Source organism: Meriones unguiculatus, chromosome 7 (assembly GCF_030254825.1).
Source record: "Meriones unguiculatus strain TT.TT164.6M chromosome 7, Bangor_MerUng_6.1, whole genome shotgun sequence".
Taxonomy (NCBI): domain Eukaryota; kingdom Metazoa; phylum Chordata; class Mammalia; order Rodentia; family Muridae; genus Meriones; species Meriones unguiculatus.
Window position 1 is genome coordinate 109,662,453 of NC_083355.1, and position 131,056 is coordinate 109,793,508.

General features: G+C 48.9%; 1 protein-coding gene across 2 annotated transcripts; it reads right to left on the reverse strand.

Moving 5' to 3' along the window:
- Positions 1-11,695: 11,695 nt before the first annotated feature.
- Positions 11,696-106,641, reverse strand: Clmn (calmin). Of its 2 annotated transcripts, XM_060388121.1 has the most exons (14): positions 106,434-106,641; positions 45,655-45,716; positions 42,705-42,800; positions 39,847-39,930; positions 34,873-34,965; positions 33,522-33,712; positions 31,112-31,305; positions 30,099-30,181; positions 27,491-29,131; positions 24,841-25,037; positions 22,526-22,586; positions 21,820-21,890; positions 21,294-21,386; positions 11,696-19,989 (listed from the first exon to the last, which is right to left on the reverse strand). In XM_060388121.1, exons 1-14 carry the CDS (start codon positions 106,513-106,515, stop codon positions 19,818-19,820), a joined length of 3,120 nt encoding a protein of 1,039 aa, XP_060244104.1. In that variant the 5' UTR covers positions 106,516-106,641; the 3' UTR covers positions 11,696-19,817. The 2 variants fall into 2 exon arrangements, with proteins under 2 accessions (XP_060244104.1, XP_021502683.1); XM_021647008.2 differs by lacking the exon at positions 21,294-21,386 and having other exon boundaries at positions 106,434-106,639.
- Positions 106,642-131,056: the final 24,415 nt, after the last annotated feature.

A 131,056-nucleotide genomic window follows, 5' to 3' on the forward strand; every position in this document is an offset into this window, starting at 1 on the left:
CCTAGTCCTGAAAGCTTCTAGCCTCTGTACAATCTAAACTAGGCCGAGAATGTTTTCAGCCTTTGAGACTATTTAATAAGCTCACTTTTTCTTGTTCTTACTGAGCTCTGGGCTGGCTGGTTCAACTCAACTGTTCTGGCTCAAACTCCTCTCCCAGCTGACTTACTCAATCTGGTTTTTCTCTTGGCCCCTGCATTGCTCTGCTTGGCCTCCAACTAACTCCAGCAAATTCAGGGCTATTAGTCATTGAACTCAGGGCTTCATGAATGGCAAGTAAGTGCTCCCTATATATCCTGCTCAGTTTGGGGATCTTGAAATTGACCCTTAATAATCTCTGAGTTTTTCAATATATAGGATTTTAGCATTTGAGATAACCCATTCAGGATTATGATCAGCAGCAATGAAAAATAAACAGTAAAGTCTCTCCTCTATGCCCACTCTCGTGTCCCAAACAACAAACTGTTGTTTGTTTGTTTCTCTTTTGAGTTTTATTTTTTATGTATCACTTTGTATCCCAGCTGCAGCCCCCTCCTTCCTCTCCTCCCAATCCCACCCTCCTTCCTCCTTCTCCTTCCATGTCCCTCCCCCAGTCCACTGATATAAGAGGTCCCCTGCTTCCATTTGATCCTAGCCTATCAGGTCTCATCAGGACTGGCTGCATTGTCTTCCTCTGTGGCCTGGTAAGGCTGCACCCCCCCCCCCCAGGGGTAGGTGATCAAAGAGCCAGCCACTGAGTTCATGTCAGAGATAGTCCCTGTTCCCATTACTAAGGACCCACTTGGAGACTGAGGTGCCATGGGCTACATCTGTGCAGGGGTTCTAGGTTATCTTCATGAATGGTCCTTGGTTGGAGTATCAGTCTCAGAAAACAAACAAACAAACAAAAAATGCTGGGGTTTTTTGTTCATTCTTCAAACTTGTCTTCACAAGCAAGGCAAGCCATACACATATGCTATATCTTGTTTTTAATATGATGCATACACACAAAGAACAGATGTCTGTGGCAATGTGGAAGAGCCCCTAGGCTTGCCCGTAATTTACCAGTTCTCTGCTACAGATATGCAGGCCTCGGGTCTTGCAATTCAGCATTGCTCCACTAAGAACTGATCCAGCGTATGGGGTGAGGAGTGACTCCCAGTGATTGCCCATTTGTAGAGACTGTCTGGGTTCTGGATCCCTCCGTTCCAGTGGTCTGTCTGTCCATGCTCCAGTTGCTGGTCTGTTTTCAAGCTGGCGATATAAAATCTTGTAAGGGATAGAGTTTCACATTTTGTTTGGATCTCCAGGAATCTCGAAGCTGGTATTTCAAGCCACATTAATCAATGGTACAATACCATGTGCAATGCATTTTCTGTGTGCTAACTTGTATTTTCCCTCAGAAACTCACGAGTCCACACTGATCAAATCAACTCAAAACAAACAAACAAAAAACCTGGGGAAGAGAGAGAGCTCTTCGCTACCATAGAATAAGTTTAGGAGTGCTAGGGCAGGGAGAGAGCGATGACCATTTGGGAATTATGTTTATTAAATCTGGTGGAGAGATGGCAGATAGACATTGAACAAGGCATGAGAGTTCTTGACATAGATTCACAGCATCTCCCTGTGAATCCTTTGGAAAGTGATAACTTTACGAAAGAGCAATCTAGCAGATGCCATCCCACCCAGATGGAGTCAGTTGTCATGGGAGGGGGTCGTAGACCTAGCCCACTAGAGCCGCATCCTCCATCTTGTCATATTTCTAAGTGTCGAGTTAGAAGTACACCTATGGCAGGGGTTCCTAGGGGACATGCTCCTGCAGAGAGTGACTGAGAGCTGCAGACCCCAACCTTCGTTATTATGCAGTGTGGGCGGAGCACAGATGTGTGTGCCTCATTGCCAAAGTCCAGCAGGACAGTGTCTGCTTTGGCCAGTTGCAGGATATGCAGCAAACAGCCACAGCCTGAGATGGGGTGGAAGTGACACCACAGACTCTTACATGCTTGTGTTAGCCCAGCTGCTTTCCTAGTTTCTCTTACTATGAGACTATCAAAGAAAACTCCGTGAGACATTTTAGGGGTTATGCACACCAAGGGCTGAGGTCTGCTATAGGAGGCCCTGGACACAGCCTTACCTACCAGAACTTATACAGTGGTCCACATTCCTGTCTCCTCACAGTCCTGCTTAGTCCAGGTCAGCCAGAAGTCAGCTCTTCTACCAAAGAGCAAAGGGTGTAAGCTCCAGGGTCTTTCAGATCCATCTTCTGTCATTAGTGTCACCAGTGATGACCACAGCAACACCACATTGGTGGTGTTTCTGCCAAAAGAAAAAAAATGCATCTTGGGTGCATTATGGAACCACAAGACAGAACGAAACTGAAGAGTCGTCAAAATTTTTAAGATGTGGTAATTGAAGACGGACTTCAGGATGGTTTCGGAGGGGTGGCAAGATGGCTTAGCAGGCAAGAGCCCTTGCGTCTAAAGCTGACAACCTAAGTTTGATTCCCAGGGCATGAAAACTGTCAATAAGAAAATGATTTTCAAATGGTTTCAGAATAAAGAAGAAGGCAAACGAAAACTAAATAAAGTGTATAATCCTGTTTGTCCTAAAGACACTATATATAGGTCCGGCTGGGGAGAGTGAGTGAGTCTGGGAAATGAAGGAGTAGGGCAGGTCTTTGCACTTTCCTGCCATCACCACATTTGGAATTATTTTCATATAAAAAGTGAAAATTTAAAACAAGGAAAAGTAAAGCTATTTTAAAAAAGACTAAATTATCTACAAAAGAGCCACTTAAACACATATTAATTTGCCAAGATCACTGGATAGGAGGCTGATATATGAAAATAATTGTATTCTTATGTTATAGTGAGAATTGGAATTTCATTTTTAAGATGATCTCTGTCACTGAAGAGTTTATTGATGAAGAAGGAAATGGGATTACATTCAGGAATTATCATTAAATACTACATGGGCTCTAACAAAGGTGGGCACAAAGAGGGAAGAACTTTTGTCACACTCTAAAGATCAAATTGGCACACACAGTAGGGAGAGACTGGTTCATAAAATAGAAAAGCAAAGCAAGTGAATTTGTGTATCATGTCAAACCGATGCCATATCAACATTGAGCGATCATGAGGATGAAGTCCTGAGTTAGTGGATGTGTATCATATCAGATGAAATTTCTTATTTTAAGTGTCTTACAATGGCATCTGGATATTGTGATATAATATCTGTGTGTGTGTGTGTGTGTGTGTTGTTTCCTGTTCCTTAGCATATAACTCATACAATTCCTGGAACCTTCAAAAGGATGCTTTCATATGCTGTTGAGGTAACTGACAGCTGGCAGCCCCTCTGTAGCTTCAGGGTGGGCACTGCCAGGGCTAGAAGGATGGAACCTCCAGCCTCCAGGGAGGAGAAAAGCGTGAAGGTGAATTTGATCACCAGCAGCCAATGCCAAGCACCTATGGACTGAAGCTTCCATAAAAATGTAGAAGTCTTTGGAGGCTCCCAGATAGAGCCATATGGAGGTTCCTAGAGAGACGTATTTTTGAGGGCATGGAATGTTCATGCCTCCTTTTTCATACCTTGGAATTATCTTTATACATTTCCCTGCATTCTGGGAGCTGTTCTAGTGAATTTATAGGAATACCAATTTGTAATTGGTTGCTGAGCAACAGCCTTATAATTGACATCTGTGGAAGTCCTGGATCAGATGCTTCTACCAAGCAGATAATGTCAGAAATGAACAGGATTAGAAGCAGGACCTGGCATCCACTGAAGAATTGCTTGCTTTCTGGCAGACAGCAAACTCTACACCCTTGGAAGTCAAATGTCTGATGACTGCTATAATGTAGAAGCAAAAAATTAGTTTGTTTTTGCCTAAAGCACCCAAAATTAAAAAAAAAAAAAACCACTTTGAGAAAAATCTTAACAATAATGGAAGAGTTCTAAGCTGCAATTAGAAAACATTGATAAGAGAAAGTTAAGGCAAAATAAATGGAGTGGTGTACCGTGTTCATGGAGCTGAGACTCAGTATTGCAAAAATGTCAGTTCTCCCTAAGCTACTGTTAGAATCTAAGCAATCCCAATATCACAACAACCGAAGTGTGCCACACTTTGCTTACATCAGCTTTTTTAGTCTTCCAACATTGACCGAAGACCAGTGGCTCCTCAGAGATCCTCCCAGACTTCAGAACCAAATCAGGACTCTTGCAGCAGCCAGGTTCATGGACTGAGCAGCCCCCAGGTTCTTAACCTCACTTGTATGCAGTCAGCCATTGCTAGACTACCAACCAACCCTGTCTCCTTTAAGCCAATCTGATAAAGCCCGTCGACCTGTTCTGTTCCCCTTCAGAATTCTAACACAGATAACTGATTGCTCTGCACCAATTTTTGGAATTCCTTTGACATCGTTAGCAAAATCAACAGTTGGTTTTTGGGTGGATGCTCTTTACCCTCCCATCCTTCCATACAGTTTTTCCTTTTGTCAACACCATTCCTTGTTAATGACGTGGCTTTAGGATGTCTTGATGGCAGCAGTTCTGCAACAGAGCTGACGCCCTCATCAGCAAGAAGCACAGGCTGGTCCACTGCCCAAGGTGCTGCCCACTCTAGGGGAGGGTCATCACCCCTTGTCAGTCCTTTCAGGAAATACCTCCACAGACCTGCCCAGAAGTTAGTTAATTCTAGAACTAAGTGACAGAATTAACCATTATAGTATCTGGTATACAAAAAAAAAAAAAAAAATGCTATGTACAAAAACCAAACTGAATGTATCATAGACAAAAATATAAAACCCAAAAGGATACCATTTCTAACTAAGACAGTATGGAAAAATAATTTCAGACTTGGGTTAGACAAATACTTCTCAGATAGGAAAAATGTATAAACCAAAGAAAATTAATAGATCAAATATCTCAAAATTTAAGACTTCCATCATCTGAAAAAGATACAACTAAAAAAAAAAAAAAAATCAAAAGACAAGCCACAGATCTGGAAATAATGTTTTCCAAATGCCTATCTTAAAAAAAAAAATGACTGGTCTTTGTAATATATACTTTTATAATTTTAAAAACTTAGTAATATAAACAACCCAGTTACAGAATATGAGAAGATGAACAGTAAAAGAATGTAGACAGCAAATAAAGTATAGAATGTTTCTCAACATGCTGGAGAGGTGGCTCAGTGATTAAAGCACCGGTTGCTGGGTTTGATTCCCGGCAGCCACATGGTGGCTCACAACCATATATAACTCCAGTTCCAGGTGATCTGACACCCTTTTCTTGCCTCTGTGGGTACTATGCATGCACGTGGTACACAAAGACATACACAAAAACACTCAAACACATAAAATATTTAATAAGTATATTGAAAGTGCTAGGTTGGCAGGAGGCTTTTGAAACCTCAAAGCCCATCAAGAGAACCTATGAAATCGGGTTTCCAAATCTTGGTGTGTGAGGGGCTTGAAGAAAAACTTATTTACCGGACCAATGTACACTTGCTACCTTCCAAAGGGTAAGTGTAGTTTTTGTTTTTGTTTTAAGGCAACCAGGGTGACTATTAGATTGAATATGATGCCTAAGTCACTTCTCCAAGTCCATGTCTCAGCTGTTGATTTAGCAGTTGAATCATTTTCAGTTTGTTCTTAGTGGGGACGAGATACTTGCAAACAGTCCAGTTTGTTTTGAAGATGGCCCTCTAGGGTTCGGAGACATGTGCTATTTCTTATCTGACTGATGGTGTAATTTTCTTAACAGTCATTTGCTACTGCTGATGCTGCTGGTGAGGACAGTGAGGAGGGGAGGGGCTTTCTTGCTACATCGCACACTGGAGAAGGCAGACAGCTGGACAGGCCTACGCCCACCTTGCTGGCCCTCCTCATTTCTTTAGGACATTGTAGTGGGAAAGCTGTAAAAAACTAGACCAGGACAGTGTGAGCCTTCTTCTGACTACACACCTAGACAGTAGGTTTAGTCAGGGGAGAGGAATTTTAATTCAGTACATGGCTGTTCTGGCAAGAGATCACATCAAAAGACCTTTTAGATGTGTATGATTCAGATAAAATACAAACATGCCTTTAATCCACGAGACAGAGGCAAGCAGATCTGAGTTCAAGGACAGGCTGGTATAGAGCAAATTTCAGGTAAAGAAAAGCTTAGATCCAGTTTGTAGTGGTGCCTGCCTTTAATCCTAAACAATGAAGGTAAAGATAGTTTGTAGAAGGAAGCACCCATGTTTGAAATTGATGCCTAATTGAGGGGAAGAAAATGTGATGAATCAGAGAAAGATTTGACAGAATAGAATATGCCCAACTCTTATGAGGAGAAGAAAGGGAAAGCTACTTAAGAGGCAGTGGAGAGAGAGAGAGAGAGAGAGAGAGAGAGAGAGAGAGAGAGAGAGAGAGGAGGCAGTTTTACCAGGAGAGTTTTACAGAAAGATGAATGAGAGAATGAGCCAGAGAATGAGAAGAAACCAGATTACTAGAAAATATTGTTGGAGTTAGTTTGAGGCCAAGCAGAGCAACTCGGAGGCTGAAAGAAAAGCCAGATTGAATAAATCGGCTGGAAGAGAAGTTTGAGCCAGAACGTTCAGTTTGTAATCCCGGGTATGAGATGTGGGACTGATTCAGATGGTCCACAGCAGCAGACTATTTCCCTATGCAGGCTCTGAGAGGAGCTCTTTGCCAGCTGCAGATAGTTTAAATCTGAGGACTCTGTAGAGAAAATAAATGCCAGAGCCCAGAAAGTGTCCACAGAGCTCTGAGAAAGAACAAGGCTGCTGCTGCTTTCCAAGCCCACCGTGGCTCCTGTTGCTGTTGATGGAGTGAGACAAGAAGTTGGAGATCTCTGGAAACAAGGATTGGACTGGCTCAAAGGAACCTGACAACCCTAACCAGTAGAAAGCAGCTAAGAAAGAACTGCACCTCCTCTCCTACCAACCTTTTTCTCTCCTACCTGGTGTTGGGGTGTTGGAAGCAACTGGGATGGTGTAGGGAGAAACAGATATAAGAAATGTAAATAAAAGAGTTTTTAAAAAGTACACCAACAAAGAAAGGGTGAGCTTATTCAGCAGTAAGTCTCAGAGGCTGAAAATATTCTAAGCTAGGTTAGATTATACAGAGGCCAGAAGCTTCCAGGACTAGGTTAGCAGACAGAGGCAACAATTAAAACAGGTGAGTAAAAGTTCCTTTTACAACTCAATACATGAAGAATCCTTTCTGCCATGGAGTGACACTGGTGTCAAGGCCTCCAAGTACATAGAGATTTTTGTCTAGCTGTTACACAGTAAGATGGCACCTTCCAGCATCATCAGGGTACCAGTCAGAACTGAGCCAAACCAGCTGTCTTCCAGTACCACAAACACTGCAGGAGCCCTGAACACATCGTCCTGTGTATGGCACTGGGACCAAAATGTCTAGTGCCTTGTGCCTCTGTTACACAATATGATTTGAAGTGACCCCATAAACACCTATCAATTTGGGAGATTCTTTTTTCCCCAGATCAGCCCAGATCCATCCCAGGCCCCAGCTAAGCTCTCTCCTCACATATGTCCTCTGGAATCTTCCCACAATCCCCAGGAACAGAGCACATTGTTTGTTCATTTGTTTATTTGTTTTTTAGCAAACAACCACCTACAACATGACACCCATGGTGTAAACACTATTTCCCTATGTGTGTGCGCGCACACACACACACACACACACACACACACACACACACACCTCGAACTCTAGGCCTTTCTCTGGTAACCACAAATAGGTCATTCTCCAGCCTAGCAAAACTGAATGACACAACCTGGGTTCTGTAACTATTGGCTTGTGGCTTTCTTGCTGCCTTTTTGCAGGCTTTTTTGTTATGCCAGGGTAGAGACTAGAGATGGTGGCACAGGAGAAAAGCTGCTGCCTGTCTAGAAAACCCAAGGCCACCAGGGATGCTTTCCTGATCTGTTGTGGCAGTGGCACGGTAAAGTCCAGGAAGGAAGAGTGGGTGGGGGATGGATTGAGCCCCAGGAAAAGGGAGGTTTAATGTAGACAGACAGGATGGTGTCATTTTACTGACACCTGAGTCACTTCCATGGGCCTCATCTTTGTTCACAAAGTGGGGATGTGGCAAGGGTGATGGGAACTGAGCTTGGGAAAGCTAAAGTTGGTCTGAGATCCCTCAGATTCTGAGTTGACTGTTGGTCTGGGGCACTGCATGCTCCTGTAATCTTCCAGAGGGAGAACAGACCTTCAGACCTTCTCCTAGTAGCATCTTGGGTCACATTGTTTGGGGCTACCTGAAGGGGCTGGGAAAGCACATTAATGTGTCAGGAAGTTCCTGGAGCCTCCGAGTTTCATTTCAGTTTTGCCCTTTCTTCTCTACTCATTTATTTCTTAAGCTCTTTGCCTTTTGTGAGAGGATGCAGCACTCACCATTTGGAGTGTTGGGATTGTGTGCTGCACAGCTTGGCATCTGGGAGAGTACCTGACACATGCCAAGTATGTCCCTCATGTCTCTCTCCACACTTCAGATGCTTGGTGTGCTCCATCAGAGGGAAGGTAGACTTTCTAACCTGTCACCAGAACCCAACCAGAAGGCCCGTGTGCTGAGGGAGGCAGCTATCACAGCTGGCCCACCCCAACTGTTAGAACCTAGGCAAGCACCACCTGGGATGCTGTCCCAAACTATACTTGTTATGGTTAAAGTATTTATTGCCCCAAAAGATCATGTACTGAAGGCATGGTCCCCAGAGCTTTTGGAATATGAATGGATCTTGAGGGCCCTAACTTCATCAATAGATTAATCTATTGGTTGGTTTATAATTGGTGGCATTACCAGTAGGTGTGGAAATGTCAACACTGGGGCCTCACTGGAGGAAGTAGATCATTGTGTCTTTGAGGAATATGTCTGTGCTCACCCTGTCCCCATTCTGTGCTTCCTGTTCACATGATCTCTGATCACATGATCGCTGCCATAATGCTCAGACTTCAGGTCACGGCGACTCAGCCATTCAGCTAGAGACTAAATACAGACTGACTCTTCTGAGACTGTGAGTAAAAAGAAATCATCCACCTTGTGGTGCAATGGCCCCATAGGCTCATCTGTTTGAATGCTTGGTCTTGAGTTGGTGGAAATGTTTGAGAAGGATTATGAGGTGTGGCCCTGTTGGAGGAGGTGTGCCACTGGGGGTGGTGGACTTTGAGCTTTCAAAAATCCTTATCATTCTAACTAACTAACTAACTAACTAACTAACTAACTAACACATCAGTCTTCCATGCAATTCACTAAACCTCACGACCAGCCAAAAGACAGTCTCCCTCCTGTGGACAGTGGACAGTGGCTTCACCCAGACAAGGAAGATATGTTATGTGGTCCTTCTTGAACACTATCAGCTACGTCTCTCTCCACTCAGCAGCAAGGTACCGGGGTGGGCTATCTAAATATAGTGTTCGGTTTGGACCATGGGGATAGGAACCACAGTATAGGGATGGTCTAGCCACAAGAGATCCAAGAGTAGCAAGGAAGGACAGGCCAGCTACTAGATGAATCAGCCTGAAAGCCTCTCCAGACAGAGGTGAAAATAAACTTTTTGTATTTTCTTCTTTTTCTATATTTATGTGGAGTGTATGTTCATGTGCACATGTATGTGCATGTATGTGCAATGTAGAGGCCAGAAGTTGACATCCCATGTCTTTCCCTGTCATTCTCCACCATATCACTTGAGAAGCAGTCTCTCACTGGACGCAGAGCAGATTGGCTAGACTGCCTGGACACTGAGCTCCACGGATATGGCTATCTCGGTTCCTGCTCCCTGCCTGACCTATAGAGCCAGAAGTAGACATGTGTAGTCGTGCTGACCTTCACTGGTGTTGGAGAACTAAACCGAGGTCCTCCTGCTCACCCAGCAGGCACTTCCCCAACTGAGCCATCGCCAAGTTTTCATTTTTGTTTTAAAGACAAAGTCTCATGTATTCCAGGCTGGCCTTGGACTCACTATATAGCCAACGATGAGTTCCTGTCTGTACCTCCCAAGTGCTGGATTTATAGGTACAGGCATAGCCATTATGCTTGTTTCTGTAGTGTCGGGGATCAAACTGAGGGCTCTGTGTGTAAGCGGCCTATCAACTGAGGTACTTCTCCAGCCCTTTCCTGAATTGTCCATAGGTGGTTTAAGCCACTGATATCTGAGTTTTCTGTCACATGCAGCTGAAATTAATAAAAAAAATAACAGCAGTTACCAGAGAGAAAAATGTCACCCTATCTTTACACCTGCAGCTTCCCATGGCATGACTTTCTTGTGCACAGCAAGGCTTAACTGCCAAGGAGAAGCTGACTAGGCCCGGCTGAATACTGGCTCTAGTGCCCTTGTGTACAGGATTGTCTTTCTCAGATGGCTCCCACCCAGTCCTCTCCTTAACCCAGCCCCCTCCCCCCCACGGGCTGTTGTGTCTTCTCCCTTTCTTTACTCAAACAGGGAGCAGGCTCCGTGTGGCATTAAGGAGGCTGGTGAAGAGTCAGACAGCTGAATTAGAAAGACTGGACATGTGGGGCCAATGAGATGGTTCAGCAGTGCTTAACTCCGTTCTGAGGATCCCCAGCGCCGATGTGGTGGAGGGAAAGAACTGACTCCACAAGTTGACCTCTGGTGCCCCCGAAACAAAGATTAAACACACAAAGAGGGACAAGATGGTGGAAGGTGAGGTGAGTATGTAGAGAGATCAGCCAGTGTGCGGCACATATTTTTTCCACTCTCTATCTTCTTCCCTCATCCCCTTTTGACTCCTGCCACCCTCTGCGTGAAGGCTATTCTTGTTCTTGTTTTTGAGACAGATCCACACTGTGTAGCTCTGACTGGCCTGGAGCTCACTATGTAGATCAGGTTGGCCTTGAGCTCACAGAGATCCGCCTGCCCCTGCCTCCTGAGTGCTGGGAATAAAGGCATATGCTACCATACTGGCCAACGAGGCTTTTACAGCTTACTGTCGATCACGAGGCTGGTTGAAAAAAAGCAATCCAGGAATGCAGGCCCAGCAGTGTAGCTCTGAGCCACAGAGCTTTCCACTGTGCCAGTCCCTTGTGTGGATCAGGATTTGAAAAACGAGGGTTAAAACACCGAGTCTGTACTTCACATGGCATGGACAGGCGATCTTCCTGCCATTATTCCCCGAACACTTTGACAACTGTTTACACAAGCACACACGTCACAGTAAGTATCATGAGTAATCCTGAGGTGACTGAAGTAGACGAAGGATGTGTTATAGTTTACAGGCAAACATCTTACCACTGCATTTTCACCTGTGCAGCCAAGGATTATGGTGTCTGACAGAAGTCTAACAGCCAGCCTCCTGCAGACCCTCTGGGATGACATACTGTTGTCATTCTTTCTTGGAACTTTGCTCAAAAAGACTCCAGACAAGTGGACATAGCCCGGGAAGAGCATGCTCCCTGCGAAGGCAGATGCTAGTACTACTTTTAAGAAAGGAACAATAAACCGTTTACGCCTATAATCCCAGCACTATGGCAGGCAGAAGCAGGCGGATCTCTGTGAGTTTGAGACCAGCCTGGTCTACAAAGTGAGTCAGGGACAGCCAAGGCTACACAGAGAAACCCTGTCTCAAAAAAAAAAACAAACAAACAAACAAACAACAAAACAAAACAAAAATAAGGACAGTTGGAGAGAACACAAACACACACACACATGTGCGCATGAGCAAAGAAGTCAGCAGAGAGGTGATCACTTCAAGAAATTTATATTGAAAATTTTTCTTAAGAATACATGTGATTTTACAAGGTCATTCATCATAGCACCAGGCCCAATGTTCCATGATAGAAAACAGTCAAGTAACAAATACTCCAGGGACTTTCCCACAGGTATAAATTATGCAAATATCCATTTATATCTTCATTTACAATAATCAATAAATAAGAGCGCATATTCGTACAGCATTTTTTTTTTTTACAAAGATCCCTTTGTTTTAATAAAGCTATAGCTAGGCACACTAAATAGACAAAAATAATCCTTGTACCACAAAATAACATTTTTCTTTTGTCCCCAGCAGTTCTGCAACTTTCAGGCACAAGCCATGAGGTCCCCCAAAATGCCACTGAAAAAGCATTAAGTCTACTAACTATAGCTCAGGCTCTGAAAAAAATGAAACACTGATCAGTACTCAGGGGCTATACTCTGAACACAGTCCTGTCTCCAGGCTAAACAACCTGTCCCAACAACGCTTGGGAGCCCATTTTCCTGTTTCTCTTTGGCTGGTGTTATCATCACAAAAGTAAATAATGCAGGTAGTAGCATCTTAGGTCCAACTTCAAGGGCAGAAGGCAGGTTCACCCTTTACTGTAGACCCTACCTCTATACCGTTCCCTCCCCAAGGATGCTCTACACAGCTCTCTTTGCTAGTGTAAGAGGGAAAGGCTGGGAGTGATGGAAAGATCCAGGCAGTCGCCTATACCTAATTATCCTTGCAGCTGAATTTTTGCATTTCAAAGAATCCCCCACACACACCCAGAAACTGTCTGGGGTGTAGACTTAGAGCTCCCCAAGTTCTACTCCAAACCTTGTAACAGTAAGGCTACCCATGGCTGACCAAACTTCTCCCCAAGGCACCTTTCTCGGACACTAAACCAAGCGCTAAAGTTTGGCAGTCTATTCATTTACACAAGTGCATTTATGGAGTGAACAGGCCATACACTGAAATGAAAACAAAGAGATGCCTTGCTGAGCCTGGAACTTTAAAACCCAAAGGGCTTTTGTTTTTGGTCCTTCAGCCTTCTAGCCAGAGAGGTAAAGTGCCCATGGCTGAGCCAGGGAGTGATTCCCAGGCCAGAGGCTGCCGTAGACCTGGGAACTTCCCAAATTTCCTTTAAAACATGTCTCAATCCTCACGGGGCATTTAAGGACACAGGCATTCTATGGTTGTCCTTTGCTCACAGCCTTGCAGTCTTAGTTCCTACTGACTTTTGATGTCCTGGAAAAAAAGCATTTGCTGAAACAAGTGAGATTTTTCTATTACTTTTTCTTTTTTTGTAAATAACAATGCAAAGTTCATGATTTTTAAACTTAAAGAAAAAGGAGTCCCATGTAATAGGTTGATTATGACTGCATCCAAGGAATTCACAGCCTTCTGCCCTTGTTTTGACACTTTAAAAAATTTATTTGCAGGGTTCTCGAAATGGCCCAGTGATTTAAGAGCACTGGCTGCTCTCACAGACAACCTGGGTTTGGCTCAAAACTTTTTGTAACTCCAGTTCCAGGGTTTCCAACACCCCATTCTGGACTCCTAGGGCACTATACACAGAGTAAAAATATATACATTCAGGCAAAACATTCACACACATAAAAGAAATCTTTTTAAAGCTTATTTTGTGGGTTTTTTTTTGTGGGGGGGCAATTGTTTTGATTTGTCTTGTTTTGTTTTGTTGAGATAGCATTTTACTCCCCGGTCCAGGCTGGCAACCTTCCTGCCCCAGACTCCTCAGTGCTAGGATTATAGGTGTGCACCACCATGGCTGGCTTTCAATCCTTATTTTTCACTAAATGCTTCTTTCTCTAGGTTTATGTTTAGAGGAGAAAGAATACCTGAATTCTTTCTCTGAGAAACATGTGTTGGAGGGAGAGGGGGAGCAGTTTGGGGCAGGACATGGTGTTGACCGAAGTGACTGCGAGGCTGTGTGTTTGTTTTTGGATGATGAGATTTTACTGCTACAAAGCTGGAGGCCAACATTTTGTTGCTGTTGTTGTAAATTTGCGTTTGTAGGTTAACCGTGGATTTCACGCGCTCCTGAGGGATTTAAGAGCTTATGACACAGGTTGGGCCAAGTTGTACCAAAACTTGGTGGGGTAGAGAGAGGGTATACTCATAAGGAAGGGCTGACTCAGAAACCCATCCACAACTCCCAAATAGACTGCTACCTCAGAACCAGAGTCTCCGCAGGTTATCACTGTTTTTCTAAGCAGTGAAGTTCATCACAGAAGTCGGAGCTTGTTGGCTCTAAGCTGTGGCCACCTGTTCATTCTTTCCAGTGCTTTTGATCCTCCCTGAAGAAAATACTTCCCTGGACTGTTGGCAGGGCCAACTGAGTTTACAAGTATACAATGGCTTAACACTTCCTCTTGTAAAAGCTGCTAGATTTAAGACTGGGCAGCTGGCGATAAGGTATCTGGGACTAGAGAGAAGCTGGCAGAAGCCATAGTCCAGTAAATCCAGGGAATGAGGCACAGTGTAGGCATGGCTTTTCTGTGTCACTCTGGGCTGTCTCACGTTGGCTAATGGGTGGAAACCTCCATAGCAATTTTCGGCCAATGAGAAAAAAACAAAACAAAACACAAAACAAACCTAGCACTAACAATCTGCAGCCACTCGGCCTAGGTCCTGGAAGGCGCATGAGAACAGCTGCCTCATCAGGACCATAGATGATGGCCAAGCTAGAAGACTTGGCTGCTACTCAGATCCTGGATACTGTACTTGCCTCATCCTGAGTCCAGACAGAAAAATGAGTGAAGACTCCTAAGGACAGTGTCTCCAAGCAAGAGGGAGAGGGAGGCTAGGCCTCAGACTTCACTCAGCCCTCTGCAGTTTGAGGAAGAGATGAACTCACAAGGAAGGAGTTGACTTCATCAAGCAAGTGACATCCACAGAAAGAGACAGCTCTCACCATGGAAGCCAGGCTCATTATGTTCTTCCAAGGGGTCCTCACTATTCATTGGCTGACTGGTGAGATGCGCTCCAGGGGTGTTCCGAGGCCTCACTAAGGGTGGCTGGAGTTTCATATAAACCTTCAGTGGCAAGGAATGTCCACACCAAAGTCACTAGCTACAAAGGTGATGAGTCTATCTTTCCTCATTTTTGCTTTCTTTGTTTCTGTTTGTTTGTTTGTTTGTTTGTTTTGAGATAATGCCTTACTGAATTGCCTGTGCTGGTATTGTAGCTGGAGAGTCACTTTTGATCCTCTGCCTCAGTTTCATCTCTAAAGAAGGTATTAGACCTTCACATGACCCCCAAGGCCACCAGACTATGATTTGGAGAAGCCTTGCCCTCTTGATGCCACTGCTTACAGTGCAGGTGAACGCTGCTAGATCTAGGCTGAGCCCAGCAGTGGAGAAACACTGGCCTGGATATAGAGTGTTGGAGCATATTTCTCCTCCAAGGTCATACCTGTCCAGCAGCCCCCAGGCTCTGTCACCGACAGCTAGGGAAAGTCACACACTTTTAGGGGAAAATCCTCCCCACACTCCAGACACCAACTGGTGAAGAACCTTATCTGCTGTCTGGCAAATGTCAGTGTGGACATTCTCCTGGCAGTGGGGAGCTGGGTGCCAGGCACAGTGGGGCTAGAAACCATGTAACCTCATAGACTTGTGTCTTGTAAGGATTTCGGAGATTTAAGTTTTCTGTGGGAGCAGGTGGTAAAACTGGAAATATAGGAGAAAAAGGACCACTCTGAGCCATGACCTGCAAACAGAGCTTCCTTGTGCTGCCTGATGCTCTCCCACCCTTGACATCTCATGGCTTCAGAAGATTCATCCAAGACAAGCTGATAATGAAGTCAGCAGGGTAGCGAGCCACCTAACTCAACCAGCAAGAAAACACAGAGGCATTTATGGATCAAGATGCCACACAGAAGCCAAGCATGGTGGTGTATGCCTGTGACCTAGCACTTGGGAGAATGGAGCAGGAGGATCAAAAGTTCAAGGCCAGCCTGTACTATTTAGTAAGACCATGTCTCAAAGAACAAACACAAAAAGCAGCAAAAGTAAGCAAAGGATGGAGTATACAACATAGGTGCTTACTTACGTTTGACATCTGTTGGAATAAATGCAAAGGAGAGGAAGTTCCACAGTCATGGGCAGGAAAGGACAGGTCAAAGGCCAGACACCACCCAAACAAAGCTGAAGGGGAACCCAACAGAGAAAGAGGCCAGGCAGGGTCCTCATGCCGTGGGCCTGCAGGGTGCAACACTGAGGAACCACCCACTGTGGCACCTAAAATGGGCTTCTGGTGTGGAATGGTGAAGGTAGGGTAAGGTACAGTGCTGATTTGTGGGCCCCCTGCCCCCACAGAGAACAAGAAAACTGCAACCCAGGGACAGACTAAGCAAGACAAGAGCAAGTTCTGGAGGTTACATAGTAATTCCTGAGACTGTGTACTTCAGGGCCAGAACACAGTACCCAGAGGTTTCTGGGTCTCATCCTCTGGTTTGTGCTCCTGACCAAGGGAGCATGTGGGAGTTAAAACCCAGAGCCTTTGTTCTGTCCTAGCTGAGGGCTGTATCTGCTCAGGGAAAGAGAAAACAGCTGTCCTCCGCCAATTAAACCAAACGGGTGTGGTTGGTGGCCTCTGCCCAGAGGGGACACCATCGCTAAGAGTGCACAAGTGCACTGCAGGGGCTAGCAGCAGCCTTGCCGTGTGTGTCCCTCTTTTCCAGCAGGGGAGTGGTGGGAAGACCTGTAAGAAAGCGCTAGTTAAGCCCCAGAAGAAACATGCAACTGCTGATATGGCAGGCTCCCGGGGGTGCCACTGGGTGGCACTAGAGAAGGATCTCCCCAGATGGTTGTCAGAGCTTCCTGCCAGCTCCTGGACACATCACCCTGAAACGTGAATAGACGTGGAGATCTATTCAGAATGTGGAAGGCAGAAACTCAGCCCAACCAAGAGAAATGGGATAGAGAAGAAACAAAGGCGATTCTGAGAGCAGGCAACACTCTAACACATCAGCCGAAAAACAAAACAAAAGAAAACAAAAACAAAAACCACCCAAACCCGACACTCCTGAACCAAGACAGGATGCTATGCAACAAACCCCAGAGAACAAGAAGGAATTTCAAAAGAAAACGTTCATGTTGAGAAGAGAAGATGGAATAAATCCCCCTGAAAGCAGGTAAAAACAGAAGTGGGAGACTTAAGAGATAAAAATATGAGGGGATGAGCCAGGGAGGTCCAACACTGGGATAACCAGGGATCCAGAAAGAAAAAGAAAAAAGTATTGCAAGAGAATTTAAGAAATTTTCCATGAGGACTCAGCACAGGTGCTACAGCAAAGATACAACACACTCAAGTCAGGCCACCAAGAGAAAAAGACTGGGCATGTCTCCTGGGATGGGGAGCGTCTGCATCATGCAGAAAGGCATGGGGATGGGAATGGCATCAGAAATCTTAAGAATGTCATTGGAAAGCAGCAGCAAAGGGCACTATTTTTCCACCTGCAGATCTATGCCCAGTCACATGGTAAGGACATAAGAAACACACACACACACACACACACACACTTTAAAAATAATAATAATAAAAAAAAATTAAGATGTCAAGTGATTGGATGGCTTGCCCATCAGCTTTCATTTCCAGTCTCTTCCCCCACACTCATATGAGATTAGGTTTTGTTTTGTTTCTTTCTTTTTTTTTTTCCTCTTTAAAATAGTCAACTTCCTGCCAGCCTGAACTGAATGACTCTTGGGCATCTTGCCTGCAGAAATTTTAAAGGCTGTTATAAGCTATAGGAGGCGAGAAACAGTGTGTGGAGACTTCTGACCAAGGTCTAGACCCATAAAATAAACGATTCACATCTGGGTCAGCTCTTCTTTGGTACCTCATCTGGGCAAGGACTGTGCAATGCGCTAGGTCATAAAACATCACACATATGACCTTTATCATCTGTACTTTTGAACTGCCAATGGAACCAGGGAGCTCATTAAGCAGTTCACTTTCTATGGAGCTTTGGGACTTCAATCTGGAATTGTCCCAAGCTCCCAAAAGCTTTCCCCTTAGAAAAGCCTCAATTCTTTTTGGGAGGGGAGGCAGACACCAATCAAAATGGTTGGGAAGCCAGGGTTTTGGCTGTCCTGACTCAATGTGCTATGTAAACAGTCTGAATTGTGTTTAAATATAAGCAAGTCCTTGGCTTGCTTAAGGAGAATGACACCTGGACCAAGAACAATGCTCGTATGTCAAATGCAAGATGTGATGTTCCCTCTCCATCGTCGGTTTGACTGTGTTCAGTATTGGCATGGAAACACATCTCTGCATGTGTCTCTGAGGGTTTTTCCAGAAAGAGGCAAGGCCCACTTTGAATATGGGCAGTGCCCTTCTGTGGGCTGGGGGTCCCAACCTGAACAGAAGGGAGACAGTGGGCTGAGCACCAGCGTTCGTCTCTCTTTGCTTCCTGATGGTGGACACAGTGTGACCGGCTGCCTCACGCTCCTGCTGCTATGACCCCCACACCCCGTTTATCACAGATGGTACCCTGGAACTCTGATCCTCAGCTCACCTCCTTCCCCCCTCATTTCTTAGGTTGTTTTTGTCAGTTATTTTGTCACAAGAGAAGTCACCAATACATAAGCTTTTACAGATGTCAAGAACATTCTAGAAGGAGCTAAGGATAAGATTAAAGACTAATAAAAGGTCTAAAAGTGATGGCTTTGTTAGAGTGAGGACATTTTACTTAGCTTTTTCAGGATACTTGTGTACCTGGCTGGAAGTTTTCTACAAAAACAACAGTTCTGGACTTGGGGTTAGGTGGCCTGGGTGCTCATGGCCAGTCTATTTCAAGTGGGCTGTGTGACGTTGGCCAGCCTGCTCTGCCTCTCTAAGTTCAGTGAAACAAGATGCTCCCTGAGGCCCCCTCCTGAGACTAACAGTTTATGGTTTTATAAAGGCCGCCTAGGAGATACTTCTTAAGAGGGATGGGAAGGGGAGGAGAAGCCTAGAGTCTTTCTCAGACCTGAGTCTTTGCAGAGAAGAACACAGAGAATGCTACGGTGGGAGCTGAGGATGACAAGAGGGTGAGGAAAGAAACCTTCCTCCTTTTGCAAGCTGTCTGCCCCAGCCTACACCTTGGTACTTTGCAGAAAGCCTTGGAAGAACTGTTATGGTTGCTGAGAAGGATGCTGGTGCCAAGGTGGGCATCCTGAAATCTGCAGAAACGCTCCCAGTTCTGCCGTTTGTGGGAGCTTATTCTGGCCCGGGCACTTCCAGCGATCTCCTCCCCTCCATCTCCCACCCCCATGAGGGGTGCTCCTCATGCTGCCTCACAGAGACTTCAGGTTCCATACAGAGTGGGAGTCAGTCTCAGGCTATCCCAGTAAGCGGGAGCCTTGCTTCTGATGCAGTTCTAATCTGGCCCCTTCTCTGCTTTCTTCTGGTAGGAGGTCCTGCTGGCAAGGAAGGCTTGCAAACTACAGCTTTACCTCAAACCAATCAATGCAAAAGTGAATTTAAAAAAATGCAACCCTCAGAGAACAACAAGGCAAAATACCAGTGACTTCTTTGGAGTCTGCTAACGCCCAGGTGTAATTCCTGGGGAGATGGCAGGTACGAGCTATTGAACTCCCCCCAGTCAACGCAATGGATCCTCAGACTGGAATAGGTTCGTGGGAGTCGTAGGATCTTCACTCAAACACTTGGAGGAAAATTGGGCTCCTTTCTTCCTACTATGGATTCCGTTCCTTCTCGAAATCAGACAGACCCTCCCCTGAGGTAAAAGTAAGTAACCCAAGCTCCTCCAGGACCTTAGAAACCTGCATGTGCACATGCTAAGACCCAGGTTTGGGGTACACATTAGGAAAGACTTGCATCTGACCAAACAAGGCACATAAGGAGATATCCTGTCCACAGATCCAGCCTCAAACCTGAGCTTGGAGCACACAGTGAGGGAGGAAAGCACGCTTGAGGGTCTTAGAGAATCAAGGGGAAACTCGAGCAAAGACTGAACCAGACAGCGGCAGGAGGTGGGGCCTGCGTTCCCTCCGAGGTCTTCCATCTCTTAGAAGTGGCTCCACCCTGAACAGACAGTAAGATGCGGTAGGAAGACTCCACCCTGGCCAGGGTCCTGACTTTTTATTCTCCAGACACGTTTCAGAGCCGACTGACATCAAGCTGGGGGAAGAGTAGCAAGCAGTAAACCAGGAGCCAGAGGAAGAGAATGAAATAGATCACATCGGGCTGTTGTACAAACTGTGTCAAGGAGTCGTTGGGTGGACTCTGGCTCCCCAGGGCCACAGCTTCTCCAGAGGGGTTGGTGCCAGTCCTGCGGAGGGAAAGAGAGGGGACAGGAGCATCACTGGTTGGAACCTTAGATGGCAGGACCACATCCTGATGCTCAACCCCACTGCCCACCTACAGGTGAAGGTTCCCGTGATATAGCAGGGAGGTCCCCATCTGTGTGCATGCCCCAGGAGGGGGTCCATCCAGGCAGCCCTTGGAGCACGCACACAGACTCCAGCCATTTCCAGGACCTTGCAGAAGGAGCTCTCTGGGGCCCATTTACAGATGGGCACAGTGACAGCCATGGGGGAGCAGTTGTCACAGGCCACACAGTTACTTTGGGACAGAGCTGATCCTGAGCCAGATCTGGGACAGCCCAGGAAGAGGAGGGAGGACAGCCAGCTAGCTCTCCGCTATGCCTCGGTTAGTGAAAGGGACTCTGACGATTTCAAAGCAGCCACCAGAAAGAAGCAAGCAAAGTCACCGCAAGTTTTGTCTTTGAAATACTGCCTTCAGAAGAACTGCTGGCTTTGATCTGGGCCAGAGCTGCCTTTCTTTTATGTAGCGGGAGGCAGTGTTGTTTAACGTGCCATTTTGCTCTTGCCTGGCAGGAGATAAACAGGGCACTGGCAGGAGAGGATGGGTGGTACTAAGAACCAAACCCCAGCCCCAAACCTCCCAAGGGAAAGGTAGGAGGGGTGTGGTGGAGGGACTGACAGACAGAAGCCTGAAGTCTGAGCTTCTCGGGGCCGTTTCTAGGCTTTGGATGGGGACAATGAAAGCCCAGACCATCTGCTGACCAGTGATAGGCCGGAGGTGTGACACCTGCAACAGCCTGACTGATGCCGGAATAGCAGACATTGGGCAAAGTTTCTCTCTGGCCCACAGAGGAAAAAAAAAATAATTATATTTGTTGCTGCCTACATAAAGTTCTTATTTTTCAGTGTTCTACCTGATCAGAGCTAAAAGCATTTTCTCCCCAGCTGCAGACTCCTTTTGGTGGAAAACTGAAATTAGCACTTCCATCTTAAGCCCAGGAAGGAAGCAGAGAATCCTGTTTGTATTTGTTTTGAGGACCCCAAAGAGTGGAGGTCTAAGCGCTCTGCCCCCAGGACATTGGGCAGAGACTGCCAACCCCAGCCATCTAAAATCCCTCCAAGCCCATGCAAGCCTGCAGGGTTGAGACAACAGAAAAGTAACTGCTGTGCCTTTAACAGGGGTAGGACCGCGTCAGAACTAGAGAGAGTCTGTTCTGGGTCGCTCAGGTTCTAAGTGGACCCGTTTACTACGGTAACTTGAGAACTATCAACCAAACAATTCAGTTCTCCACCGGGAATGAATACTTTCATAGACAGCCTGGCATGTTTGTATTCCCGCTTCATGTCTGCTCTGATGCCGTAAAACTGTAAAATCAGCTCAGTGAGCTTCTGAGAATTGTACCTGCAGTGGGACAGAAGGGACACAGGGTCAGATGCTACAGGACGGGACACATACAGCTCTACCTCTGACAACTGGCTTCCACCCCTGAAGTATTCAGACACAGCCTCAGACTCAGAACCCAGACACATCTTGTTACTCATGCATCCTGAGCTCTGCTCGGCCCCTCTGTCCGTATCTCAGGAGTATCTAACTTTTCCCTCATTGATTTACATTCATTTTATTTGGAATGGCTATTCTGGTATTTTCCCAATCATTAACATGATCAATAAGCTATAGTTGAAAAATAACGGCCCCTGTGAGGTAGGATATACATACACAAACACACATACATATACATACATATACAGTTAAATAAATATATTTATTTAACAGTATATTTAAATATATAGAAACGTATTTAACACGCACAAACTTCTGGATTGAGGCCACCAACCTGTTTAGCACTCTGTTTCTCCTGTCATCCAGATCGGCTGCGTTCCTCAACTGAACATAGCTAAAGTGGTCCTACAGTGAAATTTATAAACAAAACCCCGCAACCCAATTAGTAAAGATGAAATCTCTGAAACAGAAAACAAGGTGATTTTAAGCTTACAAGGCCGACCGTGCCACGCTTTTCTCGATACTGCAGACATCTAGTTTCAAAAATCAAATTTTCTAAACAGCAGATACCAAATGCCTCCTTCCCCAAGCCTCCCACCCGAGGGTGACGGGGAAGAGGCCCACCCACCACCTAGACCGGATGTGAGGTGAGAGCCTCGGCAGGACTCAGCACTTGTAGATGTCACAAGGATCCTTAGCGATCGGGCACCCTCCCTTTGACCCTTGCTGTGATCTCTCTAGGTGTGGGTACAGGGGGCTTGGATTCATTTGTTTTGTTGTTGTTTGTTTGTTTGTTTTTTTATGACAAAGAGGCCTTTGGGCTTTGAAATCAATGCTTTATTTACACCTCTTCTTGCCCAAACCGAACATCCGATTGGACTGTGCTTAACAAGGGTTCGAGTGTGTCTGTCTTCTATCCCAATGTAAGGTTGGTGCTGGCCAGTAATCTCAAAGCTCAGGGCCGGGAAGGGGAGGATGGATGAATGGACGGAAAGGTACTGATTAGCGGGGGGGCCATAGGAAGAAATTCACATACTAACCAATTCCAAAGACCTATTAGCATGTCGCCGAATGTAAATGCTGGAGTCACTGTGACTATTCCTGAAAAGCAAAGACACATTGTGAATGGGCACCACTCGGCCTTCCACAGCAGTTAAGTACAGTCTTGGCTTCAGACCCCAGGACAGTTTGTAACTATTTGTCCATACAGTTAAAACAGACAGACAGGTGTGGCCACAGACACTGGGCCCTCATCTATACCAAAGTGCAAATCAGGGTTTTTAATAGAAAGCAGCCTGCATGTTTCTAAAACTCCAAGGACTTGGGCCGGGATTGGGGCCTTTCTATCCAAACCTCCTGAGATTTTGGGATTCACCTGCAGTCCCCTGCACATTAAGGGTGGGACTGGGCCCAAGGCCTGGAGGCTGGCCTTCCTCTCTGGTAATCCTTGCTATATGGTTACTTTCTGCCCAGCTAGCCCTAGGGGCTACCACCATTTTTCCTTTCATGCATAAGGAGGCTGGTCTTATGCCCACATCTTTGAGGCTGACATGGGACGGCCCTCAGTCTTTTGAGCAGAGCTGATGCCACCCACAAGGTGGAGGCAGAGGAATCCTGAGCCGTGTTGACATGGTTCCTGACTGAGAGGTCAATGCTGGCTGAAAACTGACATCTCTATCCAGTTTTCTCCCTCTCTAGAATGTGTCACCCCACCTTCTTCAGAATGCCTTGCATCCTAGCCTGCTGCCTAACAGAATAGGGTATCTGGTGGGTACTATGCACCTCAACAGTGTCCTCTCAGTTTCCTTTAAGGAAGCTCTCTACACAGCCCCCCAGGGCCTGGCACTTGGCCTAAGTACATATTCTCAGAAAGTCCCTGGACCAGTTCCTGCGACATATTCCCTGTTGCTACCACAGCACTGGAATGAGGAAAAATGCAACACCAGAGGCAAAAGGAACCCTGGGGTCTAGAGCTCAGCAGTGTCCAGAGTGACCTGACCCCCTTCATGGTGCAGCTGGGGGGTGCAGAACCCCCTTCATGCCCTTATGTGTAGGTAATGCTTCCTAACTCAAAAACACATTCCTGGTAAGAAGGAATGGCCTCTCTGTCTGCTTGGCTGCGGCAAGCTTCTCTTCTCTTCAGGTGGTTTTGCACTACACTCTATCAGTATGGGCCTTACAGTGGGTGTGAATCCTGACCTTTACTCTCCCAGAAACCAGGCCCTGAGGACCCACCTCCTGACCTCCAGGAGACAGGAGCACAGCCAATCATGCATCCATCTACCCAAAGAACCAAGCACCCACTGCAAGCCAGTGCCATGCTAAATGATGGAGTAAACTCCATGCCTTGCCTTTGCCAGAGAGTGAGTTCAAAGCCAGCCTAGGCAACATGCATGAGGCTATGAATTCAGTCCCAGTGCAGCCAGAAATTTTAAAGGAGAGAAATGACTGTTCTATGAAGAAGAAGAAGAAGAAGAAGAAGAAGAAGAAGAAGAAGAAGAAGAAGAAGAAGAAGAAGAAGAAGAAGAAGAAGAAGAAGAAGAAGAAAAAATCTGATGCTACGGTACCAGAATGTAGTAAAAATAACCCATGGGAATCCAAGACAGCTGCTTGGAAGAGTTATAATGGAGTGGTCCCCTTAGAGGCTGAGCTAGAATGATCTAGGGAACAGAGTTGAATGCAGAGGACAGCTCACCAGTTTGACAGAGCCTAAATCAAAGTATGAACCCCACCTGAGGTAGAAGGCCAAGGCCAGAGGTGTCTGGTATGAGCATGAATGATCACATGGGTCCTGTGGGCTACTAGGCATGTCTGCCGAGGCCAGTAAAAAGCTATGCAGGAAGACCAACTGAGTCATAAGCAGAAAAACATTTCTAGGAGAGAGGAACCCAGAGAATCGTATCCTGCGACCTCAAGCCAAGTGTCAACTTCCTGGAAGCTCAGTTTACCCTGGGGCCAGCAAATGGAGACTCCAGGAATCCCTTACATAAATGAGCTCACCTCAGTGCTGCCGCCTGCTTACCCTAGGGCTGCAGAGTTCGCTGTGCTTAGGTCTACCTGAACCTCAGCAGCCTTAGCCACACCATGCCTGAGTGAGATGGGAAGCAGAAACCGAGAGGTAACTGCTCCCTGTTCTGTGACCAGTGACCAAACTCTGTGTAGGCCATGGCCAACCATACCTCATGCCCACAGACACAGACATTTCCTTGTCTGTTCTCCTCAGCTGACCTCCATGGGCTGGCCTTTGCTTGCACCTTCCCCTGATGCATTGTCTATCCAAGACAAGATGCTCACTCACCCCTAGCAAGCAAGCCCCTGCCTCTGTTTCTCAAGTGACAAGACTTTGGTGACGTACCTGGAAGGGACCCTGTGTTCACAGGAGTTTTCTTCAAGGTCATCTGAGGAGCGGACAGTCCCAGGGGCTATAAATAATGAGCTTTCTACTTGGTCCACATGTTTCCTTTTTTCTTTCTTTTTACTGCTGGTTGAGGTCTCCATTAACTTTTCTTCTAACGGCTTTGTGGGGAGTTCCGGGTTTGAGGGTTCTTGGGACTAGAATACAAAATAGCCAAAATGCAGGTCAAAATCCCTGCTGAAGGAGACGGCATCATTACCTGGCTCTACTCCAATCCAGCCGGTGTCCCCTCCAACTCAGTTCATCTTATGAATTCTTTCCAGCATGGACGGCCCAGCGAAGAAGCCCACCCCACTTCCTGCAGCTTGTGCAGAAATCAAAGGCTGTGACTCAACGGAGGGAAGGCAGCAAGTTTTGGAGTCAGGAAGCTCTGCTATGAAATCCTGCCTGGGTCAGCTACCTGACCTCAAGCCTGACTGTCTCTCATTAAGCCTCACTTTCCCAGCTGTGAAATGGGTACAACCACCATCACCCTCTTCCATCTGCAGCACGGGGTTCCTTAGAAGGATGTCCCTTCTAGCGGGCAATGGCTGAACTTTCAATATAGTCAGCTACCCAAACAGGAACAAGTCCTGAGAGCCAGGTGGCCGAGTACATAGGAGGTCCCCAGAGAGGGACACACAGGCAAACACAGAGTCTGTAGAAGGACACTGATATTTGTGCCTTGGGTGGAAGGGATCACAGGACCACATATCTAAAGGAATGTCTAGCCACTGTCACACCGGGCACCTGATACCCATCAGCAACTCCCCCATTGAAATCAGGAAGTATGGGAGCAGGCAGGGTGGACCTGCTCAACAGGGGTCAGGCAAGGGACCTGGAGGGCTGGCCAGCTGCCCTGAACAAAGCTCCTGGCAGGGATTGAAAGTGCTCTTAGCCACATGAGACCATTGTCCGTCATGGTTGAGCAAAGGGACCATTCTTAAGGGGGAAATGAGAAAAGTATTTTTATTTATTCTATTTTTGTTTATTCTATTTTTATTTATTCTATTTCTATTATTTATGATCAGAACAAGAAAAACTGGCCATTTTCTGGGCTTAGGCTTGCTCCGATAGTCTTTCCTTTACTTTTTGAAAGGAGGAAGCCAGGCGATGGTGGCACATGCCCGTAATCCCAGCACTTGGGAGGTTGAGGCAGGCAGAATTCTGAGTTTGAGGCCTGTCTAGTCTCCAGAGTGAGCTCCAGGACAGCCAAGACTACACAAAGATACCCTGTCTTGACAAAAACGAGAGCCAGGTATCACTTCCTCGTGTGGTAGGAAACAGACTCAGAGCTCTACACCCATGGGCTTTGCTCACTCCCAGGGTAAAGCGGGATCTGTACTTCGGGTCCAAGTGCAAATTGGGGTTGGAAGCAGCAGACAAGAAAGGCTGTGGGTCAGACTCATAATACAAGTTGTGTCAATATCACTCCCTCTGTGCCCAGAGCTGGGGAAGAAAGTCTGCTCTGGCCCCCTACCCTGCTATCCCGCTGGCCACCAGTAAGACTTGGGGCAGGATGGGATTTTAAATCTCCTAACTGATCACATGACTCCAACCCAGGGCTTCCGGAACCACGCCTGTCCATTGAGCACACAGCAGGTGCTCAATCTGAATCTGGCAATTCCCAGCAGAAAGCTTATAAAGATGAAGGGCCAGGCACTGAGTAGCTCTCCCACACCCCAGAGCCTCTCTGGGTCTGAGGAAACTCCCTTTGCTGAACACTTCACAGCGCCAACCCCATGTCAGATGCCATGTTCTCTGTGGCCACCTCGCTGAGTAGTGTGGCACACCTCCCCTTTCCCTCACCTTGCTCTGCTGCTGGACAGGACGCTTCTTCCAAAGGGGCTGAGCCAGTGGCTCTCAACCTTCCTTGCCCTGTGATACAGTTCCTGCTGACCCCGTAATAAAACTATTTTGTTGCTACTTCATAACTTAATGTGGCTATGAATTGTAGTGTAAATACCTGACACGCAGGATATCTGATACATGTCCCCATGGGGCTCGAGACAGGTTGAGAACCTCTGCTGAGTTGCCAGGCATCTGAACTATTGGAGCTGAGCCCAGGCCCTTCTCCTCTCAAGTGTCTCTGCATGTCACCCCACCAGGACTCCCAGAGCTGCAAGGCAGTTCTTCATTGGAAGACCTCGCCTGCTCCCCAGGGCATCAGGCCAGGGCTCTGCGCACCTGCCCCCTCTTGTACCCTCCTTGAGCCACTGGCTAGATAGAGTGGAAACACGAGTGGCTGACAAATGTGTGCTCAGCTGCTTGAGCTTAGAATGAGTATCCCCATCCTGCCTACACACTCCATAGCGAATCACTAGAACCAAAGAACAGAGCCGGACACAGCCAAGGTGTCTAAGAATCACACTGGAGTTCAGGGCAAGTTTGCCTTATTCCCCAGGTGTCCCCAGATGATCTGATAGATTAGGCTGTCTATTCATAGTTTAGGCTGACTATTAATGGCTGCTTTTAAATGAGGGACTCCCATTTGGGTGTTGACCTAGTACTTGCGGGAGCCTCCTGGAAGGACATTAAGTTCTACACCTTACGGGTTCCATAAGGGAAGGCTTACAGAGGGAGAAGCTCTGAACTCCCAAACCTCAAGTACCTGCTGGCTCTCCCCAGGACCATCCTCTTTGGTTTCCCTTGGTTGCTGGTCCTTTTGGGAGGGCAGAGAAACGGGTCCTGAGGCTGAGGTGGGCCCCTCAGAGTTCCCGTCGACATGGGACGCCTGGTCACTGACGCTGGGGTGGCTGTTGTCAACAGGCAAGGAGAAGCTGCAGCTGCTTTGGGAGCTGTGGGCCTCCTCATCCTCGTCCCTGGAGTCTTGCATATAGCTCTCTTCCTGCCCCTCCAGCTCTACGTCTTCACTTTTTAAATCCTCCCCACCTTCCGCGTAAGCCTCCAGCACTGCGGCCAGGGGCACCTCATAGTGTGGGTAGTAAAACAGGTCGTGGGGGATGACGGAGATCTTGGAGAGCGGTGGGGAAGGTTTGAAATCCAAGCCCTCTTCACTGTGACTCCTGAGGGTCTCCAGGCTGACACTGGTACTCGGAGGGTTGGACACCATTTCTCCGCCAACCCCGGAGACGGCTCCTTCTGTTTCTCCTTCTTCCTCGCTGCGGTGCCGGGTGGACTTTCTCTTGGCCTTTTCATACACTTCGGGCTTTTTATCTGCAGGCGTTTCTTCTGGAGGCAAAGGATGGCCACAATCTTCCTGTTCGGGGCCCTTGGGAGGAGGCTTGAGTTCATGGGGTTCCACTTCGGAGTCAGTGGACTCTGTCTCTGTGTGGGGAGACTTTGATTTCCTTTTCCCCAGTTTCTCAGTGTGATTCTCGGAACCCTCTTCTTCCCCAGATGTCTTCTCATGGGGTGGTGGAGCCTTATCAAAAACCTGGCTGGTGGAGGCAAAATCTGCTAGGTCTCTGTTAAACTTCGAAGCCTTTAGCGGGATGGCTTCAAAATAGTCATCTTTGTCCATAGGCTCGGCAGTCTGCAGCTGGATCCTGAGCTCAGTGGAGTTGGCCAGGATAGTGTGATCTCCAGGGCACGGGGGAGAGGGGCTTTTCTCACCTTGGCTGATTGGACTCTCTACAGTGCCATTATAGAATGAGGAGTCCTGGGGAGACTGAGCATCATGGGACATACCATCCACACTAACGTCTCCAGGGACCTTGTCTGAGGCAGCTTCCAGCACTGGCCTGGCTTCCTGTTCTGGCTTCTTTTCCTTGGCAACCTCAACCAATAAGACGTGGCCATCCTGCTTTGACAGGTCCTTTGCCGCCTTTGGGCTCCCCTCAAAGCGGAAGTCTGAGCTGTAGAAAGGGTCCTTGCTACATGAGGCATCCTTGTGCAAGTCAGCCTCAAAGTGGACAGTTTTCTTGGTTGGCAAAGAGTTGGACCTCCGGCCATCCTTTCTGGTTGATAAAATGGAAGATTCTGGAGCTGGCTCGTTGGTAGATCCAGCCTTTCCTGGGCTCCCTGGGAGGACCTGGTCGATAATCTGGTATATAAACTCTGTGGAGCTGTCCAACGTACCAGCCAGACTGAAGCCCTTGGCACTCTCAGCCTGGTCACAGACAAAGACCTTGGCAGGTGGCGGGTGGCTGGTTTCATGGTTGACAGTGTAGGCCCGCTCTCCATTCTCGCTGAGGAGAAGGACTCGGCTTTCCTGTTCAGAAGGGCTTTCTTTGATTCGGACAAAGGTGGACTCGATGGGAGCTTCTTTGTCTGGATTCACAAAATCTTCCTGCAGAGAAACACAAGACAACATGAAACCTCAGGTTCTGCCTTCAAGTGTAACTTCCACCCCCTTCTCCAAACTCAAACAAAAAAGTCACTTTAACAGGAGTTTTAATGGTAATGTCAGTCATCCCAAAAAGGTGCTGTGCTGCTGAGATGCAAAAATGCCAGATAAATAGAAATATGAAATCCGCCTTTTCAAAACCATGGGTGTAAAGAGATATCAACACCCTGGATGGAATGTTTGGTGGACAGTAGATAGCCACTCAGCTGCTTCACTCCTGTGCATGCTGCTAGTGGGGAAGCCCGCCTGCCTGAGGTAAGGATGGACCAGCCATGTTCTAACTGACCATGTGGGTCACTGTAAAAGCCTGGAGCCAGAAGGGTCATAATCAAGCTATATGATCAACTCTCATCTTAGCCTCGTGACTCTACTCAGGGGTGTCTTCAGTGCAAGAGCCAAGGCAGGGCTGAGAACAAGCAAAGCTAAGGCTAAGGCAGGGGGATTGCCAAATGCTCAAGGCCAGATGGAGCTACAACATGAGATCCTGTCTCAAGTACAAAACAAAACAACAACAGCATCACAGGAACACTCATACTCCTTAAGCATGCTGGTCATGAATGATCATTATCTTTCATCATTTTGAGCCTTCTGGTAAAGTGTGGTGAATTGCTGAAATATGCCACTGGGTATCTAAAGAGTGAAATCTGGATGACAAGTGAACATCTCTGTCATCTTAATCAAATTTGGTAGGGGAAGAGGTTTGTGATGTGACTGGCTTTCTGTTTCACTTGAGACCTTGAGGTGTTATGTCACAGATGGTTTAGGAATGAAAATGTAATGAGGCAAGGAACCTGAGGTCACTTTGTTAACCACAGAGAATGATGTAGCCCAAGCCCCAGCTGTGCCTGTCCCTTGAGCACCCATTCCATATGCCCAGTTTGTGAATTAAAGGCAAGGGAAACAAACGTACAGGGTCCAACTCCGGAAAGCGTTCTAGAAATTGTGCCACATAAGTCACAATGGACTGCTCATCCGGCATGTCAACCATGATATCTGTCGAGAGAGACAAAGGCATTAGCAAAGACACATGCTTTCTCCGCAGAACTCCAGGGTGTTGATAAGGAAGGGACACACCCCTTGAGGCAATCCAGGCACAGAGAGGGGCAATGCCTTTGGCTAAAGTCCCACAGCTGGCTAAAGGACAGAGGAACTGGGATAGGGAATCCTCGGATCCTTATGCTCCGGACTTTTGCCCCTCTTCCCTTGAATTGTGGTTCCCTTCACTATCTGTGACCAGTCAGCTTACTGCTGGTTCCATGACATCTGGTGACCATGACATCCTGCTGCAGGGGATCCCAAGTGAGACACCCCACTGTGGAAAGCAATGTGACAGAACAGAGTTACACATCTTCGTGTACTCCCCTGTCACTCTACAGGAGGGAGCTGGTCCTTGAGGGACAGTCAAAGGCATGCTGGGTAAGTAAGATGTTATAGTCATGCTGCATGCAAAAACGGTCCTTCCTTCCTTCTTCCCTTCTCTGTCTTTCTCCCTCCTCCCCTCCATCTACAGAACTGGGGATCTAACTTGCCTCTGAGCTACATCTCCAACCCCTGAAGTGATCCTTTCTGAAGTAACCTTAATGACTTAAAAATGAAAAAATTGAAGGTAAATTTAGTATGCCTACAGGTGGAGTATTATGCAGCCAATACAAATAAATAATGAACAGAAGATTATACAAATATACTAGCAAATATTAATATATGTATGATGAGTGATAAAAGAGACAAAATTATACATTAACCAAATGATCTCAATTATATAAAAATATTATAATGAGATGCACAAAAAGGACTATAACATGGGAAATAGAATTTTTTCTTCATTAGACTTTTATTTTTATTTTCTCAGTTTCCTGCCTGGAGAGCAGATGGTATATTTGTAACAATAATAGTGAAAAGGACAGAGAGGGAGGGTCACTGTACCTTCCGGCTCCAGGAGCCTGGGGATGTGAAGAACATCATGTGCAATGCTGAAGGCCTTCTCTAGATTTTCCCGGGTGGAGTCCTCCAGAGCCTGCTTCATGTCCACCAGGCTGGGGTCAATAGCTTTGATGACAGCCAGGAAAGCCAGCCCACTCCTCCAGCTGCCCGCAAAGTCTTGGACCGCCACGCCATACCTGACGAGAAGTGGTAGGGACAGCAACAGCTCAGTAAAGGAACCCAGGCAGCACACAGCAGGGTGCACGCAGCACCCTCCCTGGCCTGAGGGTCTGGGTGCTCTCCTCCTAACCCTGCTTTCCCTCTCACCCTGCAGAGACACCCTGGCTCTGACCACCGTAAGGGCTGCCCTGAGAATTTTCTTCCACAAGGAACAGGAGGTGTACGTTACTCAAAAAGGCAAAGCAGACCCTTGGTTCCCTCTCTAAATGCATAAAGAAGAGATTTTTTTTTTCACACTGCACACATCATCAATGACAATGAAAAGGGGACACAAGGGGATGTGCTGTTATAGGCAGACCCAGGAAGATCCAACGTCCTATCTCAGCTGCCCCTCTGCGCTCTGGCTCTGTGGTCACAGGCAGGCACACACCCTTTCTGGGTCTCTAACACTTCAGTTATAAAACAGGGTAAATACAGGATGACTCGTGGGGTGCTCTTATGGGGAAGGGTGATGTTCCCACAAGACCAGCCATGTCTAAGGGTGGGCCTAGTGTGTGGAACAGGCCAGAAGGACATGATGAGTGTCAGCTTCCAGCATCATAAATACTCATAAGATCACAACTGTTTTTTCTCTCATGTGTATGTGAGTGAGTGTGTGTGTGTGGGGGGGGTGCACACGTGTTTGGAAGCTGGAGACTGTGGTCAGGAGTCTTCTTAGTTGCTCTGTATTGCATGTACAGAGACAAGGTCTCTTTCTTGACACCAGAACGCACTGACATGGCTAGTTTGGCTAGCTTACCCCGGGGAACCCTCTGTCTCAGCCTTCTGAGCTCTGGTGTTACAGATGGGCTGCCAAGTCTGTGGGTGCTGGAAAAATGAACTTTGGTCCTCAAACACTGAGCCATCTCCCTTACTCTAAAACCATAACTTTTAAAGTGAGGGTTAAAGAGAATCATGCCAGGAGGTGTGGGTTCTCTTTAGAGTCTACCTTTCATTTCTTATTATTCTTATTGACAGAATCTAACACCTTTTAATGTAGAAATAACTTCAGGCTCCCCACCGACAGCAAAACCTCTAGGCAGAGTTCCTGCAAGCTTTGGCCCCTGTGGCCTGCTCAGGGTTCACTCTCAAAGCCAGGGACTGGGACAGTCATCAAGACAATTCCAAAGTCACCAGCTGTCTGTCACATGCCATCGTCCAAGTGCAGAGTGACATGGGTATAGCATGAGGGGCACAGAATGCTCCCATCTCCCTAGCTGCCACCTCTCTTTCACACTCACATTGACCCCTGGCAGTGATTTGGCTTGATTTATTTCCTGGGTCTAAACATTTTCTGGGTTTTCCCAGCAATTGATTCTAATCATTCACACTCAACTCCCTCCATCAGCCCCCCCTCCACCCACCAAAGGTCTAGCCTTCATTCCATCTCCTCTCCCCAGACATGGGGATCTGTGCAGAAGGGTATTAAGTGTATGTTAGGTGAGATGCAAGCAGCTTTCCCCAGATTGTGCCTACAATTGTCTTGGAAGGCAATGAATGATGTCACTGCTTAATAGGGGAAGCATGGACATGTGAGACACCCCCTAGGCTGCACCCCGAGGAGCTGGGATGTCCCGGGTGGGTGAGACTTTCTCTATCCTAGCCTGGCACCTCTGACACAGATCTGCCAGTAAAAGGCCTGGCAAAAGACTGCTAGAGGTGGGCTTAGGGAATTGTAACAGCGCTTGCTGCACAAACCTGAGGGCCTAAATTTGAATCTCCAGCACCCCCACAAAAAGCCAGGCACTGGCTGCCCATGTATGTAAGCCAATCATTGGGAAGCAGAGACTGGAGGATGCAAGGAGCTTGCTGGCCAGCCTAGCTGAAATGGCAAGCTTCTCATTTAGTGAATGACTTGTTTTAGGAGAATAAGCTGGAGAGCAATCAAGGAAGACGTCTGATGCTTGCTCTGGCCTCTACGTGTGTCTCCATGGGCAAGCCCCACACAGTCACATGCACATACCACACATAAACTGGAAAAGCACATCAATTTCCTGTTCTGATGGCTTATTTAAGCATAGCACTGTGGACACTTGGCACCTTAGCAGATGGAATCTGATCTATCCCACCCACCCAGGTCCATGTATACCACTCGCAGGGCCTGGAAACAGCCTTGTAGGGTGTGGTACCCTCATGGTGGACACCAGTGGGCCTAAGCAGGAGTTAGGTTGGGGAAGGGGAGACTTCAGCTTACTTCCTTGTTTTCCTCTGCACCCACGCCAGCAGGGTCTTGATGGCCTTTCTCTGGTCTTTCACTGCTACCGCCACACTCCTCTCTGTGGTGGGGGTGGGTGGGTAGGAGGAGTCGGAGTCTGTGCCCCCCGAGCCAGGTGACAAGCTGGAAGATGGAGAACTCCTGCTGAGGTTGCCCGTGAGCTCTTTTATCTAGAGAGAAAAGTACAAATCTCACCCACTGACCCCAAAGGACTCTTGGCCAGTGGGCTCCTCTGATCTGAAGCCACGAGACCCTGGTTGGAGGGTCTAGCTTGTGTAGACCTGGTTCTCAGTATATAAGAAGCTTCTCCCGAGATTCCTGTAGCTCTCACCAGCCTGGACACACTCTTCCTGACCAGGCGATCTGTTCTGGTCCCCTATAACCTGGGTCTCCCAGAATGCATCATGCTCCTTCAAACTTCATTGTCCCTGATCATTCTGGGCCTGCTGGCTGGCTGTCCCTTCCCTCCAGCATTGACCTGTTACCACAAAGTACAGATGAGAAATGCAGAAGCCCAGGCCTGCCCCAGACCCACCTACAGAGTCAGGCAGCATCTTGGCACCATGCCCATGCAATTCATATGTACGGTAAATCCAAGAAGCATTGCTCAAGCTCAAAGCACACTCCTACCCAGCTTCAAACCCCAGCTCTGGATAATCCCTTGGTTATGCTTTCCTCATTCTGGTCACCCATTTGTGGGACTTGTCCCTGCTCAGAGCTCTTACAAAGCCCTGCTCACACCTCAGTTGTCACCTGCACCCTACAGTACTCCATAAAGACTCCATATGTCTTTACAATTTCCCCCAAGAAGACAGAGCCCTGCCTCTCTAGCATCTGCAATACCGAAGAAACTCAACAGACATCTACCAAAGGAGCGAGGGAGGCTCTGAGATTTATTCAACACATTGCCCGATGTTCCCAGCATCTCTCAGGAAGCCAGGTTAGAGTGACTGTGTCCTGGGCAAACTTGGTACAGTGGGCAGAGCTCTCATACCAAGCATATCTTGTGACCACTGCTGCAGTCCAAAATGTGGGAACTGAGACTCAAGTTCAAGGTTGGTACAAGTCCACAACTCCACACACTGCGTTGTGCGTGTGCCTCTGGACATCAGCAGGCCCAAAGCCCCTGCAAACCTCTCCCTTGTGCATCACCTTTGTAAGCTAACAACACGCCCCTGACTTCACTTCCTGGCTCTCATCAGAAAACAGAGAGGTCTGAATCACGGAAACTAAGTCTTGTGGGATCCCTTGCTGGGGGTCATGCTGTTATGTGGTTAGGACAGTTCTCAAGAGATGACCGTGCCTCATGTCACAGGAAGCAGTTGTTTACCTGGAAGAAGAGAATGATGTTCCATATCAGCCCGAGAACCAGCGAGGGGTTGCCATCCGCTATTTCTGCTGCATCAATGCTAACCAGCTTGACCTGAAAAGAAGCAGCTGGTGAGCACAAAACTCCGACAAGTCTGGCCTACCACCTCCACTGCCCTCTGAAGCCTCGTGCTACTGACCACCTGGTGCTATTTCTTGTTGCCAAAGGCCACCTCTTGGGGACACCCAATATGTAAAACTGTATCTGATAAAGACATGTCTACTGCTTACCAAGTGGACACTACCTGAAAGCCTTACAAGTTCTTATTAGCAATGACTCAGTTTACCCCAACCACAAGCCTATCGGGTAGGCACTTTCTCCCACCACTATGCGGTACAGCATTTAGAAAGCTAAATACAATTTGCCCAGAGCCATAACGTATGCAAAGTTTCTGCCATTCTCTTCCAAAAAGAAAGGGCAAAAGCCCTGGCAAGCTGTCTGTATGCCATATGAGGAACTGCTCCGGTGACTCGTTTATTTCACCTGTGTCTGACCACGCAAAGATATTCCTGATGAACCCCAAAAGCTACCTGCAGCCCCTGGGCCTGCAACATCCCAGGACCTAGTTAGGAAGGTGTGTTTCCCTGACACCCACAGCGTGTATTCGGTGACAGGAGCCTTCCTCTGTTAGACTCCACCTTATTTTTAAATTTTCACTTATTTACTTGTTTTATTTGTCTTTTAGACAGGGTCTCACTATGTTGCCCTGGCTGACCTAGAACTGCTGTGTAGAACAGGCTGTCATTGAACTTAGAGATCCGTCTGTCTCTGCCTCCCAAGTACTGGGTTTAAACACGTGGGCCACTAGGTCCAGCTTTCTCCACATGATCTTTTTGAGACAAGGTCTCTCACTGGACCTGGAACTCGCTGGTTTGGCTAGACTGGCTGGCTAAGGAGCTCTAGATATCCTTCTGTCTCTGTCCCCAACTTTCCCTGGGGAAAGAAGGACACTGGGGTTACAGATGAAAACCACTACACCCATATTTTTCAGTGCAGGTTTTAGCTATCAAGTGCTTTAAGCAGCAAGTGCTTTGACCCACGGAGCCACCCTGCGAGAAGCATTCTGCACTTGAACACGCACAGGGTTTCCTGTGTGGGCTCAGGATGGAGGGTCAGTGCTTACAGCCACCATTTCCTTCTGCAAACAGCATTTGGGTCCGAAGGGCAGCCTCCTGCCCGCCTCTCTGGAGAGGGCCATAGAGTGAGTGGGTGAGCGAGGCTATGAGAGCTCTACAGGTCTCTGTGTTCCATTTCCTCTCCTGTTGAGCAACACTTCACAAATGTACATAAGCTGTCTTTAGGGGCAAGGGGGATGAAGTGAGCTAGTCGGAGCAACTCTTAAAACCTACACTACAAACCTTACTCTGGGACACTGGGGAAGGAAAAACTTCGAGAGGCCGTCATCCAGCAGTTTCTCTCTCCTCCCTCCCTCTCCATCATGAGTCTTTAAACGGCTTTGGCTCAGGTCTCCGATCTTATCGGTTTATTGGGGGGTTCTGACAACATCAGTTAGGCCTAGCGTAGCCTAATTGAGGCTGACTGCCCAGCTCCCTGGCTGATGGCCGTTCACAGCCACTGCCAAGAAGGTAATTGAGACAACACGGGCCCATCACAGGCAGACCGGAGGCCAGGAAGGAAGTTGTCAAAGCTGAGAGGAACGCAACCCATCAAACTCCGAGCCAATACCCAGCCCATGCTCTTCCGCCAGCACATACCCACATGACTAATCATTTGTTCAAACTCTCCTGTCTGTTTTCCCACCCCCAAGTCCTCCCTGGATGCATCCTCTGGTTTGCCCATTATAGAACATTCTAGTCCAATGAACCTCAGATACTTAAGAGACTCTGTCACCGTCATCTTCAGCATACAGCCTACCCTGGAGGAAGGAGCCTTCTTCCATCCTTGGTGATGAACAAATAATAAAATCACCACACCTCAAATCTTCAGGGACAGTGTCTCCCCCTTGCCCCCTTGCTCAGCTTGCCCTGTCACCCTGAATACAAATGAGCTCGCTGGGTTATGGGGCCATCCTTTCTCTTTTCTGAGCTGACAGGTTTTGAGAAGTGATACAGGAGCCTTCATGACAATGATTTCCCCCACAGAGCACGATGTCCCCATTTCAAAGGTGACAAAGCCAAGGCCTGAGTGACTCACTGGTGGTCCCCGAGCTGGTCCCATGGGGCATGCTATCTATAGCCCATAGTTGAAGGGTGAGAGGGTACACATTGGCTGGTCCCCAGACCCCAGAACAACAGCTTTGATTGCTGTCTGCACCTACTTCCTAGCTATGGGCACTGCCACCAAGGACCCAGCAGACCCACCGAGGCCTGTCTTTCCTGGAATCCAGGCAGTGTTACACAAGGGGACAAATAAGGCTCCCTAAGCAACACTGTGCATTCTGGAAACGGGACACAGCTTCCCTCTGTGAGGTTTTCTTGACCCCTCTCCATCATCTTTCTCCGAGATCACTATCCCCCTGCAGCACTTTATACCTGTCCTACCTGCCTGGGAAATAGGCACAGAACTAACATGCAACCACATTGATGTATTTCTAAATGTTTTATTTTATTTGCTTATTTTTTTTATTTTATGTACATTGGTGTTTGACTAAATGTATGTTTATGTGAGGGTGTCAGATCCCCTGGAGCAGGAGTTACAGACATTGTGAGCAACCATGTGGTTGCTGGGAATTGAACCGGGTCCTCTGGAAGAGCAGCCAGTGCACTTAACCACTGAGCCATCTCTCCGGTCCTCTAAATGTTTTTAATTAACTAATTAATTTAATAAAAGCTAAATAAGCAAAAGGGAAGGTGAGGGGGTCAGTGGTCCGTGGTACTGTCGATAGAGCAGACGGCTCGGAAAAGGCTCACTTGTGGAGTACAGAAGGCCAGGCCTTCTCAGCCTCAGCCATGCCTTTCCCACGGCACCACCCGGGCTCAGAGTCATCCAAGGCAGGAATGCCTTCACATGCAGACTCCTCAGGCCATATGTTCTCATATGTGAGACCAGGGCTCAGGCGCGATGTCTGCGCGATCACCCTTCCCCTCCGGATCCCAACCACCTTTAAGGTTCACACACATCTTACATATCTGATTCGCCCCAATGCTACCCACATCCAAAATCTGCAAAGGCACCCGGATGCAAGCCTGGGCAACGGTGACCAGACTCACCCACTCGGGCATTAACAGTGGGAGCACATCTCGAGGTCAACGAAGGCAGAGGGGAAAAGGGTAACTCAGGCAGCTGCTTAAAGGGTCCTTTGGAATTCAGAGGAGACACTTCAGGAAAGCAAATGCTAAAGATGGCACACAGGTGGGCTGGGCAGCACTGAGGAAAGTCCAGTCAGTCAAGCCAGGGAAGTAGCAGAAACAAGGCCACACAGCACTTGGTGGGGCTAAGGGTAGGGGTGGGGCAGGGGGTCATGTCTATGATTTCCCTACAGTCCCTAAAAGTCAGTGGGGAGGCCAGGATTGCAAACTGGGGCCTAGTCACACTAAGACAAGGCGGATCCTCACTCAAGTAGAGGCTGACAGCGTGAATCTGGGAAGTGCTTGTATTTTAAGCAGCTTCCCTGAGATGTGGCTGACAGGCAGTTCAGGACTTATAGTCAGAGCACTTAGCTCAGTGTGTCTGGTGTATCTGCAGACCTATGAAGACCACTGCAGCAGACTGTAGACCACACACTCCATTTCTAAGAGCAGCCCTGGACCCACCAGCCATCATCCTGCTTCCCTCTGCCTCCCCCCACCACTGAGCCACCACTGATCGACTCCCTTTAAATCCATTTCTCCATCATAGAAATTTCAAGTGATGGAATCACGTAAGAAGCACTCTTCATGTCTGTGTGCATTGGTCACTCAGGGTCACTCAGTATACTGTGCTGTGGTCCTACGACACAACGTACACCAGCACCAAATTAGTTTTTCACAACCAAGAAATATCCCCCAGGAGTGTGGATCCGTCTGTCGGCTGATAAATTCCTGGTGTTTCCTCCTCTAGGCTCTGCTAGCAAACGTGCACTGGGGTGTTTTGTGGTCACCATCACTAGAACCTCTCTCAAGAAGGACTTTCTCTACTGTGTGGCCACTGAGAGACAGTGCCCACTTCCTCTGCGGTGGCAAATGGTGCTTCCTACACCTCTTGTACCTGGGCAGTGGCTCAGCCCGGGGGTGGAGGGGGAGAGCAGCCAGACACAGCAGGTCATGAATGCAGGAGAGAGGGGTGTGTGCCTGCTCATGCTTTCAACAGGTTCTGAGATGGTCCAGGTACCCCGCTTTCCCTAGACTCCATCCTGGATTCTTCTGGCCCCTTCATGAGCTACTGGAATCCCCACTCAATTCCCTTTCTGTTGAGCTAGCACACACCCGCCTGTCTTACACACAGAACCTCCAAGGACCGGCCCCTTTGGGTAATGATCTCCTCTGTGTGGATGGACCAGACAAGCTGAAGACTGTTTCCACCCAGGTTGTTCTGAAACAAATCTAGTGAAAGGGGAGCTTTAGGGATGCCAGGACGGGCCTCCCCTTCCCATCTGGGAAGGAAAGAAAACAGCTTCCAGTGCAGACCCGGAAATCTGTATAACAGAGCCACACTGCCATTCCCTCTGCCACTGAGTGCCCTGTCCTTAAGTCCCAAGAAAAAGCTACATTCTAGCAGTCAGTGCCAAAGCTCTAAGAACCAACCAGCTGATGGCCTTCTCCCAGAATGCCTATCCACTGGCACAAACAGGCTGGACAGGGCATGGAGACCTCATCTCAAAGTGACTTCCCATTCTCCGAGTGACTTCCCTTCACTCTAAGCTTGGGAGAGCTTGGCTATTCCTGCTATTAAACCTTTTTCCACTCTTGCTTCCCTTGCAACCAGCACCAAACTTCAAATCCTGCCATTTCTTCCCAGGGCGAGCTTGTATTGCCAAGATGGGCTTCAAACACTTACATTGCTATCTTCCAGGAACTTAAGTGCTTTTGCTATGTTGTTCAACCGAAAAATACGATGTGATGAGGATTTATATTCATGCAGCTGAAAAGCAAAAAACACAGCTAAGCCGGTGTTGGTGCAGCAGTGCCCAGGACCACAGGGGGCGCCTTTCCTTTAGCTTTACCACAAGCTTTTGGGGAAGGTTAGGGAGGGTGTTGAAAACACTCACATAGGAGGAATCCAAAAGTCACCGTGACACTGGGATCCTGAGACTTGGCTCACTGAGGCTGGTGGGTGGAGAATTGCAGCATGGGACAAATGTGTCTAAATTTTCTTTCCAACTAGCTCCTGGCTTGTCAGGCTCTCCCTCTCTAGGGACCTATAGCAACATGTTCTCATAGCTTAGGGAAATGAGCTTGCTGTCCGCATCGCTGCTCAGCTCAGCCTCCCCCGCAGCAGCAGATGTGGCTGGTTTCTGGGGCGCTGGGGAAGAACGCACAAAGCCAGCTGCCGGCTGCGGCTCAATTCCTGACACTGTGGGTTCTTCACAGAGTGCCACTGTTAGCTCATCTCCTCCAGAGAACACATGTGCCAGTTCAACCAGGAGGAACACGCTGCACTCTACTAACGGGCAGTGGAGGAGAACTGGCCATTGGGGCTGTTGCCATGTGCCTTGGCTTCAAAGCGGGAGCCTGTCTACAGAGAGCATAGAACAGGGGCTGGAACTCACTTTTTTGCAAAGCCTTTGGGGGGACCCTGAAGCTTGTTCACTGGCACCTCCTGAGAATGCCTCAGGGAGTTTTGCACAGCGGCCTCCCTTGGGTGCACTCATGGGCATCTTCTGGTTTGTGAGTGGGAAGGTCCAGGTGAGAAGGGTGAATGGGTGTGAAAAGTTCTAGCCACACAGATCCGAAAAGTAGTGCTCTCTGTCTGTCTGTCTGTCTGTTTGTTTTCAGATAGGGTTTCTCTGTGTAGAGCTGGCTGTCCTGGAACTCAGAACTTGCTTTGTAGACCAGGCTGGCCTTGAACTCAGAGACCCACCTGCTGCTGCCTCCCGAGTGCTGGGGTTAAAGGCGTGCACCACCAGGCTGGGTGAGAAATGCTTTTAAAGCCAGGTCCAGAGCAGACTACATCTGTCACCTGCACACAGGCATGACTGGACCACCAAGGCCAAATCAAATACTCAAGCCTACAGCCAGTTTCTTAACTTAAACATCTAGCATTTATATTTTTAAAATTTTTATTTATGTGTATGTGTGCGCACATAGGTGTAGATGCCAGGCGAGCTGCAGGCCAGGAGAGTGCTTTGCATCCTCTGGGGATGTATAGGCCAATACTTCAGGGGTTGTGAACCACCTGAAGTGGATGCTGGGACTCAAACTTTGCAAGAGCCACACACACTCTCAATGGCTGAGCCAAGCCGTTTCTCCAGCCCCTATGACTGGCATCTTGGACCAGATCAATTTGCCACCTGGTTGGGGGGAGGACACCTGACTATGCCTGGGGAGGCTTTTGGTTGCTCCACTCACGGGTGCTCCTAGCATTGAGAGATTATCTAGTAGGCTCATCCAGCAATCACGGAGTAGCTTTCCCTAATGCTCAGCTGTCATCCTGGTTAGCACAATACTTAGCCAGCTAACTTGAACCGTCCAGTTTCAATTCTTAACCATGCAGTCTCACTGAAAACACTGGGCATCCATTTACTTATTTTCTTACTAAAATACATTCCCCCTGAAAGCAAACAGCAAACTGAAACAGATACAGGTCAGCAAGATGGCTTGGTGGGTAAAAGCGTTTGCCACACAAGCCTGATGACCCAGAAATCTACAATGGAAGGAGAGAACCAACTTCCTCAAGTTGTCCTGTGACCTCTAAATGTACGCCCTATTAAGTGTATACTCCTCGTGTGTGTCTAAATGCACAGTAATAAAAGAAAAACAGATACTCAGTTACATATATCCACATCACTCATTTTCTTTAAGAGTGGCTTTTTAAATTTTATCTATATAATTGCATGTGTGTATGTATACACCATGTGTGTATAGTTCCCACCGAGGCCAGAAGAGGGCATCAGATCCCCTGGAACTAGAGTTACAAATGGCTGTGTCTCTGCCACATGGTGCTGAGACCTGACCCTGGGTACTCCGCAAGAGCAGCCAGTGTGCTTAACTGCTGAGACATGTCTCCAGCTCTCATTGCCACTCTTTATTTATTTTACATTTATTTATGCCTATGTGTCTGTTGTGCAGATGCCCTCAGAGCACTGGGTCCCCTGGAGCTGGAGTTTTTCAGGCCACTGTGAGCTGCCTGATGTGGGTGCTGGGACTAGAACTCAGGTCCTCCGGAAGAGTAGGGAGTGTTCTTAGCTGCTGAGCCACCTCTTCAGTCTCCTTCCTCATGTGATAAAGGAATGTTACTCTTGAGCATTTCCTGATACTGAGTTGCACTCTGTCTGGATATGTGCATACATTTACACCTGATGTCATGGCTACATCTGGGGTATTCCCCTAAAACCTACACACCAAAGGCTCCAGGTGCTATTGGCCTATACACACCAGGCTACGGGGCTACTGGCTGGTGATGGAACCTTTAGGAGGTGGGAGGAAGTTGATCTTTGGATCTATAGGGATCCCTTTCTTTGTGCCACCATGAGATGAAAAGTTTCCCTGTTACACACTCTTATGATGTGCTGTCTTTTCTCAGGCCTAAAGCAAAAGGACCAAGTGGCCACAGACCCATAAGCCCAAACAAACTCTTCCTCCTTAAGCTGTTTCCATTTGGGTATTTTATCACAGTGATAGAAAGCTGATGTCCATGTGAAAATGAAACCTTGGTAGCACTTCCTTGTGTACTTTTCCCTGCCGTGACACACATACCAGATTTCGCCCAGAGAGGACTTCTAACAAAGCCATTAGGATTTTGCCGTCTTGGATATCAACAAACAGGTCTGTAACTTCTAGAGGTGGGTCGCACTGTGGGACAGGAGGAAAAGGAGAAGTCAATTAATGACCTGGGTAATCAACAGAATTATTTCTCGATGCAGTTATTGTTCCAGAAACTTGCAGGCAGAAGGGTCATCTGAGGAGGCAGAAGCCTATTGCCCTGGAGGGGAACTCTGGTGTATGGCAACTTTGCAGGAGAGCTGTAGAAGAGATTCAGCAATAGGGGCCTAACATGATCTCAGACTCCAAGCCTAGATCACATTCAGGTTTCTGTTTAAGAGGAGAAAGAAGTGGCATGCTTTCTAGGCTCCCAGAGCATAAAAGAATTCTGGGTCCTAGGTGATGGCTTAGTTGATAAAGTGCCATGCTTCACAAGCATGAAGACCTGGGTTCAAGCCCCAGTGCCCACATTAAAAAGCTGTGCATGGTAGGGCATGGTTGTTATCCCAATGGTGGGGGGATGGTGGAGACAGGAGGATCCCTGAAGCTTTCTGGCCAACCAGCTTTGCTGAATCTGTGAGCCCCAGTTCCAAGAGGCTCTCCCAAGAAACAAGGTGGGTGTCTCCTGAGAAATAACACCCGAGATTGACCTCTGGCCTTCACATGCACCCATATGCTACCCATATACATCCATCAGCACACACATCAAAACATATGCACACAGGTACGCACACACAGACACACACACACACAATTTTGTTAGGGCTCATGGGAAATTATCTAGTGCACTTCATATTTGAGGAAACTGAGGCACAAAGAGGTCATGTGATCATCAAATAGGTATTTGATAAAATCCCATTTCCTGTGTCTGGTCTTCAACAGTTGGAATGAATGCAATGGAGTTTCATGCAACAGGGACCAGAAGCCTGAATTCTTGAGCTCCTGCAGCCTTGGCCAGAATTCCCTTTATGTTTGTCCAGGTTGGTGGGGAGGGTGACTGGGTGCTTCATATAGGCCCAGGGACAATGGGAAACAGGATGCAATGCCCCTAGCTAAATAGGGCAGTGGCCAGTTCTTCCCAGAACAAACCCAGGGTGAGGAAAATCTCCTCCATGGGAAAGCCTCCTTCCTACCCTGGCCCTTTGGTGGGCCTTTGGTGTTTTACTGTTTATTAAGGAAGGTGGCATTTCCTCATCCTTTATATGAGTCCCAGTCCCCTGCTCCAGTTAGCCAAGTTACAGGATGAGGCTACCTACAGGCACACAGAAAAGGGCATTGCCTCAAGGGCGTCGGTGAGTTTGAACCAAAAGGCAATGTATTGTTTTTGTAAGCCTTGCAGCCGCAGGCACATTTCAGGCCTGGCACACTGCTCCCTTTTAAGAGACCCTGATGAATGGGCTTACAAAATTTCCAGTTACCCGCCTGACCGGGGTCGAGTCTGACTTGGGACTTAAACCCAAAGGCTAATTTCCATCGGCTGTTCCTGGAAGGGCCTTTACAGTGGCATCAAACAAGACCTTGGCTAGAGTCCACAGCTGGATGGCAGGGGGTGAGAGTGAAACCACTCCAGCCCAAACACTCTGGACCAACATTCCTCGCGCTTCAGGAGTCTGCTATGGCAGGAACCGCGGCACCCCCACACCTCCCTAGGGCTTTCTGCATGATCGAACTCCTTCTGTAAATTAAGGGACTTTTGCAGAAGCCAGAGACTCAGTAAATATTCCTGACAGCCTTCAAATTGTAGTTAAGCCCAATTCACCAAGGACTTCCTAGGTTTCCTTCCCATGAAAGGTTGTTTTTGAAAGTCTCAGGCCTGGAAACGGGGGCTGCTAATTTCCCTCTGCTTATTGTGCAGCACTCTCAGGTGCTGTCTAATTTATCCTCAGAATGGGTGCTACCTGCTACCTACCTGCCCTCCCCCACCCCAAAAGGGATCAGGACAGGCCTGGCCAAGGAGAATGACCTTGAAGTGACAAATGCTGTTCAAAAAGGTTCCTACTGGGTGGTGGGTGAGTGTGGGGCACTCTCTGCTCTTTTCAGTATTTATTTATTTTAACTGTAAAAAGAAAGACTTTCTGGCTCTACCCCGTCCCCTGCTAGGAATTCTCAGCCAGGCCTGACATGCATCAGGCATTAATTTAGGGGCTCACCAAGCTCAGGTTTGGAGACTGGCTTTCCTTTCCTTTTGTCCTTCCCAGTCCCCAGTCATGTTTCGATTCATGAGCAATGCCAAAAACATAACCACGGTCCAAACAACCGGCAAAGGACTTATGATGCTTCAGGTGTGATTACTTGACATTTTCTGTTTAGTGTCCAAGGTGCTCTTGGGTGATGTGACTGTGCCATTCTGAAGGAGGGATGGGGTCTCAGGAAGGATGGGTGCTCAGGATACAGTCAAGCATAAAAGTGAACCACTTCAGCCAGGAGCCCTGCTCCCCTGCTTTCTAACTTAGGACAATTGCAAGGGGAGCTTGCGTTTCTGGCCTGGTGTGTAGAGCAGTGGAGAGAAGACCCCGTGTCACAAGGTGGGAGGCAAGGAATAATACCACAGTTGTCCTCTCACCACCTTCCTCTTCCTCTTCTCCTTCCCCTTCCCTTTCTCCTTCTCCTTCTCCTTCTTTCTTCTTCTTCTTTTTGAGACAGGGTTTCTCTGTGTAGCCTTGACTGTCTTGGACTCACTTTGTAGACCAGGCAGGCCTCGAGCTCACAGAGATCCGCCTACCTCTGCCTCCCTGAGTGCTGGGATTACAGCCATGTGCCACCTTCTGTATGTCCACTTCTATATGTCCACACACATACATAGAACACACTACACAAAGTCACACACATACACACATGGGTTGGGGTGGGAGGAGTCATGTCTCCTCCCTACCACTGTACGGAAGCATCAGCGTAGTTGCAGGTGAATATAGGTGAATGCATCCCTCACCAGCTCCCCACTTGCCTTTTCGAGGTGTAGGTTTATCCATCGTGTGAAAGTCCTCTTCTGCACATTTTCCCTCTCGACTGAAAATAAAGAAATGCCATTAACCAGGGCACAGAAGAAACACGGGCAAGCTCTCTCTCTCCCTTCCCAGGGAGATTCCATATGGACAGATGGCTCGTGATCCCTGCAGGGTCCTTGGCATGAGCAGAACTCTTCTCGGAAGGGGGCCAGCAGGTAGCGCCTGATCCCAGTTTCCCAGCCCAAGCCTGGGCTTCGAAGTACCTCATGAATTCTGACTGAGCTTGAGTGCCCAACTACCTGGCTGTAAGGCGGATACGCTCTGGGGGAGGGGGAGTATAAAGGTCGCACAGCTGTCTACAGTAGAGGTGTAGAGCCATGGGATGGGGAGATGGTCTAGTGGGTAAAGGCCTTGCCATGCAAGCATGAGGACCATAATGAGGACACCCAGAACCCAGGTAAAACCAGACATGGCAGAGTGCATCGGTAATCCCCGTGGACCTCCAGAGAGGTAGGACAGGCTGGGATGGAGCCACCATTTAGGAATTGAGACAAGGGAGTTCTCGGATGTGCTGGGTGTTGGAGAGATAATCTCCCAGTCTTAGGGTCAGACTTCCTGTCACTGTCCAGCTTCCTTTATTCAGGCCTTTCTCCCACCCTGACTCTGCTCAGCACGCTGAGGACGAGGGGCCCACTCCCAGGTTGACAGAGGCCACCTGGGGTCCCACCCATCATGGGCAATACAGTTGTTTTTCTTTGTGGGTGTTTCTGAGCTAGGGTCTTGCTGCACTGTTTAGGGTGGCTTCTAACTCAAGATCCCCCTGCCTTGGCCTCCAGCATTCTGGGATTATATGGGTGTGTCATCAAGACCACCTTTGTGGCTCTTAGTTTGAGAGCTAGGAATGGAAGATTCTGCAGGCACCTGCTGCCCAGCCGCGAGCAGACAGCTCTAAACCATGGATCCTGTCTTGCAGGGGATAGCACTCCCTTACTATGTTTCTTAGTAGGAAGCTCTCATTGAGCAGGGCACTGCCATCCATTGGTTACATTCTGGGCTGGTTCTCTTTTATGGGTTTATAAAACTGCAAGTCTTACAATACCCCTGCTAAGGAGAAAGTGTTCTAAGGATGAACAAAACAGTATTTAGAAGGGATACAGGGGCCTTCTGTAGTGGAAAAGAAGCAGAACTGGGAATCCCCTGTTGGGCTGCCCCCCCCCACCCTATCGGCTATTGCCCTAGGGATGGAAAGTGTGGGTTCAGTTCCAGACCCCTCAATGATAGCCTGTGATCACAACAATGACTTAAAAAAAAAGTCACTGAGCAGAGCCTGGAGAGATGGCTCAGTGGGTGAAAATGCTTGGCTCTGTTTGCTCTGTAAGCATGAAGACCTGAGTTCAAATCCCTGGTGCCCATGTAAAAGCTAGGTGCCGCAGTGTATCTTTGCAACCTCAGTCTCAGGAGTCGGAGAGGGGTGGATCCTAGGGTCTCCCAAGCAGTCTAGATGGCGCAGAAAGCCTCAAGTTCACTGAGAGACCTTCCTTCAAACAATAGGGTACACAGTGATAGCGGAAGACACCAGACAACCTCTGGCCTCCGTATGTGCACACCTGGGTGGGTACATACCTACACACACGTTTTATACACACATATGCACACACACACACTTCACAGACGAATAAACTAGGGGCTAAGTACCCCATGCTTTCTTTCCCTCCCCCCTAAGCACGGTGGTCTTAGCCATCCCTAGGTGGTGTTCCTCTGACGGGATAACATCAGAACCTCCATCTTAAATCATGGAGGCCTATGGTGGCTACCACCTCAGTGTCCAGACACTGTGCCTCTCAGGAAACTTCCCTGAGGTTCTAAGCCAGACAACTCCTCTTTTATCCCACATTACTAAGTTCTGGATTTCAGCACGATAGAAGAACATACTGCGGAGGCCAACAAACATTTCCTTCTCCTTAAGCAAGAAGAAACTGAGAGCCAGTTTGTCTGCTGCCAGAGAAAAAAAAGGCTTTGCTTCTCTATAATGACTACAGTGCTGTTTTGGCTCTTGGCCACATTGTTAGGTAGATAGTGGCACCCATAAATCAGATTTTAATATTGTGCCTTTTATGCTTTTTAATTGAAGCACCAGCAGACACTAATTACGCATGCAACTGCTTTTCTCTCATTTGTCTCCTTTTCTAAAGGGGAAGGTCACCGACAAGCAGGCGCGAGATTTAAAGATCGAATCCCAGCAGGCTTTCCCTCTTGGAGAGGGAAAGAAGAAGTTGACAGAAATAAGAGTTAGGACAAGGAGGTGCTTGCTGAGATGGCGGATTCCCAGGGCCTTCTGAAAACTTGGAGTGTCCCATGTCAAGGTGAGAACTGTTCGCCTCTGGACGTAGCTCGACCTTTTCTCTGGTGGCTGGAGTTCTGCAGGGTACTTACGGGTTGCTAGCCTCCTCCAGCGGATGCTGGACTACTTTGAACTTGCCCCTGTTAGGGGCAACACACCAATGTGCAGCCTTATACCAGTGCCCGGGCACACAGCTTTGTGCGCAGGCCTGTGAATGTATTTCTCATCCTTGACGGCTCAGAGTGGGGCTGCCAGGTCTTAGTGGTAGGCACATTTAAGATTTTAATAGCCACTTCCAAACTGCCCTCCCCAAAGGCTGCCCCGAGTTTATACTTTCACCCCCACCTGTTTTTAAACAAGTTTATGGGGACTGTAAAGTATTTACACACACACACACACACACACACACACTCAAACACCCAGGCTCACTTCTCCAGCTGGCCTCAGAGAGAGGAAAGTATAGGCCCGTGAAACAGAAAAGCATTTAGTAAGAAGGCTGAGAGAGACCTCACAGCTTAACTGCATGGGGCGGTGCAAACGGGAGTGTGGGTGTCTGTGGGTCTGCACATGCCCCGCCCACCTCCCCATCTGAAACCAGGCATCTTCCTCGACTCATCCATCCGTCCAACCAACTGTTTACCACCTACCATTGATTGACTTTACCATCCTCCATCTGTCTGTCTGTCTACCAGCCCACCTGCCCAACATGGCATCCACTTACCCACTCAGCCACAGACGTGCCCATCCATCCACTCACCCATCCACACTCCCGGCTGATATTTACACAAGGATTACCAGACACTGGAGCGATGCCAGGCCCTGTGGGCAAAACCAGCAATTTGGAATGAAGCACTCATGGAATCTGCACTCCAAGAATTCACAGAGAAGAAGGAGGGAGACCGAAAGCTACCACAGGTACAAATGGAAGGGAAAATGGATTAGAAGTGCCCTGGTGACAGAGCTGGGGAGAGGTGACTTTCTACTCCATAGGTCCTACAGGAGAAGAGGGATGGGGGGGCAAGACTCCAGAAGGCAAGGGTTGTACATTGAAACCCTGCTCTGATTCATAACTGGCCCCGAGGTGGCTTTTGCTTCTGTCCCCACCAATGCCTGTGGGCACCTGTGCATAACTCATCTTTTACAGGAGGGGTACGGTGACAGCTGATGGCTAGCAGAGGGTGTCCAGCCACAGTCACAAATAGCCGACAGGTTCTGAACTGAAACAGGCCCTGAAGACCCTATTTTCAGTGCTTGAAACTGGGACATGTCACTCAGTACACAGAAGAGAGTCTGAGGGCACTTCAGCCTGCCCAGCACAGCCACTTCGTGTCACACTGTCCAACATGCACTCTTCAGAATGAGGACGGCCGTGCTATTGGGAGTACCTGAGGTCACCCTGAAACCTTCCCTGGCAGCTGCTGCCTCCAGGCCTATTTTCCTGGCCCCAGGCTCACACAGCACACACTAAACTTAGGGATTTTTGTCTAGTGTCTCGACAGAGCCCCATTGCACTTGCATGGCAGTCTCCATTTCAAAATGCACCCCTCCTCTCCTGCAGGCATTCCTACTTCTGGCCCGCCAAGACTCCATAAACTTTATATAGTTTCCATAAATCCAACGGCCCCTTTTTTCCTCTCACGTTGTAAAGGTGTAGGAAACAGTCTCTCTGGAAAGGTCTGGCCTGCTCACAGAGTGGCTGTGGGGCCAATGTAGGCAACAATGAAGTAATAACAAGCACTGTAAAATTGCCATCCCAGCTCTGCCTGGCCAGTGCAGTTGTAGGAAAACCAGGCAGGGGGATGGAGGGAGAACTCCAGACCCAAGACCCTAAAGGTTAGGCAAAGGATGAACAGGAGACAAGTTCTGCTGTCTAGCTCAAGGCCACAGGCCCAAATTCCCAGGTGCAATTCTGCCTCTGGCTTTGCAAAAAAATAAAATAAAAATAATAAAATAAATAAGTAAGTAAGTAAATAAATAAATAGATAAATTATCTGATAATAAAAGGTGTATCACTTCTCCTTTCTGCAGGCCCCTAGGGGTAGGCAGGCTTAGGAGCTGGGAGCCACTGAGAAAGGGACATATTCTGGAAGTTAAAACAGATTCCTTCGCTCTCTCCTTCCTTCTCTCTTCCTTTCTCTGCCTCTGTCTCTCTGTCTGTCTGTCTGTCTATCTCTCTCTATCTCTATCTACCTCCCTCTCTGTAACCCCCCTTCACCTAATAAACCTCCTGCATGGAAAAACAAAACAAAACAAAACAGATTCCTTCAGATGTAAGTGTGGGCCTCATCCCTAATCAAGGAAACCTTTCTTGACAACAGATGGAGACCATTACAAAAACCACAACCCACCAAAATGTAGAGTTGTAGAGTCCAGTCCCAGTGGACACATCTACAAAACACTCCTGCACCTAAGGCTCAGGGACCCCTGTGGAAGACGGGGTGGAAAGACTGTAAGAACCAGAGGATCATGGGGTTTGCTGTTAAATTGTGTCTTCTAGGCATGTGAGAAGCCACACCCATAAGGTCTCATCACCACAAACATGAGCAGAACAAGGACAACAACAAAAGACATGATAATGTAAATGTGGGGCCAGGGGGGAGACAGGGGGAGCCCAGGGGGCCTCAACCAAACATAAAGAACTACAAATAACTAAGGACTGCCCAGAGGGGGAGAAATTGTCTTCCCCAGGAAGAGCACATCCATTGGTTATCTAGTACCAAATGGTCAACCTTGAAAATACATGTACAAATAACACTATAGAGACTGTCAAAGCTGTTTTATGCATTTAGGAATATGTTCTCTCTCTCTCTCTCTCTCTCTCTCTCTCTCTCTCTCTCTCTGTGTGTGTGTGTACATATATGTATGCAACAATAGATTTGAAAGAGCAGGGAGAGTATATGGGAGGGCTCACAGAGAGGAATGGAAGGGAAAATGATGTAATTATATATATTAATCTCAAAATATAAAAGAAATAATTAAAACAGAGATTCCTTCACATGTGTGGTCTTTTGTCTCTATGGTCGTATTTCTCTAAAACGTATCAAATATAGTACTTCCTCCATAAGATTTCTGTTCTTCTCAGCCCAGGGGGAAAACTTGATGGCTTTTGCTACTTACAAAACAAAATTATACAATCATTATAATATTTTAAAAGTACAGAGAAAATGAAAATCTCTTTAAACTTTATCATGCCCAGAGAAAACATACATAGAAGCACGCTGCATGCCCACGTAGTTAGCACATAGATCCTCACTTAAACAATTTCAGTGTGATCAGGTATGATTGATTCAGTTTCTCAAAATACTGACAGAGTCCCTGTGGTGACTGGTAAAATGCTAATTTCTGATTTCCACTAAAAACTCTAAGAAAAATACTTATTATTGTTGTTGTTATTATTATCAGTAGTAGTAGTAATGTATAGTGTCTGTGCACATATGAGTATGGGAGCCTATGGAGACCAGAAGGGAGCATCAGATCTCCTGGAGCTGGAGTTATGAGCAATTGAGAGCTATCTGACTTGGCTACTAGAAACCAAATTATGGTCCTCTCTAAGAGCAGCAGGCACTCATAACAGCTGAGCCATTTCTCTAGCCCAAGACTTTTTTTCTTTTGAGACAGGATTCCACAGGACCCAAATTGGCCTTAAACTCCTTGTGTAGCCCTTGAACTGAGAAAATGGGCATTCACTACCTCACTGGATATCCTGGATGCTAGAGACAGGATCCAGAGTTTCATGCATGTATGTCTAGCAGTCCACCACTGAGTTATGTCCGCAAACCCTGTTCAAGACCTTCAGACCCTCTGAGGCTGGCATGGGAATATGTACATCACCGGTTCAGTAGTTAGAGATCCTGCATCTTGAAAGAAGAATAATCAATCACGGATGTTGTGATGGTTTTTTCCTTCTGGCCCTAAGCTCCTGAATAAAGACTCATGAGACTCAAACTGTATTTACAAATACCTAGGCCATATAGCTAGGCTCTTCTCTGACTAGCTCATAACTTAAAATAACCCATTTATGCTAATCTAATTCTGCCATGTGGCTGATTACCTCTTCTCAGGTACCATGTAGCTATCTTCCTCACATCTTCCCCTGGGAATTCTTCTGCACCTGGCTCTATCCCAGAATCCTTTCTGCCTGCCAGAAGTCCTGCCTTCTATCCTACCATTTCCTATAGACCACAGGTTTGTTTCATTGACAGGCAATGGATCCATAAAATACACAAGATATTCTTTCTGTACACAGGTGAGTTCTTGGTCTGTAGGTGATGCGGAGAATGCATCAGACTTGTGTGATGCATTCTCATGGGTGTGACAGACTTGCGGGAAAGACCCAGAATTTTAGAGCCCAGTAAGTTTTATCATATCTCCTAAGGCAGTGGTTCTCATCCTTCCTAATACTACAACCCTTTCATACAGATGCTCATGTTGTGGTGACCTCCAACCATAAAATTATCATTGCTAATTCATAACTGTAATTTTGCTATTGTTATGAACTATAATGTAGATACTTTTGGAGCTAGAGATTTGCCAGAGGGGTTGGGATCCACAGGTTGAGAAACACTGCCCTCTGACATCTGACTCTTTTGTGGCTCATCAGGCCCAAAAATTCAGGCTTAATTATCATTTAATCCAACTCAATGAGAATAGCAGCTGAGGACTGGCTTGGAAGTAACAGGCAAGAGTCACTTTCTCATTCACCCCTGAGCTCTTCTGACGATGAGCATGGGTGTCTTTGTTGGTGAATTCCTGTGACTGGGAGGAATCTGATTCCCTGAGAGGTCCCTGGACTGCGGTGAGAGGTAAAAGTTATGGATCCAAGTATTTGTGGGGAGACAGGTTTTGAGGCCAGAGGCACTGCTGGACAGATGGAAGAAAATAAAAGGACTAGCTATAATGTCCTTGCTCCACTCTGCATCCTGAGTGACCTATATCGACTCAGCTCAGGGAACTGAACTGGGCTGGCACAGGACACAGTCCAGAGGGAAGACCTGTAGTGCTACTTGGAAGGCACAAACCAGCTTTCCCTCTGTCATAGAGGCTGCTACAGAGGAATAGATGGGAAATGTGGAGCTTGCCACATTTCCACATAAAAAAAGGTAGCTGGTTGTAGGGACCATGATTTCTGGATAAAAGTACTCTGGTCTTCAAGCCCATACTTTCTATAAATCTGGCCTATAACTATCCAGTTCACAGAGAAGGAGTGTGAGGGCCTGGCAACTAATGTGTGGTGGCCGCTCAGTAGAATCCGGGATCAAACCTTGTACATCTTGGCTCCAGGATGATGCTCCCCTACGCCTCCACATTTCTGGAAGTTCTGAGCACACTCACCAAGCTGGGTCCCAGTGGCCCAGCTCTCCTCTCTGATCATGGCCAGGAACATTTGCTAAGGCTTAGAATCCTTCAGGTGTGGCTCTGGGTCACTGTAATCAACCAAGGTAACTACTCCCAGGAACACAGGGAAATGTCTGGTGGCAGTTTTGATCCTAACAACTGAGGGTATGCTGCTGCCATCTTCCAGGGCTAAAGGTTGTCTAGTATCCCATGATGCCTGTGACAAGCTCTCCAACATAGACTTGTAGGGTCTACAATGTCAGCAGTGATGAGGGAGCAAGACCTGGGTCGGGGTAGTGCTCTGAGGTGACTGCCTATCTCAGACCTGTTCCAGTGCAACAAAAATGAGTTTCAGTGAGTAGAAAGGCTCTGCTCCCTTCCAAGTGACCTTGGATGAAGCCAGTTCTGCTCTCATGGCCTCTGGTTTCCCATCAGTGCAAGAGGGACCATAAAACCTACTTCAGGAAGTTGGGAGCATCAAATGTATTAGTGTTATATCTTACACCACCACCCAAAGGCTTCACCCCATCCTGGCAATGAGGCCTCTTGTTATACAGTGTTGGGCACTGGGGAGGGTGTGCAAGCAGTTAACAGAGGGAATGCAGGATGGACCAATTACAGCAAGACCTGAATGGGATCCCAGATTCAGAGACCTCAGTAAAGGCTGAGTAAAACAACACAGCATTGCTGCTGCATTCCGCCTTCAGCAATTAGAAGCCGGTTGTCTACAGAGACAGTGCATCCCTCCTAAGGATGCTGGGAAATGATACTGCCTAGGCATGTCAGGTGCACCAAAGACACTCAAGTAAATGGACTCATTAGTCCTCACAGCTGGCAGCATCAAGCTAAGCCAGAGGAAGGCCTTAGGGTTAGCCTTCCTTTAGCCATCTTTATGAACCCAGTTATTTTTATAAAATGAGTTGGCAGCCAGGGAGGGTAGAATGGAGAGCTTGTGGGAGGGTGACTTGGGATTCAAGGCCCCTTCTACTCTTGGCTGTCTGCAAGGGCAGGGAAGACAGGGTGGTGAGACACTGGTGTGCCCACAGCTGCACCCAGCCACTGACTGCCACAAATCAGAGTATTCTGCACAAAGAGCTGTCTTGGCACCAGGTAATAGAGATTCTCCCTGTTGGAGACAATCACCAGGCTTCCTCTGATGCTCGGTGGACCAGAAATCTCTTACCTAAATGTATACACAGGCTGTCTTCTGATTCTGCCTCCTTGGATTTAATCACAGCTATTAAAAATTCCATCATCGTGAACATGAATGGGACTTTTTAAAAAAAATTTATTTATTTATTTATTTATTTATTTATTTATTTGTCTCCACAACAATACGGTAAAACGACTACAGACATAGACCCTACATATAGGGTGCTAGGTATTACAAAGCCAGGGTATTACTAGCTAGGCATCAGAGACCATGGAGATGTGTTTGTCCTGTGAGAACACTAGGCCACCTTATACAGGGGACTTGAGCATCTAACTACTTTGGTATTCAAGGGACTCCTGGAATCAAGCCCCTTAGATACTGATTCACGACTGCATCAGTGACCCTGAGATGCTCACCTGAGATGCTCAGACCCTCTCGTCACTAGGGCTGTTCTTGGTTCACTGCAGACACACCACCTCATTGCCTTGGCTCAGATTGGCTTTCCTCTCTTGTGGCCCTTTCTGGCTTACTGGGGACTACCCCATCACACAAGGGGCAATTCCTGTCCATTGAAGTGCACGAGCAACAGCCCCCAAGCAGCCCACCTCCTCCCCGTGCTCCACATGCTGACTCCTCGAGAACCCGTGCCACTTGAAGAGGCCCATACCCACTCCAGATGAGACCCAGCCTTGCTGCGTGGCTTCCCTCCTCTCCGTGTCTTTCAACACCTCTCAGAAACACAACCTCATTATGGGGCCCCATGCTGGTTCACTTGAGAAATAAAACTCAGAAACAAATTAAATGGCAATTTCTTTTTAAACAGGAGAGAGGCCAGGCTTTGGGAATACCAGGCCAACATCCTTCGGTTCCGACTCTTGGGGACCACTTCCCCAAATGGCTCTGGCAGTATTAAAGTCAAGGCCTCCATGCGGTTTCTCACCAGTCCTGATTTCGCATTTAATTTCCTTTGTTTTTTTTTTTCCTCCGTGAATATTTGCTCTGACCCAAGTCCCTTTTATCGAGACCGGTAATAAAACGTGAGACCCTCGTAGGGACCACAGGCCAAGCAGTACAGAAATACTACAGACACGGATGTGGGCAAGTCCACACACCGTCTCTCAGGATGTTCTGCTACCTTCTATCTCCTGTTCCCCCCTGCATGCTGGGACCATGTCCACAGGCGAAAGAGCAGAGAATAACCTGTTCCACTTGGGGTAAACCAATGGTCTCTGTATACATGCCCCCCTCAGACCCAAATAAAACTGCCAAGCTCATTCTAACTGGGGACTTAGATCCAATTCTCTCACAGGTCCCAGAGGCCACCAATTAACATACCATGTTCTGCCCTGCCTCACCCCTGTTTCTCAGCTGCTCCAAAACACATAACCCAGAGCTCCAAAGAGCTAGTCCCAATTACACACCAAATTAAATTTTAAGCTATATATATATATAGGACCAGTGCCTGTAGCTCAAATAAAAAAAAAATAAAAAAAAAACCCTCTTTCCAGTTTTCCCTGAGAGCGATTCTGTCTAAGCTCAGCACTAACCCTCAAACCACCTTGATTTACGGCCAGTGCCGCCAGCCAGCCGTAAAACCGTAAGCAGACAAACAGAGATTTTACATTTGGCCAGATGGGCAGGCCTGGGCGACAGGCCCAGTGCAGGCAGACTGTTGCAAAGTGTCCGACTACGGTCCAGGCAGGCATGGCACTGTGCAGTCATTCATAAAGATACGCAGGGGGCAGACGCTGAGGACTACACGCAACCAAAAATAATCAGATACAGACCCCGTCCTCATAGGCTTTCTCTGCCAAGTTTAAAAAGACTGGCTGGGAGCATCAGCAGACTTTTGTGATTCCAGCACTCAGGATGCAGAGGCAGGAGGATCACAAGTTCAATATGTTTAAAGCCCTAATAAATCTTGAAAAAAAAAATTTATGGGGCTGGGGAAATGGCTTGGTGGTAAAGTGCTTGCCACGAAAGCATGAGGACCCAAGTTCAAATCCCCAACTCCTACGTAAAGCCATACACTATAATGTGTGCCTGTAATCCCAGCACTCCCTACAGGAAGATGGGAGGCAGAGAAGAATCCCTAGACGTCAACATGCCGATCTGGCATAGGCAGTAGAGAAGAACAAAGAGAAGCCCCACCTCAAACAAGGCAGAGGAAAAGCCTCCACCTCTGTGATACATACATACATACATACATACATGCCCTCATTCACACACACAAACACATATGTGCATACACACACATACATACATACATACACACATGTACATGAGCACACACAAATGAACCAAGTTCACTTGAGGTCAGACTCTCCTATATAAAGCGTGGTGTCCTTACAGAATCTTGCTTTGGAAACCAGGGAGACCATCACTGATGGGAGGGAGATACTGCCTCTAGATCCTTACAGAGTGCAAAGTGGATGATGACATACATGGTGGCAAAGGCCAGTGTGAGCTCTCACAGACCCATTTCCTTTTCCGGTGGGACACACCCCATTTCCCAGCCTCCCACACGGAAGGATGGAAGCAGGGTGGAGTTCTGGCCAACAGGATGGAGTCAGGCAGAAGGCATGCCATTTCTAGACACCACTACCCTGCCCTACAGGGACTGAGAGAGAACAGACCTAGAAGGGCAGGGGGCTCTGAAACCCTGCATCTCCCCATTGGGAAGAGGAGAGCTACCGTGCAACAGTTGGGTGGAAAGGATGTTCACTTCAGGTCCTGGTGTGAGGCAGGTAGGAGCAGTTCCTGCTCATCCTCCAGCGACCTCAGACAAGTCCCCCTGGGCAGAGGGACACTGAGTCTCAGCTAAAAGAAATGGCAGACTAGTTTGTTACCGGGTGCTGGCCCTCTCTGGGAAAGGTACCATACCCAGGCTGCCTGAGCCCCTGCAGAGCAAGCACATCTTTGGCTTGCTTTCTGGGGTTAATGGAGTCCTGAAAGAAAGGCTGTCCTGCTGAGCTGTCACTCAAGAACAGAGCACACCAGGCCCAATGGCAAGAATCAGCTTGACCTCTGCATTCAGTCACTCTTAAAAATGGGGATTAAACATATCACCTTGTACTTGCACAAGCACGAATATACTCGTATCCTTAATTTGAATTTTGGAGCTCACCTGTCTTTAATGAAATCCACCAAATCCCTCTCACATATCAGTGTTCCTGTGCAGCCACGAGGGTGACCCTCTGTCCCTGTCTGCACAGGACTAAGAGCATCCCAGCAGGGTGTTAGGTGCTAGAACTGGGGAAAAGCCAGATGCAAGGAAGACAAATTTGGCTCTGGGACAGCAGGCCCGGGGGAGGGGGACGCGGGGGGGGGGCAAGGGGAGCGGGTGGTGCAGACAGAACACGTCCATATGGAGTACAAAGGCAACGTGGCAAGCTCGCTCTATTCACTTCAAAGGACAGAACAACAGGAACCCCGAACTTCCCATTTACAGTTTCTGCCTGCCAACGGAAAGTGACAGCAGTGTGAACGTGAACCCTGCAAACTGTGATGGGGAAGATGAGAGGTGACACATTTTCCTCCAGCTGGGACAACAAGAGTTTATATTAATTAGCACAAGATGGAGCTGCCTGGCCAGAGGCAGGAGCATGGCAGAAGCCAATGCTCACACACCCGCCAATTCCTCTCTGGAATGAGGTCCTTTCAGTCTTGGCATTCCTAGGCAGATGCTCACAGCTCACACCATTTCTCAGGCTAGTGATGTGGGTGACAGTCCCGGGTAGAGCCTAAAGGAAGCCAGGAACTGGTGCTAGGCCCGGCTCTGTGGCTGCTGCTGACTCCTTCTCCCTTCTTCTCTATTGCTACACTTTGATTTTTTTTTTTTGAGACAGTCATGCTCTACAAACAAAGCTGGCCTTGATTTCACTATGTAGCCCAGGTTAGCCTCAATTTCACAATAGGCTCCCTGGCTTAGCCTTCCAGGTGTGAGCCACCATGTGTGGCCCAAGGCAGCAGGCTTCCCATGTTCCTCAGGTGAGTGAAGGCTCGCTGTTGCTACTGGGAGTCTCATCTGGGAAGGAAGTCCTCTGTGGTGCTATTCTAGGTGCTGAACCTAGACTGAAGAAATTCTTCCTCACCCAGCCCCAGAGCTGGTACAACATCCTAATGCCTGATTGCAGCTCCAGGCCCAGGCTCTGGGGTCTGTGCATAGAACTCAAACAAATGACTGTCCCCCTGGAGAAAGGGTGTCCTGCCTTGTAGCAGCTTTGTACACGAAGCGTCTGCACTAGCATTCTTTTGGCTGTTGGTTGCTGACGCTGCAGTGTCCTTTGGGCTCACTGTGGGATCCCTGCTGTGCTCCTTCCATCTTCTTCCCTAGGCTGGCTGTTGTAGGAGACATGTATCATCATGGTGGGATTCATGGGGACAACCCCTCCTCGTTGTGATCCATGGGATTGAACAATGGGGACCCAGAAGCTGAGATTGCTGGGTCAAGAATAAGCCTGAGAACCTGCCTAGAGAATTCAGACGGAACAGACTTTTAGTCTGCTTCTGTGTGGCTGGTTCCTGGAATGGAGGGATGGTGTGATGGCCACTTACCACCCTGTGGACTACAAAACAGAAGGGCGAAGAAGGATGCAGGCAAGCAAGAGAAAGGGAGAAGATGAAAAGCCTACAAAGCCGGATCACTGCTCCGGCCTATTCCCAAGGCCCTGCCATCCCTGACCTTGGGTTCCCAGGGACCCTGGTATGAAAACAATGTCAGCGTTTTAGCTTAAACATGCCTTCTTATTTTATTTTGGCAGATTACAATGAGAATCATACTAGCTAGTTTCTTTAACCAGCAAACTTCATGTGGACAAAGACAGAAAGAACAGTGAGAGGGTCCTGGAGGCAGAGGCTACAAAGAGTGGTTCTTACTGGATCCTGACTCAGGTCACCCCCCCAAAAAAAAATAATAAAATGGGCAATTGGAGTCTGAAAGCTTGCAACTAAAACAAGCACCTAGGGTATAAAAATGTCAAAATCAGGAAATTTAAATCAATCACAAATGTTAAAGGCAACAGTAAACAGCCCTTGATGGAAGTGTTCTGATCACCACTTTGAAACTGTGCCAACCAAGGCATGGAGAAACAAGGTCACCCATTTAGTGAGTGACAGAAGCAGGTTCAGAATCCAGTTGGGCCCCAAAAGCTCCTATCCTTAACCATTACACAATGCTTTCCACCTTCACAGCCCCTCTCTAGCCCAACCAAATCAAAACTATCCAAGTCCTTTCAAACTAGGCCACCATGCCCAGCAGTGCCACCTGCCAGTTTTTGATGGGTCCCCCTGAAATGGAATGTTTCCAGCCTGGGTGTTACCAGCAATGCTGTAGATGGGAACACGTGTAGGTATAGGAGACGAGACTGATTCAGATGGTCCACAGCAGCAAACCATTTGCCTCATGAGAGCTCTGTTAGGTGCTCTTTGCCAGCTTCAGATAGTTTAAATCGAAGGACTCTGAGAGGGCATAAAGGGCAGAGCCCAGAGAAAGGAGCTCTGAGAAAGAAGGCTGCTGGTGCTTCCCCCTCCTGGTTGCTGTTGATGTAGTTGGATGAGAAGAAGATGGATATCTCCTGAAATGAGGATTGGACTTGCCCCAAAGAACCCAACGACCTTAACCAGCAGGAAGTAGCCTAAGAGAACTCTGCCCCCTCTCCCCACTAACCTTTCTCTCCTAGACCTGGTCCAGGGATTTTGGAAGGGATGGGGGTAGAGTATGGAGAAGGAGGCATTAGGAAACCCAAATGAAATGTTTTTTAAAAGGCTGTAACAAGTGTCACCTAACATGGGACTTGGAAGAGAGGATTAAGAAACATAAAAAGTAAGCCTACAAGCTATTCAAACTATTTCCATCAATTCTTCAAGGCAAGAGTCTCAGATTCAAGGCCTAGAGGCTGTCAGAGGGGAGATGTTTCCTTGGAGACTTTAAGGAAGAGACAGAACCAGGTTCTGAACCCAGTTGGGCCCCAAAGCTCCTATCCTTAACCATTACACAATGCTTTCCACCTCATAGCCTCTGTAGCCCCACAGAATCAAAACTATCCTTGTCCTTTAAAATTAGTACACCTCATCCAGCAGGAAGAGAGGGATTGGGGAGGGACACTGACCTTTCCTGGTAAGCTTGCCTGGGTACTTCGTTTCTGTGTGGGCATATATTTGATATAAATTCCAATTTGTATTTAAACATTAATTACTAAGCCAGGCCTGGTGGTACAAGTCTGTGGTCCCAGCTGCTAGGAAGGCCTGCCTGAGCAATTTAGAAAGACCCAAGTTCAAAATACAAAGTAAGAAGGAGGCTGGGGATGAAGCTCTGAAGCCCAGCAGTAGGGCACTTGCCTTGCACGAGCATGAAACATCAAATAAATTAATAAATAATAGTTACTATTCACTCACCCCTGTGTAAATAATTCATCCTCACCACCAACCATAGAGAAATACTTACATATTAAATATTACATATGTGTATCTGACGGGAAGAATTTTTCTCTTTGTATAATGCTAGATATCTGCACAAAAATACTTAGAAAATCCAACAAAAGGTGGTGGTGGTGGTGGTCACGAAACAACTTAACCCCTTCCAGTCTTCCCTTGACCTGTTCCTTATTTTTACTACTCTGCTATCACATATGCAATGGGACCTCCCACCCAGGTCTTTCTCTCACCTTTCCTGAATGGTTTACATGGCTGCCTCTTCATGGCTGTTATGGTTGCCCTGGAACGTTCTTTGACTTCCTAAGTCCAGCAGATGACCTCACCTTATAAGCAAGCATGTAATCCCGATGAACTAGACCATCAGGAAGCTGGCAGGGTCTCTTGTGAGCTTGGCTTAGCCCTGGTTGCAACCCTGGAGGGGAGCCTTTTGTTGTTCTCTCCAGGAGAAACATGATCAGATCTGAGCAGGGGAGAAGGAGGTACCCAAGCATGCTGGGGAGCTGACGGAGTAGGCTGTGGCCAGTGCTGCCCTAATATACACATCTATCTCTTCCCATTCCTCACACAATTCCAGCTTTTGAATCTGCAGTCTTCTCAGTTGATAAAGCATTTCCTAGCCTCCTTTGCAGAGGCGATTACGTGCCAGTAAAGCGGAAGCCCAAATGAGGACATGGCACTTTCTGGAATGTTCTTTACAGAGAGAGCTGAGGACACTGTACACAGTTTCCTCCAACCCTGGCCTTTCTAGAGTGGAACTTCAAAGACAGAAAACCCAGCAGTGACCACTAAGGATGACCAAGAAGAAAGGAGCTAGTCTCTCTGCAGCCCTATTGAGAACCAGTACTGGCCATGGGCTGCTCATCTTTGGGCTTCTGTCATGAGGTCCCGCCTCTCTGAAGAAGCCCCTGTGTTTTGAAACTTAACAATCAGATACAATCCTGATACAAGAGAGACTTCTGCCATTGTTACAAGTCTTTCATTTGTGACTATGAACAGAACTCAAATCAACAATGTATCCTTATGGCTGGATATTTACACAAGTGCCCCTTGCTCCTTGCTGCTATTAATGGCCCAGTAGTAAGCATTTTGTTGCATAAATGCCCGTGGGCCCTTACATTTCTCTAACCCTTTATCATTTGCAAAGTTCTCATACCTGTTTTTGTTTTGTTTTGTTGTTGTTGTTGTTGTTCTCACAAAACCAGAGGGAAGTAAGTCAAGATAAGATGAGTCAGTAGTCCAGTCACAGGCAACAGGCTTTCAGGAATGTTGGCTTTCTTTTGAAGTCCCCACACCATCTATATTTTGCTCAAAATGCCAGCGGCTTCCACAAAGATTGAACTCAAAGCCAGATACAAACAACGGCATATACTGGACAGCCCAGGGGTTGAAGAGTGCCACCCGGGTTTTAAAAGTCTACCCATTGCTATCTTACACCAGAAAGCCTGTCTCCAGCCTCAAGAGCAAAGAAGGAAGGAAGGAAAGAGGTCTCTCATGTGCATGACTCGTAAATCCGGGATATTGCTTGGGGCCTCAAGAAACAGGGGGCTAAGCCAACCCCCTTGGTTCACGGTATGACCCAAGGTTTGTATGGGGATAAGCAGGTGGGGGTGGAATAAAAAGGACAGGCACCAGGAAAGCTGGCAAGAGCCAGGAGATTGGGAAAAGGCATTAGAGGCTGGTCCTCAGGGACAGACAGCACAGAAAATCTGTTCGAGGGACCCCAGGAAACCAAATGTCACACTTGACCTCCAGATTCTGGAATGTTACTTGCTGTTTGCCATGTGGTGAGACACGTGCATTTGGTGCACGCAATGAGATGATCTCATGTCAGGGAAGGAAGCGAGGGCCACAGACGACATCATCTTGGGTTTCAGAGGGTAACGGTAAAGCACTTCGGCCATCTTACATTTTGAAAAGCTTTGCAACATTTGATGGCCATCTTGTGGATGGAGCCCCAGTATTCCAGCAGGGAACTGACTCTTGTATTCTCAGGGCCACCCCAATAAAATCAAACATGGAGTAAAATGGGACCTGCTTCCTAGTCAAGGAGGCTTTTCACTCTTTTTTTTAAATGTGTGTGTGTGTGTGTGAGTGCATGCAAACGTGTTTATGCATTTGTGCATATGCATAGTGTAACCTGTATCTGTGTTTGTGCATGGGTGCTTGTGCATATGTGTATGTATGTGTATCTCTTTGTTCGCATGTGTGGCAGCCGGAGATCAGGGTCAAGTGTTCCTCAGATTACTGTCTGCCTTGTTTCGTTAAGAAAAGGTCTCTCACTTTCTACCTGGGACTCACCAACATGGCCAGGCTGGCCAGCCAGTGATTCTTGAATCACGTCTCTCTGCCCTAACACTGTAATGACAGATGCATACCACCATATCTGCCCCATATATATATATATATATATATATATATATATATATATATATATATATATAATGTGGGTTCTGACTGATTGAATTTGGTTCTCATGCTGACACATCAAAGACTTTGCCAACTGAGCCAACTGCAGCCCAGTCTTTGCACACTTTGAAACACATTTGCTCTAAGCTTCTCTGGTTAGAAATATCTTCAGTTTCTTAAACAGAACTCATCTATAATGAAGAGGACCTTGAATTTGAGTTTGTGAACTCTCGGTTATTTGAGAGACTCAGGTATGGAACCAGAGGGTGTATTTAAGCTGTGTGCGCCATGAAGGCATGTTTGAGATGTGTATTTTATGCATACAGTGTGTGTATGTATTTCTTTTTTCTGTAGTGCCAGGGATTGAACCTAGAACCTCACACATGCTAGCGTGTGTGTAGGCAAGGACTCTACCATGTAGCTTCACCCCCAGCCCTGAGATGTGTATCATTAACTCTATGTCACAGATGAAGAAACTGAGGCTTGGAGCTCAAAGGGAATTTAGCATTCAGGCCCACACAGGGAAGAACGTTACTCTAAAGGTCTTGGACAGAGTCCCAAATGTTGAAGGGGTTGGTGACGCCCACAGAATCCTAGGCTTTTGCTGGCTGAAATTCATTCCTCTCCACTCTTCAGCCATTTGTTTCATTAAGAGCAGCTGGGTGTCTTCTGAGACACATTGTGTTTATTGTCAGATTCGGGGGGCCAAGGCCCCAATCTCAGGGCCAAGGCTGTCTCCATGCTGGGAAGAGCTGTCTGCCCTTGGCCCCTGCAGAGGAGAGGGATTAGCAAAGTAAAGCCCAACTTGATTGAAAAATAACTTCCCTCCAGCCTGTTCTCTGGCTTCATGCCTCTCCCTTCCAGCTCTAGCCAACGATGGCCATGAGACCCAAGACCTGTGGACTCAGGGTGGTCCTTCCTTCTCTGAGGGACCGGAAATTACCAAAAGAACACCAGGGGTGCTGAGCAGACCATCTGATGTAGAGCGGCCACTAATTAATGTTTTTTCACGTTTAACAAGCAAACCAGGCAGGTGTGAGAAAGAGGTCAAGAGAGTGGGCATTCCGGAGCCTGGTGGCCTGGCTGCCACCACTGGCTGGCTCTGTGATGGTTGGCAGGTTGCTACCGCTCCTGGTCCCTGCAGCGCTAATGATAGCCCAGAGCATCAGGGAATAGTCACAGGGATAGATGAGAGCTGGTGACCACAGAGGACTCAGAACAGGCATACACTGCTGAGCAGAGAGAGAGACCGGCCCAGCCCTGGGCCTAGCCATTGTCTGTGCAGCCAACAGCCAACCAAAGGCCGTCCCTCCAACATATCTGGGTGGTGAAAAAGTAGGTCTTTCTCAAAGAGAAGCCGAGCCTCTCTACCCTGGTTAATCACATTCAATGAGAAGTTCCTGCTCTGGGTGGCTGATTACATTGGATCCTATAGGGGAACTGGCCATCCCAGAAAGATCAACCATATGACTGAGGATGAAGGCTTTGTATCAGTGTCATGGTGGGTCTGGATTGTGGCAATCAGTCAGTCTGTCAAGGAAGCCTTAGGGGCAATGCCCCTGATAGTAGCCTCCAGTGAGCCTCCCCAAGGGCCGGCACTATGCGTGCTGTCACACACTGATGGCAGGAGGGCAGTGCAACTGCCTCACTGGGAAGAAGACATGACAGATCTCTCTTTGAATCCTCTCTGGGATTCAAATGGGGAATCCTCTCTGCCATCTGCCCCATGCCAGTCGCTTTGGCTGGCTGGAATTTTCCCCCTTCCCTATAATGAATCATGGCAGCGAGAGAAGGAACTTTTGGTTATTCTAAAGGAATCAGTCAATTGAGGCTGGTGCCAGGAACCTCTCAGTGGGGTCAGAGATGAGTATGGCTTTGTGGAGATTGTGCTGAACCAGGGCAGTCTGGCTAACTGCAGCCCACTTCCTGGACACAAACCTTCCCAGGTCCCACACCTATAAGCAGCCACAACCAATAGCACCGGAAAGAAAAAAGGACCAGAGGAATGGCCTTGCCACTGCCCTGAGTGGCAAGCCTTCCAGGTAGGCCCTCATGGGTGCCTTGCTTTACCACATTTGAAAACTGGAAGCCACAGCAACCACCTCTCCAGGACCTACCCAAGACTCGCCACTAGAGAGCAGGAGTGCCCACAGTTTAACTCTGTGGCCTGGACACTGCACAATCCTTGTGATGTCTATGGGATGAGGTCAGCCTAGAGGTGACGACTGTCCCTTCAGAAATGTCATGTCATATATTTGACCTATCACCATGATAAAGATGGATGGAATTCCCACTGGCAGGTGGGAAATGAAGGGCATTCTCACCTAGCCTTGCCCTGTTACACCAGAGAATGGCCTGGCTGCCAAGGCCCAGACATGTAACAAGACCCAAAGCCATAAACCAGCTGAGCCTGGGAACCTGCATGAAGACATCTTACTTCGGGCTCAGTCTCACGCAAGGGCCTGGATAACCCCTTCACAGCACCACTGTCAAGCAAGTCTCAGGCAGGAGTTTTTGTGCCCATCCATGTGATGGGTGATTGTCACAACTGTCTTTTCCTGCACACAGTGAAAAACATGGGTGTGCTTGGACAGGTCCAACACTGTGACCCATGATCACCTGACGACTGAGCAGTGCCTTGCAGACACCGTGCAGCTGTCACAGAAACAAGTTTCCCCCCAACTTCACAGACGCACCGAGGGTAAACGGCACGACACACATCAGGGACTGGTTAAAGCACATTCCCGCCTGTAAGACGCATTTAGGAGATAAATCAAATTCCTGACTTGGTTCTGTTAGGATACCATTCAAACTCACTTCTGGGTGTGTCTCCTGTTCAGGTCGATGATGCTCCTGAAAATGCGATGTGCGGATTTTAGCTACTTCTACACATTTCACCATTGCCGTGGAGTTTCGTTCTGATTTTGATGCCTTTCATCTTCCATCAGTTCTCATCATGTAAATTTTTTTCGTCATGTAAATTTAAATCCACTAATAACATATTAAAAACAAAACGCTGGCTGTGTACAGAAAGCTGCGCTTGGCTGGCTGCAGCTGAGTGAGGCCATGTAGGAACACCACCTGCATGTGAACACACACGCAAACACACGTACACACATGCACACACACACATGACCTCAAACACTCACCAGGCCCCTTGGCTTTCACTGTGTATTATGAGCCACACACATGTACTTCTGAGCTGAACAAATCTAGATGCCGGAGTCCTGGGAGTGGAACTGTGTGTGGACACAGGGCCTCAAACAAGGTGGTTAAAGCAGAGCAAAGCCTGCAGGAGGCTTGACTAGTGAGCTAAGATGGGGGACAGGGACACAGAGAGACGCTGATGCATACAGGACACCTGTACAGGCAGGTGTCATGGACATGACCAACTGAAGGAGAGAGGGGCCTCAGCGGACCCTGATGTGACTTTGATCTCAGACTTGCAGACTACAGGGCTGGAAGCACACAGTGCCCATTCCTGGGGCAGAGGTCACCAGGCTCTGTGCCACACCCTTCGAAGGCCCACAGCCAAAGCCCTTTTGTAGCTATGTGTCATGTTTATCTTAGTATTTATAGATTTCCTAACTACTTAGCAGGTGTAAAACTGGGTGGTTCTTTTCTTGGGTTCTTATTTTTTTATTTTTTTTTTTTTTTTTGGAATCATACCAGTGTGCAAAGGGGCTGATCTTACAGACCAAAACTACAGGATCTCCACAACACAGGGCAACAACAGGATATCTGGGAGGAGTCCCAGTGTAGCAGAAGCCAGAGGCCTCGCACCATTGCAACGAACATTTGCAAGCAAAGTAGTGTGGACAAAAGGGTATGCTATGAGGCACACTGTGACACAAAACAGCTCCCACAATGAGAATTTTTTTTTCTTTTTCTGTGTTGGGGGGAGGTTTGCAAGGGGAGAGGGTAGGCATGATGGGAGAGGGAGATAAGTGGGACTGGGGTGCATGATATGAAATTTAAAAAAAAATAAAAAGTTAAAGAGAGAGAGAGAGAGAGAGAGAGAGAGAGAGAGAGAGAGAGAGAGAGAATAGTACCGCTGAGGAAATTTCTGAGTTTTCTGCCCTGACCCGTCTTTCCCATTCTCACCTTCTCAACACTGTGGTGACTTTTAGGGAGAAAGTGTCATATTATAACAGACGCAGTGGTCTTCCGTTACGTATCCCACCAAGTCAATTCCTTTAATACCAACAACTCTTAACCCTACCAGGCAATTATGACCAGACTCCCCCCATTTACACAAAAATCTTACCCATGGACACGCAGCTACAAGTGGGCAGAACACAGGCTAGAGCAGCAATTCTGTACGTGTTTATGTGTGCGCGCATCTGTGCACATGTGTGTGAAGGCTGGAGGTCGGTGTCCAGCGTCATCTTCAATTGCTTTCCACCTTACGTTTTGAGACTGTGTCTCTCGCTAACTTGCCAGTTCAGTTAGACTGGCTGAACCCTGAGTCCCAGAGAGCCCCACGTCTATGCCCCTCAATCCGTAAAGCCTACAAGTATACACTATAGTGTTTGGCTTTTAAAAAAAATTAAAATTAGTTTTAAGGGATTAAGCTCAGGTCTCCGTGCTTGAGTGTTAAGCACTTTATTGACTGAGTCATCTCCCTAGTCTTGAGCCCTGTTTTTAAAATATGTGTGTGTGTATGTGTGTGTGTCTGTGTTTATGTGCAACACATGCTTGCAGGTACCTGTGGGGGCCAGAAGAGGGCGTCAGAGCCCATGAGGGGAGATTTGAAGGAGGTTGTGAGCTGCCTGTTGTGGGTGCTGGGACTCAAGCTTAAACACCGAGCCGTCGCTCCAGCACCATCAGCAGTATTCTTGGTCATCAGGATACTCGGTGGCCACATAGGTGGTCAGCAGATGTAGTCAACCCACAGGTCACATGTGCTCCAGGATAGCTATGAATGTAGCCCAACACAAAATGGTACATTTATTTAAACTATGGAGGTTGTTTTGGCTTTTTTTTTTTCCAATTCAAAACACATAGCTCTTAAGCATGAATGCGAAAGATAATCAATGTCACTTGCCACATCAAAACATTGGGCACGCCTGCTAAAGGAAATGATGCCTCCATGTTCTTTTCTGCCCATAGGATCCTCCAACCAAGAGTCCAAGCACTCACTTAGACCCAGTTAGAAAAAATATTATGGAGCTACTGGCTCCCCCACAAACCCAGCTCTATTCTCAAAAGCATGGATTGGGCTTTTTGAAGGCTTTGGGCCCAAAGATCCTGCTTCGTCAGCAACAAAGACTACTCTCAGGGGAGATGATGGCAGCAGGTGGCTTTGTGACATAAAGACAGTATTAAAGACTCAGCGTCATTCCCAGCACCTCTGTGAGAGTTGTGACACTTGGTGTCCCCATGAGAGAGTGAGCCTGCTGCTGCCAGGCCCATTTTCCACCTCCATTTCTCCAAGATCCATTCAGCATAGAACTGTGCAATGGATATGACTAGAATGAATACTAGGCGGCTCCCGGAATCTACTCACTTAATAAACAAGCTGAGGACAGCTATGCTAGGCTCCTGTCTGCAAACATAGAAGAGTTACTTAGCAGTGTCAGGGGTTGGCTCTCTCCCACAGGGTGGCTCTCAGATTGGGCCAGGCATTGGTTGGCCATCCACTCAATCTCTGCTCCCTCTTTATCCCTGCACATCTTGTAGGCAGCATAAATTTTGGGTCAAAGTTTTTGCAGGTGGGTTGGTGTTCCCCTCCATCCACTAGGAGTCCTGTCTAGTTAGAGGCTGGTGTCCCGGCAGCAGATTGAAACAGATGCTGAGACTCACAGCCAAACATTGGGTGAAGTAGGGAGCCTTGTGGAAAAGTTGGGGGAAGGACAGAAGGACCTGAAGGGGACAGGAGCTCCACAAACCAACAAAGCCAACTAACCAGGGCCCAGAGGGACTTGCAGAGACTGAAGCACCAACCAAGGACCATGTACAGACCTGATCCAGGCCCCCTTACACAGATGTAGCCAATGAGCAACTCAGGTTTCATGTGAGTTCCCTAGTAAAGGGAGCAGGAGCTGTCTCTGACATGAACTCTTGTTACCTGCTTTTTTATCACTTTCCCCTGGTGGGGCTGCCTCGCCAGGCCACAGGGGAAGAGGATGTGCTCAGTCCTGATGCTACTTGATGTGCTGGGGTAGGTTGGGGGGGCTCCCCTTTTATGAGTAGGGGATGGGGGGTGGGGGAAGAGGGAGAAATGGTGGGTCTGGGAGGACAGGAGGGAGGGAGCTACAATCAAGATGTAAAATGAATAAATTAATTAATAAAAAATAAAAAAGAAGAAAGAAAGAAAAAGAAAGAAAGAGAGAGAGAGAGAAAGAAAGAAAGAAAGAAAGAAAGAAAGAAAGAAAGAAAGAAAGAAAGAAAGCCAACCTGAGCAACAAGCTGACCACATTATATGCGGGGAAATATACAGATGGGTAGGTGTGTCACTGGGCATAACTGGAATCAGGAACATGAGCCTCTGGTGCTTCCTGGGTGGGGCTGAGGCAGGGGATTGAGGCCTAGAGGGGATCTGCTGGTAGTAAGAACAAGGGAGCCTCCCCCAGGACTGCACTATCTCCAAAGAAAGCAGTAAGTGTGGTCCCCAGGACCTTCTAAATCCTGTCAGCCCATATTCCTCAGTAGGTGTGGAGGAGGGACAGACACATCTGGGATGGGGGCCCTCTGATGAAAGGACCTTGTATGCCACCAGTAGATTCTTTGGACCACTTACTCAATAGGGCTGTTTGCTGAGACTCACAAAACTTCATACTAGGATGAAGTTACTCTAGAATTTGGGAAGTAGCCCAAAGCCAAAGCTAGAATAACCAGATGACTCACGCATGCTCTGTCCATCCCTGTCAAACAACTGCCCCAGCACCTGCCTGGAAGGGGGTGTTCATTACTGCTTGATTCCTTCACCCACTCCCTTCCGTATGAAGAGTAGATGTTGGGGTTGGGGATGTGGCTCAGCACTAGAGCGCTTGCCCCGCATATCCAAGTCCCTGCTCTCCATCCCCAGTACAGAAAACCATCACCACCCAAGGAACAGATTTCAAGTGTTCTCTGAGAGGTGAAGGACATAGGCTGAGAATGACAGCTACTCCTCTGACACAGACCCAGCAGGTGCCATGGGAAACACTGGGTTCTGAGAATAATTATCTGCTCAAGTGTTCACAATATTTTAACAAGACCTCATTAATTCAAATTAGTCTTCTCTTTTCAAATAGCTTGCAGGGCTTAAAGGGAGAGTAAGGAAAGGAGTCGGGCAGCTGGCCAGACTCTCTCATCAGCTCCATCTGTCTTTAACAATGACGGCATGTTCGCAGTCCCTTTCTCAGGGTCCCCTTTGCTCCCTGCTAAGGCTGAAGGGTACCTTACGGTGCTGTGGCTTCATGTTCTAGGCCACAACCCTCCTTTCCTGGTCACACACTAGCTCTGAGGACACTTGGCCCAGGAAGGGTCAAAGAGGTTCTTTCCTAGGAGGCTTGAACCCAGGAGCCTCCGCCACAGCTGAAGCAATGAACCCTGTACATCCATGCACTGGATGAGGGTCTCAGATCAAATATAAAGTCAAGTTGAGGCCCCGATGTCCTTTCTCTCCAAGTCAGCTGCCCCCATCCAACCAGTACCTCTATCCCCCTCTCTTTCTAGAAGTCCTTAAGCAATTCTGTTGGACTCTGTGCTTCTGTGACATGCCCCCCAAAATCCTAGCACATGGCACTGTCTGCATCTCACTAATGAGAAAGAAGGGACTTGGAGCAGGTCCACAGAGCAATGCTAGAAGGTCATACAGCTAACATAACCCTCGAATGTTGCGTGTGAGTGTGTGTGTGTGTGTGTGTGTGTGTGTGTGTGTGTGTGTGATAGGATAATGCAGGGACTGGAACAACAAACGAGGCAATCACACATGACTGGAAAAGGAAGCTGGCCCCTGTGTTAATGGCATAGACAGGCCTCCTTTCACCCTAAGCCAGAGGCAAGCATGAGAAGTTTTTCCAGGACGGCCACAAGCCCTGCTGTGGCTGGATACCGGCCAGTTCCTTCTACAAGGCCTGACCTCGTACAGCAGGGCAGAGAAAGACATGCAGGCACAACCCTCTAGCGGTCAGAACCGGTACCTTACAAAGAGCCTCCCCCTCCTCCTCACTCCTCTGTTCAGCTCTCCTGAGGCTTCAAGGCACAGGGAGGAAACAGGTCAGGCCAGCGGTTCCCACAGAATGGACTGCCTGGGAACGAGCCAGGAAACAAGATTTCAATCTACAGAGACTCCTGCTTTTGTGCATGGCTGGGGCCCGGAAAGGAGTTGCCTTCTAAGCATCCCACCCGACCTGGGCTGAGAGCCCCTGAGGACATAGCCTGCTCACCGTGCCTTACTCCAGGGCATCTCCCTCCCCAAATGGAGGGCACCGAGTCCACACCTGTTCCAAACCAAGAATACCTGCTGTCCCAGCAGCATCAGTCAGGACACAAGCACCTAACTTCACACACACACTGTCATGCTGACCCACCCGGCCCGGCCCGTGTGCTGCCAGGCAGGAACACACTCTCCGCTCCCCAACACCACAGCGCCCCCACAGTGCCCTGTCACAACAGCTTCCTGCTATCCAGAGCTGTCTGGCCCACAGCAGGTGTTCAGTGGGCATGCCATTCATTCATTTCTTCAGTTCCACATTTATCTGGTCATGAGAAGGAGGCCAATGAGCCAGTCAGTGAATCACTATTTACTGAAAGACTGTCACTATTGACATGGCCTACTCTGAGCACAGACATAATCGGAGACCATTCCCAGCCTGAGGGAGCTCAGGCCATCGTCCTGCCTAAGAAAACCACAAGGCTGTGTGACTAAGTTAACCATTAACGGAACATACAAGTCAGGCAAAATGAGTATAATGTCCTTGCCAGTGCTGAACCAGACGGATAGGAACCACCCCTGACCCTCCAGGAGATCGAGGTGGAGTTGCTGTGAACTGCTGGTCACACATTTACGGGAGAGGACCCTGCTTTATGGTGTTTGCTGTAAAGAAGCCTCGCCTAATGTGACAGCTGCTGACTCCAGAATACACTCACACATGCATACACATGCATGGCACACGCGTGTCCTCCTTGTACATCTGCCTTGCACTGCACTTGGGGGACAATTTACAGCGACAACCTCAAGAAAAAGCTCAAACCGCAGGGAGCACGAGGACTGACTGGACTCAGAAAGGACCGTGATGGTGGCTGAAGCAAGGGCCACACCATTGCTGTAGACAGTGCTAGCTGGGAGTAAAGATTAAATGTGCCAGTTGTGAGAGGACAGCATGTGCCACAGTGAGCATGTGGAGGTGAGGGGACAACTTGAGGGAATGCTTTCTCTCCTTCCTCCATATAGGTCCCACCTGGCACTACCTTTCCAGGACACACTCTTTCTATCTCTATCTCTCCCTCCTTCACTCCCTTGCTCCTCTGCCCTTCCTCTCCTGCCTTCTCCTTCTCTCCTCCTCTTTTCTTTCTCTCCTCCCTCTTTCTCTCCTCCTCCAGGTCCCCTCAGACTGCCAGCATGAAAGAAGTGTGGTCAAAGACTTTACAGTTACAGATAAACTGTGATCTGCTGAGGTCTTAAGTACAGCATCCTGGGAGAGTAAGAACAGACTGTGGGGCCAGAGAGATGGCTCAGCGGTGAAGAGCACATACTGCTCTTCCTGAGGACCTGAGTTTGATTCCCAGCACACACATCAGATGGGGTTACAACTGCCTGTAACCCCAGCTCCTAGGGTATCTGACACTTTGGCCCTCTGTGGACACTTGCATTCGTGAGCATATACCCACACACACATACACATAATTAAAATAATAATAATAAATCTCTTTGTTTAAAAAAAAAAAGAACAAATTATGATTGACAGTAATTGAGTTGGGTGTCTGGGAGTCAGAGGTACCCAGCAGAGAACAGGAGCAATGTGGAGAGGGCCAGCTCTTCCAACCCAAGCCACTCTAAGCTGTGGTAGGTATCTGCTGGCTCCTTCATTTGTCACAAAGGCATGCTGTGCTATAGAGGACCCAGGACCCCACAGCCCATTCCTACAAACCTAGAAACCAGCAGCAGCCTCTCGCTGCCTGCTCTCGGTGCATCAAGAATGGATCCTGACCATCTCTGAGACACTCACTGTGCCAGACATCTTCCCCTGAGATTTGTCCTGCAAGTAGGTGGCATCAAACGTCCAGATAACAGGTGCAGGAGCTGGGCTAGCAATCATGTCCACGTTCTCAAACGCCCCCAACCATTGCAAATCAACGGGAAAACTGTGCAGCTCCCACAGCATGGGGAGCCAGTGATCAAGGGTCAGTCAGGGCCTGTTCCAGTGCATTGAAGTTCATCTCAGAGCCAGACTCCAGGGACACGGAGCTGCTGTTTTCTCAGCCGCCTGTAGGCGCCTCGGGTTGGCCAGCTACTGCTCTGATATGGAAACTTCACCTTTTCCCAGCTGCTCTGCTCCACAAAAGGTGGTTACCTTGAAAACAGGAGCCAAGCAAATAAACCCATTACTAACCACTGCCGAGCAGCAAGAGCTGGGCTGGGAAACAATCTAGAATGAGCAGAGTGGGCCAAAAGGTCCTTCCAGCATCTGCTGCATGCCTAAGTTAGAATCATCTGGGAGAAGGGCCTCCGAGTATGCCTGCAGGAATTACTTTGATTTCATTGACGGAGGTGGGAGGATGTGTCAGATGTGGGTGGCACCATTCCCTAGGCAGAGGGATCCTGGAGTGTGTAAGAGTGGAGAAAGTGAGCTGAGCACCGGCATGCATGAATTTGTCACTCTCCTCTCCTGACTGGGGATGTCATGTGGACTCGCTGCTTCAAGCTCCTGATGCCTTCATTTCTCTACCAGCATGGACTATAAACTACAACTAATGCACTGAAAAATATGCTGCTTTCGCTGGGATGTTTTGTTACAGCAACAGGGAGAAACTGGAACACGCGGTTTGTTCCTCCGGGATTATAAGAAGCCCCTTGGGGTCCAGCTGAAGTTTATAACTGCAGGGTGTTGACTGGCTCCACGGGACTCTTCCTACAGTGACCCCTCTGGCTGCCTTGTAGTCATACGGCCTACGGGGGATGGCGGTGGCACCTCACAGGCCTGTGTGACCCAGAAAGGAGAGGCAAAGTAGCCGTACCCACTCAAAGAAGAGGCTGGGAGGGGAGGGAGGTATCTATATGCCCCTGACTTCAACCAGCTTTTAGGAAAAAGCCTGTGTGTGGACTTGCACTATGAACAAACTTAGAATGGACCTGTCCATTTAAAAGGCTCGGGGTGAGCTGGGTAGAGCTCAGGGCTGCTAGAAGGGGCCAAAGAGGAGGCAGGACACCTTGAGCCTGTCCTCTGAGCTGTGCCTCAGTTTCCAGGCAAATGGAAGCAGTGGCAGCACCCACCTGGGGTGGAGGAGGGGTGCTGTGAGCCTTATAAAAGGAAGCTTGTGGGAGGGGAGCAGGGGAAGGGTTTTACGCTACATGCACTAACCATTGGTTCTCAGGGTCACAGGCAGTCAGCAGCCCTATCACATCCATAGACCTTCTGACCTTCTGATCTGGATTACACACGCCTTCACCACACAGTAGTAAATCCTCCCTCTGGCGTGGCTTATCCACTCGGCAGCCTACCTTAAGATCACCCATCTAAGACACCCTGAACCCAAACTTGGAGAGAGTCTCAGAATGGCCACATGCCATGCATAGAGGCCATGTCACAGGCAGCCACAGAGAGGGGGCCTCTGTCCCTATAAGATGCAATCGGTGGGGTCAACACTCAACATCCCCATTCCCACGCCTCGCAGGACAGCCACCACCTCAGAATAACAGTTAACATCATAGGTCAGCCTGATAAGCCCATGGCGCCCAAAGATTCTAGACGTTTCAACGAAGGCGTTTTTCAAACGAGATGAACACAAAGCCTGGTGTGCATGGGCCTCAATGTAATCAGCCTGCAGACCTGGCCTGCAGAATTTGGACCTCCCATGCCTCTACTAATACATAACTTAATTCTTAAACTAAACCCACGAACACACACACAGTGATAACTGCTTCAGCAGCCAGTCTGGACTCCTCGGAATTCTGTGACCCGTGGCACGTGGAGCCTGAGAAAGGGAGGAGAATACCCTGCCTGTGCGTCACTCTCTCTGTGGGTGGCGACCTGCTGGTGCTCCGACCAGATCAATTTCTAATTTTCGCTTCCTGGTGAATCATATTCCGGCGGCTGGTTGGAATGAGAAGGAACAAGTCATTCTCTTCATGCCCAGAAGGAGCTCTGTTTAACATTTACCTTCAGCCAGCTTGAAGGCGGTGTGTGTGTGTGTGTGTGTGTGTGTGTGTGTGTGTGTGATATTCTCCAGCTTTGAGGAAAAGAGAAGACTGGTTTAATGAGCTACAGTCTGAGTGTCATCAGAATTCTCCATAGCAACAGCCCACCCCCACCTCCCGCCTGCACAGGCCGCTGGGAACCCCAGCTAGCTACCTCACAGAGACTGGGCGTGTCATGGGTGGCCACTGCAGAAGCAGCTGGCCATTCGGGAGCTACACTGAGTTCTCTGCTTGCTTTGTTTTTCATGCAGTATATTTTGATAATATTCTTTCTCCTCCTCCAACTCCTTTCAGATCCTCCTCAGCTCTCTACCCACCTGACTTCATGTTCTTTCTCTTGCTCAAAAAAAGAAATCAAAACAAAACAAAACAAAAAACGATATAAAAATAAAGAAATAAAACACCACCGAGTCCATTTACTGTTGATCAACTGCTCCCAGACATGGGGCCTGCCCTCCAGTGTGACTGACACACACAATGACACTCCATTGAAGAAAACTGATTTCCCCTTCCCAGCAGGCATCAGCTGCCAATAGCTTCTTGGTTAGAAACAGGATCTCAGTGCTGGGGGTTTTGTGCAGACACAGCCTCTCTGAGTCCTTATGTGCACAGTCCTGTTGTTGTCCATACCCAGTGCTGCTAAAGTGGCCAAGAACCTGAGACTGGATGGGTCATGGGCCTAGAGAAAAACCTGCTAAAGGAACACAGCAATGAAATGATTCCTAATGACATATTGCTGCACCCATAGATCAGTGCCTCACTCGGCCCTGATCAGAGAAGTTTCTTCTCGAAGTAGGTGGAAAGTAATGGAGACCAACAGTGGGCAACGTGCAGAGAGAGAGAGACTTTGGAACACTCAGTCTGATGACTTCATCAAAGCCCTCTCCTCAAGGCCCAGCGGCCAATGCAGAAGAAGAGGTGATAAGCCTTTAAGAGCCAGCGGTGGTGGATGGCTCTGTGGGTCCTCTGCTTTAGGGTAGAGAAGGGAGGCAGTGCTGAGGCATGGGTGGGAACTGTGGCAAAGGTCCCGCATGCCCTGCGAGGGTGTGCCATCATAATCACAAAAATGGCAACGTGCCTATTAGGTGGGCTCCTTCCGACACCCCCCTGATGCCCGACTCTTTCTGTACATAGCATGAAGAAATTCTCAGAGGCCTCGAATTTTTGGACCCTGCCTCTGTGTGGGATCAGGTAACAGAGTTCCAGCCAACGAAATAGGGAGAAGATGTGTGTCTTTTTTGGGCTGGCCTATGCATGCTCCCTCCTCTCCTCCCCATGCACTGGCCTGCAGACCCCTCTGCAAAATGTACTTTGTATGAGCAAGAAAGAAATGTCTCCGGGGCTGGAGATGTAACTCGACCAGTAGCCTAGCATGCCCAAGCCCTGGGTTCTACCTCCAGCATGACATAAACCAGATATGGTGGCACACACCTTTAATCCCAGCACTAAGGAGGCAGAAGCAGGGGACTCTCTGTGAGTTCAAGGCCAGTCTGGTCTACATAGCCAGTTCTAAGCCAGCCAAGGCTAAATGGCCAGGTCTAGGCCAGCCAAGGTTAGCAAGACGTTGTCAAGGAAACAAAAAAACAAAAACAAAACAAAACAAAAACCAAGGCTCCCCAATACACAGTGAATTCAAGGTAAGCCTGGGCTACATAAAACCATGTCTCAAAAAATAAATAAATAAATAAGTAAATGTAAATTAACTTCCTCCAGTCTAATTGCTGCAATATCCAGAAGGGCATCTGGCATCTGGCCTTCCTCAAATATGTTCCTGTTTTATGAGTAAGAAGCAGATCCCAGGGAGGTAGGATGACTTGGCCAGCGCCAAACAGCATGGCAGTAGCAGAGCCAACCCAGTATCCAAACACCTGGAGAGAATTCTCCTCCCAACACATAGCCACCATTCTGCCAAGCCATGAGGGCAATGCTACCTTGGCTCTCTATCCATGCGCACCGTTAGTTGATATCCTAACCAAGTTTTTCAGATACTTCACTGGCAAGTACCTTATTTTCCGTTAGATCTGCTGTGTGCCTCTCACTCCGTTTCAGGTATAATTCAGATGCGAACCAGAATGCCTGCCTGAGTACATAGTTCAGAGGTCTCTAGCCTGTGCCTGAAAATGTCCACCTGTCTCAGCAGTTTAATTTGAAAGCACCTCTTCCAGAGGTGGAGGTGACTCGGTGGTTAAAAGCACTGGCTGCCCTTCCAAAGGACCCACCTTCTAGTCCCACCGTCCACATGTGGCTCACCACCACCTGGAACTCCAGTTCCAGGGATCTGACCTTCTCTTCTGGCCTCTGTGGGCACTGCACATGCATGTGCAGTGCAGGCAAACACTCATATAAAATAAAATCTCTTAAACACCTTTTCCAAAGGCAATGCTACTTCTGCACCCCCCGAGTGTCAGAATGCTCCCCCACCCTGTGCTGTCCCTGAGAGCTTTTTTATTTTTCTGTAAACTCTATGTGGGGAGGAGACCCCTCCCACACCTCCTCCCTGGTCTGTGTGTGCCCTGCAGGGCTTTTATGAGGCAGTCAGTCACTTAGCCTTTCAACAAACATTTACTGAGCCCGGCGAGGAATGAGCCAGTGGTGCTTAGCTCTGGGCACACATCGACAATTTACCCCCAGGCAAAGCTGAGGGGTCTGTTCCAGAGAGGTCACCAGGCAGCGTTCTAGATATGTACAAGGCACAGGCTAAACCAGGGACAGCAGCCAGTGAGCAGGGGACCAGCAGAGCAGGGAGAGAAGGAAGAGGGAATGGGGGCAAGTAGAGACTGCGGTGATCACACACCACACGCACACACACACAAAGAGAGAGACACAGAGAGGACAGGACATCTAGCAGTTGCTTGGAGACATCTTCACACTGGGAGCACAGAAGCTAATGGCATCTATCTTTCAGGGGCCAGCATAGTTCTGTCCAGCTGCAAAGCACAGAGCAGATCCCACAGAGAGTTGCCCTGAGCACAAGAGCCACAGTACTGAAGCAAAAATATCTTACTCAAGGAAGATGCCACTGGATCTACAGCCAGGGGAGTTAAAAGGCTCTCTCTCTCTCTCTCTCTCTCTCTCTCTCTCTCACACACACACACACACACACACACACACACCCATACCTCATATACAGATGGTTCCCATCCCATGACAGTTTCTCACTTTCAAGAATGCAGTAGAAGCCCCCGTTTGCATGTGAACTTGGCTCCTTCCCCAGGCAACCAATCACCTCTGGATGTTGAGCTTCTCTAACTCCCACGCCACAGATGACCCTCTACAGCAGGCTCTGTGGTAGAGCTGGGACATGCAAACATTAGACACAGTGGACACACTTCCCATGGGCAATGTTACAGTTCATGGGGAGCACGATGTGGTTCCTCCTAAGTCTCCTAAGTTAGGGAACACCTGCATTTCTCTCCAGCTACGCTGGTGCTGGAATCTCTGGGTCCCGTCTAGTCCGGCACAGAGCACATTGCAGAAGGTTCAGAATGTGAAATCAACATATGCTGAGGAGGGACCAGCTGCAGGAGGAGGAAGGACAGATAGACAAATGTGAATAGAAGCAAAATTCACATCACCAGATGGTGCCATGAGCCTTCACTGGGGCCGAAGCCAATGGGCTAAGGAGAGGCCTTACTCTTCCCTCTGAAAAAAACCTCTGATACGTGAGAGACAGATGCCACCAGATACTGCAGGTTGTCCCCTGCTCTGAATCCAGTCAGGCTCAGCTCCAGTGGCTGCTTCAGACTATGTGGGTCCTCATGGGGTAAGAGGCAGTCAGCCTGTTCATCCCCATGCTCAGAGGTAGGCATTCCAGCATGGTAGCACAGCAGGCAAGAAGCACAATAGCTGGCCCACATAAAACCCCAAGGTGTCCTTTTCATCTTTGGGAGAGGTGTCTTTTAGGATGGAATCTTAAAATAATGTAGCCTTCCAAAACAAAAAAGCTCCTTGCTCCCCATGTTAAAAAGACTGCTTCCCACCTAGAGCTGTTTCTGCCTGGCATGAGGCCCTCAACACTGGCTCTCAGACACAGAGCTCAGAATGCTCAATCTCGCCAACCCACGGGCCAGCACAGGGAACCATGAGCTGTTGCCTGATTGTATGCATATGGCATATAACCTTGCCACATTTTGAAGCTTCCCCAAAGTCATCAAGAGTACTGGGAAACTGTGGATGCCACCATTACGTAGTAGAAGAAACTCTATCAGATGTGACGACATCAGGGACCTGGGATGGGTTTTCTTGGTTCTCAGGATGAACTTTGGATATCAGCAGAGGGACCTTGGGGGGTGGGGTAGGGACAAAAGGGAATTGAGCAGGCAGAAGAGAAGCAGGTTCTAACAGAAGCACAGCTACCAAAACAAGAAAAAGAAAAAAAAAATAGAGAAAGGAGTCATATTCCAAGGAATGCATGTGGCCTCTACAGACTAAAGATGGCAAATACTAGTTGGCTAATGCCTTGACTTCCACAGGTGACTGTAACAGCCTCTGACCTGCAGAACTGAAAGTGAAGACAGTTGTGATGATCTGTCCCAGCAGCCAGAGGTACCCTACACACCACCTCGTGCTTCCGGGGCACAGACTTTTGGGGCAGCTGTTGATCCAGGGGCTTGCCACCCTTGTGTACCAGCAGCTAGTTCTGTCATGGAGACAGCACCGGGTTAGGGGTGCAGAGAAAGTGGGGGACATTCAGATGAGGGGGCTCTGATATCTGCACAGACACCCCAATGTGCCAGATCTCTCACTGAGATCGAGACTGCCACTGTCATCATGAACGCCTCCCACAGTCTCCTGTCTTCCACCAGACCCCATCAAATCATCCACTTCAAGAATGATAAGAAAAGAAACTACCTTGAAGGGGGGAGGGGAAGTGCTGGCTAGGTAGAGTAGACCGTGGGGATGTAATCACCTCTGGTCTCTAGAGGCAACACCCACTCCGGGCTAAGCGAAAGTGGGTGCTTCCTGTCCATCTGGGGTTTGGCTCCCATAAAGGAAACCACCTGTCAGCTCCTGGGTGCCAGATGCCTCATAAGCCTGGCAGTGACTCCTTCCAGATGCCTCCACCCACCCGGCTCCGCATCTAGAAGGCTCCCACCTTATTACCACTAAGCACCTTGACAGCCATAGCCTGTGCCAGGAAGAAAATAAAACCCAAACACCAGCAGCTTCCATGGAAATGTCCCTGGCCACAGCAGCTGCCTCTCCTCCCCAGAGGCTCCTTGTTTGCAAGAACAAATGATTCCTCAGCAAGAAATCCACCAAAGGGAGCAGCTCACTGAGGAGGCTGAACCTGCCTCTTGCAAAGTGGTGAACATCAAAGAAGACAACCCAGCCATGGTTCAGAGCCCCGGAACTCAATTCCCATTTTCTGTCACCCAGTGTCTCTCCAGGTAGACATACAGCTGAGATGTCATCAGAAATAGGGATGAAAGTGAAGTTGCAAAGAGCTCATCAGAGTTGGAGGGACCAGAGGGACAAACCAAGTGGTCAAGAGCAGTGAAGCCACCACAAGGGGGCACTCTTATAGCACAGGGCAACATGAGCTAGCACAGGGCGCAGGAGAGGTGGGGACACTAAAGAGGGGAAAGTGGCATTTAAAGTATATCATAAAAGCAAGGACAGAATGCATAGGGTGCCTACTGCGCTCCTGGTATCAGCCAAGGCGTGGTGTTGTCTAACCCATGACTGAGTTCAACATCACTGCAGGCCTGGGGACAGCTCCCAAAGGTGTTCAGGGCCTGGGGAAGAGAGCTGAGGAGCCAACATGAGGTCACGGAGAGTGTCAGCCCCACACAGCTCCAGTCTGAGCTCAGCACACCCCCAGAAGAGCCCAGAGAGAAAATACATCCATGCTAACCATGACTCATACTGGGCAGCTGCAGGCAGATGATTTGATTTCTCCTCTGAGGTTTTGATATCATCCGTAGACAGTGGACATGTACCACTTTGCAAACCAGAAACAATGCTATTTTTACAAGTCTCTGGAGAGTTCACCGCCTCTCCTAGAATGGCTTAAAATAACACCACTAACTCCAACTACCGCATCCCCACCCAGCTCCATGACAAGAGGCTCTCTGTCCCCAGGAAGGCAAAGAGAAACAGAACACTGACAAAAACAGAAGTGCAGACAGGAAAGGAAATGCCCCTGGCTGTGGAAATGAGGAAGGGGCCACAGAGATAAGGAATACAAGTGGCCTCTACAAGCTAATGACAGAAGAAGAAGAAGAAGAAGAAGAAGAAGCAGACCAACAAAATTTGACTGTCACCAGTACCTACATCAAACTCTTACCAGCAGGAATGACATGATGATCTACTTGTCACAATTTGTCTCAGTAGCAAGAATCATATGGATGGATGGATGGATGGATGGATGGATGGATGGATGGATGGATATGTATATATATGGACCCAACAGATTCTATGTCTTCCCAGGGTACTGGGAACCACTGGCTCTCAAGCTGCTGTTCTCAGGACTTCCTACCCAGCATGTACCAGATGCTCCATGAGTCTGTTCCTACTACACCAGTGGTGTAATGTTAAGATACAGAGACTATGAGGACACTCAGAGCAGAAAGCTTGGGTGTTTGAATCGCTAGACCCAAGACACAGGCTCCTCAATTTCCAGGAATGTACTGTCTCATGCACTGATTATTCCCTTGTTAGTAGATAATGCCTTGACTTTAACTAGGAGGAAGCCTCAGCACACTGTGTGCCCCCAACAGTCTCAAGGGACACCAAGCACCCTCCAATTTCACCTGCCCTCAGGTCCCCTGGCTGGCACCTGCATGGCACTTGTGTGCTGTGCAAACCCTGCTTTCTCAGGAGCCAGGACTGGCAGGGAGACCAAGAGGGTGGCAGAGGCAGGAGCTCAGAACACCAGGTACCAAGGAGGCATGAGACAGCCAGAAGCATGACTTGCTCTGGTCCCAGCACAGGCCATCAGTCACGTGCCAGGACCAGGTAGCAGGAACCATGGAGAAATGAGCAGCAAGGCCAAGAGCAGGGTTGAGGTCAGAGAATATACACACGTGAGACAAAGGAGTAGCCAGAAAAACAGCAGTCTTGGCAGGAACAGAGGAGAACAAAGATACTTTCCCTTCCTCTCTCCCTCTCTCTTCTTCCCCCTCCCTTCCTCTTCCTCCCACCAACTCTCCTTCCTTCCTTTCCACTCTCCTTCTGCCACCCCTGCTACAGTTTCAAGCCTTCTCTAATCTGTTGTGGTTTAGTCAAATCAAAGGCCACTTGTACATCTAACCCCGCCCCCACAAGCCTACATCCCCATCCCATCTCTAGTATAGCAGGCTGTGGTCTTCATCAGCAATCTCTCTGGATCCAACCCCCCACCCTGACCCTGATGAGGGAGCTGCAGGGTTCACAGGCCCAGGGCAGCTCAGACGTCAGAGCCACCCACCCCTATTCTGTGGGGCCCCTGCTTGGGAAATGAAACAGCATCGTGAATAGTGAGCAGAATAGTGAATGAATAGTACATAGAATAGTGAACAGAGACCCTTGCCCAGTGGTCTCTGGTTGCGGGTGGGGCCCAGGCTCCAGGCTCCGGGCTCCCTCTCTCCTCGGGGATCCAGAGGTCTGAGGTCACCCACAGGCCTACATCACCGCTACTCCACAGAAGGGAGAGTAGAGAAAGGTGAGCCCTGTGCCTCCCACGGCTGCCAGCTCTCAGCGAACTGGCTGAGAGCCCGCTGAGTGCCAGAAAGAGTACCAGTCCCATTGCGTGGTTGGTACGGTGAGGATGGGGGAGGGTGAGGCTGGAGGTCTGCTCCAAGCAGCTCTCTCCCCAGAGCCCTCCACCCCTATCCAAGCAGCCAGAGTCCTCAGCATCCAATGTGAGGTGAACGTGTCCACACTTCTGGCAGAGTCGGCATTCATTTAACAAATATTTCGCCTCTTGTGCATCAGGCAGTGGAGAGACAGAGGTGGAGGAGAGCCAGGGTTCATGCTGGGCAGCTGCCCAGCGGAGGCCACAGGTGTATCAGCAAGTGGTACCTTGGGACAAGCAAGGCAAGGGCTGGGCACAGCATGGGACATAGAGGACTCTCAAAGAGATGACAGTAGACCTGCCCCTTGAGATACAAGCAATTCTCTGAGCTGAAAGAACTCTTGGCACAAAAGGAAAACAGGAACATAGCCTGACAGAGAGTCCACTGGGACGAAGGTCAGCAGTCTCATGTTGACCAAAGGACTTGGCCACTTATACTGACCCAGTCAAGTGCTTCCTGGCCTCAGGACCTTTGTACTTAGCAAATGTTTCCTCTGCCCATGATACTTTTCTCTCAATTTTTTTTTGCCTGGTTTGTTCCCTATGTCTCATCCCCTCAGAGAAACCTTCTCTGACCACAGAGAGCCTCCCCTGTCATTTTCCACTTGTTACTATAACAAATTACCCCAAACATGGTAACCTAAAAAACAATACAATGTATCTTACAACTCTGGAGGTCAAATGCCAGAAATGAGCTTCCCCAGGCTGAGTTTCAGGCTCCCTTCTGTAACGTCCTTCAAAGGGACGGTTCAAATATTTTGCTTTTCGCTTTTCCTTCCCCCTCCCTCTTTTACTGTAGTTGCTAAGACAGGGTCTCTCACAGTGCAAAGTCAGACAGCATGGGGGGGAGGTGTTTGATTTGGATACTAAAGGTCCCCTACAGGCTTCCATACTGAACACTTCATTCCCAGCTCTGGCACTAATTAAGGAGGTTTCAGAAACATGAAGGTCCGAGACCTAGATAAAGGAAGTAGGTCACTGGGGGTGCGCTTTGAAGGTTAGACCTGTCCCTAGCCCCTTCCATCTCTGCCTCCTTCCCATCAGGTGAGCAGTGCCTTCTCCCCAAACTCCTGTCTCCTTATGTACCACTCAAGCAAAAAGGGCCAAGTTGTCACAGGCAGCCAAGTGGTCACAGTAAAGTCAGTCCTTGTCTTTCCTCCTTCCTGCTCCTTCAAGTCATGTGATCACAGTAATAGAAGGGGGTTGAGGAAATGACTCAGTGAGTAAGAGCGCTTGCTGGACAAGCCCGTGGACCAGGGTTCAAATCACCAGAACTGATGTAAAAAGAATCTGGAGTGGCCACATACCCAGTGCTGGGGGGTCAGGGGACAGAGGTTTGCCGGAGCTTGCTGACTACCAGCATAGACTCTAGGTTCAGTGCAAGACCCTGCGCCAAGGGAATAAGACGAAGATGATAGAGCAGAATACCCAGCATCCTCCTTTCGCCTCTGCGCATATGCACACACAACTGATGGGACATGGGATAAGTCTCCATGACCCTGCCCAGCCTGTCCCAGTGAGTATGGTACCCATCTGCTCATTCCTCCCACCATCCCTAAGATGGATACACAGCATGTCTCCTGTGCTGAGTCACCAGCACGTGGGTGCAGGCCTTACTACCTGGGTATCTTCTCACTGACCATGTGATCTTGGTCAAGTCGCTTGACTCCTGGGGCCCCACAGGACAAAGAACAGCATGGCTGGGGAGCACTCACAGAACTACACCACACAAGCTGTACAGGGGGATCTGTACAGCTGCCACACGCTGGTCACTCACATGGTGTATATTGAGAACTGGGTTTACAGGAGTGCCAACCACTTTTCATGCGGGTGCCAGGATCCGAACCCGGGTCCTCGAGCTGGTCCAGAAGTCTCTTACCAACCAAGCCATTTCCTTGGACCCTGAATGAGTTAGTTTCACATCACTGTTATCATGGTACCTGAGGGAGCAACATACAGGAGGCTAAGATGTGGGGACCCCAGGGTTTATCCTCAGTTCACCCTGCTCTCCGTGGCGCGTGTGAATCCTGTGACAGAACACAGTGGACCTGACAAACGGTTCCCACGCTGTGTCAGACCAGGTCACGGCTATGCGAGCTGTCAACTCCAGTTCCAGACAGACGAGAAGTTTAAGACGTAAAGAGGACAGGAGTGGATGGAGGCCCTGCAGTCAAGAGCTGGAAGTTGCAGGCGGGCTGCTGCTTGACAGCCATCCCACATTTCCCGCCTCGCTTTCCTCCGCAACCGAGAAGCCCTTATTTTCAGGTGAGCTCCATTAACCAGTCCCCTTTGCCGTTTCTCGTAATTACGTTTCAACCAATGAGATCTGAGCAAGAATGCTATAAGGTAGTTTGCAAAACTCTTTGCAAAACTCTGACATTTGCCCTGATCCTTCTTTATCTTGCTTTCTTCCAACTGCCTCCTCAAACACTAACGTATGGGCTGGAATGCTAGCGGCCACGCAAGGATCGTAAGATCCTAGAAGGAGCTAGAAGGAGCCTGGGTCACTGTGGGTTTGGGGGAGATATACTGCCAACCTGGCTTTGGACTACATGTGTAGAAATGCTCTTCTGTTTACAGCACCATGATCTGGGATTCTCTGGAACTTACAGCTAAACCTTACTGAGACTTTACAGAGAGCAGAGGGAACTGAGGACACATTGGGGTGTCCCCACATGTTAAGCCTCCTTTATGTCGCTCCTGAATGGCCCAAAGTCTGCCTGCGACCAAAGCCTACGTTCTTGAACCTCACATCAGCCGGCAGTGACAGAACATGTTTTCTCGGAAGTCACTGGTGAGAGTAATATACGTCAGCTTGAGCTTCCGGGCTGGCTCCGCACTGGGGGCCACAGGAGTCAGACAGAAAGGCAGGCCAGCACCCTCCCCCCCCCCCACCCCGCAATGCTCTCCTTGAAAGTCTGGCTTTACCAGTCTTGAAAGACCTGGCAAAGCCTCCTTGACAAGGAAGCTCTGTGTTGCACAGGTTTACAATCGAGAGATTTCAAAGGTCAGGTTACTCGTGACATCATCCATCATGGAACCCAGGCAGAGTGGCCACCCTTGTCTAGTCTGGAGCAAGCCACGCAAGGAAACAGGTCTTCTGAGGAGCCATGGAGCCTTCCGCCACAGCCCCCAAACAGAAGAGCCAGTCATGAAGGAATGTGACACCCACATACAACTTGTGATGACCCGTGAATGCACACTTTTCTTTTCTTTTTTGGTGGTAGTTCCTTGAGACAGGATCTCTCTATGTAGCCCTACCTGTCCTTGAACTCACCATATATAGACCAGGCTGACTTTGAACTCACAGAGATCCTCCTACCTCTGCCTCTCTAGTGCTGGCACTGAAGGTGTGTGTCACCACACCCAGGTGAGTGTGTGAGACAGGAGTCTGCAGCAGGCGAGCGCCCTAGTTCTACAGACCAGTGTCTCACAAGTGCAGAGGCAGCAGTGGAGGACAGTGGCCAAGACTGCACGTCAAGCTGATACCAGGTGTCTGCCATACCATCTGTCTTACAGCGGAAGTATGCAGCAAGCTGCTCAGGTCACAGTGTCCACCGAAGCCCCGAGCTCCTGCCCGCAAGTCTTGGGAGACTAGGGTACTTGAGTAACTGCCTACACCTGATTCACAGTCCTGTAGTTCCTTTCTCCCTTGAGCTGACAGTCTGAAGAGGGAGTGGAGAGCAGGACCTGCTGGGCATATGTGGCCACTGCTGACTGCAGCCAATGCAGCAAGTGAGGCTGGCCCTTCTAGAGTGACAGCTCAGCTCTGTGTCTGTGTGTGTGGGGGGGGGGTGAAGTGAGGGGGAGGTGCCTCCACAGGCTTAGCAGAGACAATATTCTTTGGTTTCAGTTTATCCATATGGAGAGGGGGGTGGGGATAAAGCACCCATTCTTGACTAGTCATAAACTGATCCTAGGACCCTTCCCACAGCACCCAGCCTACTCAGTACCACAGGAACACCGTGGTACAAAAAACAGTACAAAAACCATCACTGTGGTTGCAAAAACAGTCCCCTTCCCTATTACGATCAACGGAGGACACAGTGCAGGGGACAGAAGGCTCACCTGGGGACCCTATCAGATATGCTTGTTCTCAGCCCCACCCAGATGTCCCAGCCAGAGCCCTTGCTGTGGCTCAGATACCTGCCGTGTTAAGGCACCCTGTGTGGGGCAGGGTTTTCCCTTCCAGTACTAGGGAGATCATTCCCCAATACTCTGGAGGGGGGGTTGATCTATGCCTGGCATGGTATTAAATGGTACCCCACCTCTCGAAAATAAAAACATATCACCCCTGCAATTGTGAAACTCCAAACCTCTCCAGAGTTTACCAAGTCCTCCCTAGTGGCTCTGCCTGAGGTAAGCGCTGGCCTTGAAGTCTGAGGACTCAGCTGGAATGCACACAGACAAGGCCACCCCCCCCAACTCAAAGATTCCCACTGGGGAAATGCCCACTGGATGGAAGCCCGGAAGGGTCCTGGGAGACCACAGACTTGTCACAGGGCACTCTGTTGACAAGCAGAGAGGGCTAGGAAGGCATCTGGCTACCAGGGGGAGGAGCCAGGACTGGGGCTTGGATCTCAACTTCTTCTGACTCACCACACCTCTTCCTGCTGGGACATCTCAACACAGCTGAGTCCCAGATTCCACCCTACATCTTCCTCTAGCACGGTGGTGGCTCCTCCCTCCAGCCACCTATCCTGGAGCTCCTCCATATCTTCAGTAGCCAGAAAATGCTCGCCCTGTGACCCAAGCCAGTGGAGGGAGGAGGAGCTGAGAAGCCCACACATTGGTGATTGCTTCCTGGATGATTCCCAGGTTTTCACCTCTCTTCACTCAGGGTTTTGTTTTTTTTTTTTTTTTTTTATATATAGCCTGAGGAGCTGAGTGAGAAGATTTAGCAGGTAAAGGCGCTCTTGCCAGCACGCCCGGCAGCCTGAGCGACAACCCTGTGACACACATGGTAGAGGGAGAGAACCGGCTCCTGCAAGTCCTCCACCCATGCACTGTGACATGTGCGCATCGCATCATCCCAGGCCCCTGCCACATACAGAAAATCAATAAAATTGAATTCCAAAAAAATCTACCCCAGATGCTGACCAAGAGCCCGGGCCATCGCTTTTCTCAGAACCTACCCTGAGGAAATACTACGTCATGACAAGTCAGCCTCTCAGGGAGAGCCTCAGCCAGGGCAGCTCTGTCTGGGAACAGGATTGTGTGTCCCCAGGAAAGGTGCATGAAAGGTGCAGCCCACTGCTGTGCTCCTGGGGCAACTCTGGGCCAGCCTGCACCAGCCAGCCCCCAACTGACAGCTAAGAACAGAGAGTAGACCCAGGAAGCAATAAGATCACAGGTTACCGCCAAGAGCAGAGGGCTTTATCTCCCACCAGTAGCCAGGAAGGGTCACCCAACGTGTCTATGAAGACACTAAGCAAAGCAGATAGCAATCTTACCCAGTCGAGCAAGGGCAAGGGATACCTGTGAGATTTGGTGATAGGAGGGCCTGTGATGAAGAGCAGATGGGGTGATGGAAAAGGAACAGAAGACAAGGCTGGTCGCCCAGAAAAGTGGCTATGCAGACTGACAGCCACATTAAAAATAAGACTAGTTGTATACAGATGTATAGATGAACAAAACAGGTAACTCCCCTGAAGGCTGTACACCCACACCCACCAAGTGATGTCCAAGGCTGGTGCAGCTCTCCAGCAGGTCCAGAGAGGAAGGTGCCTGGGGACAGCCAGGGAGCAGCCCTCAAACCAGAGCTGGCTTCCATGTGTGAAGACTTCACTTTAACACAGAACAGCATTGTCCCTTCCCTCCCTCCATCAATCACCTCACACGCCCTGATCACCAGCCAGCTCCATTCCATAAGAACCCTTCAGGCAATCTTTTAACTCTTTAACTGTGTGTTCCAGCCCTGACTTCACCAGAAGACCCACAGACAGGTGGTGAGTATCTAGGGCCATCCAAGCAAAACTCTAGAATTCTCAGCCCTTTGCATAACCACAAAAAATCGCTTGTGGCAGCTGTGCAGTCAAATCCAGACCCACACACAGACATACACACCCTGCTTCCAGGTTAGGTTGGCTGATAGCACCTACCTGACTTTGCCAGCTGGACCATTGATGGAGAGGTGTGGCTCATTTGACTCAATAGCACATGGTGCCCTAAGGATTTGGCTAAAGAAATATTATGGCTTTGGGCATGATGTCAAACATATATGCTAGGGCTAGGGAGATGGCGCAGTCAGGAAAGTGCTCCTGCAGAAGACGTGAGGACCCGAGCTCGGACCCCAGGACACATGTAAAAAGCAGGTGTGGACATCTACATGTCTAATCTGAATGCTGGGAGACAGAGAGAGGTACATCTCTGGAGCTTTCTGGCCAGTTGGCCTAGCTGATCAGTGAACCCCAGGTCACAGGGAGAGACTCTGCCTTAAAAAATAAAGTGGAAGAGTAATTGAGGAAGCTACCTCAACATCAACCTCTAGCATAACACCCCCTCACACACACAAACACATATACATGTAACCATACATGAACACGCACACACGTATGCACATACACATAAAGAGATGGGCTTTGTGACAAATGTCAGCCAGAGAATGCTGACCAGGGGTGAAGCTATGAGGAGCTGCTGCCAGGAGTGGGCACTGCCTGTGTATCCTCTCACAGGTCAGTCTGGAGGAAGGGAAGCATCCAACTTTATAGAGTGGCCATCCTCCATCAGGGGTGGCAGTTGATGCTAAAGCAGGAAAGTGTCTCTCCTCTGGTGGGATTAGAGGTCAGGCTGGACAGTAGCGGGATAATCAGGGGAGTAACTTGGGAGGGCCTTCAGAGAACCACAGGTGAGGAGGAAGAGAGACAGGAGTACCACCACCTGGGAATTTCAGAATTGAACTGTCCTCTGAGAACCCAGCAGGTTCTCCGTACTAAAGATACCTGGGCAGGAAACTGCATCCATACCAAACATGGGTACCTTTCCAGATGTCAAACGACATCAGCTATTCCCAGTAGTCAGTGGACGGTTAATTAATATTGTCAACTGGACAGGGTCTAGAATCTAGGAGGCAAGACTCCAGCATGTCCGCGAGGAGTATGGCTGAAGGTAGAAGACCCATCCTGAGTGTGAGCAATGCCACTCCATGGGTTGTAGTAGTGTGGACTGACTAAAGGAAGGAAGTGACCATTTCTCTCTGCTTCCTGGCTGTGGGTGCCATGTGAACAGCTGCTTCGTGTTCCTGCACATGACTTCCCTGCCCTGATGGACTGTGAGCCCTCAAACCATGAGCCGAAACAAACTTTCCCTTTGTTGACTTTGCTGGATGTTTTGTCTCAGCAGTGAGATGAGCAAGGAATACAATCAGTCAGGCTAAGCACTCCAGAGAGCTACAGTAACAGAAGGTCAGCACAGATTCCATGCAGCACTCTTCCATTTTATATGGGGGATCTGAAACCCTGAACGCACTCCCTGCCGGCACTCAGGCATCATGGTCCTGCTTAACCTAGTCCTGCTGGGACCACAGTCCTACTGGGACACCATAATGGCGCTCCCTCTGTGGGCAATGCAGCTCTGACCCATCAGAGTACACTGGAGAAACTGGGGTCCAGATGGGAACTTCAGACCAGCATCACCAGCTTGCCACTCATAATATCAGTGGGGGACTGGTGTGGCTCCGTGGAGAAAGCACAGGGTTCCGGAAGCACCTGTAGTCAAATTCTAACCCTGCTATGCATAAGCCATGATAGTGTGAGGCTTGAACCAGACTTCTTGGCCCCTCCAATCACCATATGAAAAATGGAGGTAATGCCCCTGCTAGGAGAGTTACCGGAGAATAAGTATAAAACACTCCACAGTCACACAAGCTCAGTGACCAGTGACAGAGTCAGCAATGTGGTAGTAAATGTGCCACCAGCATCAGCTTCATTTTCCCCATCATGTCAGTCATCCCCAACCCAGATGCCTAGCAAATGTGCCTTCCCCTCTAGGGTTCAGATCAGCCTAGAATTGGACACTGGGGATGTGAGCACTGGGAAAGGGACATGACATCAGGCAAACAACCACAGTGCTCACTGTACCCCAAAGCACTAAGCCACCCTAGTTCTGCATGTCCAAACCTGAACTAACCTGTGTATTGTGTGTCCATGGCTGGGAGGACCTCTTCCTAGCAAAGGCCATTTGGAAAGAAGTGGATCCCAGACCTCTGAGTGCACAGATAATGGCCAGAACCCTGGGCCATTGTTTTGATATGTGGAACTCCGTTGCCTCTGCCTCAGCTTCTGGGGCGTGGTAAGACACAGGAGCCACACCTACACTCCCAAGACAGCCTTAAGGTCTGGTCCATGAGCCTCACTGCCACCAGCTTGAGCCACAGACAAGCAGACCTCCCCCTTCCTTTCAGCAACGTCCATCCACTCTTTCCATTTCAACATAAGACCTGACACAGGGCCCTAGTTTGGGACCCAACAGTCAAGTCTATAGTTGCCACTGTTGTTGCATATCTCAAAAGAGTCAAGTCCTTTTCTACCCTTCTCTATGCTCCTGGGAGTGCTGTAACAAGGCAGACATCAACAAATGTATGTTATAATAAATTCAAGAGCCAGGGGGACCCTGGACGGGTTGACTTGCAAACAGTCTGTGTTTTGAAAAACAAATACAAATTGCAGCACGTGCACCTGATGCATTAAGTAATTTTCCATTGTGTCAACCAAAGGGTCATCATCATCATGTCCCTGCCATAGACTCTTCCCACAGCTGGGGAGCACTGAGTTATAATGAACACGATTCATGGTCTCCCTGACATCATCTGTTGACTTACCAGGGACCAAAAAGCTGGACCTTCACATCAAAGAGCCTTTTGAATGAGGGGCACAGGGATGTGGCTCCTTCTTCATCTGAGCTCTCAAGCAGGTGGTACCACTCTCTACTGCGATGCTCAAAGGGGATACTGATGGTAACATGACTGTTATTCCGTAGCCGCTGTGAAGGACACTAAACCTCCTGCATGTCAGTCCTGGGAGCCTTCTCTGTTCTGGGGCCAATGGTACCTCCATCAGCACTTAGGCCTGAAGGGATGTTGGCTTCCAGCCAGGCAAATGGCCGCAGGAGAGACAGAGGCCAAAAGTCCACAGCCTTATTCACAAGCTTCCAAACGCATCCCCATGCTCCCCCAGTCCTAGGCTGGACTGGTCCCCTCCTAATCCCTGGAGCGCTCTCCTACATGCTCATTTTATCATCCCACAGCCCCTTCCTCACCTGGCAGCCACCTCTGACAATGCAGACCTGACATGGGGACCTGTCACAGGACACCTTCCCCATCCTTCAGCCCCACTATCTCATCTACCCCCAAACGACTCATGCTTCAATTAGATGCTCGGTGCTTGTCATCTCTCATCACGTAGTCTAAATCTGAAATGATAAGGCACAAGCCCCAACCACTGCCTAGGTGAATCAGCCTCTCACCTCATCAGGCTGACCTCCTGTGAAGATATGACCACATCAATGAAAAAGAAAGACATGCCTACTTTATTTTTGCACGCATATGTGTATATGTGTGTGTTTGTGCATGTTCACATGGGTGCAGGTCCATATGTGCCTGTCTCAGGAGTTCCTCAAATGGCTCAACAAACGAACAGGGTCTCTCACTGGGCTGGAGAGACCAAGCAGGCTCAGCTGGCTATAGATCTGTTGAGTCCTATAAATCTGACAATCTCTGCCTCTCCAGTAGGATGAAAGGCATGATGAACCACACTCAGCTCTTCTTTAAGTGTGGTTTCTGGGGACCAAACTCAGGTCCCTTGCAAGTATTTTCCCAACTAAGCTATCTCCCCAGATCCCAGCATACACACAGTTTAATCCAAATAAAGGAAAGGAACAAATGTTGACTCAAAAGGCCTAGTGACCTCACTGCACCCCCTAAAAGACCCAGGTGGACACTAAGTTGCTAACAGTGCACATCACAAATGGAAGAGCCCGGCTCACTAGGAGGCCAGAGCCTGGCACACTAGGAGGGCAGGCACCTTGGCTAAAACTGGACAACTACCACAGAAAGAACACTCAAAGCCCAGGCTGTCTTCAAGCTCTCCTCTCCCCACTCAACAGGCACAGGCTGCCCTTCCTTGTTTCTTCTTGACAGATTTCATTTTTATTCCCCCCCCCTCACCCGTGACTGGTCAACCATGTTGAAGCCACCAGGGCTGCAAAATAAAAGGCCCCATTCGAGCTGAGGGACCACATATCAATCTGTTCTATCGTGGAACTTCCAATGGTGGCTTCCACAGTGCACCTCCTTGCAGCTGAACCCCTCAAGCATCTAGTGAACCAGTGAAGGCCAGCCTGGCGGCATCATCTGGAGAAAGACAGGCAGTTAACGTGTCATCTCACCAGAAGCAAAGATTGCTTTAAAAGCTTGGCGTCGGAAAGCCTATGGCTTCGGGGTGGGGCAGATCTATAAAAGCGGGCAGGGTGCCAACACCCAGCAATGCAGAACCTAACCCTGGATCCCACCAGCAGCGTGCTTTCAGACTCCCTGATAAAACAGCAACTGGCTTATACCAACCGTCCCATCAGAACTTTGCCTGCCAGGCTGGGCCAGGCTTCCAGAACGCTGGCTGGTGGGTGAGTCTTGGGGAAGGAGGATCCTGGTGGCAAGGACTCTGCTTCGGCAGCTGCAGCCAGCTCCGTTGCTGACTCCCAAGGCCTCGGCACACCAGCCCCAAGGAGAACTAGAGGATGGCTGAGGAAACAGCCATTAGAAGTGGTCAATTAGCTCCCAGCAACCCCGCCATACCACAGGTAACCAGTATTCACTCCGCATCAGCCTGCAAAACCATCAAAAAGGAACACCTAACCCTAAGGCAACACTAACCCTAACTCTAACCCTAATCCTAACAACCCTAACCCCAAACCTAACACTAACCCTAACCCTAATGCTAACCCTAACAATCCTAACCCTAATTCTAACCTTAACCCTAACAACCCTAACCCTAACCAAACACCTGCAGGCATTTTCAGAAGTGAGAGAGGGAGGGAGACCAGAGCACTCACTTGCCAAATTTCCCACCAGCCACCAGGGCTCTCCATATTGCAACACAACATTACTATCTGCAAAGTTCATATTCAAGAAGATGCAACCAAGTTACCAAAATAAGCAAATCTTATAATCACTCAAGTTGTGCCACTTTCATAGCCAGACTCTGGGTGAATTTGGCCCTTGCGCCTCAGGTGGAAAATGCCTGAAGGCCCTTTGCCCCAGGACTCACACTATCACCATGGCTCTTGGCGAGTACTGGTCAGTACCATCCTCCCCATTTCACATGTGGTGTCTGGAGAACAGAGATGTCATCCAAAGAACTTTCCCCAAACCACCAGGCCTTGGATGTCCAGCCCACCAAGTGGGCTGCCTCTTGAGGTTTTCCACCATCCTAGGCAGCACTGACTACCACCACCCCAAGTGTGGGAGAACAGGTTTTTCCTCTACAATAGTTCCTGCAAATTAAACATGCAATAGATAAAATACAGAATTAGAAGTGAATGAAATCTCCCAGAATAAAGAGCAAGAAGCAAAAGGATGGAAAATAGAAAAGATAAGAAAATTAAGAGATGAAAGGCTCCCTGGGCTGTTATCTAAATAGAGTTCTGGAAGGTCAGAGCAAAACCAAAGAACAGAAATTGTACTGGTGTAATTAGAGAATGTTCCAGAACTGAAGGACAGTTTCAGATGAGAAGGATTCAGTAAGAGACAAAAAGAAACCAGCATCAAGGTGGAGCCCTTGAAGACTCAGGTACTGGAGGCAGAGAAGACACAGAAGCTTCCAGAGAGAGACAACAGCTGGTCCACAATGGTCAGGCATGGCTTCAGAGCTCCGGCCTGCAGCCCCAGGAGTCCTCCAGTGCCCAGCAGGAAGGGAGTGCCAGTCTTGAACATGATGCTCAACTAATGCAGTAATCAAGAATTAGAGAAGAGGAAACCTATTTTCCCGGCTCAAGTTCTCAGACAACATGCAACCCTGGTACCCACTCTCAGCAAGGATGTGTGCCAACATCCAAAAACTAACACCATCAGATTAGAAGGCAGGAAGCAGGAGAGAGGTAAAGGAAAGCATGGTGATGGTGACTGAAGCCAGGTCCCAGTGACAGCCAGGTCTCAGGTGTGGAGAGCAACAAGTCCAGACTAGAGCAGGCTGACGACCTGGATTTACTCATGAAGTCGGAACCAAGACAGAGAATGCACTTGGTATCCCAAACAACCAAAAGGGTCATCTAGAGCAGGAGGAGTTTGGCGATAAATACATAAACCCATAAGTTAGCGACAAGATCACAAACATGGGTAGGTCTAACCTCCCAGGAAACAAAAGGCAGAACAGGAGGGAACAGGTGATCACACCTTCCGACAGCCTAGGTTTTGAGCAGCACAGACCAGTGAAACATTGAGATCCCCAAAATAGTGATGGAACGAGATCAGGAAGTAGAGGTTGAAGGTCAAAGCTGCATCCTTACATGTCTTAGGAATCGGAATACAAAACTTGAAGGTGCCTCAATTAAGGCACACAAGCAACTGATTCAGCAACGGAGGGAAACACCAAAATCACCAGCTTAAAAAAATAAAGTCAAAAGGAAGCCTCCAGGGAAAGAGCCTGAAAGGGAAGGAAAGAGGGTGAAGACCTGGACCTCACTGATGTTCTAACAACATCAGGAGACCTGGGGATTCCAATCCCCTTTAACCAAGCATTAATAGGTTCACACACAGGCCTGCTAAAGGCCAGGGTCTACATTCTCTCTTCAATCCCACATTCATATATTCAGATATGAATGTAGCATTCCAGTACCAGGCCTGGCACAGCTTCCAGCCGAGCCAAAATCCAAACTGGAACTCACCACTGCAGAGACAGATCCAAGGGCAGCAGTATTGACCTGGGCCATCTTACCTGTAACTTTTATCTGATTCCCTCTGCTCCTCTTCACTTCCTAGCCACTCATCCCTCAGCAGAGTGAGGTATCTCCGAGAGCCCACACAAGGCCATCACCACGGTGACCATGGGCTGTCTGTGCCCAAGGCCCGCAGCTTTGATATGTAGACTGTTTGGGTTTGTTTCAGATTAGAATAAAGTTCTAATGAGACAGGCTTTTCCCTCCTGCACTGGGCCTCGGGGGGCGGGGGAGACATTACACCAGCCTCAGAGGGCGACATCAGAATGAAATGACATAGCATAAATGGAGACACTGAAATCTTTAAAATCTGTCATCACCATCACACAACCCAATACAGAGTAAAGGACAGTTCCCATGGTAACCTCTAGTCCATCATTCAGGCTATAAGAACCACTTTCTTCAGCTTCTTAAACTGGGAGCCCTGTCCCCACACTTCTCAGCTGCCCTTGTGATTACCAGTCAGGAACCATGGGCTGAGGGCTTGGCCTTTTGTTAGTTGGAGTTACCAGTGTGTAAGTGACAATGAGGGTTGTCAAGTCCCAAGAGCCAAGTGACAAGCAGGACTGAGGCAGTGACTTCTTGCCCAGCATTATTTGCCATTCCTTTAGCTGGTTCCTTGATACCTGGCTGAGTCTCTGTACTTCCTCCCCAGTCCCAGGTCCTCTTAGAGCCTCTGCCCTAACTTCAGTCTTTGCAGACTTCACTCTGATTCCTGATTCTATCACTCAAAAGCCCAGCAGCCAACATTCATGGTCTTGCTTGGCCTTGATTTCAGATATCCAGGAGCACAGTAGCTTGGGAGAAATGCTGTCTGCTAACTCACCCCAGCTCATGCTTGGCTAGCCTCCTTGCACAGCCCAGGACCACCTGCCTATTCCCACAGTGGACTCAGCCCTGCTACATCAATGACCAGCCAAGAAAATGCCCCACAGATTTGCCCACAGGCCAATCTAATCTAGGCTTTCCTCTCAGATGACTCTAGGCTAAGTCATCTTTGTCACGTTGACAAAGCTAATTAGGACACCACCCAACACCCAACCTGCATGGAACATCAAACATATTACAACAGAGCCCCGAGCTGCCTTCCGTAACTCTGACTAGAGTCCCTAAGTCAGCCTGACAACAACACAGCTACCCAGATCTCCACGCACATCCCTGCTTTGGCTGGTAGCACAGAGACAAAAGCACAGCGTGCTTAGCAATGATCATGACCAGCACTCTCCACGGAGACAGCACTGGAACAAGTGGAACAAGGCCACGGAGATGACCACGTGTTCTGCCAGGAAGGGAGGAGGCACGGAGACCGTGACAGAGGACAGAGGTGTCCAGATCTGGTGGCCCTGAGGGCAGCGAACTACAGATTGTACCAATTGTACAGAGGCAGGGTAGCTGGTGTGGCTACCAAGTAGGTTTGGCTCCAGGTCCAGAGCTTCCCTGCTGTAGGCGAGGAAGGCAGCAGGGATAACATCATCTAAATTCGGGACACAAGGCTGGAAATTCTCATGAGGCCATTCGGCTGAGCTTCCACATAAGACAATATCAGGGTGTCATTTTCTGGGAATGGAAGTTCCCTCATAACTTACATATTTATTAGTGTGTGTTCGTTGAATAAACAATGATGGGCTTCATTACCTTTCTATATGTGTATATCGGGTATTTTGAAGACATTCATCCTTATTACCCTCTCTTACCCTCATCCCACCCCAATCCTGCTGGTTTACCCTCCTCTTCTCAGACAGTCTCCCTCCTACTTTCATGGTGTGCATGTGCATTTGTGTGTGTGTGTGTGTGTGTGTGTATGTGTGTGTGTATGTGAAAATATTTTAAAATCTAGATTCCACATTGAGAGAAAATAGCCAATGTTTGCCTTTCTGAGTCAGACTTACTTCATCCAATGTGACCTCCAGTTACAACAGGTTTTTTTTGTTTTTTTGTTTTCCTCCAAATCCCAGCACTTCCCTCTGGGAAGACTGAGCACAAGGAACACTAGGGTCCCGTTTATCCAAGGAAGGAGCTTTTCCATGAGGACAAGAGTGTCTGGTGGAGGACAGAGGTGTCCAGACCTGGTGGCACTGAGGACAGCGAACTACAGATTGTACCAATTGTACAGAGGCAGGGTAGCTGGTGTGGCTACCCAGTAGGTTTGGCTCCAGGTCCAGAGCTTCCCTGCCCTAGGCGAGGAAGGCAGCAGGGATAACATCATCTAAATTCAGGCTCTTCCCCCATCCAACCAGAAGATCCCCTCTGTGCCCCTCTCCACCTGCTGCCCCAGATCCTAACCAGAGTGCTCAGAGCTCTGCCTTTTAAGTATGCCATAGCACAGAGGATTAAAAATAGTCAAGAAAGAGAGAAAGTGGCAAAGGCTCCAGGTGCATGAGAACCTCCCCCCCCCCCCCCCGCACGCTAGGAGAAGAAAGCAGGACTCTTGTCAGATTCCACCCAAAGCTCTCCAGGAGCTAAAGCTGCCTTTGACCAGGCCTTCTGAAACCCTCTTCAGCCCCCTCCCTCACCCCCACCACCAATCTCTAAGAAGCATTGGCCTCCAGGGCAAAAATACAAGTATCAAGTGCATGGCTTCTTCTTGGTCCACTGCCTGGCTCCCTGCCTCCCTGCCTTTGAGTCACAGCTCTGGACTGTGGGTAAAGCCTCAATGGAATAGGGCCATTTTACAGCAGGCACAGAACGCACACCAGGCATGCAGTCAGCCCTGTGGTAAGAATCAGTGGATAGCCTTACCCACAGTCAGCACCCCATGCTCACCTTGTTGGGAAAACTTCCCTGGAGAGATGTGAACAGATGGCTACCCGTCCTTATGAAGTCCCAAGGACAAACCAAAGGACAATCCCAACAAAGTCCATTTGGGGAACTAATGACTTTATGGGTGGATGGTTATTTACAGGGGCCTGAGTAACCCCAAATCGGCAGGACAGAGTGGCTAGAACCTCAGCTGAGTATCCAGTGACCACCTCCACCCCCATTTCTATGAGGGAATGCCAACAGTCCACAAGCCTTCCTTTGGGGTCTCCTGCAACTAGTCACAACCATTCTGAGGAAGACTACAGTTGTTAAATCAGGGGGAGCACTCCATCACATGTTCCTACTACAGACCCCACACCTTGAGACTGGCTTCCAAAATAGAGTCTCCGCCGTCCTACAGGAAGTTCTCCAGGTTGCCATGGTGCTGACAGGAAGGTTTCGACTCACGCCAGCTCTGGACATAAGCTCGACACCTTCATCTCCCAAGGAAAGCTAGCCACCTCATACAGCTGATCTGCTCTCCCTGGGCCCCTGAGTGTGCGCCCTGATTCAAGAGAAAGGTGACGCCATATGGCCACATGTGTTAGCATGACATCGAGGCCTCACCCAGAACTACTTCCAGACAGAATCTGATGTGCTGCCGTGAGGAGAAGGCAAGTGTGGCTAGTGTCTGAGGCCTGGGACAACTTGGTAGGGCATGTCCAGGATGGCGTGAAGAAATAACCTGGCAAAAACATATCTGACAATGGTCGTGAATGGCACCTGAATTCAATATTCAAAACACACCATTCATTCACTCACTCATTCATTCATTCATTCATTCATTCTCTCTGTCTCTGTCTGTCCGTCTGTCTCTGTCTCTCACACATACACACACACACACACACACACACACACACACAGACACATATATTTTCTCTTAAATTTTACTGTTTCTTCATTCCCCAACTTTATTCTTTCTGCACCTGACCAAGTGTTTCGCCTTCTGGGTTCCTTCATCTCCCCTACTCAGCCACAGATAATAGCCAAATGAATGGGTAAAACTACATGCCAATAAAACTTTATTTATAAAACAAGCAGCAGGACAAATGTAACCCAAGGCTGAAGTTTTGGAATGCCTACTCAGCTAGGAGAAAATTAATCAAAGAAAAACAAACACACCAACAAGGAGGGAAAAAAACCCTGAGTCTCCAAATGCTGTTTCTACTTCCTTCTATGACACACATAATCTACCAGTATTTTTTTCTTTCTTTTTTTTTTTTTTTTTTTCAAAAAACACCAAGGAAAGTGAAAGAAGGTTTCTATGGGAACAGGGGTTCACTTTTAATGGCTCAACCATTATAAAGACAATTGCTTTATTTTTCTTCTTCCCTTCAGACACAGGGTAGGCGTAACCTATGACCTGTTGGGCAGGGTTTTGCCCAGAGCTCTGCTGTTCCAATAAAATATGAAATACCACAGTGTTCTGCAGGCCAACAGGGCACTTCATGAAAGCCAGGCCTCTTGGGCAAGAGACACTTCCCTAGAATGGCTGATCTGGTCCCATGTTCTGCCTTCCCCAGGAGGCTATGCTGCCAGCAGACAGCTTGGCTGCTCTGTGGAAGAGCAGGCCCCTCAAGTATCTGCCAGCTTCCAGAGTTCAATCCTCCTCATAGGTCAAAGCCAAAGCCTCTAGCTACAACAAATCCCACTTTCAAGATGGGCTTTTGGTTTACCTAGCTCCTGAACATTCTTTATTCTGGGTACAAACGTAGACAGGAGGCTTGTTGGCTTGAATCGTGGGCTGGTCACTAAACTTCCCAGCTTGATCAGCTCGGAGCAAACCAACACTGCCCACAGTTTTACTGCAGTGTGCCTTTTCTACAGAAAGCCTGTGAACCGGCCTTCTCTGATGGCCTCCTGGGTAGAAATGAGTCTCTGACAGCTGAATGTGAAAAGAATCCAGGAATGCAGCCAGCAGAGCTGAGTGGAGCCCAAAGCCACACGTGGGCAGCCCACGCCCCGTGTGCCACAGGCTAAAATGCAGATAATGCGTAGACACAACCTCTCTTGACACCACCTTCCAGGGCTAACTCAGAGCTCCCAGTGAGCCAACTCCTACTTTACCAAGGAGAAAACGAAGGAATTGCAGACAAAAGAGATTTCCCTGGATCCTATGGTAAGCTGGCAACAACACCAAAGCCGAGGCTCTGACCATCAGCCTCCTAGGGCAGGCTGTGTTCCCTAGCTACACAAGAAAACACCCCAAGAAAAACCTTTCCCCGACCATGAGCTTTTTACCTGCAAATCAGAAATGAGTTAGAGCCCGGGATCTGACAGCAAAAGAAAACAGCCATGCCTCGATTTACGCCTGGGAAACAAGCACACAGCCACTGCCAGTGACCCAGCAAGGCATTTCTCTAGGGACATAAAATCCACATCTGATTTCCTCCTGGTTTTTAAATGGAACCTTCCAGGGTACTGACTGTGCTGAGAGCCAGGGGAGGAGAGCGAAAGACCTTTTCCTGGGCTCTTTCCTGTCTGGCCTGGTCCCATAGCACAGAACGCTTAGAATGGCTGATCTGGTCCCATGTTCTGCCTTCCCCAGGAGGCTATGCTGCCAGCAGACAGCTTGGCTGCTCTGTGGAAGAGCAGGCCCCTCAAGTATCTGCCAGCTTCCAGAGTTCAATCCTCCTCATAGGTGGGGCATGAGCAGAGCAGAGAGTGGGCTCTCAGGGAGAAAGAAGGTAACTAGGTGTGAGGGGGCTGGAGGGGCACCCCCAGCAGACCACAGGCTTTTTCTCATCATGGCATCCATAGACCATAATACTACTGGTCCAGGGTAGGCTGAAGCAGTTACCCCAGTTGTCAAATACTGTCCTCCATGCATAACATGACCACTATTATCTTAATGGGAGCATCAGGACCACACTCCATAAGACAGGGCTGTGGGTGTTCCCCTGTGAGCATCCCTGAGATACCAGGTACACTCTCCCTCCCATGTCCCAGCCCCAATCCCAACTGCACACAGACTCCGGAAGAGCTAGAGTAAGAAGAAAGCTATAATGTCAACAGAATTGGGGGCAATTTGTAGCTACTTTAGAGTCACCCCCAGTTCTGTAACAGCTCACTCACTCCTGCTTCTGTGAAGGAGCCCAATAAACTCAATGGCCCACAAAACTCAATTTGGATGCAATGGTTCTCTTGGGCTCTTGGTAGTGTCCTAGGTGGGATGAAGACATGTTTGTTCACGTCTCCTCAGAAAAAGACACTGGGTCCCTGATGCCACTACCAGGTCAGGAAGCTCTGCTTTAGTTCACAAACTCACCGAACGGTTTAGCGGGGACACAGTGGGGTGGCTGGATGGTGGGAAGACTAGAGGAGGGAAAGCTAGGCCAAAGCCTAAGAAAGCCATTGAGAAGCCCAGGCAAGCTTGGGAGAGCCTGAGCCTGGGCCCAGGCCAGTGAGGAGGAGGAGGAAGCAATCACATAGACAAACATGGATCCTTCTGGAATATATAAGCAATTCCCTATAGAGGACAAACCAGGCCAAGTGAAGTTTATGGTCAGCCTTCAAAGTCCAAATTCAAAGCCCCCCTTGGGACCTTCAAAGCCACCAGCAATGCAGCTAACAACTTCTTTACCTGTGTGCTTATCTACCCATAGGACGCTTGCCCTCTGCCTCACCTGGATTCAAATACCAGCCAGTCTTGCAAGTCACATGACCTTCAGTGGGTTCTGACTAAAGGTGGCGCTGCCTGTCAGGAAGAGCGGCAAGCAGGGCCCAGGCAATGGCACTGATGCTGCTGAATGTCCCTCAGAAGGGGGATGAGATAGCCTGATGTCTGTCCTGTCTGCCTCACCTAGCCTCTTCCTGTAGGGAGTCCAAGCCAAGCTATTCTAGAAAAACGAGGTGAGAGATGATAGCCTCAACCCCTTGGGGTACCAGAACAGGAGAGAGCCAGAAGACAGGCTCTCTGTGTGAGTGAACTCCACATAGCCACATCAGAGACCTGCACCCTGTCTGTCCTGTTGCCTGAAATGAAAACCTAGAGACTGGAGGATAGTTACAGGCTCCCCATAAATAGGAGGCCACTCAAACACTGTCTCAGCAGTCCTTGTCCAGAGTGGGTCACTCAGCTGGGCCCTGAAGCAAAGGTGAGAGGGTAGCAATACTGTCCTCAGGACACTGGAGGCCTCTGGTCATCAGTCTGCTGAGAGCAGAGACCTGGCCACCGCTAACCTCTGTGCCACCCTCCATGACTCCAGGGACAAGTGGGATCAGCAGGCCTACGCTTCAAACTTCCTCCCGAGTGTCATTTTCTCCTCTGCAAAAAGGTCAACAGCCCGAGTCCACCCCTACTTCCTTGCAACGGACCTGGTAAGCTTTTACAGTCAGTCTGTGCCAAGGGATGTCCTGCCGAATCAGAGGGCCTTGGGGACAAACACCTCGATGGCCATTGTGTGCCCATGTCTGACAACTTCATCTGCAGTGTGGCTGTTAGTGGAGGGAAGGCCCCCTGAGGGAGGCTGGATTTTCCACCCAGGCAATCTGGACTCTCCTTACCCCAGTGTTCCTCTGGGGGAGGTTTTCGATATCATAATCACAGCCTGGATTCTAGAACCCCATAGGGTAGGGAGGCAGAGACGGAGGCCTAGGTGGGATGCAAGGAGAGAAGTCAACACACTTCCTAATAAGCATTCCAATATGTGGAGGGAAAGGTGGCTAACTCCAAGCTGCTCTCTGACAGGCAGCATCAGGAGCCTAACCACAGCCTGCCTTCACTGCTGACCCCAGAACCTCCTCGTGCCAGGAACAGAAGACTCCAATCAGGCCTAACAAACCTGACAGTAGCAGCTGCCTACACACGGGTACCAGGAGCCTCCATCCCTCTGATTACAGACGCTGAAATCCCAGTGTCTCCGACTGTGATCAACAAGACACCATGGTCACCTGAACTGGGAGCAGTCACAAGCTTTTATAGATCAAACCCTGAACTGGGCTCTGCCTGCCAACCCCATCCACAGCCCACCTAAGCGCAGATGAGCCAGGACCCTGGTACAGCCCCCATCTGCTCATCCAGACATATCTGGGTATCTGACATCCACCAGCTGGCTCAGCAGACGCTCTGAGGTCGATGTAGAATGCCTTCTGGACTTGAACCTTTAGTTGAGATCTTCTAAGTACCACAGGAGCAAAAAGAGAATATGTCTGTTAGGCACCTAATCCAGACAGAGAGAGAGAGAAAACAGAAGACAGATTCCTGGCCTGAACTTCATTTTTGCTTTATCCCAGCAACACCAGGCAAAGCAGACAAGTCTCAGTCGACAACTGTATAGAACTAATTGCTCACCCCAAAACACAGCCAGCTTCAATTGTCCATAACAGCCCCAAACTGCAAACAACCCGAAGGTCCTCCATCAGATGAATGGAGACTAGAACGGTGGTATATTTGTACCGTGAAATAGTACTCAGCAGTTAAAAGGAACTATAGCTGTAGAAAAGACCATGCAGGCGAATCGGATATCAGGGCCAGACCAAGAGGACACATTCAATTCCACCATTCTACTTCAAACGGGGTTTCAGAGTCAAATTGGACCTCCGTGAATTAAAAACAAATCGCGATAAAGGCTACCTTGGTGGTGGGTGGGTGGGTGAGGTTACTGACCGGGAAGGAAGATGAGGCAACCATCCAGGGATCAGAGAATCTACATGTATGTAGCGATTACCTGAGTGTACCCACAACTAAAAGCATGTTAAGCTTACCCTTAAAATTAGTCTGCATTATACCTATGTGTAATTCATACGACGTTTGAGATACAGGATTTGAAGTTTGCCTCTTCATACGAGCCCACGGCTGTTCAAATGATAACTGATATTTGCCTAAAAATGAGGAGCTGAGACCCCTAACTATGAAGTCCTCCTGACCCTTCAAGATCCATCATGCTGTGTAGCCATGTCCCTCTGTGTCACTTAGCTGTGTGTTCCTTTACAATGGGACCTGACCCTGCAAGAATGATTGGCTGTACCAAATAGTACGTGCTCATTAAAATGCCCAGTGATTGCCTAAGGTGCATGACCGGGCCTGACAGCCCCAACCAGATACCATCTCAGCGAAAGGTATGCTGCCCACCCCAGACCAGATCCTCGTTCCTTCCATCACAGCAGCTCCAACCCTCCTCCTGTGACACAGATCACAGCAGCTAAGCACCAGCGTCCAGAGCACAGAGTCCCCAAGCGCCCACTCCCTGAGCCGCCTGCCGGCCCCTTTTCAGGTCACCTCTGCAGACCTGCACTGTCCTTGCCAAACCTCAGCTGGAGAGGCCCACGTGAGCTCCCAGGAAACATTCTCTCAGGTGTAATGTTTAATCTGGACTCCTCCCCACCCCCAGCAGGGGCTCCCTGCCCCGCTGCCAAAGGGACACCCACAATCCTCCCGCCCCGCCTCTGCCCAGACTTCCCAGCTAGATCCCTGCAACTTCAACCTTGGACTCTCTTCAACCCCAAGCCAGTAGGGGAAGTGGCTAAACCAACCCCTCACCTGTGCGCCGCTCAGGGTGGGTGAAGAGACCGGAAGTGGATTCATGTCCAGTTTTGCAAAGCCCCCATAGGAGAGAGAGGGCTGGAAACACACTTCCACCCACGGGGTTTAAAGGCAATGGAGTGGGAGGGATGGGTTTCTCTTTCTCTCTCTCTCTCTCTGTGTTTGCTAAGTTTCCACACCCAATACTTTCTTTTCAAAGATAATCCATATTCATAGGTGGCTGAACCACTGAGCCCATGTCTGGCACGGGGTCACCAAGAGTTTCTCTCTCATCTTGTCAGCTGCCTCAGGAAAGGGTTTCGGTGCCAGCTCCTCCCCAGACTGTGGGCTGGGTGGGGAAGGTCTGCTGAACCTCAGTTCACTGGGGTCCCTAGCCGTGCCCTCATCACCCAAAGCCTCTGGGGACCGAAGCTGTCCCACACCTCACAGGGACTTCGGAAAGTGCCCTAAGTCTGGCTTGTGCACACACACAGGAGCACTTTCTCCTGGCCCTGACTCGGGCCACCGCCCCCCAAGACTCCAAGTACAAACTTCTCTGAACTACCAGAGACCGGAGGAGAAGGGGGGGTCCCCAGCTGGGAATGGGGTGCACTCGCGCGCGTGCACACACGCACACGCGTGCACTAACGCCCATGCACCGCCCCACCCCCTGAGCTCTGCAAAGCCCGGCCCAGGCCAGCGATACCGGCTTCTAGAGCGCGCGGGGAACGCAGCGGGGCCCACGCTCGGTGGAGACGCCAGCCTCCCCGCCCCCGGGGAGACCGGGGCCGCCGTACCTTGCAGGTTCTGCACACGGATGTCGCTGATCTGGCCGATGAGCTCCTCGCGCTGGAACCAGTCCCACTCCTGAGCAGCCATGGAGCGCGCGCGGCGGGCCGGGGCGGCGGGCGGCGAGCGGCGGGCAGCCGGGCGGCGAGCGCGGGGCCGGTGGGCGGGAGAAGGGCCGGCCCCGCCGCGGGCGGACGGGCTGGCGGGCGGGCGCGGGCGGCGGAGCGGGGCGCCCGGCGCGCGCTCACTGCCCGGCGGGGGCGGGGGCCCCGGGCGGGAGGGAAGAGGGCGGGGCGGGGCGGGAGGAGCCAGCCTCGGGACGGTCCTTTTTTTTTTTCTTTTTTTCTTTTTTTTCCTCCCCCATCCCCAGGGTGGGTGTTGGTTGGATTGTTTGGTCGCAAACGAACAATGATGAGGCGCGGGAGGGTCGCAGGCCCCAGATTGTGATGTCTTGGGGTGAGGTGGGCCTGTGACTCAAGCCAGGGTGCCCTAGGAGCTGGTCCCAGGAGGTCTGGCCTGTCCCCATCCTGCTCCTCTGAGACCCTTCCAGTGGGAACCCTTCCTGTGCGGGGATCACCTCCCTGGTATAGGCAGCTAAGCCCTGTCCATCCCCGACCCCCCGAGGACCACGGAAAGTGAGTGATGGGTGAAGTAGTGTGGAGATGGAGTTTCCGTAACTGCGAGGGGGAGGGGGGCAGTGGAAGGAATTTCTTCCTCGGTTTGGATTAGAGACCACTTCCGGTTCTATCCAGCTGTTGGAAGAAATAGCTCCCTTCTCCGGAATGGGTACCTTTGGAGTCTTGGCCACAAGAAACCTGGGGTTCTGTTGAAACTACAAGGGCAGGCTGGGACTGTAGCTTCCCCACATGGTACCCCTGTTCTGCCCTTTCCTGCCGGAAGCTTTGGGTTTGATCACTTGCACCAACCAACCGGGGGTTTGCTCACGCCTGTAATCCCAGCACTTTGGAGGGTGAAGCACGAAGTTCAAGGTCATTCACAGCTACCTGAAAGAGTTCAAGGCCACCCTGTGATACCTGAGACAGAGCAGGCCTTTGTGGTTCCTGCTCTGGGCCCCTAAGTCTTTTAACCTGAGAATTGTGGATCTTATCTTGTTTGGGGCTCCCTGGGGCCTGTGTACCTGCAGCCAGGACTCTCTTATCGGTTAGCCAGCAGAAAATCTGGGGATTTGTCTAAGGTGAAACATGATGTAGGGGTACCAAGTCCCAGGGTCTTACTCCCTGGTCAGCTACCGCCCACTAAAAAAAAAAAAAAAAAAAAAAAAAAATGGAGCATGCCATTTATACAATGAATGCCAGGAGAAGTTCATAGACCTCTTGAGTATTCTAACACAGCTAGGCCTGCTGGTCACAGTCATGTCCATGGAAAGCCCAGCAACTCACCAATGAGCAAGTGAAGATGGAGGTCACTGGCCTGTGTCTGGGCATCATCTGTGTTTAATCCGATCACCAACTGAGATGAGAATTACGGATCAAAGTGAGCTCCAGAAAGGAGATCATCAGCCTGGGGCAAGGAGCCAGTGTGGAGGTGGTGTCACCAAGGGTCCCTAAAGCCTCACCTGGAAGCTAAACCTAAAGGAGAGAGAGACCCATCCCCACCCCCCTAGGGCCAGGTAGTAGCAGAGTAGGCTCGGTGGAGATCATGGGGGCCTGAGACTCTCACTGGACCACCTTGTCCCTTGCCTTGATCTATCGGTCACTTCACTTCTGCCTCCTACAAAGCCAGGTAGTGTTGAACGGGCATCGTTTCACCTTGCCTTACCAAGCCACCACACTTAAATTTGTTTCCTCTAATTGCTGTGGTCTGAAGCTGGGCCGAAAATAATTTCCTTCACAAAGCAAAGCGCTGAGAAAGTCCGCCTAGTCTCCGTCAGGAGATGGGTGGCCAAGAACTTGACTGGTGTGTGATTGAAAGTGTGTGGTTGAAAATGATTCCAAAGGACCAGCTACCTGTTATGAAACTATGATGGCTATTCTTGGGAACGGAGGGGGGAGGGGCCTACGTGACCACTGGTTAAGCACCGACTGTAAGTCAGAAGTTTCCTTGTATGAAAGTGGAAGAAATTTTAGGTGGTTTTTCCAAATGTCCTGGGAGCCAGAACTGACTGTGCAGCTGGCCACTAACGGCACCTGGATGGTCACTGAGTGAATAGGACCCCTTCAGGATCTCTGAGAGCTTCGGGAGCACACGAGGTCTCTCTGACCAGTCTTGCGTTATACCCTCACCTGTCAATCATAGCTCTTTACTTTGATCTAATGCTGTGAGTTGCTGCAGGTAGGTTCTGGCTATTCCCAGTGCTTGTGGTCTGGTGTGGTCTATCCCTCTTGGGTTCACGTTTAATCCCAGTGCAGTGATGTGAGAGGCTAGGAAACCATAAGAAGTGTGGCCTCGGGAGAGGTCTTAGGTCTGGATGGGAATGTTCCCTCAGAAGAGATTAAGGTCATTCTCATGGGACCCTCACTGTCCTTACAATATCAAGTGACTATAGAACAAGCAAGCTAAGGTTAGCTGAGGGACAGAGCCCTTGCCTGCTATGCACACGGTCCTAGATTCCAAACACAGCACCACTAAGTAAGATCCCTCCAGCTCTGGCTTCCTGGTTTGTGGGAGGTCTCTCCTGTCACTCATTCCCACCATGATGACATCACCACGGTGAGATATCACCAGGGGCCTCATCACAGCTGCTGCCATGCTGCATGTACTTTAAGCCTTCAAAACTGAACAAAACAAACCTCTCCCATGTATTAGTTGTAGGGACAGAAAATGGACTAATAAACATGACCACCTCTAGGCCTTTACCTAACTTGTTCCCTCTGAAACCATCCTGGGCTCTTTCCCTTCCCAGCTTATGCCTCCTTAATCTCATTCATCTCAAGAGAACCTTCTCCATCACCCCTGGTCAGCTGAGTGACTGTCTGGTGCCGACCTGATGTTATTTGGTAGAGTGTCTGCATGGCATGGTCATAACATTTCCTTGATGGCTTTTCCTCAATCAACCATGAGGTCCTGAAGAACAAGACTGAGTCTTAGCCATTTCTCTACTTGAGCATGAAGTATGGTGCCCGGCACAAAGGAAGGTCTCATGTATGTATGAATGAATGAATGGCCCTTATTGTAGGCCAGAACTTAGAAAGCAGGGAAATTCTGGTATGACCAAGAGCTAGCCCTCATGATCTGGCCTAAACAAACTTCTGAGAAGGCAATCAAGACATGTTTGCATAACTCTCATGGCAAAGTACACCCTGTGGAGAAGTAGGCACAAATGCCAAGATAAGGTAGCCCCTTCTCGGGCAGTCCAGCCTTCTGAAGGATATGGACTTCTGGGGAAAACTGGGCATTTGGCCTCTTGAATTGCTGAACAGTACTCTTTCTCTTTTAGACACTTTCCGAAAAGGAAAAATACTCCATCGACAGGCTTGGCTTTCCTGAAGTTTCCAACAACTGATTTTTCTAGATGTTTTCCATTTCTTCCAGAATTTTGGTCATTGTTTAAAACTGACTTCTCCCAAAGGGAAGGACTTGGAGAATTGCAGAGTGGTTGGACAGCCCTGAATCCACCCCCCTCCCCTGGCCCACTGAAGGATTTCCAGCTGATTTGGCCCAGTGACCTTCCTGCCCCCTGCTTCTGAGGACTTCCAAATGCAGATAGGAAACTCAGATGCAGGTTCTCATCTGTGTGCTCCAGTCTACATAACTGGCATGTGGATCCCAGAAGGAAAGGGATAAGTTATCCCTGGTGTTCCTGTGCAGCCCCCTCTGGGAGGGGAGGGGGCTCAATCAGAGGGAAGCCCTTTTTGGAAACAGCCATTGCCCTATGTTTTCATTGCAGTGACAAAATACCCAAGAGAAATTTGGGCAGGAGGATTTATTTGGGCTCTTGGGTTTAGAGGGTTCATCCACAGTGGCTCTGTGGCTGTGAGCTTTAGGACGTCATGGTAGAGGGTGGTGTGGAAGAAAACCATTTGCATGATGACATCTGGGAAGTGGAGGGACAGTCAGGAAGGAGCTGGAGACAAGATACATCTTTCTAGGCCACACCCTTGGTGACCCACTTCCTCCATCAGGCCTCACTCCTCCCTTCCCACCACCTCCCAGTGAGGCCCACAATATAATGAGTTCATCAAGGGATCAATTAAATTAGAGCTCTCAGGATCTGATCATCTCACCAAAACCCACCGGACAGGGACCATGCCTTTAGCACACGAACCTTTGAGACGCTTCTCAACCAAACCACAACAGCTTCTTATGGACAGAGACAGCCTTCGTCGGCCTTGGAATGGACACTCAGAGGCCAAAGCAGTAGGAATCCTTGTTAGAAGAGCTTAATTCTATTCAATAGAATAGCCCTGCCCAAGGTTCGAAACTGAGCCTCTTGTTCTGTAGTCCCCACTGCCTATTGAGAGCTCAGTGTGACTGGAGAAAGACTTGGGCCACAGGCCATGCTAACACTTGTGGTACCATGTTAGTTATACATATAGGCAGGTCTATATGGCTTATAATTCTTTTCTCAATCAAAATTGTGCTACTAATGGCATGCTAAAACCTTCAGGAGCCTGGGGGAGTAATGCAAGCCACCAATCCCAGAATTCCATAGACCCACACAGGAGGACTGTGAGTTTGAGGCCAGCCTTGGCTACACAACAGAAACCTATATTAGAAAGTCTATTTTTTAAAAAATAAACCTTTACAAAATGGCAAAAATTTCAAAGTTAGCAGACCCTAGCTATTTGGCCAGTGATTATTGTCACCAAGCTGCACGGTGGCACAAACACCCCTGGCCTCATTCATTCAACAGACCTTGGTTGAGTGTCTCCTGTGGCCAGGCCCTAGATATAGTATGGCTAGCTCCTAAGTTTGACCTCACCACTGAGATACGAGCCTTTGATGCTCTCATTGCCCCTGTGGCCATGCTGTGGAAGATGACAGATATTAAGCAGAAGTGTTAGGAGTCTCCAGCAGATGACCTATGAGAATGGTATGAGTGGGTGACAGCCCACATCAGTCAGAGGAGATAGATTCTTGAGCTATTTAGATGGAAAATTTGGTGATGCCAGGTGCCTGGTTAAGGAATCTTATAGTATCATGTCCATATACCTCTGCTTCTAGTGGTCTCTGTCATTCCCATAATGTTAGCCAACTTTCTGCTTTTCTACCAAGTGCAGGAGCAACTCAGCTTATAAAGGGAAAAAAAAAAAAGGTCAGTTTGGGCTCACAGTTTGGAGGTCTCAGTGTCTGGTTGGTCCTACAGTTTGGGGCAAAGCAATGCATCGTGGCAGACATGAAGGGCAGAGCAAAACCAGTTAGTGCACGAGCAGGAGTGAAGAAAAGAGAAAGTGAGGGCCCCTAGCCCTTTCAAGGACAGGTCCTCAATGACCTAAATACTTCTCGGTAGACCCCACCACTTAGATTCCGCAGCCTCCAAGTAGTGGTGCCCTAACTTTACCCAAAGCCCTCTGGGTGGGGAACCTAGATCCAAACTATAGCACCCACTTTACTTCAAACTCCCAGAAAATGTCTTGAAAGCAGGGCTGTCTATTTTATCAGAACCTAACATAACAGACTGGAAGACAGTCCATGCTCAAGAAATAGACTTGGGGCATTTTGAGATCAAAAGCAAGTTCTTTTTCTGAGAATCTCAGGAAGGATAGTTCAAAAGGCAGACACAAACAAATTACAGTTCAGCTTTAGCAGTTACTAACTCCTGAACCTCTCAGAGCCCAGGAGCCTAAGGCGAGCTGGGGTCTCTTCCATGAGCAAGCAATGGGCCAGAGAGCATGGGAGAGACAGCAACAGAGACAGGCTTTCTCCTTCCCTGGCTCTGCACGGCCTGTGTGATCCCAAGCAACTTATTAACCTCTCTTGACCTGAGGTGCAGTCTCTACCTGGTAGAAGGTATGAGCTCAGAAATGTTTATCTACAGAAGGCTCTCTACTGAGACCCGGGTCATTTCAACAGCTCAGAGCAAACCACAGATGGACAACAAAGTACCCCTGACTTTAGGAGATTGCCTGAAATGCACAAGATTAATGTATTCCCTAAAATTTTATTAATTTTTTTTTTTTGGTATACAGAACTGTTGGTGGGTGGTTAAAAAAAAAATCTGCTTCCCTAGGTAGATGGTACCGGATGTCCCAATTTCCACAAATAAAACCCTTCATATCTCCCAGTTTTGAATAGTCAAAGGCTGCTTCCCTAGAGACAGGGCAGCTATTTTTTTTTATAGACATAAAAACTCCACTTAAGGGACAAACTTTTTTTTTCCAGAAAAACTAATGATAACCCTCACCCTCACCACCACTGAGAGGGAGATACTGGCTGCATGTAATGTGGAGAAGAGGGTTCCTTATCTATACAGAAACACCATACCACCAGGTGTTTGTAATAGCATTGCAGAGACAGACTTGGAGGCATTTCGAGATCAAAAGCAAGTTTTTCTGCTGAGAATCTCAGAAAAGATAGTTCAAAAGTCAGAGCCAGTACCCATAACCCCCTAGGCTTGTCCCTGCAGCTGCCATTCTCTGCAGTGTAGAAGACATTTCTGGTTTTATTGTATTTAGTATTTATTGTATTTAGGCCTACCTGGTGCCAGGGACCCAGTAAGGTGCAGTGAAGACCAGAACCACACGAGAGACACCTGGCATCACAGAAGAAAATGTGTGTATGCTGTAAAGTACTAGATGCCATTGTGAAGTACTAGAAACCCAGAACCCAGCCCCATGCTCTGTCCCCAGAGGCCCCTGTCCTGGCAGCTGACACCCCACCCCAGCCCTGCTCCCTCCACCGCTGCCTGTCTGTGTCCTTTCCCCTGAAGGTTTCCAACCTTCTCCCCATAAATCATCATTAGAGAAGGTTGTTTCCAATCCTTTTTGCTATGTCCACAGTCCCTACCATGTTTGACCCTCCCCTCCTTCACCCACTCTGTTCTCCCAGGCTGCCTGTTCCTATTGATTCCTCAAACGAGCTGCTTGTATGCAAACTCTTCAACGGTTCCCTCAGATGCCTGAGAAGGCTGGGGTTGTTGTTTACACTATAGAGTGCTTGCTTGGCATGCATGAAGCCATGGGCTCCAGCCCTAGAACCATCTAAGTTGCCATGGTGGTTCATGCCTCTAGTTTCAGCACTTGAAGGTGGGGGCAGGAAGATCAGAGTTCAAGGTCACCCTCAACTACATATAGGAAGTTTGAGGCTAGCCTTGGCTGCATGAGACTCTGAGAGGGGTGAGCATTGGAGATAAAAAATGTGAAGTGTGTCTGAGAGTGCTCATCACATTGTCTCAATTGCCTGACTACCTTGACTCCCATCAGGAAGTGTTGTGGATGTAAACATGATTTTGTTTTGATCCCAGATGTAGGCAATGGGACTGATTCATATGGTACACAGCAGCAAACTATTTGCCTCATGCGGGCTCTGAGAAGGGGAGCTTTGCCAGCTGCAGCTTGTTTAAATCTGAGGATTCTGGAAAGGGAATAAATGCTAGGGCCTGGAGAGAGTGTTGTTGGGGGGGGGGCTCCAAGAAGAAGGCTGCTGGTGCTTCCCCCCTGCTGTTTCTGGTTGCAGTTGATACAGTTGGATGAGAAGTTGAAGATACCTTGAAAGGAAGATTGGACTTGCCCCAAGGAACCTGACGACCCTAAACAGCAGGAAGTAGCTAAAGAGAACTCTGCCCAGTCCCCACTAACCACCTTTCTCTCCTACCCGGTACTGGGGTGTTAGAAGGGATTGGGCTGGAACAGGGAGAAAGAGGCATTAAGAAACATAAATAAAATAGTATAAAAAGTAACGCCAACAAGGAAGAAAATGGACACATAAAATAATCCTATCTATCAAGGAGACATGAAGACACAGATGAGTCATAACCACACCACGAAGCAAAAAAATCCAGGCACAGAAGTGTGAGCTATTGGGTTCTATTGGTTAAAAAGTCCCAATGCTGGTGATGGGAAAGTAACAGAAGCCAAGGTGAAGATCTGCCTTAGAGGCTGGGGGAAGGAACCTAGGGACAGCCCCAGAGTACTGGGTGTGCTTGGTTTCTTTCATGAGTCTGGTCACACACTTTGGAGTGGGTAGTTCTAATATCAATTTATCCACTGGGGATGTTCCACCTCCCAGTTGGACTTTCACACTCATTCATTCTTCTACCTGGAGTTCATCTTCTCTTGGTCTTTCTTTGATGAACTCCTATTGGTTGTTCTGATCTAGCCCAGCCTTCCCCTTCTTTGGGGAGCCCTTTTCCTATTGCATCAGTCAGCTGTGACTGCAAAAACAAACATGACCATGAAGAAAGTGACTTGAAACTGTGATTGATAACTCAAAGTCTGTCTTTGGAAAGCACAAGAGCTGTCAGACTAGAGGGCTCTGTCCAGACAGAGTTAGGATGAAGCCATCAGGAGGTTAGCTGTCTAGGCCCCTCAGTGGCAGGAAGGAGACCAGCCTGAACAGATTCAGATCCCAGCCCTGCCCGTACTCCTGGTTCAGCTTTGGGCAGGCCTGGACTTCTGCCCTTGTGAATGGGAGTCACAGAGAGTTTTCGAGGCAGTGAATGCAGGTAGTATGCAGAGCTGGCTCCCTACACATAGCGGGCACATAGCAAGGACCCTCTACTCTCCTTGTGTCACGGGCTAATGTCACACGGAGGCAAGTGCAAGGCAAGATCTTTAGTGCGAGGTGATCTGGAGGCGTCCGGTGACCTTGGCACCCTCAGCTTCACAGCGGCTACAGCCTGGGCAGCTGTGACCTGGTGCCCCTCCCCAGCTGCAGGGGCTGTTCCTGCAGGGTCCTCCAGTGTGTCTCAGTAGCCAGTCACATTTTTTATTGCTGAGTCCACTAATGAAAAGTTCTATGAAAGTGTCTCTTTTGCTAATTAGCCATACCTTCCTGGTGCCAGGTTAGCAAGAGTGTGGGTCAGAGGTAACCGGGCACTAGCCACCTCCAGCAGAGTGGTGCTGGTGCTAAAGTTGGAGTAAGTTGGCATTAGTCACTGTGGAGCCCTGCCTGCTCCCACACCCCCAAAGTTGGGAACTGGCTCTCTACTGCTGGGGTCATTCACAAGCCTCAGCAGGAAGCTGGAAGGGAGGATGGGAAGGAGGAGAAACTTGGGAGATACAGGGCCAGTAGCTTTGACAGCAAGTGATAGCGGGGACTCCCGAGCTTATCTGGAATCCAAGGCTGCATGCCTAATTTGTTGTGCCCTGTTTGAAGAATAGGCTTATTTTTTTAAACAAGCCCTTCTGGGGAGACCTGCCCATTGGAGCATTACCTGCCCTGAGGCCAGATCATTGAAGAAAACCCCTAGGACAAAGAGAGCAGGAGGCTGGCTCCTGTCAGACCTTTGGTCCCAAGGTCAGGCTCCACCCTCCAGCATCCTCATCCATGAGGGGGGCATTGTGGGTGGCACACCTATAGCTTCAGGGCCTTTTTCAGCATCATGAGAAGCCACTTCTCCAGAAAGGAACAGAATCCTCCCTTCACATGGTCTCGCTGCAGTGTGGGGACAGGTGTGAAGTCTCAGCCCCACTTGATTCTGACAAGGCATGGGGCAACTGTGGGCACAGAGCAGCCCTGACCTCATGCATGGCTCATTGATTTCATAGCAGAATCTGCCTCCCAGTCTTGTACCTCTCGAGGGGCCTACTGGGAGCTCAGTGGATATGCAAGGGGACACACACATGACGATAGAGCAGCAAATAAGGCTGTGGCATCTGGGAGGGAGATGAGGGGAAGATGCTTGGGGCGGGAGGGAAGCTAGAGCTGTGCATAAAGGAAACCCAGGGCTGAGAATCCTGAAGATGGAAGGGTAGTCAGGTGTGAGAAGAGGAGCCTGGTGCTAAAAACTGGCTTTCCAAGAATTGGGGTCAGGGGCACACAGGACGCTCCCGGACATTCCCATGTGTCCCTGTCAAGAATGCCTCCATCTTCCCAGGGCAAGGATGCAAGAATGCATCCTTCCTCACTATTTACTTTCTTCCCTTCCCAGTTCCTTCACCAAGGTACTCACAGCGTCAGCCACTGTGCACACTGGGCACAGCTGGTCCTAGGTCAGTCCCGGCCTCCACCACCATGGAACAGTAGGAAAGAAAGGGGACAGTTTGACGTGTAAAGACACAGTTACAGCAGGGTCCATGCCAGAGAAAGTGTGTCTCTGCTAGCTGTACTCCAGGTGGGTGGGATAGACATGGTTGTAAAAACTCTTGTCACCTGGAGTAGACTTCCTTTTCTCACATCTCCACTCTAAGATCGCCCTGGGGACTCACTTTGGTCCATGGACATTAGCAGATGTGACCCGCACAGAGATTTAAACAGTACTTGTGCATTTGGACTCTTGCCTGCCTTTGGGTTGCTGAGAATTCTGAGACCAAGGTATGAAGAGCCCAGGTCAGCCAACTGCAGAGGCCTTGTGGAGGTGCCCAGCAACTGTGTGCCATCTTCCAGCCATGTGAGGCCTTCTAGGCCTTCTAGATCATCCTTCTGGGGCATTCAGATAGGAGAGGCTGTATCTTCCTCCCAGGCGGCACCCGAACATCCCTGTGGATTGATGAAGATCTGCTGCCCTGGCGACTGAGCTTCGGCCATGATCTCCCTTCTTGCCATTACCACTTGATGTTTGCATGTGGTCAGGTTTGATTATTGCTGACGATTTACACAGTGCTGAGACAGACCTTGAGAATTTATCACAAGGGGAGTTTGTGGCTGAGGAAGGAAGGGGTTGTCCTGGTTCTGAGCTTTAAGTTTTTAGAGCCTCGTTTGCAGAATAATCAATAACTCATTTCCTGGCCTATAACCTCATATCCATGAATGGGCTATGCTTGCTCCAGGATCCAGGCTCGTATGTTGCCACTCAGTGGCAAAGGCTGATTCATATTCTCTGTCTCTCTGTCTCTGTCTCTGTCTCTGTCTCTGTCTCTGTCTGTCTCTCTCTCTTCTCCTCTCTCTCCTCTGCAGACAGTCCAAAAAAGATTAGGCAGGTGACCGTTTCTAGTGAAGCCAAGCTGCCAAACCTTGCCCACCGCTCTAATCAGCGGGGATGGCACTGTTAGCTGCTGTAAGTGGAGTGATGGTTCCCACTGAGGAGGCAGGGATCTTGTTTGGTCTCTGAGGTGCTATCTAGCAGAGGTTTCCAGCAGTCCCTACCTGGGAGAAGGCCAGCCTCCTGAGGTGGACTGACCCCATGTTGCCTTATTTCTCTTTGGTTTTACATGTCCTTCAGCCCTCAGAACCATTCTTTTTCAAGAAAAGCAAAGTTACACCTTTATCCCTGTCAGATAGCTTGAGGCGGGAAAGGAGAGGGGCTTCCTGCCAGCATCTAGTGCCTTGTTGGCCCTGGGACACCTCATAGGGACCCTGGTAATACTCCCTCAGTGGGAAAAGCAGAACCAAGCATGGAGTATAGAGCTCGCTGGGGAGTCCCACAGGCATGTGAGCTAATTCCTCAGGCTGCCGCCGTGACGTCAGGGCACCTGCAGTAAGTATCCTCTGAGCTTCTCTGAGTCATCTCTGAATGGACAATGGACCAATGTGAAGAGGAGAGAATGATCTGAATTTTGGGACGTCCACATCTTTTCTTCATGGGAGACACCTTCTGAGACCAGTGAAGTGGCCACAAACATCCAGTCCTGACAACAGGAGCATGCGTCTAGTACAACAGCCATAGACCCAGGGAGGCTGTCGATTGCACTATATGACGCTCTACCATGACAGTTCTCAACCTGTGGGTCGTGACCCCTCTGGGGGTCAAACTATGACCCCAGATACTTACATTGTGATTCATTAACAGTAGCAAAACTATAGTTATGGAGTAGCAATGAGGTAATTCTATGGTTGGGGATCACCGCGACATGAGGAGCTGTATTAAATGGTTGCAGCATCAAGAAGGCTGAGAACCACTGCCCTACAGGCCATGCCAGGTGCATGGCTGCTTCCGCTCTTTGCTGTGTTTTTTGTGATAAAGGCATCACCGGAAAAGCTGATAGGCAAATGTTGGTTCTGCCTGTCCACCATCCACTCCCAGGCCTGCTGCTATGAGTGTCTTGACTTCTGTAGGAGTTGTTGCTTCTCACCTAGGACTGGGGTAGCTGGTGGGTTTCTCCATCAAGGGGTTCATCTTAGTGATGTTTTTATTACTGTGAGCATCATAACCAAGGCAACTTGTAGGAAGAAGAGTTTCTTAGGGGCTTGCTAACGCCTTCAGAGGGGGAGTCTGCGACCATCAAGGTAGAGAGTGTGGCGGTGCACGGGCAGGCAAGGTTCTAAAACAGCTGAGAGCTTAGATCTTGACTCAGGACAAGGTAGATCTGACTGGGAATGGCAAGGGCTTTTGAACCCTCAAAACCCCTCTCCCTCCAGTAACGCACCACCTCCAACAAGGCCGACCTCCCAACCGTTCCCAAACAGTTCCACCAGCTGAGGACCAAGTATTAAACATATGAGCCTATGGGGATCCTTCTTCAAACTACCACAAGATTTGTGTATAGCCAGAGGGCTATCTAGGACCAACTCAGCCCATCCAGGGAAGCCCCTCACTCCTGTGGTTTCTGTCCTAAGCAGAAGGAAGCAGCATTAAAAATGCAAGAAGCTGGCTTGTCCAATAAAAGGACAGAGCAGCAACCCAGGAGACATTCCCAGGGGTTCCTGCTCTGGCCTGCTCTGCTCCACTCCTCTACCCAAGGATCCATAAGCCCCGTAGGGAGCCACTTGGGCCTGCCGTTTCCTGAATAGGCCAGCCACACTGCTGTCTGTTGTTTGCAAAAGAATTCTGACACAGGAAGTGATTCCTCAGCGTCACCCTGCTGATGAGTGAGTCAAAACAAGGCCTCCACATATCACCAGGTTCCCAGGCAGACACTGTTCCCCAGTGCCCATGGCTGATGGGAAGGCGGCCCTGCCACCGTGTGAGCCTTTGAAGAAGGCTGAGAGCAAAAAGGCTTATGACAGGATGACACCTGTCACCATGGAGCAGCCGCGAAGGCCCACACTCTGTGAAGGCATCCAGCAGAAGCACGACCACACACCCTCTCTGCCTAGAGTTAATGGGGTATCTTGATTGTTCCTGTCAGCAAACTACTCCGCTACTCAAGCTTTCAATCCATCACGTACTTTTAAAAGCAAAATCCGTGGCTTCGCTTAAACAAGCCTCCTTGTTTACTTAATGATGGTGCCATATTGACCGAGCAGGAACGTTCTGTGAGGAACATTCCCTTCACAGCCTCCTGCAGGATCCTGAGGTAGCAGACGGGTTGGGGGCAGGGTCGGGGAGCAGTGTCATGCTAGCTTGGAGTCTCTGAGCCTGTGGAGTTGACGTGGAAGTCACCTTCAGGCTGCCTGAGTTCTTTAGCACCCACATCCCCACCTTGGTAAGGCAGCAAGTGGCCTCTGATCTCAGCAGAGGCTCAGGGTCTTGCTTCCTTTCTTGGCCCTTTGCCCAGTGACCTTCTCGGGCACACTGTTCATGCTGTGACTCTCCGATCAGGCTCCTGGGGCAGACGACCAACAGGCACCTCTACTGTGAGGCAGCTACAGCCACCTTGACAGCTAGTCTCTGGAACTAACTTCCTCCCCTCACACATGTTTTCAAGGCCCTCTGATTCCTCTTTACCCCAAGGTGACTCCCCGACTCCATTTTGCTCATCTCTGGACCCGTAATCCATCCTGAAGTGTAAACCATGGTCACCGGAAGCTTCTGCCAGGCCCGCCATAGATGGCTCTCACCCCGCTGTCAGACTCAACGTCCTCCGCAGTGTGGGAGAGCTGACAGTCCTCGTGGAAATAGCTATAACTGTGGCCAATTTCAGTAATTTCAGAATTGCCAGGGAATTCCAGCCTGTCGCAGCTGCTCCTTCATACTGCCTTTGATCTCCACTAGTCTCCCTGAGACACAAAATACTGTTGTCATAGTCAATTACTCCAGGGGACAGGGTGGCCTTGACCTTGCCACCAGGCTTCCTCAGCCCACAGGAGGCAGCAGATGTCATGGAGGAAAGCCAGGCTCTGGACAAGGGGACTTCCTCGGGCCCATTCTGGAAGCTGGGGCCTCTGGAGAGGATTGTGTGTGAAGATAGACTCCCGTGTGGAGGGTCAGAGGCCTGTGTTGGTGAAGTTTAAATAGTACAGGTTTCTGGTTGCCTTTGTGCCAGCACACTTCCTGGTAGGATGTACTGCCATCTCTGCTTAGTGGATGTGGAAACTGAGTCTCAGAAAGAATTACACAAATCGGGGTATGGTCTGGTGATGAAGCTACTGGCTCTACCCCATTTGGTTGTCTTCTGTTCAGTTTGCTGTAACTGGTTTGTTTGAAGTGCTGGAAATGGAACCCAGGGCCTGGTACATGCTAGGCAGCCACCTTATCTTCCAGCTAGATCCAAGCTCTATGCTTTATTTGCTTCCTTACTTTTTATTGTGAGTTAGATGCTTACCAAGTTGCCCCAGCAGGCCTTGAACTTGTGACCCTCTGGCCTCAGCCTCCCAAAGTGCCAGAATTATAGGCTTAACACCACTAAATGCAGCTGGGCTGAGTTCCCCCCATTGTTCACAGCCCTGGATCTGGATGCATAACGAAAGTCCGCCCTTCCTCCTGGCTCTTCAAGATCAGAAACTAGGTCTCTCCTTCTACAGCCCCTATCAGAATGGGGCACTGTGTTAGCACACCTCAGCCAAGCTCACAGCTTTAATGTCCTTATCACACATCATGTGTGTTCTTACTCTAACATGGCTGTCTCGGAGAGCAACTGTTCTCAGGACACCTAACCAGCTTGCCCAATCCTGCCTTTCCCTCCAGAGCAGTGATTCTCAATCTGTGGGTCTTGACCCCTTTGGGGTTGCCTAAGACCATTGGAAAGTACAGATATTTACACTATGACTCAGAGCAGTAGCAAAATTATAAAGTAGCAACAAAAGTAATTTTATGGTTGAGGGTCTCCGACACATAAGGAACTGTATTAAAGGGTTGCAGCATCAGGAAAGTTAAGAACCACTGTTCCAGAACATGCCCCTTTACAGTCTCCTAGGCCTCAAGTGGGCCGTGGCTTCTGGCCAGCCAAGTTGAGACCTTCAGCTGTCTTACTTCCCACCTTCCTCATTGTAAGCTGCCACTTTGCCATAAAAATCCATAATGCACCATGTCTTCCTGACTGCGTTCCCGCCATCTCTCCTGGAACAATGGCAGCCACTTTCTCGTTGGCTTCTGCATGTCTGCTTGGCCCCACTGATCTCTTTATCATTGCTGATTCACAGCCCCCCGCCCCCAGATGCCAGGCTAGTGAGTGCCAACCTGAACAACTTGTGCTGTGGTCTAGCCCCTCCCCCACCACACTGCCATTCTTGGGACTTCGGTGAACTAGGCACACACCTAGAGACCTTTGCCCTGTGTAAGGTTATTTGACACGAAACCCTCCATCTTTCTTGTCCTACCAGCAGCTTCTGTGTACATAGTGCTGTAATCCACATCTCCACTTCCTTGTAGAAGCCAAGGTTGTTTTTATTTCCTTCTATGTAAATTCCCTTGAAATATTTCTGTGGCCCTGTCCCCCTTCCCCTTTAAAAGTGACATGCCCGGTACCACAATGCTCATACCTACGTTTTATAGGCACACGCCCCTGACAATCTCCGTCCCATATTTAATCATTTTAGGAAGAGCTGAGGTCAGAAGCCACACGAAGTAAGAACTGTCTGTTTGCTCACCTAACATAGGAGAGTCAAGGATGACGGGAGGTTCCCTAGCTCTCTGAGGACCCTGTCATCCATTCAAGAGGGATGCCTTCCGGATCTGAAACACTGAAGTTCTAGCTCAGTTATTGTGGGCAAGCCCCACATTGCCCAGCTTGCAATTTCTTCAAAAAACAGTAATCATGGTGTTTACCTGGCTGCCTCCACAGACTGATGTCATGGAGCCCACAAAGGGCTCGGCACAAAGGCACATGGCCAGTTACCCTCACCACACTGTGGGCTGTGGTCACACTTGTGGGTGGGTGGCCCTGAGGGAAGGGCTCCATGCTGCGGCCCAATCTCTTGCTGTGAAATCCCATACTGAGCTCCAGAAACAGACAGAGAGTGACCATCTCGGACACACTGTCACCTCAATGGAGGTTTCCAGGTGCTGGTGTGACATAGCTTAGATTTTTGCCATTTCTTTGTTTCTGTTTTGTTTCTCTCCCACCACCAATGTAGTGGCCACCTCTGTGCCTGTGTGTGCAAGCCCTACCTTGGGAAGCATGGCAAAGGGCATGGCTTTGGGGACAGTTTCTTCATGTAGGTGTGTAAGAAGAGGATGGGTGAGTTTGCTCAAATGCATTGAAAGTCTTAAAAATGCCTGCTGCTGTACTAGGGACAGGGCGTGGCGAGGAGTAAGTAAACAGGACCAGCCTGCTACAACCCTGTGTGGAGGGCTGAGTAGACAGTAATAAAATGTCATGTGGCCATGGTCATGTCCCAGTGCTATGGTAAACACCCTGAAAAGTCAACTCGAAAGAGCAAAGCTGTGTTTGGGCTCACACTTTGAAAGTTTGCAGCCCGCGATCAGCTGGCTCCACTGTTTCCGGGTGTGCGGTGAGGAAGCTTCACGGTGGCAGGGCCTGAGGGAGTCAAGCTGCTCATTTCATGGCAGCCAAGGAAGAGAGGAGGGAAGAGCGAGGAAGAGGAGGAACTGGAGACAAGCTATACCCTTCGAAAACATGCCCTCCACAGCGGCCTATTTCTTTTAAACATACTATTTCTTTTGCCTCCCAACAACACCATCAATATGACTGTGTCAAAGGGTCTTTCCACTGATGAAGATATAGCCTTCTTTTCTTGCTCACTGGTTTGTTTAATCTGTTTCTATACTGCCACTGTTACAGCTAGTTGTGTGTGTGTGCGTGTGTATATGTGTGTGTGTGTCTGCATCTGTGAGTCTCTGTGCATCTGTGTGTGTCTGTGAGTGTGTGTGTGTGTGCATGTCTGTCTGTGTGTGTGTCTGTGTATCTCTATGTATGTTTCTGTGTGTTGTGATGGGGGGGTGGAAAGCTTTGTGCATGCTAGGTAAGCACTCTACCACTGAGCTACATCCTGAGATGTTTACATAAGAGGGTTTTAAGCAGAAGAAAGGCATGATATATATAATTTGCTGTCTTGAAGGATCGCTCTATGGTGAAAAAGTGGGGCAGGGTGGAGCAATGAGGAGGCCTGTGAGGAAATGTATTCAGGCAAGGACTGATAGTGACTTGGGCTGCGGTGGATTTAGGAGAAAGAGACAAAGATTCCAGAGGCACTTTGAAGTCATTGCCTATGGAATTTGCTGACGTGAGGAGGAGACGGATGAGAAAGAAGCAAGAATAATGGTGGCCTGAATATTTGGATAAACGCTGAGACAGGCAAGGCCAAAGGGCTGGCGTGGATACGTTAGGGGGTGAACAGAAGGAATCATGAGTTCAGTTTGAGACTTCGAGACACCCAGAGGAGGCTGCTGGACAGGCTTTTGACTCTGAAGCTCAGACAAGAGAACAAGGTTTGAGGAAAGTATTTGAGAGTCATCAGTGTACACGTGATCTCCAGTGCCTTGAGGATGGATAGGGTCACTGAGGGAGAGGAGAGGGAGAGAAGAAAGAAAAGACTAAAAGAGGAGAGATGGGGAGGGGAGGGAAGGAGAGACTAGAGGAGGGGAGATGAAAGAAAGGGGAGGGAAGAGGCGAGGAAAGGATTGGCAAGGTGTTAGGTTTTCTGGTTTTGTTTAACTTCTTGTTGCTGTGACCAAATGTTTGAAACAACTGGAGCAAGATCTTGTATTTTGGTTCCCAGTTTCAAGGGGATCCGTCAACTGTCGCCTGACTCCACTGTTCAGGCCTGCTGTGAGGCAGAGATCATGGCAACGGGAGAATGGCAGGCCTTCCTTCCTGTGCTCAGAGAGCAGAGAGAGGCAGAGTTAGGTGTTCCTTTCTCTCACCATTTTCCTTTGTCACAGGTCTTCCCTGACAGTCCTCTCTGGAAACTCCTTCTTAGACCTCACAGTTTCCTTACCCAGTTCCCTAAGTGTTTTTAAATCCATTCAAGTTGATATTAAAGAATAACCACCTCAGAAAGAGGGGGGAGGGGAGGGGAGCAGAGAGAGGGATCAGCTAAGGAGGGGAGGAGGCCAGAATGGGAGTGAAGATTGTGCTTTAAGACTGAGGAAATCCCCATTAAATGTTTCAGATGCTCCAGGAAGAGGAGGTGAACACTGGACACTAACACTGTAGACAGGAAGCCTGAAGATTATTGATTCTAGGGAAGAGGCAACACATCCCACTCATGAAATGTCTGAGGCAGGGCTTGCACACTGCCCTACAGGACCCATTGCCACAGCCGCTGAGACCCCCCTAGCTGTACTTCAGGAACCACAAGGATGGCAAGCCCAGGACAGAATGAAAGATAACCATCAGCACCCAGAACACTGGCTTTGCAGTGAATTCTGGGAATCTGTACAGTGATGACCTAATGTGGACCTCACATCTTCCATAACACAGCTGTCCATAGCTCAGGGAGGGTGGGGTAGAACAATCTAGATAATAGTAATAATATTATTATTACTATTGGTTTTTTGAGACAGGGTTTCTCTGTGTAGTCTTGGCTGTCCTAGACTTGGTTTGTAGACCAGGCTGGCCTTGAACTCGTAGAGAACCTCCTGCCTCTTCCTCCCCAAGTGCAGGCATGCGCCACCACAACCAGCTTAGATTAATTTTTATGCTGAGAAATTTTGTGGCTTTGTTTAAGCACCAAGACCACCATTGGAATTGCTCAGCTGAGGTGCAGTGAGGGGCAGCGTTCACTGCAGAAGACCTACTTCTCCCAACCCGCTCGCTGATCATCCATGGTCAGTGGATTGATTGACCCACCGATGCACACATCCATTCATTATTCACTGACTCACAGCTCATCCATTCATAAGCCAGGTGCATAGCGGGAGAAAAAGACAACTGAAAAAACTCCTCTGCCACATGTGCCATAGTTTGTAATTGTGTCTGTGTGTGTGTGTGTGTGTATGTGTGTGTGTGTTGAGGGTGTATGAGAACAGCTAAGATTCACACAATGGGGATGGGGAGAGGATGAAGGCAGGGATCCCTGGGCTCAGGAATAGTCTAGGGAGGAGGGCGTATCCATCAGGGTAAGCAAGGCTTGCCTAAGGATAGGAGAAAGGCTGCATCCTCCAAGTGGGAATGACCCACAAGGCCCAGGACAGGTGGAACAGCATGAAACCGAAAGGCTTTGGAAAGCTCAAAGCAAGGGCAGAAGGCCAGCCAGAGCTGTGCCTGCCCAGGTAATGATAGGACACATTAGGGGTAATCACTGAGGAGACGAAGCTTTAGTCGCTTGGTTGGATAACGTCATTTCCTGGATGACTTCCTTTCTTTGAAAGGGCACTGTCTCTAACTGTCACTGTCTGTTTTTGAAGGCCATAGGCGGAGGGCTCCCATGAGTCTCTCCTGTCTCCTCCAATACAGGCCAGACCCTTCAGGTGGGACTCCAAAAGAATGACTGGGCTTGGGTTTCCTGAATTTCTCTGTGCTCACCCACAGTAAAGCACAGACAACAGGCAGGAGCCTGGAAAGCTCCCAAATACAGAACTGTGAGCCTTATCCACTCACTCATCCTCACAGCCCTGATGCTTTTCTCTCATCTGAAGGTAGCAGGACCTCCGGCAGTGGGATGCATGCTCTCTCTGGCTTCCGGGACAGTACGGTGGTTTGACTCACTCTGAGTCAAAGGAACCACAGGCCTATAATCTGGCACTCAGGAGCCAGAATCTGGAGGAGCACACATCTGAGGTCAGCAGAGGCACATGATTTTGTCAAGGAGGAAATGGAGGAGGAAGGGTGGGTGGGGCTGATAAGCTTAGTCAGTAAAGTGGGTGTTGTGCAAGCACGAGGACCAGAGTTCAATCCCCAGGACATCTGTGAAAAAAAAAAAGCACGGTGCTGTGGCTATGCTTGTAACATTAGCGCTGGGGAAGCAGAAACAAGCACACCCCTGAGGCTTGCTCGCCAACCAGCCAGCCCAGCATAGTCAGCAAGTCCCAGGCCACTGAGAAACCCTGACTCAAAATAGCAAGGAAGACAGTACCTGAGGTTTGCCTCTGGCATGCACACCCACAAACACACACATGCAAGACCAAAGAAAGAGAAGTGCCAGTCTCGAAGAGGCTTTTTTAAGTGATGATGGCACCAGAGGATGGGCAGGCCACATACCCCTGGGACAATAGGACTCCACATACAGAGTTCCCAGAAGCCTTTGTGTCACCTGGCCCTGTGCCCTCCACATCAGGCTATCATCAAAGAGGAAGAGCTACTTCAGCTGTGACTGACGGTAGGTAATTTTATTACTATATTGAATAAACATAGTATTTACTACTCTGGGTTCAGAGGACCACTGGCCTCAGAGAAGTATTTAAGGGTTAGCAAGAGACTCCTCCCGTGACTCCTCCAACCTCTTCACCCAGCCAAATCCTACACACCCTCCTCCAGGGTCTAGCCTGGTAAGTGTAGTGCTCACCCCTCTTCAAGGAAATGTCTCTTCCCAACAGACAGATCAAAGCGCAGAATTGTGGCTCTCAGTCCCCATCGCTGCATCCACAAAACAACTCCAGTACCTCAGGCTCAGGGAGCATTAGAGAAGAGGGGACAGAAAGATTGTAAAAGGGAGGGGACTGGGGAGTTGCTTGGAGACTGGGCCTCTTCCTAATGTGAAAAGCTACACCCATAAAGTCTTACCAATAAGACCACCTAAACATGAGCTGAACAAGGACAACAAGAGACATGTTAAAGTGGGCAGGGGAAAGGCCTCAACCCCACATAAAGAACTACAGTTCGAGAAGGAAAGCTGAGAATGAGAGAAATCGTCTTCCCCAGGGAAGAGCACACCAATTGGCGATAGCCCTGAAAACATACAAACAAGTGGCATTACACAGACTGAGCAGGGTGTATTTAGGAATATGTATTATATAAGCATGTATATGTGTATAGACACTTTTGTTTTGTTTTTTGAGACAACCAAGTGTAGCCATGGCTGTCCTGGACTCACTTTGTAGACCAGGTTGGCCTGGAACTCACAGGAATCCATCTGCCTCTGCCTCCCAAGTGCTGCGGTTAAAGGCATTGCACACACATACACACACACACACAAACACACCACATTTGTAGATATGTATGTAATAACTAGTGGAAAAAAGAGACCATGAATTTAAAAGAGAAGGTTTAGAGGGAATTATGTGATTGTAATCTTAAAAAAATAAAAGGAATGTGTTTTGTTTTTTTTTTTCTTTTTTTTAAAGAGTGAGCAGGACACTCCGTGAGGACTGCCTAGGATTCCTTCCTGGGGCCGCATAGTCCTCAGGAATGAGGTTGAGTAATTGACAGATGGAAGGGACAAGTGTCTGCTGGGGCGGGGTGGAATGTTCGTGACCCATAAGCTCTGATCGATTGGTACAAGTCCCAGGCCCTGCCCTCAGGCCTGTCCTGCTCTTTCGTCTGCCTGGTTATCATTCTAGTCCAGCAGATGAGGAATGTGGGCGATAAGGTCTTGCTGCGGGATCCGGTGTGGAGAGGATGCCGGAATGGGATTCTCTGGAAGCGAGGCGAGATAAAGGGTTGAACAGGAGCCACTCCCGTCAGGAGCTTATTACTGGTCTGCTGGACTAGGCTCCACGTGGCATGTGCCAGGAGGGAGGAGATGGGCGGAGATGGGGATGGAGGTGGTGCGGTGCCTTCTCCAGCTCGTTTGCGGGCTCCCGCTGGAGGAGACGAGTGATACAGAAGCTGTTTTCGTCGTTGTTGTGTTACACAGGAGGTTGAGCTTAGTCCTGTGCACGTGCTGGGCAAGTGTTCTACCTTCAGTTTCACTTGAGACAGGTCCTACCTGTTCCCCGGGCAAACCTCAAATCCATGGTCCTCCTGCCTCAGCCTTCTGAGTAGCTAAGATTCACAGCCTTTTTTGATAGGTAGGTGCTAGAGTCTGGGACTGGGTCAGGTACACAGTCCAGATCTTTTCAATAGAGCAGAAGGAGGAACTCCAGAGGGACAGAGGGTGGGCTCTCTCTACCCTTCTAGGTCAGAAAAAGGCTCACCCTGGGGCTTCCAAAGCAGCAAGTCTTGTACAGGTGGGAGGAAAAGCCACACAGCCGTGAGCAAGGCAGACTCAAAGATGCCGGGGGGGGGGGGGGAATAGGAGACAGAAATAGGAGTCCCTGGGAAATGTGGCCACAGAGCCTTGGATGTTTGCAGTCTTGGAAAGTAACTCCTGGGAGAACTAGGAAGAGTCCGGGAGCTCGGGGGAGGGGGGGGAGGGGTTGGGGAGAGGGGAGTGGCCTGAAGTCTCTCTTTTTATGTGTCTCTCTGTTTCTGTTTCTGTCTCTGTGTCTGTCTGTCTGTCTCTCTCTCACACACACACTTGAAAAGAAGAATCAGCAATCCCCTAAGTATGTATATTTTCTGGCAACTAAACTAACACTAATTTGAAAACTTCTACCCTCTTATAATCTGTTTTGTTTTGAATCTCCCTAAATTATATCTTGCCTGATTTTGTCTCCTCAGGATCAAGAATACAAACAATTCACAAGTTTATATGACAAACTTGATTTCTGACACAAAGTTACTGCATTGAAGTAACATCAACAACTCTGATCTTTCTCTAGAAATAGAGTCGTATTACGAGATGGACCGTTCTCCAGGGCTCCGGAGCTCAAGTGTTTTAGTAAGAACAAGCATAAATTATGCTGAATTGACTCTATTTATTACCATTGTATCTCTCACACATAGCAAAGTGCCCGAAACTCAGGAGACGCTCAGTGCACCTTTGTGAAACTGATCGTGGAATAAAGACAGACTGGGGAGTCAAGCCACTGAATCAACATAGCGATCCATAACACTTGCTGGAGACCCAGGAGGAAGGCAAGGAGCTTGGGGTCAGATTTTCTATTTCTTCTTGAGTCAGCTCTAGCAGGTGGCAGTTTGTCAGTTGGCTGCCAATCACACTTCATCTAAGCGGTCGGGTGTCCCACCAGAAGCTGCATGCTACTGTCTGCAGCACCTCTCTGTTTATTTGGGAGCCTTCCTGGAGGCCAGACACAGCATCCCATGCAATCTTAGCTCATTGTGGATTTTATAAGTCTTACTATCTTATTGTCTGTGTATGGGTAGTTTGCCTGCGTGTTTCTCTGTGCAGCATGTGTGTGCCTGGTGCCTGTGGAAGCCAGAACAGGGCATCAGATCCTCTGGGTCTGGAATTACAGACTGGTCATGAGTCTCTATGTGGGTGCTGGGAATTGAGCTCAATCCTGTGGAAGAGCAACAGTGTTCTAAACACTGAGCCATCTCTGTAACCCTTCACTTTTTTTTTTTTTTTTTTTTTTAATATTACTTGTCTTCGGCTGAGGTGAAAGCTCCATCAATAAAGTGTTTGTCTTGCACAAGCATGAGGACCTGGGTTCCAGAACATGGGTTTAAAAAAAAATGCCAAGCAAGAGCGTAAGCTTGTAATTTCACTGCAGGGGCTCCCTGGCCAGTCCAGCTGTTTCCAGTCCAAAGAGTTTCCTGTTCAGTGAGGGACCTTGTCTCAAAAAAGTAAGATGGGGACACCTCATGTCAACCTCTAGGTGAGCACACGTGTGTGCACACACACGTGCACATATTCATGTGTCACACACGCGCCTATACAGTCAGATGGCATGTGGTGATGTTTTGGTCAATGACAGACCTATATCAGGTGATGGTCCCCTAACATGGTGCGGCCTGGTGGTAGCTACCTCAGTGTAGGTACACTGGGTGCATGACAACCTCCCTACAGGGCAGCGCGTATCTCAGAACATGTCTCTGTCATTGAGCAACACAGGCCCAGATTCCACCATTTAAAATTCTGTCTCTATTGAAAAGGCTGCTGCCACCCTCATTATGGGTTCCTTCCCTTTTTCATTCTGGATACTTTTTTTTTTTTAAGTGTATGTGTTTTCTTTCTCCCTTCCTAACTCCATTTTCCCATCCACCTTCCTTTCTTCTTCCTTCCCTCCCTCCTTTCTCTCTTTCTCACTTTCTCTCTTTCCCTTCCTCTCTTTTTCTTTGTTCTTTTTATCTCTTTTCTTCACCCTCCTTCTCCTCCTCTCTCCCTTTTTGTGTGCCATGCTGAGGCTCTAACCACTGACCCCACCCCCTACCCCCTCTGGCTCATTCTAATTCTAATGCTCCTCTTTAGTTTTGCTTTTTGAGAATTCGATCATTGTGTCAGTCCCCTTATATTTTAACCCCTTAGGGTTGAGCTCTTGCTGAAACTTTGGGAAAAACTGTTCCCATTACTTCTCTGTACGTGTTATCTGTCCCCTTTTCTCCCGTCTTAGGAATTTCTAGGTGCATACGTGCTAACTTTCTAGACATTGTCCCTCAGCAGACTGAGATTTTCTCCATTGTTTCCCCAATATTATTCCCTTAGTTTGTATCATGTTCTGTTCTGTAGTGGCCACTAAGCCATTCACAATCTGCTTTAAGGAGATAAGTGTTTATGGTTTTATTGCTGTCTAATTGACATGCAATAAATCATGCATATTTAAAATACAAGCTTTGAGTTTTGGGCTCAGGTTTTACCATAGAAACGTCACGATAGTGAAGATAATGGGATTATCGACTGCCCCTAA

Coding starts and splice junctions, on each gene's coding strand:
- Clmn (XM_060388121.1), bottom strand. CDS start 106,515: ATGGCTGCTCAGGAGTGGGACTGGTTCCAGCGCGAGGAGCTCATCGGC. Junction 33,713..34,872: donor ACATCATTCTCTTCTTCCAG/GTAAACAACTGC, acceptor TTTTCTCTCTAG/ATAAAAGAGCTCACGGGCAA. Junction 25,038..27,490: donor GTCCTGGGGAGAGCCAGCAG/GTACTTGAGGTT, acceptor TTTGTATTCTAG/TCCCAAGAACCCTCAAACCC.